Raw genomic sequence first — 144,179 nt, forward strand, 5'->3', positions numbered from 1 at the left:
GTACCCTGCACTCAAGGCAGGACTAAGTATTATCTAGGCTAGAGATTGGTAACCTTTGGTACATGGCCCATCAGGGAAATCCACTAGTGGGCCAGGATGGTTTGTTTGCCTGCAGCGTCCGTAGGTTTGGCCAATCGCAGCTCCCATTGGCCATGGGTCACCTTTCCAGGCCAATGGGGGCAGCGGGAAATGGTGTGGTCCAAGGGATGTGCTGGCCGCCACTTCCTGCAGCTCCCATTGGCCTGGAACATCGAACCGCAGCCAGTGGGAGCTGCGATCAGCCGAGCCTCTGGATGCTGCAGGTAAACAAACCATCCCGGCCTGCCAGTGGATTTCCCTAATAGGCTGCATGCCAAAGGGTGCTGATCCCTGATCTAGACTATCATCTCTGACAGGTGTTTGGCTAATTTGCTCCAATTACGGAGATTCCACAATCTCCCTAGCAATTTATTTCAGTGCTTAACCACTCTGATAGTCAGGAAGTTTTTCCTAATGTCTAACCTAAACTGCCCTTGCTTCAATTTAAGCCCATTGCTTCTTGTCCTATCTTCAGAGGTTAAAGAGAATAATTTTTCTGGGCCTTCTCTGAGGGACAGAGAAGGTGCGCATGTCTCCCTAATGGCTCAACTCTTAGCCTACCCACTCCTCTCCAGTCCACACAGTCTTTACAGCCTTCCCTGCATAGACCCGAGCTCCGTGGAGAAACCTCTAGGTCACCCCAGGGGAAGCACTAGCATTCTGGTCACCCCCCTGTGTATGCTGGGGAGGGCTCCCGGCATCCTCTCACCACCCTGTATGGGAGGAACCAGCCAGAATCTGACCCTACATATGAAAACTTGCACTGTAGTACTAACCACTGCTGGGTTACACTTTGGCTAGCAGTGATCTAAACTTCATGCAACATAGTCTTAGACATATTCAACAAGGAGTCCAGTGGCACCTTAAAGAGTAACAGATTTATTTATCTTAGACATGTTGTTACTGCAGGAAGATAAACATACTTGACTTATTAACCATTAGCCTCTAAAGACAAAAATATAGCATGCAGACTCCCAAAGTCTATGAATATATTAGTGCTCCCATGGAGATACTAATTCCAGCCTCCGTAGGCTGCAAACCGCTCACAGCTTTAAACACCATCCATTTCAGCAGCAACATTTAAAAAAAAAAACATGGGCTGCGCTGTCCTCTTGGGGTATGTCTACCCTGCTGCTGGAAGCGAGCCCTCCAGCCCAGGTAGCCAAATTCGTGCTAGGGGGGCTGGAGCTAGTGGGCTAACAAGAGCAGTTGGAGGTTGCAGCTCAGGCTCATGCTACAATGTCCACATGGCTATTTGCCATGTGCTAGCTCAAGCCCTCCTAATGCGGGTCTGTCTCCCTGGGCTGGAGGGTTCGCTCCTAGCTATAGTGTAGACACACCCTTTGTTCTTGGGAGATAGCACAAGCACTTCTTTTTTTTTCTCTCTCTCTCTCTCTCTCTCTCTCTCTCTCTCTCTCTCACACACACACACACACACACTATATTTAATAGAATTAACTACAACATTTCAAAATTAATAAATATTAAAATGTCAGAGGTGCTTTTGAAAATTTTAGCTGGAATCTAAGTGACTTAAGCTCCTAAATCTGATAGGGTGGGGAGCCGCGGTCAATGGGATTTAGGAGCTTAAATCATGTAGGTGCTTTTGAAACATTTATCCACAAAGCCAACTGGAAATAAAAGATATTAACATCGACCCATTAAGCAAGGTATTCTACATGTTCTTTAAAGTTTGCTGAAGAGATGACAGCATTGCTAGATGCTGCATCTGCTTTAGTCACATTCATTCCTCTGACTAAGTAATTCTCTCTTCCTCCCACGGTACAGAGCAAACCGTGGGTTTTGGCAAGGATGATTTCACTGAAACATTTTCTCTTTATCATTGCACTGGAGTGAACTTTTTAGCTTTGCCATCTAATCAGGTGTCAAGGATCAGTATCTGTATCCAAATTCTTGCCCCTGCCATGTAAGACGTGGTTTCCCAGTTTAAAAAAAAAAACAACCCATAAAAGTTGCAACTATAAAACGCTAAGTAAGGATTTTGTGATCGCAAAGGGTTGATGTAAATGTAACGTCTAAATCACATTAGCCAGTAGTAGAGATGAAAATTAAAGTAACTTGTAATTCTGTGTCAGTGAGTCAGCTCGCTGGCGTCCCCTCATGGCTGGGCGTGGTGTAGTGGCTCTCTTCATCTGGTGTCCGGCTCTGCCTCTTCTCAGGATGTGACCCTCCCACAGGGTCACACAGAGCCTCACCCCTGTAGGGGTGAACTGAGCCTCATATGTCTGGCACGCAGCAGCTTCACAAACACACACAAGTTCTTTCCAGACCCATCTCCAGGGCTGCCATACACCCTTTGCCAGGGGGCTGGTAATAGGGGAACCCAGGCCCTCTCTCTGTGGGTTCCAGAAGCTCCCTCCCTGGGTCACTTCCTACCACAGGCTGCCTTCTAGGCCTTTCACCAGCCCCTTCCTGGGCATGCTCCTTCACAGATCCCCAAAAGGAAACATCCTGGAGATTCGGGGAACAAAGTACATATAAAAGTCCCTTGCTGGACCTACCTGCCCCTAGAAGCCCTGGTGTCCAGTTGTCATCCAGCCCCAGCCAGCCCTTCCTTCAGGCAGTTCTCGGATAGGCCCCAGGGTCCCCAGCTAGTTGATCTTTCCAAGGGGCTAACACAAGACGCCCTCTCCTCTTCCCACTCAGGCCCCTGCTGAGCCTTTTAACCCCCCCTCCAGGCTTGGCACCTTGCAGCTGGAGAGGGGCCTAGCTAATTGAGCCCACAAGTTCTCATTAACCCCTTCCTACCTAGCACAGCGTTTGTACCCTCGGTCACATATGGCTACATTAAAAGTTATTTACATCAAGAGGTAACTAAAATTGCTTTATGGCTAGGGTGACCAGATATCAAGTGTGAAAAATCAAGACGGGATGGGGGCCTAATAGGAGCCTATATAAGAAAAAGCCCCAAATATCGGGACTGTCCCTATAAAATCAGGACATCTGGTCACCCTATTTATGGCCCAATCCTGTGAAGTGCTGAGTCACTCCTAATCACTCTCAGTTCCCCTTGAAATAACTGGAGAGCCACTTCATCATATGAAGTTAGTGGGAAATAAGGATACTCAGCACTTCACAGGATTGGACCTTTATGTAGCCATTTCCCAGTAGTATATGTTCTTTGTTCACTCATGTTTCTATAATGCTCAACATTACCCACTCGAGCCTGAAAAAACATCTCAATTTGGCCTGAAATGTTGTTCATGTTAAAAAAAAAATGGTTTGGCAATTCTTACGTTCAATAGATGTGTTTCCATGCTTTTAAAAATAAAATGTTCCGAAGAAAACTTATTTGTTTCATTTTTTTAAACAAACATTTCCCTGCAATGTGTGCAAGGGAGAACCTGACAGTTATATAGATAGCAGACCAAAGTGAAACCAACTTAGCTTGGCCAAATAAAATCAGCGACAGAAATGCAAGCAGCACAGTGAACGGTGCAGTGTAAATAGACACTAAACTGGATAATTTAGGGTGGTATTAGTTACAGGTGAAATGTTGCCTGTAGAGGTTTTAATTAGAGAGTGCCCCTTCAACTCAGAGGCAGGTTAAGGTTTTGTGGGATGCTGGGCCAGAGCAAGTGGGGACCCCTCCCCACTTCTTCTGCCTGCAATCTCATCCCCTGACCCCCTACGCTCCTGCTAGGGAACGGTGTTGGGGCACAGGGGCTTGTCCCTCTCTGTCCATCCTCCCGGCACTCCTGTTAGGGAGCCAGGTCAGGGCACAGCGGCAGCAGAGTGAAGCAAGCCCCCACACTCTGATTCTGTTCCCCAGCATGAGAGCCTGGTGTGCGGAACAGGGCAAGCCCCTGTGCCCCAAATCCACTCCCTGGCAGGAGCACTGGATGGGCAGGCAGAGCCAGTCAGGATGTGGGGGAACCCATTTTTCCAGGGGAGGTGGGTAATTGGCTGGGGTCCCTGGGGTTAATCTGCCACTGCTTCAACTATTGCTCTATAGAATTCTCCTAGTTAACATAATATGAAACACGGTACCCCCTCCTAAGGATTCTCTCCAGGAGTGTAAATGCGTCAGGAGAAGCTAGTCTTTTGCTGAGACCTAGGTTCCCTTTTCTCTTAGACCCAGGAAACAGACAGACAGTCCTAGTGTGAACACGAGGCTATAACTCATTAGAGGGGCCCCACTGTTGTCACTGTTATGAAAAGGCAGCAGATCCTTCCTAGGAAGCTTGCCAAGTAGCCATATACTCAGTTTAGGGCTGTCTGACAATCTTTGTTATAGTTACAGACGTGGAAGAGTAAAGGAAAGGGAACTAATGGATTACTAGTGACCAAGAGTTTAGGTGCCACTAACAGCAATGATATTTGGAGATTTTAAAAAGAAAAATATCACAATATTACAGGACATGCTGATGTATGATTTATGCGCTTCTCCAGTAGGGGGCCATTCCTTACCTCTACAGCTTAGTGTTTGTCCTGTTGCCCACTCTAAGGCCACGTCCAGACTAGGGGAGGAAAATCGATCTTAGATACGCAACTTCAGCTACGTGAATAACGTAGCTGAAGTCGAATTTCTAAGATCGAGTTACTCACCCGTCCAGACGGCGCGGGATCGATATCCGCGGCTCTCCGTGTCGATTCCAGAACTCCGTTCGGGTTGATGGAGTTCCGGAATCGATGTAAGCGCGCTCGGGGATCGATACATCGCGTCCAGACTAGACGCGATATATCGATCCCCAAGCAATCGATTTTAACCCACCGATACAGCGGGTTAGGCTGGACGTGGGCTAAGATTGTCTAAGGGAAGCTCAGAGAAACAGAGACTTTAAGGCCAAAAGGGACCATCATGATCATCTAGTCTGACCTCCTGCACCTTGCAGGCCATAGAACCCCATCCACTCACTCCTGTAATAGACCCCTAACCTCTGGCTGAGTTACTGAAATCCTCAAATCAAGTTACAGAGAACCCATCATTTACACTAGTTTAAACCTGCAAGTGACCCGTGCCCCATGCTGCAGAGGAAGGCGAAAACCCTCCAGGATCTCTGCCAAATTTCTGAGGGAAAATTCTTTCCCAGCCCCAGATATGGCAATCAGTTAGGTCCTCACCTGGGGGGCAAGACAAAGCAATGGCTTGAACTTTGAGAAAGTTCTGGTACAATTTGAAGTTCTAAATGTGTTAGTTTCCAACCCTTTCTGTACTCAACCCCCTTCTCCATACCAGGACGCCCACCACCACCACCTCCTTCCCATTTAACAATATGGGAACCCTCTGACGGGCGTTTGGGGTTGAGAACCCCTGCTGTAAGATACAGTGCTCTTCCTAGGCACTAGAATGTAAGTTATGGGCATCAGATAAATAGTGACACACAGAGAGGAGAGAAGAGGAAGAGCTTTTAGGATTCGGCTGCTTTTTCCGCTGAAGCATGTAAGAATTAGGTGTTTCCCACCTTCCCTGGCCTCTACCCAGCTGATGTTTATTACTCTCATTCTTGTTCTCTCACCTTTCCAGTTGCCTGTTCATCCCTTTTCTGTACTCCTTATTTATTCCATCCTCCGGTTATTCCTTCCCCTGCAATGCCCCTATTTGCTTCCTGTTATAATTGACAGCAGGAGCGCTATGGAGGGGGTTAGGAGCAGAGGGTTGGCATCAGGGAGTGGGCTGGGAGCTCATTACTGCCAGGGCTGGTAGTTTGCCTCCAGCCATTCACGATCCCACAGGCACATCCTCAGATGGTGCTGTATAATCATCTGGGTTACCTGGCCCCCTGCAGCATGTAGGGGGGCAAGACAAACTAGATGGGGACCTAGCTAGAGGCGCCTCTGAATGATTTCCTGGGAGCTGCAGTTGCTGAACAGATTTATGTCAGCCATGGCTGAGCACAGGCCCTAGCCACATGCAGAACACAGCAGACAGCATAGGATACAGCAGCTCCCAGGGAACTGAATAAAGAAACAGACATTTAGGTACTAATGCCTTTCCACTATGATGTGGTCATGGGCCTCAGCTCTGGTTTAGTGCTTCATCACAGTTACTAGGTAGGGACTGAAGACAGTAATAGAATTGTAGAAATGTAGGACTGGAAGGACTTGTCTCGAGTATGTCTACACTGGCAGAATTTTTTCGCCAAGAGTTTAGTCGCTGATAAAAAAAAGTGCTTAAAGAAAACTGCTGTTGTGCATTCACATTGTCTTCCACTGGTGGCATAGTATGTTCACACTTGCGGCACTTGCATCACCAATGAGAGCAGTGCACAGTGCTACTCTCCCCCTTCTGCCACTAGGTCTTGTGGGAAGGCAGAGGGGATCACGGCGCATCATAGATCTTCTACGTGCTTCCGTCTTCAGTTTGTGGCATTTTTCAAAGTCCCTTGTTTTTTGTTTTCCAGCCACGTCTATGTGCCGGAATGGATCCAACACTGCTCTCCACTGCTCTGCTAGCTCTCAGTAGTACATCACGAGTGGTAATGGAGTTATTCTTGAAGTTACAAAGGCAACAGCAGTCACAGTTGCCTGACGTGGCATCTGACATGGAAAGCAGTAACATTAGATTGCTTTTGGCATTCACGGAGGAGATGAACACAGTGGAATGTCGATTTTAGGCTTGGAGAACTAGCTCAGAGTGGTGGAATCACATTGTTATGCAAGTCTGGGATAACGAACAGTTGCTATAAATCTTTTGTATGTGGAAAGCCACCTTCTTGGAACTGTGTGCTAAGCTCATCCCAGCCCTGCAGTGCAAGGACACCTCAATGAGAGCTGCCGTCTCGGTGGAGAAGCATGTGGCAATTGCAGTGTGGAAGCTGGTGACTCCAGACTGCTAACGATCAGTCACAAACCAGTTCGGAGTGCGGAAGTCGACCATTGGGGCTGCATTAATGCAAGTGTGCAAGGCCATTAAACGCATCCTGCTGCGAAAGACCGTGACTCTTGGCAATGTGCGAGTCATTATGGATGGCTTTGCAGACATGGGTTTCCCTAACTGCAGAGAGGTGATAAACGTCACGCATATTCCAATTCTGGCACCGGACCACCTTGCGACCAAGTACATCAATTGGAAGGGGGTACTTCTCCATGGTTTTGCAGACAATTGTGGATGACCATGGGCATTTCACTGACATTAATGTGGGGTGGTCTGGAAAGGTGCATGACACACATATCTTTAGGAACACTGGCCTGTACAGAAAGCTGCAAGCAGGGGAACTTTCTTTCCATAGGGGATCACCATAGGGAAAGTCGAAATCGAAATGCCCATAGTGATCCTGGGAGACTCTGTGTACCCCTTTATGTCATGGATCATGAAACCATACACAGGAAACCTAGCTAGCAGTAAGGAGCGATTCAACAACAGGCTGAGTAGGTGCAGAATAATCACTGAATGTGTGTTTGACCAATTAAAGGTGCACTGGTGATGCCTATATGGCAGGTTAGACCTGAATGATGAAAACATACCCATGGTTATAGCCGCGTGTTGTATGCTGCATATTTGTGAAGGGAAGGGCAAATGGTTTATTCGGCTGTATGCTGCTGAGGCACAACGCCTGGTTGCTGATTCTGAGCAGCCAGATACCAGGGCTATTAGCGGGGTGCAACGTGGGGCAATAAGAATCAGGGATGCCTTGAGGCAATGTTTCGAAGATGAAAACCAGTAATGTTTGTTGCTATGCTTGGGACTGTGTAAACAGACTGCAATGGTTAATTATGTTTGGTAGGCTAGAAAGCAGTTGTGATTGTTAAGGCCTAGGATTCAATGTAAGCAACTAATGAAAGTACCTGTTGATTTGCAGGTGCCATGAGATAACATACCTTGCATGGAAACAAATAAAGAGAGGTTATAATTAAAAAAAAAACTTTGCTTTTATTGCCAAATAAACCACAACACCACACGGACAAATACACGCAGTTGGTGGGGGAGAAGGTACAGGGTGAGGGGGGGGAAGAAAAGCTGATTTTCATAGCTGAGTATAGGTCCAGCTTTCATTTGAAAAGCTGTCTGCAGGGGTGAGGTGTAGAGAAAAGTGTGAAGTGCCAGAGGGTGGAAAGGAATGCACAGGGGTAGTTTGGGGAGGGAATGCACTGAAGGGGAGGGCGGGAGGGAACACATCTGCTCAGTCTGCAGTGTTCTGAGAGTCTGGAGCATGTCAGTTTCACACTCTAGAACTTAAATCAGCCTCTCTGTGGCATCTCTGTTGTAAGAATCCTTCTCTTCTCTTTCCTGCTTTTTGCTTTCCCTCCACATCTTGCATTCAGGGTTTTCTACCTCTGACTGCTGCAACACCACCCAGAACATATCTTCCTTGGTCCATCTCGGCCATTTTCTTATCTTGTGCAGATGCTCTGCTGCTGTTGGGGGGTTGGTTCTCAAGGTGAAGTCTGGAGAGGCATAATTCACAATAAACAGACGTTCTATTGTCAATTACACACAGAGGATTGAAATAGTAACATTAATACACTGCTGGTAACATACCTATCACTTTCTTGGTGACCCTAGGCAAGCACACCCGAGGTAGAAGACCCCAAGAATGGCGAGTGAACCCAGGGGCAGGGGTCTTGTATATTGCTGAAAAGCAACCTGAAAAGGTCGTGGGGCACTTACGGAGTGCAACGCTCTAAACTGTCCCACTGTTTTCCACAGGCAGTGGTCACTATGGAAGATCTCTCACTCCTGAGGGTAAGCAGGGAAGAAAGGGTGCATCTGCTACACACATACGGTTTCTGACCCGGTTCCTATGTTGCTCACCTGTGTGCAGCTTTGGTCCCTATCCAAGTAATTGCAGAGTGGGGTGGGAAAGTGTCTCAATGGGGGAAGGAACAAAGCAGCTCTGCCAAGGAACCTCTGGCAGAGAATTGCTGAGTACCTCCAGGAAAGTTTCCTAGAGATCTCTTGGGAGGAATCCTGTGAAATCTTGGAGTGCATCAACTCCCTGTTCTGCCGTACTGCCTAGCTGTGCGGGAAAACGCCCAGCACACAGAAACAAAGCCAGCCTTCTACATTTCTCTGCCCTTAACCCGCTTCAGAACTTCACAAAGCAAAACCACTTACCAGGGATCTCCTCTCCTGTTTCTGGCTCGCCAGAGAGTGATTGCAGAGACTGGCTAAACAACTCTGGAGTGGAGAACAGCTCCTGACTGGACACATTCTGGGGCTCCACATCTTCTTCGGCATCCACATCTTCATCAATGACTTCCTCCTCTGGATTAGGTCCACTTTCCACTGGCTCCAGACCCGCCAAAATATCCACGGTGCTCTTCAGTGAAAGTGGGATCGCCAGCTAGGATAGCATCCAACTCCTTATAAAAAAGGGCAGATTTGGGGCACACCACTGGAGCAATGGTTTGCCTCCTTCACCTTGTGGTATATGTTCCTCAGCTCCTTCACCTTTGCTCTGCACTGCAGAGTGTCCCAGTCATATCCCTTTTTGTGCAATCTGGCCATAGGCATCAAAATTCCTATGGCTAGAGCTCAGCTGGGACTGGACAGCCTCCGCTCCCCAAACACTGATCAGATCCACGAGCTCTGCAGTGGTCCAAGTGGGAGATAGTTTGCTGTGTGAAGCCACCAAGGGGATGTAGGAAGATGTGATCTGAGCTCTGCAGGCCAAGCAAACAGGTGCAGGCATGGAAGGTTGTTTACCTGGTGTCAGGGCAGCAGAGTTGAAACTGCTGAGCAGCGTGGTCAGATGGGCATTGTGGGACACTGTCTAGAGGCCAATAACAGCGCTAAAATCAAGCATGGTGTCTACACTGGCACTATGGCGCTAAAACCTCGGCACAAAAAGGCTTATGATTCTCATTGGGGTGGTTTTATTACAGCGCTGCAATAGGAGCTTTGGTGCAAAAAGTGGCTTTGCAGCGTGTACATCTCTACTGTTTCATCGCCAAAAACTGCCTTTTGGCAAAACAAAAACAACTTGCTAGTGTAGACCAGACCTTATATAGGTCACCTGGTCCAGTTCCCTGCACTGAGGGAGGACTGAGTATTACCTAGATCATCCTTGACAGCTGTTTGTCTAACCTGTTCTTAAAAGCCTCCAATGATGGAGATTCCACAACCTCCCTAGGTAATTTGCTCCAGTACTTTACTTTGCGTTAAGAAGTTTTTCCTAATGTCCAACCTAAGCCTCCCTTGCTGCAATTTAAGCCCATTGCTTCTTGTCCTGGCCTTAGAGGTTAAGGACAACTATTTATCATCCTCTTCTTTATAACAATTTTTACATACTTAAAGACTATGTCCCCCTTCAGGCTTCTCTTCTCCAAACAAAGCAAACCCATTTTTCCTCCATCTCTCCTCAAGGGCCTTGTTTTCTAGTCCTTTAATCATTTTTGTTGCTCTCCTCTGAACTTTCTCCAATTTGTCCACATCTTTCCCAAAGTGTGGTGCCCAGAACTGGACATAGTACTCCAGTTGAGGCCTAATGAATGTGGAGTAGAGTGGAAGAATTACTCCTAGTGTCTTGCTTACAACACTGCTGTTAGTATATCCAAGAATGATGTTTGTTTGTTTTTTTGCAACAGTGTTACACTGTTGACTCATATTTAGCTTGTGAATCACTGTGACCTCAAATCCCTTTCCACAGTACTCCTTCCTAGGCAGTCATTTCCCGTTTTGTACGTGTGCAACTGATTGCTCCTTCCTAAGCAGAGCATGTTGCATTTGTCCTTATTGAATTGTATCCTATTTATTTCAGACCATTTCTCTAGTTGGTCAAGATCATTTTAAATTCTAATCCTATCCTCCAAAGTTCTTGCAACCCCTCCCAGTTTGGTATCATCCAGACTTCATGAGCATACTCTGCCATTATCCAAATCATTTATGAAGATATTGAACAGAACTGGACCCAGGACAGAGCCCTGATGGAACCCACTTGATATGCCCATCCAGCTTGACTGTGAACCATCAATAACGGCTCTGAGTATGATCCTCTAACCAGTTGTGCACCCACCTTATCTAGGTTTATCTAGGCTATTTTTCCCTAGGTTGAAAAAGTCATCTGAGATACTATCAAAAGCCTTACTAATGTTGAGGCTTGTTACCCATTCAAAGAAAGATATTACTTTGGTTTGACATGATTTGGTCTGGCCATCTTCACACTGAGGATCACTTATCTTATCTGCTAGGTGCTTCCACACTGGATTATTTGCTCCATTTTCCCAAGTACTGATGTTAAACTGACAGGTCTATAATTCCCTGAGCTTTCTCTATTCCCTTTTTTATTGATAGATGCTGTATTTGCCCTTCTCCAGTCCTGCTGGGATCTCTCTGATCCTCCACAAGTTCTCAAAGATGGATCCCACTACTTATCTGGAATCTAGCCACCACATAGATCCCCAGCCTCAAACTCCATTCTCAAAGCTAGATGGCTAGAGAATGTCAGACTCATGACAAATGCCTGGGTTCTGTGTCACTATGACTCTACTGAGGTGTTTAGTATAACAGAAGTCTGTGTATTTGATGGACTGGAACCATTTCTTCTAGCCTACAGCTACCTCAATTCTTGAGATGTGTGCCATTTTAGCGGGGACCCAAGTGCAACTGATAGCACCCAGTACAGATAGGGAAAGGACTGTTGGAAAATTCTGTTGTGGGATGTGAGACTCTATATTACCTCCCTTGTGCCAGCCTTACTCTCAGTGAGTAGTACTTTATTACATAAATAATCCTCTTGAAATCAGTGGGGCTGTGTGTAGAGATGTACTGAGTAAAGTGGCCCATGATTGATAACCCTGAAACTAGCATTCAGAAAACACTCTACAGGAGAGCTGGCAGACTAGCTTCTGTTTTGTGCAATGACCTCAGCTGGTTCTCTGGCAGGACCATGCTGCCAGGGAGTCTCAAGGCATGAGTTGCATTAACCACTATAGGCATAAATAGGGCTTGTGTGCGTGTTTTTCCAGATCCCCTTACAATAATCTAGGGTGGTTTGAGTGTCCCCATTTCTACCTTTGGCAGACTTACTCAGGTGGTTACTGAGAATACACAGTCATGGTCTCTAAAAGCAGCAGAGTCCTGTGGCACCTTATAGATTAACAAGACATATTGGAGCGTGAGCTTTCGTGGGTGAATACCCACTTCATTGGATGCATGTAGTGGAAATTTCCAGAGGCAGGTATAAATATGCAAGCAAGAATTAGGCTAGAAATAACGAGGTTAGTTCAATCAGGGAGGATGAGGCCCTCTTCCAGCAGCTAAGGCGTGAACACCAAGGGAGGACAAACTGCTTCTGTAGTTGGCTAGCCACTCACAGTGTTTGGTGTGCTGACCCTGTTGTGGGGAGATCAGGCCCTGGGCCGCCTATAGGCTCCGTGCCTTTCCCCTGTCTGAGCCTGACCTTAGCCTCAAGCTCGAAGCATACTGCTGCTGTGCAAACAGACCTGTCAAGGGTCACACATCTCTTGCAATGCTTATGCATCTGACAGCCCTGTCACACCTCCCTGCATATCAGGAAAAATCTCATGCATAACATGAGTGACACCCACAGAATACCGTGTGGGGAAGCAGAAGGTGGGCTGAGAGCTATGTACCAGTCTCACCTCTTTGTGCTGCTATATATTTCTGTCTCTATGTATTTCACAACCCTTATTACTGATGGCTACTCTACAGGCATGCAGGTAACGAGCATTCTCACTATTTTTGCAAGTAAGGGAACAGGCTGCACAAGGTCATTTCAGGAACAGAACCCCCGTCTGAAATATGGTGTAGTCCATTCAAATATTAGAAATTAAGCTGTAGAACAAATGTAATTGTTGAAATGGTTTTATATTGTAAAATGGTAGTTGGTGGGGAATTTGGATTTTTATTGAAATTCTATTATTATTGTTACTGGGATCTGTCCCTTTAAGAACAGGGGGGCCCTTGACAGTACACAGTATTTGCAGGGGTCTTGAGTACCTTCCGTAAGTACAAAAGTTGCTGCCTGGGTGCACTCTGGAACCACACTGGTTAAACCTCCACCAAGAGAGCAAGCCTCATTCCCAAAGGTGGAACAAATCCAGCCCACTTCAGAAATGAGTAAAAGCTGGTCCTGTGTAATGGACGTTCAGTGGCTCCTACAGGGGTTGAGCGTGCTGGGTTTCACTTCCAGTTCCCACATCAAAACCTGGTACCATGCTTTAAGCTACCTGGCTACCTCAGAGGAATCAACAGCTGCAACTCCAGAGGAAGGCTTCCCCACTTCCCCAGCAGCAGGCTAGACGCATACGGGCAGTGAGTGTAAGGGTATAAGGAGTTTGCCCCACTGCTCTGGAAACACACAAATCAGACTCCTGAAAAGGGGTAACGTGGTGTGAATAGGTTCAGAGCTACTGACCCACACAATTTGAGCCTCAGACAAGGTTTTCATCTCGAGGCCAAAAGACCGAAAACATCAAGACACTTGATCACGGCCTTGGATAGGCCAAGAGACTACTTACACTTGATCTTAGCCATGAGGCCAAGAAGTGATGGGCAACAGGGATTGGTTTAGGGATAACGCCAAACATGAAACTAAGCATTTGTCTTCACTGTGGTTAAAAATCTGCAGCTGGCCCATGCCAGCTGACTTGGACTCGCAGGGCATGGACTAAGAGGCTGTTTAACTGCACTGCAGATGTGTGGGCTTAGGCAGAGCTCTGGGACCCTCTCACTTTGCAGCCAGAGTGTCAACATCACAGTGAAACAGCCCCTGAGCCCCATGAGTCTAAGTGAGCTGGCACGGGTCAACTGCTGGTTTTTAAATTACTGTGTAGACATACCCTTAACAACACCACGCCATTGGCTGTTACTAAGGCCTGGTCTACATTGGGGGGGGGTGTAGGGGGTGCGAGCTAAGTCGGCCTAAGTTACATAACTTCAGCTACGAAAATAGCATAGCTGAAGTCGATGTACTTACAATGAAGACAATGTGGTAAGTAGCTCTGGTAGGTCAACTGCTGACACTCCCCCATCGACTCCACCTACGCGTCTCTCTCCGGTGGAGTACTGGAGTGGACAGGAAAGCGCTCAGTGGTTGATCTATCACATCTTCACTAGACCCCTGCTGGATCGATCGCTCCGGAGGTAAGTGTAGACATGGCCTAACAAAGGCATTCCCTCGCCTCCAAGCCGACTGTGTTAAGAACCAAGGCACCAGGGGGTAAAGTTTTGAAAAGTGCCCACGTGACTTCAGAGCATAAATCTCATTTCAAGTCAATGGGACTTGGTGCCCATATGCACTTTGAAGGCTTCTAAGTCACTTAGGAATTTTTTGGGAGGAGGGATAGTTCAGTGGTTTGAGTATTGGCCTGCTAAACCCAGGGTTGTGAGTTCAATCCTTGAGGGGGCCATTTAGGGATCTGGGGCAAAAATCTGTCAGGGACGGTACTTGGTCCTGCTGTGAAGGCAGGCGACTGGACTCGATGACCCTTCAAGGTCCCTTCCAGTTCTATGAGATATATATATGGAGATATGCCTATTATGAAACTCTTACCCCCAATGAATCAGGTCTAATTCCACATTCATTTTACAACTTGATTACACAGCACGTGAAACCTTAAGAAACTGGTTTCAAAAGGACAATGTAAAGCCTTCTGAAAGGACTCTACAGAGAGACCAGTCAAGGCTGCTCCATCTAAAATTAGAGCAACCAACTAGGTTTTGATTCACAGGCATGAGATTTAGGGCACTGCATCATCTGCTTCATTGTTCTGAAGCATACAAGAATCCTGCTGTCATAGAACAGGACGTCAACACGTCGCCTGCTTATATGAATAGGAGTGGCAAAAGCCAACACACTCTTGGAGGTTGGAAAGAGCATGCAACTTATTGCAGGGTCTCCGATAGATTTAATATAAGGCTGCACTGCAAGCGTTTGTTCTACCCAGGCTGCAGTTCTCATCCTCATTTGGAAGTATTTTCTCCCAAGACCAGAAGAGCAGTGTGAATAAAAACGCAATCTTCTTAAAGCTATCGGCATAACTAAGCTGCTGCCAACGTGTAACATTCAGAGCACCAAACAAAACACATTAAAGTTCATTGCATATGTAAGCGTTACTGTGATCGTGAATGCCCCCACTGCCAGCTTCTCTCCCAGAACCCTGCTGCTGTCTCAACACAAACGCTATGCTGATGCTTATGGCAGCATATAGAGCACAGACACTGCACACTTAGCTAGCAGAAGTATAAACGGCAGTATAGATGGGGAGGCACTGCTCAGGCAAGAAAAGACATGCCAGAACCACAGGGCCCCCAGCCTAAAGGGCTCTCTACACATCCAAGCAATACCTCTCTTATCCACACTGCTATATTTAGCAGTGTAGAGTCCCATGGCTGGACCCTTTCCCCACTGCCTCCCCGCCAGAGCCTTTCACTGCCACGTGCAGCTGCATACCAGCGTGGCTACTGCCTGTTTTTCACTGCAGTGTATAGCTACACATATCCTCCACGCTGCTGGACCACCAGAGGTGAACATGATGCCCTTAGCTCCCTTTATAGGAAGGTTTGGAATGGATTTTGAAAAAGGTACCTATGCAAACAGATTTAATGGCAAACGTCTTCAAATTATTAATGATCCTGTTTTAATATAGTTTCCTTCTCAGATTTTCATATCCTCACTGCCAGCACCAGAATCAGGACTAGAGGGAACAATCAGCCTTCTTGATTATGTGGAAAATGAGTTTTGTTGTTGTGACACTACACCCTATATTCTTCATAGAAATGTTATAATAGGATTATAGAAAAAGTATGATGTTTTGTGCATGATAAGGCGTGAGAGCTCTCATTGCAAAAGGTTATGATTTGCTAAATATGATTATCCTATCTGTATGCATGTACCATTTCTGTATCTAAAGTTAGGAATCTGGACTACACATCTGTCTACAAAAGTGTTTGTACCTGGGGAATGCCCACCAGACAGAATGCAATGTCTGGCTGACTACCTGGGGATCAGTCAATGGACCATTAGGAAGAACAATAGGTCTTTGAAAATGCTAATCTCCCATCTTCCTGGGATACAACAAATAGCCTTTGACACTGCAGGGTCATGTGATCATGTCACCTGGTACTGGACTCCATGATAGAATACCAGTATTTTTCCACAGGGTCCGGGGGGGGGGTGGGGGTGGGGGAAGACATGGCACTGGAAAACAAAGCGCAAGACAATGCAATTTTGGGTTTGCACTCAGGGGCGGGGTGGTGCACTTTGAGTATCTGGGCAGTTCCTTAGCTGAAGCTTTCCTATGCAGAGCTGATTTCAGTGTCTGTCTTTCTGAAGCTGGGTGTGTGTCTACCTGTGAGTGTGCTTGAGGGCCTGGCTCAGCAGGACAGTATAAGGGAGCCCAGGCTGGTGGAACAGGTGGATCCCATCAGAGTTTTATTTTAAAAGCTGGTTTTGCTGTAATTAGGCTTTTAGTTTTTACTCGGACCACATTGGGTAAGTAAGAAGCAGTCAGACATGCCCAGGGAGCAGCAATAGTCAGGATTCGTGAGAATGTAACTACATGGGTTAGACACAGATCTTGCCCTACCCATCCGTGGCTCTGTCACTTTGAGATCAGACTCTCATAATGCATGCTGAAGGCCTGAAGTCAACAGGAGCTTACTGACTTCAATGGGCTTTGGGATCAGGCTATACCTTAAAAGGTCCCTCAATCTTACGCCGGCACAGAATGTGGCCGCAGGATCACTGATTGGTGCTTCATGTCATCTGTGCACAACACAACCTACACTGGCTGGAAGTTAGACATTTCAGGGGCTGGTTTTGCTCTAATGCCATGTGGTGTTTGGACCATGACTATCCAAGAGAGATCACCTCACCTCACCCCCCTCAGGTGATACTGAAGCAGCTCCAACTAGCACAGGCACTGGAGCTGGCAAACATTCCATTTATTTAAAACAAGGGAAGAAGAGCTGCCAGAGTGATCAGGCTCAGAAAGGCGATGCAGAGGGAGGTATGCTCTTTTACCTCTGCCTGGATTTCCACTTTGGAGTCTGGGTGTAGTGCAGAGCTGTACCGCCCACACTGTCCTCTTCTGAATGAAGTGCCAAGGAGGGAAGATGGTGAGTAATCATCACTCTTTCCCCTCCTTGCCAAAATTTGGAGGGAGACCCCCTCCACAGAGTGGGAGGTGGGGGCTAGCCAAGCCATAAACACACCAAATCTCAAACCCCTGATGCCATGTCATCATATTTCTCTGCTCTCAACACATGTGAAACTAACATGCTTAAAGCGAAGGAGATATTTTTGGAACAGTCATTTTAAAAAGTACCATAACCTTTCCATCTTCGTTAAATCTTTTCCATATGAGCAGAAACAAATCCAACAGAGCAACAGGCAACTCTAATTTCTATTTTTGAAAAGTGTTTACTCACATAGTTTGAATAAATTAATTTGAAAATAAAAATTAAACTACAGTATATATAGTCTGAATATAAATGATTAGAACAACTACAATACAGGGATTCCTTGTTGCATAAAAGTCTGATTACTTAATGCACGAAACCTGAAAAAATGTCAAAAATCAATTATATTTCTTTGAAATGGAGTAACAGCAGTTACTTATACATGACAGCTAATTGAACGTGTAATATAGGTTTCCTGACACACACATTTCCTGAGTGAACCAAACAATATATATATATATTTTTTTTAAATGGAGAAAGAATTCTTGACAGTTGAAGTAAATAATTCATGACTTCTAAAGAACACAATTCAGTTTGTTTTTACCAAGGAAAGTTCAGAACAGCTTTGAGATAGGGATAAATTAAAGCTACGCTACAGAGTACAGGAATTTGCTACTATCAGTTTACACAATATATATTTCCAATCCAAAGTAGAGAAACCAGTTTAAAAAGCTAGTTTAAAAAAAAAGAAGAGCTTACCTCGATCCTAAAAGGATTATTTGAACATTTGTCACAAAGCATGGTGGATTAGCCTCAGGCTCCATGTAATGCATTGGCCTTTTCTGGTAAGGGATTGGTTGCGGGGGGGCGGGGTAGAGGGGCAAAGAAAGGGGAGCATTTGAGGACAGGGATATTGAAAGAGACTAAAAACTGACTTAAAAATCAGCCATGGTGTGAATAACTTTTCTGCAAGCTTCCTCCACTTCAAGTGCCATGAATACAACTCAACTCAATCTCAGCTTTTCCTGAGCACAGACTGCCAATTGTGCCAATTTACACGATGTTTTGGGGACGTGGGCAAACATCGTAGCTCCAAGGCTGCAATGTCTTCACTTGTCACCTAAATGCATATTTGTACTCAGCTCTGTGGAGCTGAAAGGCAAAGCATATGAAGCCAGTGTGCCGCCTACCCATCCCGCCTACAGGTTAAGGGGTTAGATTAAAAGCAGAATGAATAATTTTCTTTAAACTGAACACTCAGCTTTCTGGCTAATTCACAGCTTTTTTCTAACAGTGAAGAACAGATGAGTCTTGGCTGTTCATTTTTTGTTGTTTAAATAAATAAAAGAACCTCAAACATTGCTAATGGTAAACAAAAGAGTAGTTAACGGAAGGAGAAAAATCCTTAACCTAGTTTAAAATTGCATATTCAAAGAATCAGGTAAATGTTTTCCTGTGACCAGTTCTTTTATTATAGTCCTACCCAATGGACAGACATTTGAAAAAGTCCATCATGATGATCTTTTGTGAGGTTAAAGCATATTTTTACACCAATGTAATCTGCATTAGTTTTGTTTAAAAAGCATTCAGTTACTCTAAGAACTCAATAGTGCTCTAGATTTTAAAAAGGTACTTCTACAGTTTTCTTCTAACCTTCCCCATCAGGAACTAGTCTATGCATCCAGTCAATGGATTTAACACACTACCATGCTGCTCCTCTATCAAAATGCCATAAGAATTTCAATAATAAAGATAAATAGAAAAAGTTAATATACATGTTGCTATATTTTACAATGTTTGCATCCAAGCTGTAAACTAATGTCCTTTGAACTGACCATATTTATCCTCAGTTATACAAAAAAGCAACTTTTGAACACCAAGGGCATGTCATTCAAAAATATTAAATTGAAGGCATTGAATTTCACTATGCATAAATTCCCTTCCCCTCTCCAAAAACAGACACTAAACAACGATGGGAACTTTCCCTTTCCCCCTCATAATCTATCTTGTTGCTTCCAGGCTTTTCTTCATCTAGAAAGGGATTTAGCTGCTGTAACAAAACAAAAGAGATCTTCATTTTAATGCAAGCTGTCAAAGCCCAGAGAATATGAAATAGACAGTTTGTTTAAAATCGGAATTGCTTAGCTTATAAATTTAATGAAGTCCTTGGTGACACGTGTATTAGTCAAGAGGCCCTTGGAAAATGAGTCTGATGTAACCCTGTTCGCCAGCCAGCTGATGTGCACAGAATGGACAGGCTGCATGAAAAGTGTGAGTACCATGAGGAAGAGGAATTTGGGACCAATATGCAGTTGTTTTTTCTGAGCACACGTGTCCACAGGGGCTGAATGCATGAGTTGGAGGTCCTGCATCTACATAAAATCCAGCTTCACATCCAAGCCACAGAGGCACATAGGGGCCAACAGAGCGGCACATGGGACATTCTCGATCCTTCCCGTCTCTTTCCTCTTTGTTTCCCCAGTTGTGATAGCCATGTACATGGCCACAGTTGAGATACACCCATGGTTGCTTTTCATCGACAACATCTTTCCTCTTCATACTAGGAAATGCTAATGTGTTAAACCCTACAGGGCACTGAGGCCTGGCGGCATTTATTTCCTGTCTTAGAGCTTCCAAGTGCTTCACCGTGGGAGTGCGTGAAAGGCCCTCGGCAGTACGCCACAGCAGCGTTGCTCCACACAGATCGATTAATGAGCCATCTTGGAGTTGGTTGGTTTCATTCTCAACCTAGAATGGAAATGCATAGAGATCACAAAGTTACTCAAACTGTCTGTACAGATTTTGAAGAAAACAACTGTAAAACCCTGCTAGGGAGCTCCAGCCAAGAGTTTCAACTAGCAGTGATTTTGGATGCTCAATCTGAGATGCATGAAAGAGCTTGATATTTAGAGGGTGGGTGCTCAGAATTTTTTGAAAATCAGGCACCTTTAACTATGTCTCAAGTTTGGGACCCTAAAACTGAAGCCACCAAAAGCACCCATATGCCTAATCATCATCAGCTCCTTCCTGATCATGTATCCAGCTAAGCCAACTAAAGAAAGAACGTTAGTTTGCCATGGGAGCAAGCAACATTAGTCTTAAGTTAGTAGTAATGTATGCAAACACACACACACACGGCAACCAGCACACCATCCTTCCCAAATCAACGTACCACAACTTAAAACAAGTAAAACATCTGATTTAAAAAAAATGTTTACTCAGGAAAAAGTCATATCAAGACAAGTCTGGTTTTATATCTCATGAATCTTTCTAGAGCAAGGTTTACATTACATTAGACTCTGAAACAGCCAAAGAACTGTGGGAATTCTCTCCCTCCACCCCCCCATGAGAAAACCTTGAAGAAAGATTCAAGTGAAAAGGGAGGGTTAGGAAATAATTTTTAAAACTTTTAAAAAGCCCACATCATGATGTAGCAAAGCTTCCACTGCTCACAGACCAACATGCTAGACTGGGCCACTAAGTTTAGCCCAGCAGTGTAAACATGCAATAAATGGCAGAATCTGGCCCGAAATCATTCAGTCTTACTCAGGTTGGGAAGCACTTTTCTCCATGAGCACTGACTAAAATGAATGTGACTAAATACAGAGTAAGGTGCTACACTGTTTAAGTCACTCAAGCATTCTCTGGCCCTTATGCAGCCCTAGGTATAGCCTTAAACAATGTACCTGTATAACATGCAGCATAAAGTGATATTCACTACACCTACCATTTTTCCCCTCTGCTGAGCTGATCTGGTTTCACGGAGGCTGAACACATTCCCACACACAGATATCTCCCTCCACACCCCTGGTTTGGAGTCTTCAGTAAACCCATTGCGCGGATGCATAACAAGAACTCCATTTGTGGTTAACCCATCCATCTGTCCATCGGATGTCTTCCATTTGGCAGCTTTTTCCTATGAGGAATGACAATGACAGAACTTCCATTCATCTGAAATTCCGAGGTATAAACTAGTTTAAATATAAGCCTGCAGTGAGCTGGGAAAAGAAAGTGTCTCTTTACCCCAAGAAAGATGTTTTTTGAGGAGTCAAATCCTGCAGCGTATATTCTTGCTGTAAAAGGAGGGTTCCGTTCACATATGATTCTGCAAGCAAACCTTGATATAGTGCTCTGTACAGACTGTGTATCTGAATTACTCTGACTTCCAGGAACTGTATCTGTCACTACGAAGTCGATAGGGCTTTCTGTTGACCGGCCAATCTGAGGAGGGAAGAACACACATGACTTAGAAGCTACAGTACAAAATATTTAAACTTAACATTTTAAAGTGGTCAAGAATAAACCATGACCTTTCAGAGATTAAAGGCATTTTACCACCTGAGACCTTAGCCCCCTCAGAACTGGTAAGTTATTCCACCTCTTATTTTACTGTAGCGTTGTTGTAGCCATATTGTGTCTCTCGTAAAGTGGGACCAATGTAGGTGAGGTAATATCTTTTATTGGACCAGCTTCTGTTAGTACAGACTACAAGAGTTTGAGCTTCACAGAACTCATCTTCAGTTCTAGGGAAGGTAACAGAAGTGGCTAACCTAAATACAAGTTGGGGCAGATTGTTAAGCATAATGGATTCACACATGCTATAGACGACCACTTAAAAAGAAGTAGGCAATTAAGGGTTGGCAGGCAGTGAGGTGTGTTACAAATGGTTGTAAAGCAGTGTCTCGGAATCCGTGGCGTCTAGCAGAAAGTAATGAATTTAAATTCCCAGGCTTGCCTTTTGAAGGTGTGCAGGTTTCCTTTGAGGATGAGGACTGAGAGGTCAGATATGAAGTGACTGCTTTATGAAAAGTGTTTGCCCACAGGTGATATGGCATTTTTGTCTTATTTTAATGTGGGAGTTCATGTGAGAGCATAGCAACTGATTTCATGCACAGAACTGTTGAGGTACATCACAAGACGTGATAGGCATGTATAGAACCCATGCATCTTAACAGGTGTACTGTCGGTGGTATTAATCACTGTTGTAGTGGAGATATGTCTGCAGGTTTTGCATCTGTAGTCGCTTTGAGTTGGTGTCTCCTGATTGGTGGGGAGCTAGCTACTGGATAAGCAAGACAGTCGGATGGTTGATTGAAGGCCAGAAGAGGGGAGTTGGGAAATATTTCGTTACGATGTGGTCCTCAACAAATACAGGTTGTAACCATTTGATGATAGCCCATATGGATTCTAGAGTGAGGTTCTGGGGACAACTAAGGGTATCTGATCAGTGGGTTCCCTGTACTGAAGCAGGTCCTCCCAGGGTATTTGGGTGACGCTTTCCATGAGAAAATCTACTTCTTCAGTGGAGTGCCTTTGTTAAAGTGAAGGTTTCAAGTGCGTTTAGGTGTGTATCTCAGACTTTGTTTAGTGCAAGTCGTATGGTATCTGAGTGCCTGGCTGTAGATAGTTCTCTTAATTTGTCTGGAATGGTTGCTGGATCCATGAAGGCAAGTGGTGATCCAGGGGTTTCTTGTATATAGTCATTTGGGGGGTTCCATTGTTGAAGCTGATCATGGTGTCCAGAAAGTTGATGCTACTGTGGGAGTGTTTTAGAAAGATTGATGGATGGGTGTCACATTTCAGGTGGCTGACTTTCTATCAATCAGGACCATCCACAGAAACACAAGGGGCTGGTTTCCCTTGTCTACCTTCTAAAAAGATCTTTATCTAAGCAGGTTTCTGACTTATATTAAGTTTTCAGGTATTTCAACTCATCATTGGTTGAAGGAACCATCTCTCTCAGCTTGCAAGAGCCTGGCCCCTTGAGTAGGTCTAGTGATAGATACCAGAGACGATTTCTGTCTTGCTTATAATCTTCCACAGTTCAGACAGGATGACCTCATGCTGTTTTCCACTTCCTATGCACTTCTGATCCCCCTGTATGTAAATGGGGCTTCCATTGTTTTGATTCCACCATGCTTAATTTACATAGGAGACGGGTAAAGAGCTCTGACATTGCCTTTTGTCTGGGAGAGGTTTGTTACTCCATTTGTTTGGGCACAGACTGTAAAGCCAAATATCAGCAATTACCCATAATTTCTTATATAGTGATAACACACACACACACACACACACACAATAGAACCTCAGTGTTACGAACACCTCGGAAATGGAGGTCGTTTGTAACTGTACACAAAAGGTCATGGTTGTTTTTTCAAAAGTTTGCAACTGAACACTGGATTTCATACAGCTTTGAAACTATAGTACGCAGAAAAATAATTTTATAATTAACGTTTAGCCATATTGTACTGTATTTGCTTTTGTGTGCGTGTGTGCGCACTGCCACTGCCCGTTTGTGTACTTCTGGTTCCAAATGAGATGTGTGATTGACTGGTCAGTTTGTAACTCTGAAATGCAGAAGAACCTCAGTTATGAACACCAATGACATTAAATGACCAATGTGTTGTTAAATTTCAAATATATTACATCATCTTTTAAATAAATATCGCGACACTAGTGTGGGAGGTTTAGTGAATATGTTAGGCCTGACAAGAATTGCTGACAGTAGTGAATCACAAATGGGACCCCGTGTTGCAATGGATGATGGGAAATTTATGAGGGAGTCGAGATCATCTGTCCAGAAGATGAAAATATCAATGTATCTCAGGTATATCGTTAGTTTCATGGTATATTATTCCAAAAATTCTTCCTCAAGGTGGCCCGTGAAGAGGCTGGCATGCTGGGGAGTCATCTTAGTATTCATGGCTGCTCCCCTGGTTTGGGCAACATGTTTGTTGTTAAATGTGAAGTTGTTGTGGGTGAGAATGAAAAGGATGAATTTGACAATGTGTTCAGGGCGGATTTCTGAGTGTTGTATATTATCTCCTAGGTATTTGAAGCAGGCAGCAATGCAATCATGGTGAGGGATGTTGGTGTGCAGGGAGGTGACATCTACATGACAGAGAGAATGTTCTGCGGGTGGGGTGGTGGTTAATGTCATGGAGTTTCTGGAGGAAGTCTATAGTGTCTTGGAGGAAGTTGGCTCTGTGTGTGGTGTGGTTTAAGGATGTTTCTATGAGTCCTGATATTTCTTCGGTAAGAGTGCTATAGCCAGATATGATGAGTCTGCATGGGAAGCACGTAGAACCTGGGGTGGTTCATGAGAAATGAGCTTGCAGAGTTTTTCTTGAAGTTGTTTGGGGAGGGATTTGATGGTAATTTTAAATTCCTGTGTGAATTGAGGTGTGGCATCTTAGAGTTCTTTACAGTAAGTGGTGTCAGAGTTGTCTGTTAGCCTCAATTAAAGACTATGATGGCATCCCCTTTGTTTGCAGGGTTGATCACTTTCTGGTGGTTGGATTTCAGATACCATATTACTGTCCTCTCAGTAGTAGAAAGATTGGGTGAACTGTAATATTTGTTGAGGATTTCAGAGTATCTTTCCCTGAATCAACCAATCTAATGATTTAGTGTGTGGTTTTCTCTGCTGGGGGACATCCAGTCAGATTATTTCTTTTTTTTCCCCATCTTAGTCGGTGGGGATGTGGTAGTTGTGGATGGCGTCGTCTTCATTGTGAAAGAATTCCTTGAGGCGGAGTCAGTGGAAGAATTCTTCTAGTTCTCCACATGTTAGTATGGCATCAGGTTCTGCGGTGGGGCAGAGTACGATACTTTAGTTCCAATTAGGTGGAGGATGCTGAGGTGTTGTGTAGCATCCACGTGGTGGATCTGATGTCTTGGATTCTCTAGAGTTGTTGCTGTAGTTTTCACTTTCAGCTTTTTCATCTTTATCATTATTTTGAGTTTTCTACATGATCTTCAGGTAGGTTTCATGGTTTTTTCTCCTTCCAATGTGTGATTTGTGTTTTTGTTTGAGGTGGTCCCTTCTGCAGTATATAAGATGCAGGAGGTGGTTCCTTGACAACCTCTAAAATTTGGTTTATTCAGGAGGCAGAAAGCAGCCAATAGAAGAAAAAATTGTAGGGAAGGCAGATGTGACAGAACTTGCCCCCTGGAGGCAGTTGCATCAGAAAGGTGAGCCCCAATATCTCAAATCAGCCTGAGATCAGCAGCTGCAATGTCAAAATAGTGGGAAAGTGACCCTTTTAATCATGGGGGAAAAAATGACTGAGACCCTAGTGGCTGCATGAGCCCAGCACACATTCCAGTTCTTGACATAAGGTTTAGGACCTATTGGAAGTACAATTAGAAAGAACACCTGGGACATATGAGTTAGCCCTCTAGTTCTGATGGAAAGCAGGATCCTGCTTGTTAAGAGACAAGATAAAAGAAGCTTGCATTTACAATGAAATATCCCTGCCTATAACAGAACAACTTTAGAAAAATAGCAGCCTGCTGTAATCAAGCCACTCGGCTGTGGGGGGAAAGGGCGGGGGGATATCTACCTTCAGGGCATTTGCTGACAAGATAGTTCCCCCTCTTCTGATTGCAAACAATTGGCTGAATTATGCCTTCAGTGCAGACCCATTCAACATGCCTGACTATAGTGGGGTTACATGAAACTGACTGCCTTTTCAGTTGGACATGTTACAATGCTTGAAGAGTGTACAGGGAACTTTTTACCCATTCCATCCAGGACACTCAGATAGCCAGATCTAAATGACTGGGGTGCTACTGAATTCAACAACTTGCTGCCTGAGCTCTCCAATTCCATACCCATTTATGTAACTGACAGACAATCCTTCTCCCCCAATTTTCATGGTATAGTGGATTATACTACCTTTAATTTACTGCTATGCAGAACGACACTGCAAAAGTGAGAGAAAGGAGACTAAGCACTCTGGGTATTTTTTGGTGGGGGAGGGAGGGGTTTGCTGTAGGGGATGTGAGGTGTCAATATATTTCTTCTATTGCATTTACTCTGCTTTCTAGGCAGGATAACCCATCAGTCCACATGGACTGCCACAGGTGGTTTTAAAGAAGCCTGCCTGAAGAACATTTTTACGAAGATAGCTTATTTGTTCCCCCTTTTTAGAAGATTTGGGGAATTACAGACCAATCAGACAAGCTTCAATTCCAGAAAAATACTGGAACAAATTATTAAACAATCAATGTTCAAGCATCCAGAGGATCATACGGTGATAAGTCATAGCCAACATGGATTTGTCAAGAACAAATCATGCCAAATTGACCTAATTTCCTTCTTCAACAGGGTTACTGGCCTAGTGGAGGGGAGAGGTGTAGACATGATATTCCCTGATTTTAATAAGGCTTTTTATAGTCCTAAATGACAGTCTCATAAGCAAACAAGGGAAATGTGGTCTAGGGGAAATTACTATAAGGTATCTACTTGAAAAAAAAAGAAAATCACATTCCGTAGTTATGAATGGTTCACTATCAAACTGGGAGGATGCATCTAGTGGGGTCCCGCACGAGTCAATATTTTCACTAACGATTTGGATAACGGAGATGAGAGTATGCTTATAAAATCAGTGGATGGCACCACGCTGGAAGGGATTGCAAGCCAGAATTAGAATTCAAAATGCCCTTGGAGAAGTGGCCTGAAACCAACCAGATGAAATTCAATCAACAAAAGTGCAAGGAAGGTAGGAAGGAAAATAATCAAATGCATAAATACAAAATGAGGAATAACTGGCTAGGCAGTAATACTGCAGAAAAGGATCTAGGGCTTATAGTGGATCAGAAATGGAATACAAACCAACAATGTGATGTAGTCACAAAAAAGGCTAAATATTCTGGGAGTATTAACAGGAATGTTATATCTAAGATACTGAGAGTAATTGTTTCTCTCTACTCAGCACTGGTCATGCCTCAGCTGGGGTACTGTGTTCAGTTTTGGGAACCACACTTTAAGATTGAACAAACTGGAAAGAACCCACAGGAGAGCAACAAAAATGATGAAGGATTTAGAAAACACGACCTGCGAGGAAAGGTTAAAAAACTGGGCACGTTCAGCTTCAGAAAAGACAAATGAAGGGGAAGCTGAGAACAGTCTTCAAACATATTAAGAGCAGTTATAAAGAGGATGATCAATCATCAATCAATCTCCACGTGCACTGAAGATAGGACAAGAAGTAATGGGCTTAATCTGCAGCAGCAAGGGAAAGTTAGCAAGTTTTTTCCTAATGTCTAACCTAACTGTAAAGATAGTCGAACACTGGACTAGAGTCAGAAGGTTGTAGAATCCCTGTCATTGGAAGTCTAAGAACAGGTTAGATAAACACCCCTCAGGGATGGGTCTTGGTCCTGCCCCAGCACACAGGGATGGACTAGATGACCTCTGGAGGTCCTTTCCAGCCTTACATTTCTATGATTCGGTGTTGGGAATCATTAAGAAAGGGATAGACAATCAGACAGAAAATATCATGCTGCCTCTATATAAATCCAAGGTACGCTCACATCTTGAATATTGCGTGCAGATGTGATTGCCCCATCTCAAAAAAAGATATATTGGACTTGGAAAAAGTTCAGAAAAGGGCAACAAAAATTATTAGGATTATGGAACAGCTGCCATATGAGGAGAGAGTAATAAGACTGGGACTTTTCAGCTTGGAAAAGAGACGACTAAGGGGGAATATGATAGAGGTCTATAAAATCATGACTGGTGTGGAGAAAGTGTTATATACTCCTCATAACATGAGAACTAGGGGCCACCAAATAAAATTAAAAGGCAGCAGATTTAACACAAACAAAAGGAAGTATTTTTTCATACAACATAGGTTTTCGGTCAACCTGTGGAACTCCTTGCTAGATGATGTTGTGAAGGCCAAGACTGTAACAGGGTTTAAAAAAGAACTAGATAAATTCATGGAGGATAGATCTATCAATGGCTATTAGCTACGATGGGCAGGGATGGTGTCCTTCACCTTTATTTGTGAGAAGTTGGGAATGGACGACAGGGGATGAATCACTTGATGATTACCTGTTCTGTTCATTCCCTCTGGGGCACCTGGCATTGGCCACTGTCGGACGACAGGACACTGGGCTGGACGGCCCTTTGGTCTGATCTAGTATGGCTGCACTTATGTTCTAATAAAACCATTTTTGGTAGCTCAGTCGTGGCAAATTAGTTTAACTTCAACACAGGATTCAGTCACTGGAGATGAGAAGGAACAAACCCTCATTTTAAAAAAAACCCTTTCCTTTTGAGGAAAGCTATAAGAGATATGAGAAGTATGCTGTGGGCCCAATTCTGCTTTTATATGCAGACTCCACTGAAGGCAATGGAATGACTTCGGATTTACAATGGTGAATCAGAAGTGGACCCTATATGCCAACATTTCACAGTACAGAATTCACTCTTAAATATTACTAGACTTTCTTGGAAAAAAAGCGTGTGCTGTTTTTTTCATAACACACTTGCATTTCCACGGCACCTACTAGTGGCTGATTCGCAAAGCACTTTGTAAGCATGAACTTAGCTTCAGGTTCCCCCTGAGAGACAGTTATCCCTTACTCTCCATTTTATAGACGACAGACGAGTTAAGTGACCGATCTCAGACACAAAGGATGGTCTGTGGCAGAATGAAGAGTAGAATCCTGCTCCTTGTCCTGGTGGATTAGTCACAAACACATGTTTCACCTTCAAACACTTAAAAATATTGAGCAAGAGCATGTCTTGTGCTATTTTCTTATAATGGAAAGAAAAATATATACTGCACATGCTTTACATACCTGAAACATATCAGTGTTGCTGTCATGTGTATATTCAACCACCACTGTCTGGGCCCGAGACAAGGTATATGATATGCTATGTTGGTCCTTGTTGCTTATTGCCTATAGAAAATTAAAATTTATTAAAAATAAAGAATATTTGAGCATCACAAAGGAAAACAAACACTAGTCAATTGACAGAGAGGAACAACTCAAGTTAAACACAGTAGACTTACAGTAGTGACAAGTCAATGCTCACGTGATTTTGTAAGTTTAAAGATTGCAAGAAAAAGGCACAAAAATTATGTGGCTTAGCTGTAGACAGATACAGATTTTAAACATGACACACACACAGTACACCATCAGCGTCTTAATTTAATGGGCTGGGTTTAGCAATCTAGAGGTTTTGCATTTTCAAAAGGTATCAAGGATATCTTGGTAAAAACTGCAGAACTCAGATATCCCAGACCTGGCACCCTAAAAAGAATGTGAGTGGAGTATGGAAAACATCAGTGCTGCTCACAGAACACAGACTAAATCCATGAGAGCTGAATTTGGCCCCCAAACTAGAAAATTCGAAGTTTTTTACTATCACCAGCAACCCACTTAGTTATTATTTCAAATACCATTCAGCTTTGGAACAAAGAGTTGAGATTTATTCAAGCCATGATCAAGAGTGCGGAGTACAGTAACTCCTCACTTATCATTAACCGGGATGACTTTTGTTACGTTGCTGATCAATGAACGAGCTCATTTAAAGTTGCACAATGCTCCCTTATAACGTTGTTTGGCAGCTGCCTGCTTTGTCCACTGCTTCCAGAAAGAGCAGCCTGTTGCAGCTGGCTGGTGAGGGTTTGGAACCAGGGTGGACCGGCAGCCGCCCCCCCCCCCCCCCCATCAGCTCCCTGCTCCCGTAAGTTCCCTGTGCAGCAGCCACCCAGCAGGCTATCAGTCCAGCTGTCCCTCCCCCCACTGCCATGTGCTGTTCCTGCCCTCTGCTTTGGAGCTGCTCCCAGGAGCCTCCTTCTTGCTGGGGGATCGGGGGGCTAATGTCAGTGTGTCCCCTCCCCCCTGCTCCTGCCCCCCCACTTACCCCATCTCAACGGGGCGGGAGAGGGGGGCGCGCGACAGGGCTCAGGACAGAGGGAGCTTGCTGGCAGCAGCTGCTGTCAACTTGCTGATCTACTTAAAAAGGCAATGTACTTAGAGTGGGGTCAGCGTACTTAAAGGGGCAACGCACAACTCCCTAACACACGGTGTGTGTCTCTGTCTGCTATGCTGTCTCCTCCCTCCATTTGTGCTGCCTTGTAGAGTGTGAGGCTACATTAACAACAATGTGTTAACCCTTGAGTGCTAGTTCATAATTTAGCAGTAAGACATTCCCTGGGAAATATCCCACCCTCTTCTACCCTCTGACTCCACCACCTCAACCAAGCTTCACAATCATCATTGTGGTGTACAGTATTAAATTGTTTAAAACTTGTACTGTGTGTATATATAACAAGTCTTTTGTCTAGTGAAAAAAAATTTCCCTGGAACCTAACACCCCCACTTCCCCATTTACATTAATCCTTATGGGGAAATTGGATTCGCTTAACATTGTTTTGCTTAAAGTCGCATTTTTCAGTAACTGAACTGCAATGTTAAGCAAGGAGTTACTGTAATCAAAATGAGACATTAGGTAAATGCTCTCCTCGCTACATGGCTATGCAAGACACCAACATCAATATCTCTGGGGCACACTGAAGCCACCCCTTCCGGGGATATGTACAGACGTAAGTGTGGAAGGAGCCTTCCCGGTTTAATTCCTCCTTCTCAATGGCTGCTGACAGTTGCAGTCCCTTGTTACCACTGCTACAAGTGGTGGGGCCCTGATCCTCCTCCTCCACTTCATCTCGTGGAGTTAGCCAAGTGCGGAAGAAAGTACATACTATCCTTTCCTCATAAGGAGGTGCTCCCCCAGCAGATTAGTAATTCTGCCACACCTTGCAATAGAGGCCAGTGTCAGAAAGGCACTTCAGAGCTCTACTGTAGAGACAGCAAATAAGCTATGTAGCTTACAACAAATATTAAGGGCCAGGCTATGCCAGCCTTTTGTGTAGGTGCATGGAGGATGGGGAGTGAGGATTCAAAGCACTCTCTTTACCATGTACCTCCACACCTCTCAAGTTCCAGACACAGTCACAGTCACTGCAATCTGGGAATTGCAAGACTGCTCCCTCCTAGCAGCCCTGGGGGAACAATCCACGATGGAGAATGGCACACTGCGTACATGCCTCCTGCACATCTACAGAACTCTAGAACGGGCGGCGCCTCTGAGTCCCAATCCCTCAAGGATTTCCTGCTGCAACTTGGCACTGTCCTCATTGGTGGCCAGGATACAAACACTATGCTCAGGTCTAGGCATATAGCCAGCCTTCTGTTGTGCTTGATGACTGCACAAACTCACAGGTGCAAATCTGCTAAAGGTGTGTCACTGCCGTGCTAAACCTGTTCAGACACTAGAGTTAAAAAATAAAATAATGCAGGACTGATCCAGAAACAGAGCCAACTGGTCCCTTCACCACACTGCAACAAGAAACATGTTATGTGACAGACACATTAGTCATGGCTAGTGTTAGACATACTTTGGCCTAGACACAAAAGATGTAAAGAATGATTAAGCATGGCAAAGGCTAAAAATACAAATGCAATGCTAGTAAAACCTCCCCATCCTGACCTTTTGCAACAGCAAAAAGGAAAAAAAAAAAAAGTGGATTTTATTTTAACAGCCCTTTTAGTCACTGTGCTATCATGGGGTGATTAGTAAGCTACCTGGACAAAAAGAAGTAAGTGCTGCTAGCAAAGCAAGGAAATGGAAATTTACGCAACACAGGATGCAAGCTATCTAGCAAAATACGTTAACTTTCAGTTTGTCAACCAGGGCTGTGGGGTTTTTGGAGGTGTGTGTCATTTTTGATTTGCAAAACAATGGCTAGTTGTCTATAACTGAACAAGTATGTCCTCATAGTCTGCTTGTGAATGAAGTACTTGTGAAGCTGGAGAAATAGTGAACTCAGACTAGGAGCTGTGAGCACATCAACTGAATTACAGCATCAGAACCAAACCCCTTTTCTACACTTCTCCCAGATTAAAAAAGCACTCAGCTATTTGATGCAATTCCCTGAGCTAAAGGTGTATGAACTGGTACTTCCCGTTTTCAGAGCATTTAGAGACATTAGCAGAGTTAGCTCCAATAGCCCTTACACCTGAATGTGTGACTGCATTGGCTCCAATCTGTTTAGTCATGGGCCTGAATTTGAAACGTGCCAAATACCTCCTGCAAGACTGTTCAGCATCCTCAGTTCCCATAGATTTCAGTGGGAGCTGCGGGCACTTGGCAGCTCACTGAAAATATTCCACATCTGGCAGGATTGGTTCCAGTGCAAGTGTGCCCGGAGCCCAGAAACGGTAGTTATCAGCTCCAGTCAGAATCACCTTTTACACTTTAAGCTTCAGCGGTGCTCGTTCCTGGGTTTAAAACCTTCCCCTCTCTCCCTCCTAGGGAGGATCTTGCACTTGATTTTAAGCCCCCTGCAATACTTTTTGTGAAACACAGCTCCTTTCACCCCCTGCCCCATCTGTGGCCGACCACCACCACCAGTGGACTCGAGTGCTCTAGTGAGGGAGTGTGGCAAGCATAGCTCCATGTGAAGCACAGACCTAGCTCTAGTTACGCAGCCTGAGAAAACAGGAAATCTGAAGCACCTTGGTGGCATGCTCTGGAGGAAGACCAAACAAAGAGTTTTGTGTGACCAGCTTAACTCTCAGTAGTTATTTGTGTTATGTGGTGAGGACTGGGCACTGGATTTGTTTGTGTTAAATGGTTTCTCTCTCATTAAGTGAAAGGCACCAGCGGCCTGGGATAGACACCTCTCAACTGTTTCCCACACAGGGCCTGATGCTTCCGATGTCTGTGTAACTACACAGAACTCAGGAGATTTACACCGGAGTCAGAGCAGAACCTGGCCTACAACTAACAAGCTGTCAAACTTACCTTTGCTGCTTGAGGAGTGCAGGCAATATGCACTGTGCTGGGTTTCACCCCATTTGCCTTGGGTCTTTTAAATAAAGCAAACCTACTTTTCCTTCTTCCTCGATCTCCATTTGGCAGAGAGCCATTATACCTGTGAAAAAAGCCATTATGCAAGATAAAATATATGAAGAAATAAATAATAGTTTTTAAATTCATTTGGACCAATTGCTAAATAATTAATTATTGTGTTGTAGATCTAAAAACCAAGTTTCACTGTGAACAGTCTTTGTGGTAATTAACTAATGTATTATGAGAAAAGAAGCAGCTGGAAAAGCTGGACAGAACTACAAGCCTGAGAATAGATGACTATGGTATACAGACATCTCTCTGGGTGTACAGAATTAAAGGGTGCAATCAGAAAAACAGATGGAGAAAACCACACATGCGCATTTAGGGCCCAATCCTGCTCACACCAACTTCAAGGGAGCAGGAGCAGGCCCTAACCTGCTAAATGTGTAAGATTTATGGTTGCAAGTAGCTTTATCTTCAATAATTTGCTTGTATAACAGAAGCAGGCTCCGATGCGAAACTCTCACTGCAAAAGGACTATTTTTTCCAGAGGTGATCTCAGATAAATAACAAACACCCTTTTCCTCTACTTAGGGCTTACCTAGACTAGGGGAAAAAAATGTTTTCATAAAGTGTGTTTAACATGTTTTAACACCCTACTGTAGACAGGAGCAGCTCCCACAGATCACATTGATCAGCTAATGTGTTATAGTACAATTTGCCTAGTCTGCACTAGGATTCTAAAATATGTTAGCTAGTGTGTTTTTAATAAAACCCTGTTTATCCTAGTCTAGACAAGACTTTAAAAAGGAGGATTTCTTTCTATGCTATCAAAGATCCTGTCTTTCCAGCCACAGACTGGGATCTCTGAAGAGGTCATTCGTATGCTGGGGGTTTAATGCCACATAGCTCGCCTGGCCTGGAAAGTGAGCGAATGGAGCTGGAAATCAAACCCAGACCTTCCACACATCAGTTCAAAGCCCTATCAAAGCCCCATGTGATGGGCTTATTTTTCATTGCAGAACCATTGACCATGCTCCTATGCACTCATTGCTAAACAAGACACTTACCCTAATACAATCAGTTCACCATATTTTACTGGTGTTTTAGATGGATGATTTTCTTGATCAGGAGAAAACATGAGCTTAGTGACTTATTCTCAGATTCCAGTTCTCTGATCAAGAGCCTTGGCAGACTTTTTTCATTATTTCCTGTAAAACAATAAAGGTAAGACAAATTAGCAAGATGGCAAAGAAATTAGTTACTGTTGGCAAATCAGCTACACACAATGGCTTAAGTGAACCTGTACATCCAGCATAACCATATACTGTTCCACGTGTCTATCTTTTGGTCGGCCTGACCTGCTGCAGTAGCGGAATCTTTTTGTATACACTGTTGTCCTATGTTTCAGTTTGTCTTGAATAATTGCTTCTGCCATGTACAGTATATAAAAGAGCGCACACACTAATTCCAGTTAGACTGCCTTCAAGTAACTCCTGGAATCATCAAAATACAGCCTATAAAGAGGCTAATTTAAGCGTGGTAATAGGGTATAGTGTTGCCATGGCAGAATGGATCTGCAATAGTTTTCATTTACCCCTCCTGATTATTTAACATAAGTGGTGTAGAACTGCACTAGATATGCTTGGTGATACTTGGGGGTAAATCTCTCACTTGAAAAAAATACTAAGGAAGGCAAACATTTTAAATGACAGAATATTTAATCTGAAACACAGGGTGGAGAAATGACCCAAAGTAGAACATACATAGTAGCTACAAATCCAGCTAAATTCAAGACTTGTTTGAACACACTCACAGTAGTCATTTAGTGTCTCTTGCAAAACACCATGAACCCTGAATGGGAGTCAAGGTGTTCAGCACTTAACAGGAGATGCTCAGCAATGCAGGATTGGGCCCTAACCAAACAAAGCTTTGAGTGCCTGTCTCAGCTTACTGGAAAATATTTAGATGCCCTTGATATTAAGCCCAATTAACCTAGTCCCACAAGTCACCTGTTGCTATATGTCATAAATTATGTTGCAGGTAATTGGGATTGAGAAATGTATCCAGTGTTTGTTTATTTTGGGGGTGGGAGTGAGAAGTCAAATTAAAGTCAGTCCATTTCTCCATATATACAAATAATTGAAAAATATTAAGGTAAGGTTATAAATCCATTACTTGATTTTTGTCTGCATGCAGCCTAGTAACATGGGGTCATATCTAGTAACATACTGAAAGAGTCAATCCTCCAATTATGGAGACCAAACAATTTAAGGCAAAACATTTCACATTTAAGTGCTTAAGTAATTTGCACCATCAGCAGCTCTCATTAGCTTCAACAGAAGCTACAGGTGCGCTGCACCTTTTGAAAAATCAGGGCACTTTTATTTAGCAGCCTAAGCATGGATTTAGGAGCTGACTTTAGGCACTTAGGTTTGAGTCCATTGGCCATGACTCCTTAGAAATTCCTATGCAATGAAGTCAAAACCCAGAAAGAAAACTTGCCTGCTGGTTTGATGATCAAAGTTAGTACAGGCATGTGGGGAGTGTTTGTTGTTATCTCAAAAGATTAAAATGAAGATTTCTTTTTAAAAATAACCTACACGTTTAGGGCTCAGTCCTGAAACCCTTACTCACTGAACAGTACTTACCTAAACATCACATCAACAAGCCAGATCACCAGCCCTCTACACCACCCAGGGTGACCCGAGCCCAGGAATGCAAAAGCCAACACCATGGAGAGACACTATACCTAGACACCAGTTCTGCTCCCCAGTGGGATTGCTCTTACACCCTGGCAGCACACTTCCACTGGAGACAAACTACTGAGGAATCCTTGGGGCCACATTTTCCCCTATGAGGGGTTCACTAGCAAGATACAGCCTAGGCACTCAGAGCTTCTAGGTTTGCGCCTATATTGGGTGCCTTGAAGCATATGGGCTTAAGACAACAGCCTGTCACCATCTTTGTTAGTCACAACTGTAGTAACAGCATTTCTTGTTTTGCTTTCTCTCGTGTTTCTCCATGCAAGTACACTGAAGCATTGCTCAATATAAAATGGATTTACCTCCATGCTGGTCTGGGCAAAAGCATGTTACAAGCAACTATTCATCACCTTTAAAAGTAAAAAATGACACCCCTACATTTCTAGTCTTCTCTTTAATGATTAACCCATTTGTAAAATGCAGATAGGAAGAATAGAGGCTGCAGAAGAGATCAAAGTTCAGTCTTCTCTGCATACCGCCACTTTTGTCTTAGCGATCACATTTCATAGTCAGCACTTGGTGTTTTTTCTTCTGAAGTACACATTGGAAGTCATTAAAATCTTGACATTTGCTGCTCAGTCATTTAACTGCCATGGGATCTGCAGCACTGCCCATTAGGGAATATTATTAGACTGGGGTGGTAAATAGGATTTTAATGGTACTGTGCCTTGCTTACTTGTAAGAGTACTGAGCAGTACACTTAAAGCTGCCTCATGCAGGCAGGACCAGAGGATATGGGAAAAGATCTGAGAGCGAGTAGTTTTGGTTTTGGTGGGAAGAGGTCTGGAATGTTCTCCCCTTGCTATTTTTCAGGTCATAAATTATTTGTTCTGTGGAGTGCCCTGGAAAAATGCGGCTGCTAGCCCCAAAGTCAGGTTCTGACCCTCTGCCTTCCACTAGCTGTAGCGGGAATTATACATGCACACCGAGAGGAGGAGAATAAACCTCTTTAAAGAATTACCTAAACTGATGGCCAAGCAACCTCTTTCTGGAGAAGAGCGCTACAGAACAGAGACCAAAGAGACTCCTACCATTGACCAAAATGGTGGACCACGTTTCATGTTAAACACCAGTTCAGCCAGGACAACAGCCTCTTTTGATGCATCACTTCAAATTGCTAAAGAAAGTTATCTTTTAACTTGGAAGCCACAATACAACAAGATTTTGTTCACACTTAAATCTAAAAACATGCCCTAGTTCATTTTTTTCCTAAGAGGAATCCAAATCAAGCTGGTTTTGTGGGTACACAACCATATTAAGATTTTATCCCCCAGGGAAAACTCAAGAATTACAAATCCAATCATTGTGATCATGGGAACAACTGTTCCTTCACTGCCAGGGGAAAGCAGTAATTTGCATGAATGTTTTTGAATTAAAAATTCTCTAGCTTTTTATGCTAAATTCAAGCTTACACGCTTTTGTCAATTGCACACGGAAGGTCTGATTTTCAGAAGTACTGAACACCAACAACTCCAAATCAAAGTCAAGTACCTACAAAGCTCAGGCCCTCAGTGACAAATTCAGAGGTGGCATACATGTTAACATACGTTACACGTGGGTAAGTCAGTGTAAGTGGGTGTAACTCATGCTAAGGAAGCCAAGGGGGAGGCCTTCAGTCTCTTCGTGCACCTTCTCACTGCTCGTTAGTTGCATTTCTTGTGACACTATCCCCTTGACATGTCATTACACCCAATTTTTTGAAATGACACACCACCATTTATATCAGCTCTGAATAGCTCTCTTCCCCGCAGCCTGTGCAATGAAACCTGGGCATGCTCTACACTGGAATTTCAGCCATATTGGTTTAAGCCCCTACTGTCCTCTAGCATGATTCACACTAGTGCAAGTCATTTCTACACTGAGGGTTTGCATCAATGGCTGAAAAGTATAGACAAAGCCGTTGTCAGGTTTGTCTTTGTTTTTAGTGTTATAGACAATCATGTTTTCTTAAAATCATCTATGACTTTTTAAAAAGAAATCCTTTACCCTGACCTTTTGTGGACTCCGCACCAAGAACTGCAAGAACCTTAATCATGTCTAAAGAAAGTCTTACAATAAAATTTCTAAGCAGTCTTACTGGAATTTCACAAAATTGAAAATTACACTCATTATACAGAGTCTTCTAGGGAAGTGGTGGAGGCCTATTTGCATCAATCATTTAGAAATGGACAAAGTACTTAAGGATTTACTGTAGGAAACCTTCCTGATCTGGCAGGATAGACTGGATTTATCTAATAAGTCTTTTCTTTCTCGATTTCCTGCATTTCTATGATCAGTATAATGTGCCTTTTTAATCTTTCATAAGAAGACAAGTCAGTCTTAAAGAGTCAAACAAGGTTAATGTAAGAGATACAATTCAGTAGTCTCCTTGAAATCTCACATCTAAAAGATGAATTATCTTGGCACAATGATAGTCAAAATCTTCAGCACAGGCAGCTGAAAACTCAGTTATCAGATCTCCTGCCCCTATTTCCTTGTCAGTAATTTTTCCATGTCAGGAAAACTTTCTTCAGTTTTATCATCTAGAACAGTTCAATAAGGAACTGAAAGTGATTTTCTATTTTCTAAGCTTGTAAAAGGTTCTTGTGAGGTGATCCAGCCTCTCAGACGCTCAACAACTAATCAGACTGGAAAGAGTACGTTATGAAGCTTTCCTAGCTGAACACCTTTCTCAAAGTCTCCTCTTGTTTCCTCCTTTGAAAAGAAGGCATCGTCAGGACATATGCCATACACAGCTCTCAGGACAGTGGTTCTCAACCAGGGGTACATGTACCCCTGGAAGTATGCAGAGGTTTTCCAGGGGGTACAACAATGATCTAGATATTTGCTAGTTTTACAACAGGTTACATAAAAGGAACTAGCAAAGTCAGTACAAACTAAAATTTCTTACAATGGCTTGTTTATGCTGCTCTATATACTATACAGTGAAATACAAGTACAATATTTATATTTCAATTGATTTATTTTACAATTATACAGTGAAAGGAAGCAATTTTTCAGTAATAGTGTGCTGCAACACTTTTGTATTTTTATGTCTGATTTTGTTAGCAAGACGTTTTAAAGGGAGGTGAGATTGGCAGGTAGGCAAGAGAAAGGGGGTACAGTAGTCTGAAAAGGTGGAGCTCCACGGTCTTAGGACAGAATCCACTAGGCCAGCCAATCTGACCATTTATAAACACAGTAGTGCCTAAAGGCTGGTTCAACCCCATTATGTTAGATACCAGACAAATGTCAAGCTACTTTAAAATTCTTAGTGTCTTCCTCACCAGCCATGCTCCTTCCTCAGTTGCAGAACTTTGATCTCAAATTTTTACTCCAAAAACAAAAGCCTTGTTTTATTTATATTTTTGCAAGATAGGAAGGGAAGAGGACTTGACAATTCAGAGCACTGGGAACACAGTACATGTCCTTCACTTCAAGATCATTGCTTCAGATACAGCACAGGAGTATGCAAGATTTGGCCCCTTTGCTTGTGAGTAGTTCCATTAAACTCAATGTGATTATTCATATAAACAAAGTGACTCATGCATAAGTGTTAGCTAGGCTCGCAGTGGCTGAAAATCATTATTCTATGGCTGTTTGGTGATTTACATGTAATGAGCTGGTGATCTCAGTCAGCTCTTAAAGGACAGCTGTTACTACCACAAAAGATACCATCACAATGAATACTAATTTGCATTCTTATTGGCAGTCTCAGCAGAGAAACCTAACTACTGAACAGTCATGGTGAATGCAGGATACTTTCACCCTTAGAACTGGTCCATCCAGAGCAGGGAAGAGTCAGGAGGGTTGGGTAGTTTTCACTGCTGCTGTCCAGAATGTATGCATATTGTGGAAAGATTTTGTATGTATTTTGTGGACCTCATGCCCCAACAGCTGTCAAATAGACCAAGTTCAAAACTGGAATATTTTTAAATGTAGTCTAGAAAAGACAAAGTTTCCTTTCCTAAGAGTTCTCTCCCCCTCCCCTTCTTTACATCTTCATCTCAATCATGGAAATGTTTGTCTCTTGCCGTGACAGGAAGAGAGAGTGAGATTTTCGTATGCAATGTTGTAGTAGATGTATTGGTCCCAGGATACTACAGAGACAAGGTAGCTTTTATTAGACTAACTTCTCAGAGAGAGAGAGAACGAGAACGAATAAACGAACTTCTGTTGGTGTTCAGAAGTTAGTCTGATAAACACTTACCTCACCCACTTTGTCCCCATAGATTATTGGTTATACTTAGGCTAAGGGACAGGGGAAGAGGTTATTTCCACATCTCTTCTGTTAATTAGACAATGCATACACTTAGGAATACTTCAAACCACATAAGGACTAACATACTTATATCAAACCATATGTTGTGGGAACAAGCAATATATATGCAAGAAGCAAACATCAATGGAAACTTGCAACATCTTCACTGACTACGTTTATACTGAGAGAAGAATTTGGCTGTAATGTAAGTGATACAACAAATGCTTTTGAAGGGGAGCGGGCTGAAGGCTGCCAAATTTGACAATGCTTTTATTTGAAAACTCAGGTTTGTTGGGGAAAAAGCACAACCGAGTGTTGAGGTTTTTCTACCAGTTGTACTTTGATGTTGTTCTCAGCCACATGATTATGTCAGTATTTTCTGATCCAAAGGGACCATGTACACATTAGTCTTTCCTGTGACTGCTATTATAAGTCTATAGATCCCGGTTGGGATTTTTTGGTTTATTCTGATACCAGAGGGAGAACTGATTGGTACACAGCACCTTGAGAAGTAAATTAATGAAGTCTACTGAACTACTAACTTAAAACTCAGCTTTCCAACATGCAAATTAAACTGGCAGCATCTTAATGGTTAACGTGCAGGGAAAAAATGGGGAGTTCAATGAGCCCAAGCAGAGATTCATTAAATACTCTGCTGTGAGCTAAAAATACTAGAATAAAAGTCTCTTTGTAGTAAATTACCATCATTTTCTAAACACAGAGCTAGCATTATGGGCTGTTAGGAACTGTAATTCATGCCAGACCAGGCTTTTCTAAAATACTGCGATTAAAAAACCACCACACACACAATATATTCATTGACAGAGGTTTCTTTTAAAAAAAAATATATATATTATATATATATATATGCGGATTCAGAAGCAAAAGCAGAATATTTTAACTGATGTCACTCAGCATTGCAGTATTTTCCTCTTCACGTTCTACCTACAAGCTCTAAATCTTTATTTCTACCCACTAAAAAGATGAAACAAAGCCCACAGACCCTACAATTGACAAGCACCATAAATTCCGTGCAATGTTAATTCTGTATCGGGAAACCATGCAGCCCTTACATATTCCACTCCTCTCATTCATTTAGAATAGGACAACAGGCCAGTCAATCAGTTCGGGTATCCTGGTTCATTTACAAGCAGCAAACCCAGTTAAATTGAAACTGAACTGGTGAATTATACACTTACCAGTCCGATTCTGTTCTGTCACAATGGTGACAATTACATGGAAATCAACGGAGTTTCATTAGTGTAAAATAAATGAGACTGCAATCTTGCTCAAGTTAATATATTACTTTTTAGTAAACAAAATTACTCAGTCCCAAAATACAAAGGGTCTTCTAATACAAAGGGAATTCCATGTTCAGTGATGTGGTTGCATGACTAAAAACCCCCATAATCAGGACCCAAATTTGCAAACAAAACACTTACACACGTGCTTAACTTTAAATTCATGGACAGTCCCATTGACTTTGTGCACACGAGTAGTGATGTTAAAGTTTATAGGATCAGGACTCCAGATTTTCCAGGTAGTTCTTATGAAGGAGTCCAATATAGTGTTTGCTCTTATGTCCTCATCCCTAATCACTGAAGCAGCAGTCCTATTTTCTGGATTTAAAAATGACTGGCTATTACTCTCCTGCCCATGTACCTGGATTAAGATTCCAAATGAGTTTTTTCCCTATGCTACCACGGGTCTTTTTTCAGCAGAAAGACATTTTTTAATGTGAAATCTAGGAGGAAGAGAGGCAGAGAAAGTAGTAAGCAGGCCTAGTGAAACGAAAAATTTAATTCCCTGCAGACTACCTGCCTTCCTGATTGACAGAAAAAGCCCATCAGTCTATTTGCTAGATCCAATGAGTGGTTTGGAGAGGAGGGAGGGTGTGTGTAGTATAACTTCCTATTACACACACACGAAAGGACTGGATCATGCGACTGAGATTGTCAGCATATATTTATTGTAGAAGGCACAACACCACTCATGATACCATGCATTCATTTAAAAAAAAATGAATTCCAGTTTGACAGACTTATCTTTTCATCTGATGCTTTGCTTCATGAAGATGACAGTTTGTTTTATATCACAAACCTGATCATGAAAGTTAATAACGTTACTCCTGATCTACACTGGTGTAAGTGACAGAAGAATCAGGCCCCTAGACTACAAAGCTCCTTGTGGCAGCAATGTCTGTAAAGCACAATGCCCATCGGGGATGGTATAAAGGGGATTGTATTGGGTAGTTAGGGAGTACCATTGGGGATTGTATTGGATAACAGGGAGTAAAGATGGGGGTGTTAAGTGTGAAGTGACATCACTGGTAGCATTATTTTACTGTTCTGAAGGAAGAATAATTTCATTCTTCTCTCTATGGAAATGTTAATTTTCTTTTTAATACCTAACATAGCTCCAAAGTTCCGTGTACACCTTTTAAAGTCAGTGATAGTCTTTTTCCTTCAAATAGTTAATCCCCTTTCTCAAAGTCTGTGCTACATATTCCCTTCCCCTCGAGGCACTAAAAAAGCTTAACCATCCATTGTACACACAGGAGAGATTTCAGTTTTAGTTTCAAACATTTTAATATTAGTAACCTAAAAAAAAACCCACCACCAATAAAAAACCACAAGGCCAAACTTAGGCAGCGTGTAGTCCTTCCTACAGAGGCCACCAAACATAACATATGATATTAGCGAGACGTGACAGTTTCTATGCCCTGAGACTCTTTACTACAATCTCATTTATTAGAGTAGCAAACCTAAAATATCTTTGGTAAAACAGATTTATTAGTCGATTGTACCATAGTTTCAAGGCTAACAAAAGATCAAACCACAAACAAAGGCTCCAAACCTCCAAACACAAAGACAAGTGGCTTTACACATAAGAGTAAACTTATTGTCTTGGTCTTGATCAGAACATCTGACTTTCTCCAGTTTAAGCGTTAATTTCCGTAAGTCGACAAATCTGTGCCATAGCCCCACAATTTGTATAAATGCTAATCAGTGTCTTTGGGTACATCTACATTGCACTAAGAGACCCACGGCATGGGTTAGAGGACTTAGACTGGCAGGGCTCAGGCTGCAGGGTTAAAAATTGCTGTGTAGATATTAGGGCTCTGAGACCCTTCCCTGTTGGGGCTGCAGGCTGTTTTATTGCAGTGCAGATATTCCCTCTGAGGCTTCAGGAACCACAGCATAAAGAACAAAACATCTTTGTCTGATGAACAAGACAAACATTTTAGCAGATGTGAATTACAAACTAGTTTTAAAAAAATTCTGCACCTTGTTTATGAGATATATAAGTCAAAAATATCATTTCTCTTCAAAAGATGGTTAAGCACACTGGGTCAGATTCTGCTCACAATCATATCAGCATTACTCTGCATTTACACTGAGATCAGAACCTGATCAACTATGTGAACACTACACTCAGGAGGAAAAAAGTTACATAATAGTCCCTGCAATATTTAAAAAAAATCCAGCATATTTTTGTTATGAAAAGTAACAGCTGATCCTCCTCTGAGGAAACCATGATGTCCTCCCACAGATAAGTGATGTAATTCAGAGACACTGTGTGGGAAGCTGAGAACATTATCTTTTAGCACACGATGGCTATTTTAAAGCTGTAATTTTGATATTGCCATCTAACCTCATTAATTAGGAAAAGTCTTAGCCACTCGCAAGGTGGAATATTCACATGCAGTTTACCCCACCTTTCCCATGCTCATTAAATAAGACCATGTCTACACCACCACTTTTGTTGGTACACCTCTACCCCGCTATAACGTGACCTGATATAACACAGGTATGCGTATAGCGCAGAAGCAGCAGGGCTTTGGTGGCGCTTTAAAGGGCCCAGGGCTCCAGCTGCTGCAGGAAGCCCTGGGCCCTTTAAATCACTACTAGAGCCCTCCCATCGCTACCCCGGGGCTGTGGCAGTGGAGCTCGGGCAGCGCTTTAAAGGGTCCAGGGCTACTGTGGGGAGCCTTGGGCCCTTTAAATCCTGCTGAAGCCCTGCTGCCACCACCGGGGCTTGCTGGCAATTTACAGGGCCTGGGATCCCCACAGTGGCTGGAGCCCTTTAAATTATTGCTGGAGCCCCGCTGCCACTACCCCAGGGCTGTGGCAGTAGGGCTCCACCAGTGATTTAAAAGGTCTGGGATTCCCTGCAGCAGCTGGAGCCTGGAGCTCTTTAAATCACCGCCAGAGACCTGCTGCCCCTACCCCGATATAATGGGGTTTCAGATATAACACAGTAGAGATTTTTGGCCCCCCACAACTGCGTTATAGTGGTGTAGAGGTGTATAACTTTTTTCACACCCGAGTGACACAAACAGCCCCCTGAGCAACACAAGTTACACTGACAGAAGTGCCAGTGTGGAAAAGTGCTATGTCAGTGGGAGAGCTGTGCTGCTGTAAGGTTGCTAGTGTAGACACGGCCTAAGCCTCAAGATAAAATGATGACAAACCACACAACCTTTCCACAAAGCCCACAAGTTGGCTATGGAGCTTTTTCTGCAACCAAATACTGCAAACCTTATTCAGTCGGATTACTCACAAGAGTAAAAATTACTCATGAATGACTTGTGAAGGTAAAGAGCATGGGATCAGGTTCTCAGCTTGCAGCTTTCTGCATCGGTCCTTGGTTGCACGTGTAATGTAATCTAGTTCATACAATTTAAAAAAAAATGGGAAGCTCTCTCCTTTGCACCAGTTACCCAACAGACTTAATTGAACTTGTGAAAGTGAGACAAATCTATGATCTCATATGAATGTTTTAAATAAAAACATATCAGGTGGCATGCTTATAAAGATATTAACATATCCTTACCCTATGCAGAAAGCTAACAGCTAAAAAGTAGAGCTTTTCCATTTGCACAAACTAACAGTTAGGGACTGGTTTTCCAAGAGGTAAAGCCCAGGAAGAACTCCATACTGTGCAGTATAGTGCCTTTTATAGCCACCTTTGAGTCTTCTGCGGTGAGGCAAGAGAAAAGCACCCAAGAAATTAAAGTATATCACCTGAAAAAATTCTTCAGTTTGTGTGTCATTGACAGAAGCCTCTCTTCCTGTACACTATAGTTTTGGCCATGTTTATTAAAACACTTGCCAAAAATACAGATGTATACATTTTTATTTTTTAAGGACCTTTTATCAAAGTATTTGCATATTGCATGGAGATTCCAGTGTTTTTGTGACTGAACACACTGGGGGGAAGGGATATCTACCATATAATGCACCTTTAGCTAAAATAGATAAAGACAAATCCTGCCCCACTACAAAACCACCTCTGAAAGCTTGTTCTGCAGATTTGGACCAGAAAGCTTTGATTTTTGACAAGCTTTCTGACATTTAACAAGGCAACATAAGATTGTTTAGACAACAGATGTTCTAATAGCAATAGGACATATTCAGAGCACCTTTAATATGAATTTAAACTGTTGGTTAGACCAATGCACAGGATAAAGCAGCTAAATAATCAGACTTTGGTAAGAGACTGCAGTTTGTAGTCATTTGATTAGACACACTGACTGCTTCAATCACATCTCATTCCTAAGTTGTAGATCAAGATGCCCCCAAATCATCTTAAGCTATTTTCAAAACACAAGACATGCAGTGTATAACCTCCACTTCGAAAGTCGCTCCTTATTTTGGATGGGAGAGAAGCCTACAAACACCACATTGCCTGTTATCTCAGATTCCCTCACATCAATTAGAACAAAAAAACGTTACATAAAATGCTTTGAATTTTTCTCCAGCTACTTACAGAAGGAAACTCACTTATTTGTTAATCTTGTTTAATCAATCAATCAATCAACACATGCCTATTAATTCCAACAAGACAGAGAAACAGGATATTGAAACAAAAGACACGACTACATCCAGGCACTTACCAGTACCTCTTTATTCTTCCTGTATTTCCACACCGTATACAAGGGGAACAAGGGGGTGAAAAAAGCCAGGCTTTTTAAAAAAAAGACGAAATCCACAGAGTTCAAGAGTATCCTTCAAACCGCAGCAACTTGTAGGCTCTGACTGCTTCTGCTGTGTGTTCGGTTACTTAAGCACTTGGTAATGTCTGCTGACTGAAACTGGGGCTGGCTCAGAGCTACGTAATCTAGGGAAAGACTCCACTGCCAACACACCATTGGCTGAAATCAGAGCTCACATCTCACTTACCCCTCTACAAAATTAATTGGTGGCCCCAAAAGGAAGAAAAGGAAGAAGGTGGTATAGAATAGATTTTAAACACAAGCCTGAACCCTAGCAATTCTTCTGTATTGGCACCTCGGAGACTGTTCTATTTCTTGTCAGTCTTACATAACTGTATCGATACAGACTACAGTGTGGGGTTTTGTTTTTTAAATTAGTACTTATTAACCAAATTAGATTTCCTCACTTCCCACATCTAAAACAATTCCCTAATATAGTACCTACTAAGATAGCAACAATGGAAACTCCTCAGGGTACATCTACATCAGAATCATGGCAGCTGTGCCACTGTGGTTTAGATGCTACTGCTAGGGAAGGAGTTAGGCAGTAGCTAGGTCGACAGATGAAATTTTTTGTCTGTCTAGCGGTGTCTACTCTGGGCTTAGGCCGTCTTAATTACGTCACACAGGGCCTGAAACTTTTCATAGCCCTCAGCAATGTAGTTAAGTTGACCTAATTTTGCAGTGTAGACCAGCCTGTAGGCATTGACAATCCTGTTTTAAACTAGATAAATTTGGACCTTTACCTGCTCTCACACACCTATAGATGCCACTTGTGTCTATCCACTTTCAGACACCAGATATCGCCAGCCAGCTGCTTCTTACGGACTCACTCCCACAGTATGTCAGGCCAGGTTCTGACCTCATCTCTTAGGGTTTGTCTACACCACGCAGATTTTAGTGACAAGGCTGTGTCAGCCTCGGCGCTAAAAAAGTCAGCGTGTGTAAATGCTCTTTGTCGTCACTTTTGTCAACAAAATACTTCCAGCCTGGTGAGCGTCATTAGCTTTGTCAGCAGGAGAGTGCTCCTGACTACAAAGCTGGATTCACGTGGCCACTTGCGACAGCAAAATTTGTCTTTTGTGGGTGTAGGGGGGAGCTTTTTTAAGTACTTGTGAAGCAACTCCTGTTGAATCAATGGACTCGATTCATTATTGTCTTACATCTCAAATGATTATTAACATCTGAGCAAACTAAGTGCAAAGTGGGTGTAAGACACTGCCAACCAAATCAGAATGGTAGCCTCTACCATTCAACACTACTTGGCTGTCGCTTTGCCCATGTGTAAATGACTAGACATGGTGCAAAGCTAGGGGAGATTCAGACCCAATGAGTTAGACCAGATTTGCACTAGGGTAATAGAGATCAGACTTTGGCCCAACATCTCTTAACTGTTTGGGAAAACAGTCCCACTTCCTTCCCTGATCAAACAAATACAATCTTTCACTGATGGTTATAAATCTGTCTGCCTCTGGCAGGAGACATGGGTGAAAAAATCCAATTCCATTTTCAATGGATCTCACAGGTTCATCACTAGCCTCAGAAGTTGTATACAATGTGTGTGTGAGATTTGGTTAAAAAACCAAAATAGCATCAGGACTGCCTCTAGTGTGCATGCTGCTACATGGTACAAAGGCACCTTATAATGGTACAGCTTAAACGCACCTTTATATTGATGAAATTTCATGTACATTAACGAGTTGTACAGCTTTAATAGTACCAGTTTCAAAATAATATAGTTAAAGCAGTACAAAACCTGTGTTTAGACCAGCGCTTTGATTAATTTGGCACTCGTGAAAGCAGGGCCATTTGCAGCACTAGTTGGAGCCAAGCACAGTGCAATTCTGTTGCGCAACTCCACTCCCCACAGATAATACCAGCCCTCACTTTTCACACTTCTGTCCTGTTTATATTCTGAACCTTTCCCTGAGCAGAGATGCTGCTAATTGGGCCAGAATCTGTGAATTGTTTGCGATGTGGACAATGGAGAATCTTCCCACAAGATCTCTCTGCCATTCTGTGGAGTGGATCCTAACTGCAGAGAAAGGGTCTTACCTGGACAATGAATAGTTCTCCCAGATATACACCTTTGCTGTTCTGACTTCAGCCTGAGCCAGGTGGCAAAGCAATGAATTTGTATTTATTTTTTTAAAATTTGCTTTTGTGATTTGTGTGACCAATTCAGAATAGGAGCTTTCATTTTATGAGTAGCAAGTTTCTAGCCATCACGGTCGGAAGAAAACCTTGACTATTTGAACCAAGGGCAAACCAATACAGTTATCTCCCCTCGTGTGCAGATAGCAGGAAAACAATAGTTCCAAGAGATATGAACTCTACTTATCCCACCATTAATCTCATTGAGATATTAACTCTAAAATCCAATGATAAACTATTTCACTGCTGAGCATGTTAGCAGATGGATGGACAAGGAGTGGAACAAAGCCTAAGGGGCAGGAATTGAGAGTTGCTGCAGTAAGGAAATGGAGAAGGAAGGTGGGTGGGGGAGATGTTAGAGGAATGAGAATGGAGAAGGAAATGAGAGAAAGGGCAGAATTTGCACTGGCCCTGAAGGAGAACACGTTCACATTGAGTGATACTGAGTGCGACAATAAGGTACAGAAATAACCATACATGACTGAAGTTTAGGATGTGATTTTCCACAGCTCCGTGCACTTACCCTATATGCACTGAAGTCAATGGCAAGACTCCCATTGAAGCCAATGATTGTAGTCTTGCAGAGTTAGGCCAACACTTAGTCAGAACTTCTTAAAGTCTCACCTTTAATTGCTACATAAAAGTCCTGCTCCACCCTTGCTCTTTGTGTACTCCTCCCAGCGACACCAGTGGAGGTGCCTCTGTAGATCAAAGCTAGTGTTTCATCCTAAGTTATACCCCACCCACAGAGCATAGCTAAAAATGGAGTACAGCCCTCTCCACTCAATGTGTTTGATACTTCTGTCTTAGAAACATCCATGGCTGTTTGGCTCCCTCGAAGAGCTCAGATGGTCTGACTGCTCATGGGGTAGGCACCCTGGAGAGTCTCCTTACCAAAAAACTACAGTGAGAGAGAAAGTGTATTTCCAGTAGGAGCCAGATAGTTCATGCATTAGTATCTAAAGTGGGAGACTGAGTGGTGGGCTATCAGTTCACTACATGAACCACTCACCAACCACATACCCTCCCTCCTCCAATTCACTCTCCTTTTATGAGATGGCTACAAACATACATCTCCCCCCAGTATGTAAACCAAAGAACTGTTCTCCTCAATCCCACCTTCGGTAACAGGCAACATTTCTCCAATAACCTTCTACACATAATCCAAAACACCACCTACCTTTTCTGTACAGACTATCAGCATACTTACTCATTCACCCTCCACATGCAAGTGCAGGACCCATTTATCCATATAAACTCCAGATATATACCATGATCTTGACTGCACATTGCAGGCCACGGAGTGCCCAGTTCTCTACAGAAGGCAAATATGTTTCTATTTCTACTAGCTATCCATATGTAGGTTACATCCTATATAACTGGGTCACAGTGTGGAGAGGTCTGAATGCAGAGCTAAAAACTGTTGTCCATGTTTCTTTGAATATTTACATATTTAATTGTCTACCATTCATATATTTTAAGGCAGTTCTAACACTGTGTGCATGTACACACATAGAAGTATGTCTTAAGCAACGCCTCCAGAGAGCAATAAAAATGGACTTCTTAACAGAGGTGGCCTTCGATAAAGTATGTCTCTCTCGAGGCAGGACATTACTTAACAAGGATGGTCTCTAGTACAGCATCCACTGTGTCTATATAATGCGCAATTATTTAACTAGTGAAGACTAAACTGCATATTGAAGTTACCACATTAACAGACCACCATTCCATGGCAACCCATTGACTCCAACAGATTACAAACAGCACTGTACCTATGTTTTAAATGTTTCCCTCAATTATTTATCTTCTCCCTTTCTATTAAGGGTTAGAGAAGAATTACTGTGCCTCCGATTCTGTAAACTCATCAGTCCTTTACCTCTATTGCCTTATGGGCAACAGACTTATATGTACCACATGTATAGAAAAATGACACTATTTCCCACCCTTCTAATCTGATTTGGATAAGAAGTTCGATACCTATAGGAATTTATAGACCACTGAATTCTAGAGGATGTGGCAACCACTTGTTCACCTATACACGTCTAGCCATATCCAAACATAAGAAAAAAAATATTAAATTACCAAACAGTAGCAAGAAAATCTTAATAGATGATTCTAACCTTAAATTATATTATACACTCAGGACAAAAATCCAGTCTTGTTTTCTGATGCATTGAGACTCAGTAATGTAGAGTTGGTTCCCACTCCCCTAATGCTTTAGTGCAGTCAAGCTTAAACAATTCAAATTTTTGAATATTTTCAAACTTTTCTGCAGTAACAGCCACTTAGAATGAAAAATGAGCACAACAAATACTGTCTACATAGGGTGCAAATCTTCTAGCATCAAACAGCTATGAGAATGGAATCCAGTTCTGAAAACTAAATATGAATTTTTCATATTTAGTTACATACACAGTTACATACAACTTTTTGTGCACTTTTACAACTGAATTTAGGGTTTCAAGTGGGAATTGACAATCCATGTTTTTCTTATACTGTGAACTTTTACTCAGAGATGCCAAGTGAAGTGACCAGCCACTCAAATGACACACAGGGCCCCAATTATACCAGGCCATATCCCAGCTAGGATCTCACGCATCCAACAACGATTCCCTGTGCAATTCATCCTCCAGGCCATCAGTGGTGCAGTGATGTCTGCCAAGTAGACAGCTGATTCTCTTGCTGCTCCCCATTCACTTGCTGCTCCCCGTTCACTTGCAGCCAGAACCCAAGAGGCAGCAACCAAGTGAGGAGACAGCACTGGCCCTACTCAGGATCCCCCTTCACCCATATACAGATCAGACATCAGTCCTCCATCTCCAATTACAGTCAATGCTAGAAAAAAAAAATCACGGTTACCTTCCACATGCAATTCAAGCCACCAAACCACTAAGGCACAAATCCAGACTTATCCCAGAAATGTATGGGACAGCTGATAAAAAACACCCAAACATTCCATGACCAGATATTCCAGGTTCCCCACCAACCATCCATGGAGACCAGGTCCCTGTGTTTGTGTAGTTGGTGGGAAGGCCTCTCCAGATGCTTTCCTGTTTTCAAAGGTTTGTTTACCGTTACTGACTGAAGAGTACTCATTTCTTTTACAGTGGAATAATGCAATCATCAAAAGTGAGTATTTTTTGTTCCAACAAAATTACGTTTTTTCTTTTTTAAATAATCATGTTCTCAAAATCCACTAATCTCATTGTTGTCTTCATGGATATGTGGGTGGGGAGAGCAAGTCAGAAAATGCTTACTGCAGAATGTTAAGATGGAGGGACATTTTAGGCAACAGTACACTATGATGTTCAGGTCCACTGTATTAGAGCACTCTTTTCCTAATGAGCCCAAATGAGGGCCAAATTCTGCTCCCATTACCAATGTCAATATAAAGCATTACACTGCATAAATCCAAAATGAGAACAGAATTTGGCCCTTAGTATTTTCAAACAGCCATTTAACATCAGGATTTTTCTCTTTGAAAAATAATGTAAGTCCCTACTCAGTCCATTGAGCTCACTGGGAGTTTCGCCTTAGTGAAGATTCCAAGATTTGACCTAGACGCCAGTAAATTTTAAGAACTCTGAGCTTGAATTCAGTTCTTTTCATGAGAACAGCTGATCATGTTGCAAATGTAGTCCCAGTGAAGAACCTAACGCAAACAGGTTTGTCCAAATGCTTCCTCCACCTCACCTTGGCCCTCAGAATAAAAAAAAAAAAAAGTGTTGCAGTGATCAAATAAATACCTTTTTCAAACATCTAATACATGACACTTCACACCACCATAGGTTACAAATTATGTTACCCACAGAAAGTTTTCAGGTGTGGCACTAGTGAATAGTTAAACTTGGAAGAATTTGATTTTTAAATTGGTAAATATTGGTCAGCATCAACTTCACCATACACACAAACTGCAAAAATATTTCCATCTATAACAATAATAATCAATATACACAGATAGAAAAATATGGCTTGAGAACTGAGTTTGATTTAAGGATATTTACTTAATATTGTGTGACAAGTGATGTTGACATTTGTATTAACGGTTATAAAGCTTTAACTTTTTTAATCTTAGAGTCTACTGTCTTTAAATAATTGTAGTTTGACACCCCCCACCACCATAATTGTACACAACCGTGAAAGTTTTCATAGATAAAAATAGAAAAAATGCTTAAACTATAAATCCATATTATCCATCAAAATTATAAAAAATAAAAATCAAATTCTTATCTTATTCTGCCACGCCTAAAGATAGTTCACTAGGCTATTGGTCCACTGAGACATGATTTAAGTCACAAGGTGGCTAAATCTGACAGCCCTGATGGATATCCACTTGTATCATAAAAAGTGAGGCCAAGGCATATTACAGATTAGGAGTGCAGTTTATCAGCAGAGATGCGTGATGAAGTTTGTGGAGCACTTGTCAACACTACATCTGGCCCAGTGATGTTAAAATATTGGTAGCACAACGGATTGCTGCCACTATTTCCCTCTTTGCTGGTGATAGAGCTCAGTGTCCTAGAGAGACTTTTGCTGGGGGAAGGGGGTTGCCAATGACTGGGAAATCTATACATTCCCCTCACCAAGGACCAGACAAAACCACTAGGCAAACATTAAGGTGCTTTGACAGACACGATTACACTATGCTTCTGAAAACTGCACTAAGTATAAATTGATAGAACAGCAGGGTTTCCAAGCTGTATACCTGGAAAGGCTGAGGAGTAGATCTTGTAGGAGTTTGGGGGAGGTTTCTCCTCCTAGGAATTAATTCTTTAAAAAAGTCAGTCTGATCCACTCCAAGGACAAGAAACACGCCCTTGAGGAATACATTTTGATAAACCACCTCTGTCAGGGATAATTTAGCATCATTGCTGGTTGAATGATATGTAAATTGAAATGAAAACATTTCTAAACATGAACAGCTGTTGCATCTTTATTCACTACTCACAAACATTTGTGCAAAACTGTTCGCAAAATGCCTACTTTTATGAAAACTAATATTCACTCATAAAAACATAAGAACTGCCACACTAGCTCAGACCAATAAACCATCTAACCCGGTATCCTGTCTTCTGACAGTGGCCAATGCTAGGTGCTTGAGAAGGAATGAATAGAACGGGACAATTATCAAGTGATCCATCCCATCATCCACTCCCAGCTTCTGCCACTCAGAACTATGGACAACCAGATCATGGGGCTGACCATCTTGGCTAATAGTCATTGATGAACCTATCCTCCATGAACATATCTAATAATTATTTGTAAGTTACACTTTCACAATAAAGAGATTGCACTATAGGACTTGTATGAGGTGAACTGAAAAATACAATTTCTTTTATCATGTTTATGGAACAAATATTTGTAATCGAAAATATAAAGTGAACACTGTACACTTCGTATTCTGTGTTGTAACTGAAATCAATAAAATTTCAAAATGTAGAAAAACATCCACAAATATTTAATACATTTCAACTGATACTCCATTGCTTAACAGCGCAATCAATTCGGATTAATGTTTTAGTTAATAATGTGAATTAACTGTGATTAATCAAAAGCCTTAAATAAGTTTGGTTTTTTTTTTTTTTAAATGAGTGCAGTACAGCACATTTAAATTATGGCATGGGGAAAAAAAATATAAGGAGTAAGAACCACTCATACTGAGACCTAGCCTACACACAGTGTTTGCAGTGCTAAAAACAAATTTGGCTAGAATGATTTTTTTTTCTTAAATGGTATAGTTATAGTGGTATAACTATGTTGTTGATGTAGTTATCCTGATACAAACTCCCTTATACTGGTGTAGTTTATTCCCCTTCCTGTATGGGGAATAAACGTTACTGATAAACACATTCTGCTTTACCTATACCAGGAACCTTGTTGTAGACAAAGCCTTCATTGCAAGCAATTTGACTATAATGGCAGGCATTTTCAGGTTTGCAAATCCTTCCACCTCACCTCCTCTCAAAAATGGTTTGGGGGGCGGGCAGGTTATGTTCCAAGTACCGTAACTAAATTAGAGCATGATATATATTGCCCTGTACTTTTTTGAACAAAGCGGCAACAACTAGAGCAATTTCCAGACATACCACTAACTCAGAAAACTCACTCTGGTTTAAAAACAGTGGCTCTCAAAGCAGTGGTCTATGGAACAATACTGGCCCACTGAGCTGCTTCTGTTACAGGGGAAAAGGAACAGTCAGGTCCGCAAACAGGATGCTTCCTGATACTGAGAGTCCAGTCCAGGATTCCTGTTTTCCCCAAAAGCTTTTAAAAATCAAAACAAACCCATAGCACCTCTCTGCATGCTGTCTGGTGCTCCTGTCTTCGTTGCTTTTCTTCTGTGTATATTGCAACATAAAGAAGACACAAACTGCAGAGGTAGAAAATAAACTGGAGTAGAACTAAACTGTTGAGTGATCCAGAGAGATTAGAGCAGTGGAGACTGCAGGTTACCAGGGGAACTGCAGTACTGTAAACACAGTCACAGTAAAACAAGTTTATCTTCCTTCTGTTTGGCCTTCAGACCGCGCAAACATTATTTTTTGTTCATAAACAGGTTTTATAGTGGCCACAAGAAAGGTGTGGGCATCAGTATAGGATTAGGTAAGGAGATCCTCCACAAAGGGCCTATGTTTAGGAAGTGATCCACAGCGTGGAAGAAGCTGTAGAACAGAGTTGTCCGCTCGGGTATGAAATAAATCATTAATCATGTTTCATTTAATGCCCAGTATGAGATTTGGTGCTAGTAGTAACCCTTGAGGCCAAATTTGGTCTTAGTTACACCGGTGCAAATTGGAGTAACTAGATTGAAGTTAATGGCATTCCATGGTTGTAAATCTGAAGTAAAAGGGATCAAAATGAAGGCCTTTTTTACAGAATTGGCAAACCCAAGGCTTCAAACAAAAAAACACAAACAATCCTTCCCCCCATAAATCTGGCCCCACACAACCATGTGACTGTCTTAAATCAGGACCAGACTCCAAAAGAGAAACTGCTGAACTTCAGTTCATTTGCAAATTTGACACCATCAGCTCAGGATTAAACAAAGACTGTGAATGGCTAGCCAACTACAAAAACAGTTTCTCCTCCCTAGGTGTTCACAACTCAGCTGCTAGAAGAGGGCCTCATCCTCCCTGATTGAACTAACTTTGTTATCTCTAGACTGATTCCTGCCTTCCTATTTATACTTGCCTCTGGAAATTTCCACCACATGCATCTGATGAAGAGGGTATTCACCTACGAAAGCTTATGCTCCAATACTTCTGTTAGTCTATAAAGTGCCATAGGACTCTTTGTCGCTCTTAAATCATAATCATTGGATTATTTCATATCCAACTTTAGTACTTGAAAGGTAGCGTATAAACATTCTAACTGAGATGCACAAAGGCTTAGTTCCAAAACTAGTTCCCATTGACATAAATCCACTTCCTCAAGAGGTGGTAGCTATGTCAGCCACCGACATAGCACTGTCCACACCGGTGCTTAGGTCGGTGTAATTCATGTTCCTCATGGGCGCGGCTTAGTCACACCTCTGAGGTTACACCAAAGTAAGTGGTTGTGTAGACCTGGCCACAGACTGAGCCTTACCAAAGCAAATACAGCTACAGATAGATGAATATAAAGAGGCAATTAAAATTAAATTTTAAAGTCCCCATTCATTCCACAGCTGATAGAAATCAAGGATCACAAATAAGGCCTCTTTGGGAACTAGATGTAATGTGGAATCATTTTACTACCAGTAAAGCACAGAATAATTTAAAACAGTTAATATGTTGCCAAGATCACATCCTTACATAGAACCTCAGCCTTTTGGAATAGTTATTTGTTATCGTGTTTCCAAAGATGTGAATGTAGCTCTGGCACACACTGAAAATGTTCCATAAAAGAGTTTATTGACACCCTATAAAAGTTAACTAAGGCAGAAATGCTGCAATGAAATTTCCCTTTTTCTGGGGCTTTTCAATGGATTTGGCATACTTTATTTAACTGAATAATATAATTAAAGCCATTGTTAAAAAGCAAACTACATCTCATTATTGCTGGACTAGCCATGGAACCAGTTGGAGAAGGAGCATTTCTTGGTGGAGTAATGTAGTGGAGTGCTGAGGGTTTTTTGGACTTACTGTTATGAAAACCAGACCTGAGGGGTTTGAAGACCATGTGATCAGCCGGTGATGGGTCTATGTTTGTAGGGATACTGTCCAATAAATTCTCAAGTAAAAGCATATTGGACTAAGGAGTGTGTGTTACAGGTCAAGTTCTCTCCTTACCCCTCTTGCAACCTCACTGAGCCAAACTGATATAATTCTGAAGTTAATTTCTATGAATTCAATGGAATTAAGCGACTAAGGCCTGGTCTACAGTGGAGGGGTGGGGATGGAAATCAATCTAAGATACGCAACTTCAGGTACGAGAATAGCGTAGCTGAAGTCGACGCAGCTTAGTTCAACTTAGAATCACATACTTTGCATCCTCATGTTGTGGGATCGACGGCCGCCGCTCCCCCGTCAACTTTGCTTCCGCCTCTTGCCAAGCTGGAGTTCAGCTGTCGACGGGACAGCAATCAGGGATCCATTTATTGTGTCTACACGATCCGGCAGGTAGTGTAGACATACCTTAAGTGAGATCACTGTCTGGCCACTTGACTTCAGGGAGGTTGCACAGGGACAGATTTGGGCAATCCATATAATTTAACTAACCGCTGTGGTTTAGGATAAGGCAAACACTTTAGAAATAATTATAGTGCAACCACAGAGGATTCTCTGATGTCAGTTCTCACTATTTTATTTTGTTCAAAAAGACTTAGAAACCAGAGGGCTGCATATTTTGCAACAACATTTCAAGGCATAAGGTTCACAGACAGTTGTACAACATGTGTCAATTAAGGAGCAATTTAAGACTAAAAGTTAAAAAAAATACAAATTTAAAAACAATCCAATGTGTTACATACCTGCACATCCCCCTCCCGCCCCAAGGCTAATAGGGAAAAACTCCAACAATGATAAAGATTATTATTAGAGCGGATGGTTTTCAGAATTCATCTGAATCACTCCTATGGACCCGATCAGCTCTAGTCCACTGATATTTAAAATAAACCACTATCAACAAAAACATGTTTCCAAAATTGTGTCCCAAAACAGATTTTCAGCCCTAGATGAAGAGATCAAATACAATGGGCATGATTCTTCTCTCACTTTCATTAATATTAATCAAGTGTAAAAAAGTAGTTCAAGAGAACTACTGACGATATCCCTTTCCATTAACTTGGTGCCAAAAATAAACTTTAAATAATGCACTAAAAGGATTTTTACCTCCCTAACCTGACCTCCGACCCATTGATTTCCATGTTTCTCCTAGGGTAGCTGATGAGCCTTACGCTGATCACACTAACATTTCAACAGTTTCAGACTAATGAAATCAGAATTGGGTCTGATGTCACTACCTGGTCTCCTCACCAACTTTTCAGTGGTTTCCCTAGGTTTCAGGAGACAAAACTGACCTGTAACTCTTAACCTGAGAGGTATCTGAAATTCAATCTACTCCTGTTTTCCAGTAGGTCCAAAGCCTCTCAGCCTCCCCAAACCCTGGGTGGGTGAACTTCTCCACAAGAGTTGGTGATGAAATCCTATCGTCCCCTCCAAGATGGAGCAGTTGGAATGCTCAATAGTTGCAGTAGCCTCTGCGTATTAGCATGTGGTCAGTGGAACCAGACTGTCACTGATTCATTGGTCCACCCACCAAGCCACCCCCCTCAGAGCTGCCACTGAAGGAGAAGACATGAAGCACAGCTCCACACCGTGCACAGTGCAACCCTCCATATCTGGGATTCGGAAACAACACGCTGCAGAAGGGCAGAAACAACTCTGCTGCCATGTGAGCTCTGCATGCCCACAGAATGGGAGGGAGAAGGGTTTGGAACATAACTAAATCCTTCCAGTACTGAAAACAACTCCACTCATCTTCAGTGCCTGAGCCGTGTACTCCAACACAGGCTCTGCCACCTTACCCTCGTCCCTATAAAGCACAGGAAGATACCCCACCATTCCCAGTGAGCCCCTGGCCTCTCATTTATAGCCAAATTTGCAAAGCCTCCAGTTATGCCACCCTAAGGAGGCATCTCTGTACCCAGCCTGTGCTCCTGACATTACCTCACCTTCCTTTTATCGGCTGTGCCTGAGCTTTAGGCAGAACCTGGGTCACGTTGAGAGCACAGCCCTGAGGGTGTTCTAGAAACAGGGAGGTGGGGCCATTTAGCAGAGAAATTTATAGTTAGGCATAAAACTCCACCCTTCATAATTCTCATGAAGCATCTTATTACAGTATCATTTATCCAGGCTCACTGGTGTACATATAGCTTTACAGACAAGCTCATTGCTCCAGTCCTGCAAGCCCTTACTTAGATGAGCAGTCCTTACTCACACAAGGACTGACTTAAGTCAGAATACTCACACCAGCAGGAAGTGGCAGGATCAGGTCCTAAATGTACCAAAGAAAGCAGAGAAAGGATGCAATATGCAACAAAGAGAACATGGAAGGTACACATGACACTTGTTTTGTTCGTCCCACATCATTTTACTTGTTTGATCAATTAATGTTTAATTACAGTTGACCTAAATTAAACTATTATCTGGAAAGGCATAAGGGTAGGGGATGGAACATGAATTGGGAAAAGTGAGGTCTGCAGAAGCGTCTTAAGGGGGACAGCCATATTAAAAATAATGGGCGACAGCATGTATTGAGTTCTTACTAGACAACTCATTCATTTCAATAGGAACTTGAGGTAAAAAACCAGCTTGAGTATCTCTGATCTCATGTCATTGTACATACCAGATACCCTGCATAGTGAGTAAAAGAGGGTGAACGGAGAGTTCCAGCCATAACTAAGTTTCTTGGACTTTGAAGGATAGTATCTTAAGTTTTTGCATTTATAAGTAAAAGCCAGATTCTAATACCCTTCTTTACCCTGAGCAATGGGACTACTCGTGGAGTAAGAGCCTACTCTTGAGTAAGGATAGCAAAATCTGGCCCACCATATTTAACTGGATCACTGTGAACCAAATTCTGATTTCAGCTGCATTGATGTAAAACCAGAGAAACCCAGGGCACAATTTGGCCCTGCCCTATTACTTGGACATTACCAAAAACATGGTAAGTTCTTTACATGCTGATCCTTCTCCAAGGAGCTTATTTTGTGCAAGAGCAAAGAATGATGGAGAGAAGGTAAAGGGACAGTGAAAGCAAAGGATTGGGTTAAAAAAAGGACCACACTGACTAAAGTTGTTGTGTTCCTACCATGATGGTTCCACTAGGGTAATTTTCTGTCATCTGCATGTCTCTTATTGCTTCCTTCTTTGACTGACATGGGTTATGGTTTGTGGGCTTTAAAAAAGAAGTGACTCTTTAGGAGTGATTTGAATAATGAGAAAAGGGAGTCTGGTAGACTGGAGCCAAGTTTCACACGTAGGGTGGCAAAACCACCACGTAACCTCAACTTCCACAGTGGAATTAAGGACGCAGATTAGGCCCATGACCAACTGGGATTTTAGTTCCCTCTTGGGAGGCTCTCAGATACCACAGCAAATGGAGCAGTTATAAGCAAACAGATGGGATAGAGGGGATGCGAAGGCAGGCATCACTGGCAGAGCAAGGAGGTCAGAGGGATATGGAAAGAAATGAAAGTAAAGAGGCAGAGGAGGCAGAGAGTCACAGGACTTGAAGGCAAGGGCAAGAAGTCTGAACCTAATATGGCTGGCAAAGGGGATCCACTGCACAGTCAAGCAGTGTAGGAGATTTAGGTGGCAGTCCATTATCAAAGCACGAAGGAGGGCAGCAGAGGGTTGTCAGTCCTATTCAGCAGAGTATGCTTCCCCTTTTCATCTTTTGGGTAGATCAGCAGGGGGGGGGTATTCCACTTGCAGGTACACTGTATGCTTTATAGAAGCTGCTGTATTATACTAGCTTTCTAAGTTTAAAGGAATAAACTTTAATGATACTTCCCCTGGCTTCCCCATTTAGTTCTCCCCGCTCACCGTCCTTCCATACAGGACTATAATATTTGCCCAGCATTAAGTATGGGTAAAGACCGCAGGTAATAAGGCAATACAAATACATGTAGATCTAACACTTATACTGGTATACAAATGATACCATCTCAGTTAAAGTCCTAGGAGGTAACTGAAAGACTTGTTGCCAACAGAGTTGTAGGAGTGCATTTAATCAGAGAGAATTGTTCCTAATATGTACTTGGACAGCAGTTAACTGGTGATCTTGGATGAATACTATAACGTCTATCACATGAAACTAAAAACCTGAATGAAGAAAAAGATTAAAAGTGTGGGTGCTAGCTGACATGTTATAGCACCACACACTGCTAGGCTGCATGGGAATGTAAACTCACTATGTCCAAAAACAATGTGACTGGAGACTGCACTTCCACTTGGATCTAGGGTACGTGACTGACACCCCATCTGCTTTGGGAAAATGGTGTGTTGCTGATGAAAAATGTGAACTATAGGTCTCCTCTATTGCGGAGTTCAGTTTAGTTGTTAGCGTAGACAGGAGAAAGTAATTTTCAACACCATGTCAGGAAGCACTGTTATGCCCTTCCACTCTATCAGCTAAACAGAACCACCAGTTGAGATTACCCCCAGCTAGGGGTGCCTGTTGTTCAAAACTGTGAGCAAGGAGCTGTTCTCTTAAGTGTAGATGGGGCCTAAGATTTCCCAAAATCAAAGGCTGACTGACTGTCTACAGCTGCACTATTCCAATAAAAACACAACAGACTGAAAATAAACTCTTCATTTTGGTACTTAGTTTGTCTTTTCCAACATGGTGTATGCTTTGTGTTCGATCAATATTCTAGTACAGTGGTATTCTACAACTCAAATGCTCAGTTATCCAAAATAATTCAACTGACTAAACAGTTAGAACACGCTAACAATTTACAAACAGACTTCTGGAACTTCCAAACCCTGCCATAAAATGATTGCCAATCCTAATAATGCTGGGTAACTCAGTCCACTCTACTCCAGTTTCCACAATAAGTAGTAGGTTTTCAAAGATGGGAAATAGTGGCATGTTAAAGTTTCACACGTGAAAGTGCAACAAAATTACTACAATTAAGATATTGTCAGCAGAATCAACAGCCTAATGCTTTTGCAAGGCCATGCGAGAGATCCAGGTTCAATACACAGGCCTGACAGAAGCTTGGCACACAACGGAAATATGACAGCATCAACGTGCTGGACAACTGGGGTGGGAATGAATGCTGGTCACATGGAAAGCATCCCTTCTTGTGTAGTAGTAACGCTTATACATTCTATAAACTGCAACTGTGACAGTAGTGTTACCACACATATTTGAGTTGGTCTGACATTATAGAGGAGCTGATAGTGCCCCCAAGGACTATGGCCGGCGGACAAGCACTTGCTGAAATGCCACCAAGAAGCGTCAACATCAAGAGGCGTCTCCGCTGAAATGCTGCCGCTTTTTAGTGGCGGCGCCTCTTGATGACGACGCTTTTCGGCAGATGCTTGTCCGCCAGCCAGTATGTGGGCGCACATAGATGCCCTGGCGGGTGCCATGGTACCTGCGTGCACCGTGTTGGGGACCCTGCCCAAGGCCTTGTCTATTCAACTTTTGTTCAAATTTAACCATTAATTAAATCAGTGCAACTTTTGTCTTTAGATAAGGTCTTATACCTAGCTTGCTCAACACTTTCCATTATAACCAATCCGCAAACAAAAACAAAAAATAAAAAATTTCAGGGGAGAAGTTTTCCATTCTTGGCAGGGAAATAGTGCCTTTTCTTTGTACTATGAAATTCTGTTCAGGTTTGACAGAGATAGTGATTCTTAACAGTCTCTATTTCCCTCTCTCTCTTTGTGCGACCATAAATCTGACATTTCCAATTTTTAATTGCTTGACTTTGCAATCAAATATTTTTAACATTTTAAAGTCCAAAACCAAAATGTATGCAGGTAACACATAGTGCAAGGACATAAATATTCTATTGCATTATTTGAGAAATAATATGTAATTATAAACCTTGCTGTCAAGTCTGCATACAAGGGGAAAGAGTCAAGGCTGTGCCTGTAAACTTAACTCTAATTTACTTTTACTTGCTTCATTGTACAAATATAAATATTCTATTAGCAGTTTAACAAGTAACAAAGTAAAGAACTTAGCTAAAAGACTCTGTCAGATGCATACCAAGATTAATACGTAGTTTACCTGAAGCGTTAAGGTGTTAAAATTAAACAAACAAAACAGATGCTCAAGTACTGCAGTAAACTAAAATCTTGAATTCAGTTTCTAGGTTACAGCAGTGGAATCGCAATGTTCTCTTAGAATCACAGAACCATAGGGTTAGAAGGAACAAGCAAGGGTCATCTAGTCTAACTCCCAGTCAAAATGCAGAATTTGCTGCATCTTATACCTACCTATCTCCGAGAACTGGAAGGGACCTTGAAAGGTCATTGTGTCCAGCACCCTGCATTCACTAGCAGGACCAAGTACTGATTTTGCCCCAGATCCCTAGGTGGCCCCCTCAAGGATTCAACTCACAACCCTGGGTTTAGCAGGCCAATGCTCAAACCACTGAGCTATCTCTCCCCCTTGACTCTTAGTCTGCCGTCCACAGATTTCAGACATATGCTATAAGCTTTTCCATATGCTAATTATTCTGTTAAAATTTTGCCATGCTCAGGATAACTAGATGCTCTGAAGGAAATCTCAATTTAGGACAGGGGCAGGCCTGAGGGCCACATCGGGTTTCTGAAATTGAATGGAGGACCGGTTAGGGAAGGCTGTGCCTCCCCAAACGGCAGGCCCAGCCCAGGCCCTGCCCCCTATCCGACCTCCCCTGCTTCTTACCGCCTGATAGCCCACCCAGGACACCTGCCCCATCCAACCACCCCTTCTCCCTGTCTCCTGACCGCCCCGGAACCTCTGCTCCTGATTGCCCCCTGCACCCCATCCAATACCCTCTCTCCTTCCTGACTGCCCCCATTCAATCCTCCTGTTCCCACCCTCTGACTGCCCTGACCCCTATCCACACCTCCATCCCGTGATCACTACCCCAAACTCCCCTGCCCTCTATTCAACCCCCGCCCCCTTACTGCGCTGCCTGGAGCACTGGTGGCTGGCAGCGCTACAGCCACACCACCTAAAGTGCCAGGACAGGCAGGGGCTCGCAGACTCGCCGCTCAGAGCATTGCTCCGGTGGTGCAGTGAGCTGAGGCGGAACAGCAGGGGAGAGGCCGGGAGCTAGCCTCCCAGGCCAGGAGTTCAGCGGCTGGGCAGGAGGGGCCTATGGGTCGGATGTGGCCCGCAGGCTGTAGTTTGCCCACTTCTGATTTAGGAGATGGAAGGGAAAGAGGGAAGCAGCAAACAATCATTTTCAGCCTACTCAGTTCTGAAACCTTGCAACAGCAATTCTGTTTTTTAGGGGGACAAATAACTTCTGGAAATTATTTGGAAGCTAATAATTGTGAAAATTGGTCTAAGCTGAATCTGTTCACTAACATTAACAAACCTGTCATAGTAGGACCTTTTTCTAGGCTGCTAAACCCAGGGTTGTGAGCTCAACCTTTGAGGGGGCCATTTAGGGATCTGGGGCAAAAATCTGTCTGGAGATTGGTCCTGCTTTCAGGATCTCCTGAGGTCCCTTCCAACCTGATATTCTATGATTCTATGGTACACTGTAACAACTTTTGGGGGCCAAATTGCAATCTTTCTCCTGCCAATACAGTCCCATGCCCTTTAATTGGAATAACTAGTGTTAATAAGGCCTGTAGGATCCTCAGGCCTGTGGCCACCACTGCACTGAGAAACTGAACTGCCTCCTCTTTGAAGGCTTGCTCATAGGAGATGCTGTGCACCCTCATTTTCCATCAGTGAGAGTTGAGGGTGCACATCAGCTCTGAGTACATGAAAGTGGGTATTGCTGCACTGAGGGATCATTGTAAAATGGGGTCAAGTTAGAGCCACTTCTCCCCACAGCCCCACCAGACCTGGAACTGTGGAGGGGAGATCCCCTGCCCCTGGGGGCACTAGGAGCCAGGTGGCATCCCCACTTCCCCCAGCCACATGGCCTCCGGAATGAAACTGTGGGGATGAACTGGTCAGAGACTACAACTGGCAGTAGCAGCTGGAGAAGCAGGGACCAGTAGTCACGGAGGATGACTGCAGTTCTCACTCAGAACATATCACCTCTGGCACTGACTGGCTGTCTAGGGAAGGGCAGCAGGATTGGAAAAACCTTTGGCTGCCCATCCAGCTTATCTCCTCCCATTATTATCTCTGTTCACTCCACTTGTATGTGCTATCTCTTTCTCCTGTCTATCTAGATTGCAAGCTCTTTGGGGCAGGGGCTCTCATTATACATTTGTACAGTGCATGAATGTACCACCCCAGAGCCCCGTTCTTGGTTCTCTCCTAGGCACTACCATATCATAAACAAAAATAATGAAAAAAGGGGTCAGATTAAGGAATCAGAATGGTCCCTCAAGATTTTCAGAATGCAGGATAGCTGAGGGGCTTATGTCTTCAGGACTATAAATAAAATAATTCACTGTGTTCATTTAACTTTACAAATTGAGATGCAGGTAATTTGGTGCCCAATCCTGCAGCTATTACTTACAGGAGTAGTTCCACTGCCTTCTTGGAGCAAGTCACATGAGTAAGGGCTGACAGAACATTCCCAAAGTCTTCCAAGGAAAGACTATTTAAAATGATAGTAGTTGGGATGTAGGAATTCTAAGAAAAATCAATGTAAGCTGCAGAGTCTAAAATTAAAGGAGGTCTGGTTTTGATGCTTCCAGTACATGCAGTATGTTTCTGGCATAAATCCAGTGGAACATGAAGTACTTGTGGATAATGTCTGCCAAGAGCTAGAAATATAGCACTTAGGCTTTGAAGAACAAATAGCATCTCTGTTTCCATTCAATGCACTTTAAAAAAAATTAAATCAAGGTGATCCTTCTGAGGGCAAGACTGCATTGGAACTAATTGGTATGCTTCAGTAAATGCTGTAATGAATACATGCTGATTGGAAGGGAATTTTATAATCCATTCCCCTAGTGACAAAGTTTATATATACAGATGTTAAACTTCACTGCATTACAAATGAAGTTTCCCTCCCAATGTCAACTCCATACTCAACAGAAGCTCAGTGCCTACCTCTAGTTTGCACTCCCACTTACACAAATTCCACCCGTTGTTTAGTACTGCATATAAAAGAAAAACAGAGCAAACAAAGATAGTTGGAATGTAAGGATATATCTACATTGCCCATGTTGTGCCCAGCGCTGTGATGTGGGCAGTGCAGTCACTCTATATCGCCGGAGGAGAGTTCTCCCAGCAATAAAAAACCCCACCCCAAACAAGCAGCTTTATAAAGCTCTGTCCGTACTGGTGCTTTTCAGCGCTAAAACTTTTGTCGCTTAGACACCCGTGAACGACTAAAGTTTTAGCGCTGAAAGTGGCAGTATAGACACAGCCTAAGACACTCAATTAAAGTGCTTTATCAGTTCATATATCATGCTTCACGCATCTGTACCTCAGTTTACATACCTCAGTCCTGACCTAATCCCCAGCACAGACAATGCCATGGAAGAATTATTTTGTCGACCTAGCTACTGCCTCTCTGAGAGGTGGATTACTTACACTGATGGAAGAATTCTCCCATTGGCGTAGGTAGTATCTACTCCGAAGCATTAACAGTTCTAAATGTAGACCAGGGGTTGGCAGCCTTTCAGAAGTGGTGTGCCAAGTCTTCATTTATTCACTCTAATTTAAGGTTTCGAGTGCCAGTAATACATTTTAGAAGGTCTCTTTCTGTAAGTCTAATATATAACAAACTATTGTTGTATGTAAAGTAAATAAGGTTTTTAAAAATGTTTAAGAATCTTCATTTAAAATTAAATTATAATGCAGAGCCCCTCAGATCGATGGCCAGAACCCGGGCAGTCTGAGTGCCACTGAAAATCTGCTTGTATGCCGCCTTCGGCATGTGTGCCATAGGTTGCCTAGCCCTGCTGTAGACAAAACCTAAGTCATCACACAGCAAGGCAACCTAGTCACTCTGCACTGCAGTCTCCGCATCTGTAAGATGGAGATAAAAATATGTAGGGCTCAATGTGGCTTACACAGGAATCTGCTCCCAGAGAGTCAGAGTGGAGCATGTCCACACTCTCACGATGGCCAACGTAAGCTAGTGCAGGAAAATATCATGGCTACATCTCCTTTTGGGGTATCTTGTTCCCCAGGAGGTGCTAGAAGTGAGTAGACTCTGGGCTTCTCTACAGTCGAAACACTACAGGAGACAGCTGCAGCAGCACCACTGTAGCACTTCAGTGTACGCACTACCTAAGCTGACAGGACAGATTCTCCTATGGTCATAGGTAAACTACCTCCTCGACAAGTGGTAGCTAGGTTGATGTAAGAATTCTTCCATCAACCTAGCACTATCTACATTGGGAGGTTTGGCTGGCTTAGCTATATCACTCCGGGTGTGGATTTCACATCCTTTAACAATGTAGCTGGGGCAACCTAAGCTAGAAAGTTAGGCCAGGGCCTGCGATTGTACCTGGCCAGCGCGGGAGAGATGCAAGACAGGATGCTTTTTGAACCATCCCCTCTCCTTGGAAACCTAGACACAACCTGGCCCTTTAAGGCCATACAGTGTTAGTGTTCACATGACCTGTTGGAAAAATATTAGCTCTTTGCCTCTCCCTACCACACATGCACATCTTCTTCCCAGCCTCTCCTGGCTGTAAGAAAAGGCAAGGGTTAACTCTCCCTTCACCATCTTGGGATCAGATACCTATTTCTGCTGCTGTTCATAGAGAGACAGACAACTTAAATCAGTTCTCCTCTCCAAAACTCAAGATTTCAGTAACTGAAAGATCAAAGATATTATTTCTCTATTTTTACAGACCATTTCCCCTGTATAGTCAGGGGTTTCCCCTGCTGAATGTGTGGGTCTTTCCTATTTATAATATTTCCTTGCTGCTCTGAAAAATACAATTATGAAACTGCAAATATTGGCAGGAGGACTCAGAAACAGGTGCAGCAGGTAAAGTTACTTTTAAACACATTTACTGAAGCAGACCAGATTGTCTTCATGAAGTCCCTATAGTTTTCCCCAGCAACAGTGTGATGTTTACAAGAATCTACTCTGTTTTACATCTGCTACTCGGAAAGCTGTGGGCAGAAACTAGAGAAAGAAATGAGTGATCAGTTGTTTGTCTAGGATTTTATTATAGATTCGAACACATTGTGTAACTTGTTCTACCAGCTCCAGAATATAAAAAGAACAATTACATATGACAATGTGCTTACTTATACTAGCATGTTCAGAAACACGACACTGGGCATAAAACAATGTCATTATCCAATAAGCGTGAGCATTCAAATCGCATGATTGCTGAAATTATTATTCAGCAAGGAAGGGATGGAGGTAGGAAAAGGGTGAGGCTCCTATCTACATAGTTCAGATAAGCAAATCCATTCTTTCTGCAAGCCCATTTTATGGCAGCTCAAGAATTTGATCTCCTGTATGACCCATGCTGGAAGAAAAGGTAACATAAGACTTGTCAATGATATTTCATACCTACTTAAAAAAAAGGCTGAAAGTTCTTATCTTAGAAATATATGGAGAACGTTAAATTGCCGGCACTGTTTTTGCTGGAGGGCTTCTTGGAGGACCAGAGAATATCTGCTAGCCCTTCATTGAAGGAGCCTGGGTGAATCGTTAAAAAATGTATTTCCTCTCAGATGTATTTCAGAAATTTTATTTACAGGTATTAAAAAGATTTTAACTGGTTTGACTACTATACCTTTGTGTCTCAATTGCTTGGTTTTCCACCACTAGTGATGTAATAATCTCACTAGTTCTCCAATAATCCAATCCTCTCTCAAAAATTGAGTAGATAATACCTGTTATTTCTCAGGCAAAAAAGCAAGTTGAAAATAACTACGCTGGAAAAAGAAAGTCTTGGTGTGTGAGGTTCTCTTTATACTCTTATGAAGCAATAAAGGCGGAAAAGCACTTCAAATGTCACTTTACAGGTATATTTATTCAAGGTGGCACAGCAAGCATGAGCACATGTACTCTAGAGCTTTCACAAGAGGCTGAGATTCATTATTCCCTCTTAACCCACCCTTCATCCAAAACACAAAACTCCCTTAATTACACATCACTCATAGCAGAAAATGGGGTAGGTGCACGAGGCTGTCGTCTAGGATTGAGGCAAGGCTACCTACCACTCAATAAATTACAGAAGAAAGAATGCCAGACTACATTCATTTTCTGAGATAGGAAGACTACCTTCTAAGTCAATATGCAACCAACAAGTTTGGCCCAAGCAATAACGACACAGATTTGTGAAAGCTGTATGCATTTTGTGGTGTTTGCTTTCTAAAACTGCAGTTGAATTACAATGATGGTTGACACAGTAACACTAACGCAGAAGCAATGGCCCACTGGATATTGGATTCTGGTTTTACACATGGAAATGCAAGGCTTTTCTTCCATATGACAACAAATGCTGCAGATTTAAAAAATCTCATGTGGTTTTGGAAAACATAACAGTCTCTCCTCTAACTCAGAAACAAGTGTCAAGCCCTGACTTCCAAAAAAGGTATTGCGTAGTCCATTTAGAAAATGAACCAAAAATATACCTCATTTAAGTTAAGTAATGTTTATTGCACTAAACATGTACACTCCCACATTTAAAGTTACCTTTGATTATCCAATGAAATATAACAATGATCCAATCACAAAAACTTGAACTACTAGCTGCATTTCATTTTCTACCATGTTTAAGCATTCCTCAGAGTATTTAAAGCAGTTCAGGGAAAAAGCAAACTAATGCCAAATGAAGGAGAAGAAAAAAAAAGTTACAGCAATGATGGGAAACAGCAGAACTGACATATTTTTAGAATTAGCAGCTTATCCCAAGAGGTGCATAATAGAAGGAAAACAAGCTACAAGTTCTTTGAAAGGAAGTGAATTACTCTATAGTAAGCCACATGTGTGATGCATTTTAAAAAGATTCCTAACCACATACCAGACATTTAGTTTAGCTACATGAAGTGACAGTTCTGTTGTCATATTTTCCCAGTTGAACCTTGTGTTAAAACACTGTTAAAGCAATCCACATACTTCCATAAATGGCATATTGAAATGTAAAAACATTAGAAAAATGGAAAGGGTGTATTAAGGTAGCATTACTGATACAATAGAGTAGCAATCAATGTGCAGAGAGAATCTGAAAGTGCACTAACAGAAATAAAGCTCACGACCCTTCTTGGGACACTTCCTTGGAGGCCACTTCTTTTATAATTTAATATGATTTTTTTTTAAAATGCAGAGGATCTAAGTGAAGTGCTCAGACAAGTTTACAACTATATTGGCTACAGACCCACCATTTAAGTTGTTTAACACTGCTGATGACTAGGGCACTACCAAATTCATGGCCTTGAAAAACATGTCACAGACTGTGAAATCTGGTCTTCTGTACTCTTGCCCTATTCCACACAGATTTCACGGGGGAGATAGGTCTCTCTCAAACCGGGGGTCTGGACCCAAAGGGAGATTATGGGAGGATGGGAGGTCACAAATCTTTTGTAGGGGCATTGCAGTATTGCCACCCTTACTTCCGCGCTGCCTTAAGAGTTGGGTGGTCAGAGGGTGGCAGCTGCTGGCCAGGTACCCAGCTCTGAAGGCAGCACCATGCCAGCAGCAGTGGAGAAGGAATGGTGGCAATACTATACTATGCCATCCTTACTTCTGCGCAGCTGCTGGTGACAGATTTGCTTTCAGCAGCTGTCACTTTCTGGCTGCCCAATTATGAAGTCAGTGCTGCTGACACCAACAGTGCAGAAACAAGGGTGGCAATACTGCAACTCCCCTACAGTAACTTTGTGAACCCCAGAACCCCCTTTTGGGTCAGGACTCCTACACAGTTATAACACCATGAAATTTCAGATTTAAGTAGCTAGAATCATGACATTTACTATTTTTAAAATTCTATGACCATGAAATTGACCAAAATGGATCACAAATTTGGTAGAGGCCTACTGACCACCAATGAACACAGTGATCAGTGATTCAGGGTGGAGAAAAAACAGTCACAGATGGTGCAAATCAACAGAGAGGTGTGATGTAAACACAAGATCTAGAGTTTCTGGTTCCTTAAATTCTAATAATGGTTCTGGCACCAATTTAATGATTGGCCTGAGGTAAAGCACTGAAAGCCTATACCAGTCCCCCTCACATTAATGGGGAAGCACATTCTGATTTTAACGGATGCAATACTAGGCCCCTATTCTTTGTGCCTCAGTTTCAACTCCCCTTCACGTGTAAAATGGGGGTGCCTATCCTAGCTCAAGGGAAGGGGGGGGATTTTTAATGTTTGTAAAGCATTCTGAAGATGAACAAAGTGATACATGATTGCAAAAGTATACCTGAAAGACTAATGGCTAAATATGTCCAAGTGGGAGAATTAGTGCGTAAGGGAGACTATAATCATTTACAGTGAACAGCTTAAAGGGACAAGTTTGATTAGGAAGGATCATTATAGATTAATAGATTTTAAGGCCAGAAGGGATCATTATGATCATCTGGTCTGACCTCCTGAATAACACAGGCCATAGAATTTCACCCAGCAATTCCTATATCAAAGTCATACCACCCTGTGGTTGAGCTAGACCAGGAGTCCCCAACGCGTGCGCCCGCTTACTGGCTGGCGGATGAGCGTCTGCTGAAATGCCACCGAGAAGCTGCGTCATCCAGAGACGTTGCCGCCAAAATGATGCCGATTTTCAGTGGTATTTCAGCAGCAATGCCTCTGGGTGACTCTGCTTGTCGGCGGCGATGCCTATTGACGTTGCTGCTTGTCTGCGGAATTTCGGTGGATACTCATCTGCCACGTGGTCCTAGAGAATATCATTTTAGAAAGACGCTCAATCTTGATTTAAAGACTTCCCTAGGTAAACTGTCCCAATAGTCCATTACCTTCACTATTAAGAATTTGCTCCTCAATTCTAGCTTGAATTTATCAAGCTTCAGACACTGGATTTTGTTATGCCTTCGTTTGCTAGGTTAAATAGCTCTCTACTATCAGAAATGTCAGTACTAACAGACCATGATCAAGTCACCTCTTAACCCTCTCTTTGATAAGATGAAGGTTTATGTGATTAATGAATTACAGGCCTAAATATTAGTACTCGGACAAAACACAACTTGGCTGATATTGCTGAACTGCCAATATGCAGAGGGGCATACCAAGAGTCTCATCGGACTCTATGGGATGCATAACTGAAATCTGCTGCAGCCTGCTCCACTAGAGAGCAGAGGGGGAGCGTTTGTGGTTCATCTCAGATAGCTGGCCACATGCTAGATATTGACATGGGATCAGAGATTACAGGTGTGTTTGTAAACCATGCCCTTGAGAAGGGTATCACATCACTACACCTCATTGTGAGGCTGGGGTGCACCATTCCCACTGAGAGCAAGGGCCTGATTTGGCTGTGCACTACTGGAGGTCACACAGAAAAATGCTGGGTTGTAAAAGAGATTACTATTTTTCCCCACAACAGTTCTATCAAAAGTGTGGTAGGACTTTATAAAGCCAGCAAGACAGTGACTCCTAAATACTCTCTTCCTCACAGGCCAATCATATTCAGATTTGAGACAAGTGAAGCAGAAGGGAAGATGTCTAGAATGTAGGTGGCATATGTCTCTCTACCAGTGGGATCCATCAGAGCATACAGACTTTTTGAAAGAGATTTACTATACATTTAATTATTTTCAAGTTATATTTAACATGTTCTTTTCTGAATCTGCCAGGGGTTCATTCAAGACCATCATTTTTCTATGTTGGAACATAGGATTCTTACTGCGTTTGAAGTGAAAAATGCAACAGGCCAAGATTCAGTTCTTTTATAATTACATTTGAAGTTTTTTAATGTTATTCTGGGCATGTCATAAAAGAGTTTTAGTTTCATCAGGAATTTCCAGTAAAAAACAAAAACACAAAGGTAGAATAAAAACACAAGATGGTATGATTTCTGAATGCTTCATTACTAGCTGTATGTTAAACTAGAAACACTGTTTTAAAGCAGTTTGTGCCGATGAATTATGTCAGGTCTATTGGAAGAATGTTAGAGAAATCTAAGATATCAATAAATTTTGTTTTGTGGTGGAATGAAAACATGAGAGTGGTGTGTGTATTTGCCAATTTCCTGTCCCTCTCCCTCCTCCTCGCAACTACTTCAGAATCTAATATCATTAAGGAGAAGGGTAGTGGCAGCACAGAGGAGAAGAAACAGAAGGAGCATATGGTTCAAGTCTGCATGATGCTGAGCACTCTCAACTCTGACTTTGATGTGAGTTGTGGGTGCTTGGAATCTCTTAGGATTAGGCCCTTAAGAGTTTTTTGCATCTGTCTTACCTCCCTCACCGTTACTCTGTCTACCCAGATACACTGTAAGTACCAAATCAAGGGTGCAACACCAATTTTAGTGAAACTAATGGCCTCTGGTTGCAGCGTGCAATATACTCACATATCCTCTGACAAGTAAATTGAAATGAAACAAACTATATCAGATGGAAACATGCTCACTTTGTTCCACTTAAACTGGCTCAGCAGTATTTAGCAGTGCTTGACCTAGTTCCTACACCAACTCTTCACTGTCATTTCCTTAGACAGCTTGTCAATGCAGTTGTGAATCTAGAGATTAAGGAATGAAAGTTTGGAAACAATCTGGGCTCTCTCTGTTAAAAGTTCAGACTGTAGATGGTATTGTGATCTAAGCAATAAGGTACGCAGTGCCAGAGTAGCCTCTTTGTACAAACAGCACAGTACTTCATAATAGCTGATGTGTTGCAAAAGGCTTCAGCCTTGAAGCAACTGCTGAATACTACTTTACTGCACTCTGAAATGAATGTCTGGATTTTGATTTTTGACACTGCCCCTAACTAGAGAAATCAATGTCAACTTTCCATCCCATTTTTCAATCAATAAAGAGATCAGTATCTGCAAACAGCTTTAGGGCTAGTCTATGCTACCAGGTTAGGTCAATGTATGCTGCCTTGTGTCAACCTAACTGTGGAAGTGTCTTCCCTTAAATTTGGCTCCCACCAATTTAGTAACACTGCCTCCCTGAGCGGCGTATGGTCACGGTCAGTGTAATTAGGTTGATGCAGACGTAGACTGACACTGCGTTGATTACATCAACTGTTAACTGGCTTTCAGAAGCTGTCCCACAATACCTCTCACCAACAATACAATCGATACAAGTGCTCCTGGTGAGGACACATACCACCAAAACAAGAAGCCCCCACACAAGCGATTTAGTAACCAATGTAAGTTAAGTTGACATAATTTTGTAGTTTAGACATGGCCTTTATTTTCAAACTAGCTTACTTCTTGTATTCCACGATTCTTTTTAAACAAGGCTTTTTGCTTCTTTTATAGAAAAACTATTAGGACTTGATTTACTACTCACAAAAGGGAGATACAAATATTGCTGGTCTGAGGCAGATGCTGTGCTCAGTTGTCCTACACAACTGTACCTCAACCGTGACATTAAACAGTCCTGTTTTCAGTTTTGGGCTTCTTGACAGGAGAAGCAAACAACACTGATGCTGAATTCTACAATGGTTTCCTAATATACTGAAATCAGGATGAGGAGAAGACTAAACAAACTCATTTTCATTTGGAACCTCAGTAATTATTTTTGAACTCTGATCTCAGAGGTAAAATGCTAGTGCAATTCAGAGTCCAAAGCCAGAAGGGACCATTGTGATCATCTAATTTAACCTCCCGTATAACACAGGCGACAGAACTTCCCTGAAGTAATTCCTAAACCATTGACTTGCAGTTAAAGTATTCGAGTCTAGGAGGTGCAGCATGAGGAAGATATCAAATCAAGTTATATCCCCCCATTAAGCACTTCCCAAAAAACAGTAACAATACTTTATGTCCTCTAAAATAAAATTAGTTTAAAAACTAGCGCATAAAGACTAAGTCTCTTTGCTAACTAATTCTAGATTATTAAAATTCATTAACAACCATATTATATGCTTTCGTCAAGAATATCTAGCGATTTTAAATGTCCAACTTGAGAGCCTCAAAGAGGCTTGATTTTCAGATTGAGTACTCAGCAATTTTTGAAAATCGGACCTTTTAAAAAGACATCTTATGTTTGGCACCCAAAAATTGGGACAATCACAATCACTAGTCACATTTACAAACAAAACTACATTTTTTAAAAAAAATTCTTAACCACGTTCTACTGCTCAAAATAAATAATTCAGGAAACTTGCACAGGAAACCTTCAGTGTAGGTTACGCAAAACACATTTACAGCATACAAAGTGCTAGATCCAGTCATCGTAACAGGACATTACATCTTTCCTATTTTGCAACATTTTATGTTCACAAAAAAAAAACACCACTCAACCTTCACCCCACACCCCACCTTGCAAATTCAAGATGGGACGGGGGGGAAGAGGGGGAAATCATTTTGCTGAGTATGTTCAGGAACAACCTTTGCAGTTCAGTCTATTACCAACTAAAATTATAAAATTTTACAAAGTGGTAGATTTTAAACTGTCAGTCCAATCAATAAAACAAAAACAAATGCAAGGCCTTTGAAAGTAATGTGAAAAAACAAAGGACTTCTGTTAAACTACAGCGGTCATGTGTACATGCAAAGGGCTATGTGTAGCAGAGATCAAGATAACTGCATGTTTTGGGTCACATTTACTTAAAAGAAAGCTGAAAGTTATCAGTATAGAAGTATTGGACACTCTTCCTGTTAAGAGAGATTTTTGGGGTGGGGGATGAGAACAAATCACATCTGAAAACATAGCTGTTCTTCCTCTCTGCCATTTAAATTCCTCTCCTTTTTTATAACAGTGTCTCCCAGTTGTTATTTTACCTCTGCAAATACACTGCTTACCCCTGTAAAGAGTGTGGGGATATAGGCTGCACAATTTTGTTTCTTCTGGCAAACTAAAGCTGTGCTGGATCACAGATCCTTTGTAAACGAGCCACAACATACAGGAGAGGGGCACAGAAAAATAGGTCTGTACATTGTAATTCTAAGGAAGCTTAAAAATGGAAAGAACAGAATAAAAATGAAGCTTCCTTATCGGTTATGGGAGCTCTTCCCCAAGCAAACAGCGGCAACATATTTTGTCATAGAGGAAAATAAAGACCTACAGCTTAACACACGCAAACAAAATCCCCCTTTGTTTTGTTTTTACCCGCCTGCTCCCATGCCACTCCGCTAACCGAGTTCAAACAGGGATTTGTGCACAAGGAAATGAAGTCAGAGCTCAGGAGACGCAGCTTGTTTTGGGGACAAAAACTAACTGAAGTTTGAAAGGGATAAAACAAAACCAGGGGAGCCGGAGCCTTCTCAGCGGCACCCCATGACAAAGGGCCGTGCTCAGCGGCACACCCCGCTCGGCCGGGGAGGAGGGGGCTGCGCGTGGGGGCGGCTGGGGAATTTCCCCCGCGAGGACCGGCACGAACAGCACTACGCAGAGAGGCAGGTGTGGGCACAGACCCACGAGCCCGCCACCCTGCCAGGAGTGGGGGGCGCGGCCCGGGACAGCTGGGTGCACAGAGGGGATGTCTGCCCCGCCCGCCCGCCCGGGGGAGCAGGTACCGGCCCAGAGTCCCCACACTCACCCGGCCCGAACCAGCGGCGCCCACCGTCGCGATTCCTACAGGTCCAGACCGCCGGCGAGGAGAAGATCCGGGCTGGGGCGCGGAGCCCAGAGCGCCTCCCGCTCAGCCGGCAGCGATCGGGGAGCTCCCTTTGTGGCCGGGATCGCAGCGGGCGCGAGCTGCCAACCGCCAGCGAGCTTCCAACGCTCTGGGCCGGCGGCCGTGCTCGCAGCGGCTCCAACACCCCACGGGATGGGCGGGGCCAGGTGACCTCATCACTCCGCGCCATCGCACGAGGAATGATGGGAGTTGTAGTTCTTCCGCCCCGAGGGCGCTGGGTGATTAATTTGCCCTCACTGGGGGGTTGATTTTGCCAGCGGAGGTTCCCAGCCCTTTGGGCGGCGGGTGCAGGAGCTGCCGGACTCCAGCCCAGCAGCCTGGCTCCCCCCCTGGCCAGTGCCAGAGCTTCAGGAAAGGCTACAGAACAGGGCAACTCTGGGGTGATCCGTCCCGTCTTGCACTGCCCCCGCTGCTGGCAGTCAGAGGCTGCATGGGGCTGTGTCTCTCCCCATAACAGCTCTTGGTGGACCTGTCCTCTGTGAACTTAGCTCATTCTTTTCCCAATCCAGTTATACTTTTTGGCAATGACAAGCAGTGGAGGATTAGCCACTGGGCCAATGGGGTCCAGGCCCAGGGGCCCTGGCCAATTGGGGGCCCCTGGAAAAATGGGTGTCCCTGTGGTCAGCTCTGCCTGCCCAATGCTCCTGCTGGGGAGCGGGGAAAGCACCCACACTCCAACCCCACTCCCCAACCGGAGCGCCGGATGAGGGGATGGGGCGGGGAAAGCCCCTGCGTTTTGACCCCATTTCCCCAACAGGTGGGCTGGGGGGGGATTGCAGGCGGAAGGGGTAGGGACGGGCCCCCCACTTGCTCTGACCCAGAGCCCCACAAGTCCCTAATCCACTTCTGAACATAGCATGGAAACATGTTCCATGGGTTAGTTGTGCACTGGGTGAAAAAGGAGACTTCCTCTTGTTTGTATCCAAGCCGCATCTGCCCAGGGAAGCCAGGGCAATGGGTTGGGAAGCCTGATGCCACACTAGGCTGAGTGCCTCTGCCCACGGGAGTCTCAAGGCAATGCACTGTGAAGCAACTACCAGTTGGGGATGCCTGACTGGAGCAGCATTGCCAAACTCAAGCACTCGAAAATCGCCTAAAAAGACAAGCCTAAAAAAAATCACGAGTGACTTAATAATCATATTTAAAATAAGTAAATAATTCAGGGTTGAGGGCCGGCCTCAGAGAGGGGCAGGTTCATATTTTTGTGCAATTGTAACTCATTTCCTTGAAAGGAAGATGGTCACCTTAGCCCTGGATGTGGGTATTATTGCTCCGATGCCTATTTTACAGAGTGGGAAACGGACAGAGAGACTGACTTGTCCAAAGTCATACAACAAGTCCATGGCAGAGCTACGAATCCAACTGCTGAGCCACAAGGGTTGGATGTAAACCAACCTAGTCACATCTGAGGTAAATGCCACCCTATGATACAAACTTAATCATGTGATGATGAGGATGATGTGTGACTCAAAAGTAATTTTAGGACTCTGTTGAGTCCTGGGTTGCTTTGCTGAAATGAGGACAATTCTAGAGAAAACCCTCCAGAACAGCAGCAGGTCATCTAATTTATCTGTGCCACAATTCACCCACAGCTGGGGAGAACAACCTCCCGCCTGACAGTGGGGTCATGAGGCTTAGTAAACATTTGAGCTTGGACATCTCAGACAAAAGACCCTATATAAATGCAAAATATTATGATTAGATTTTATAGGTTCCTTCCCCCATCCAGTTAATCAGAGACACAATGTGCATCCCAAGGACCCTGTATGGTCTATGAATTCTTAAAATACATCCCATCACGACTCTCATCTCCCTAAAGTTGTAGAGGGAAAATAAAAAGCTGATCAACTCCAGATTTTTATTCCTGGCGAACATAAACAACTAGCTTTTCCCTTTTTCCATCAAGGAAGATACAAGTAAATACAACAATTATGTGTATCTGTAATTGGTTTAAATGGATGCATATGTATATAAAAATTAGGTGTGATTCTTTGGCTCCTGGAGTGCTACTAATAGACTCTTCAGCATTACAGGGGTTAGGCACCCTACAGTGAAGCAATGAAAGATATATTGGAAAAAGAAGGCAGGAAAAGAATTGACTCAGATCCAAAAGGCACCAGCTGTGATTCATCGACAAGAGCTTCAGAGACTTACATATTTAAACAGAGACAGTGAAATTATTAAATGATTATTCAATGATGTATGAGAATTCCCATGAGATACACCTGAGATGGTAGTATGACATGACAAGTAACTGCTCATTGCAGCGGTGATGATGATACACACTCACAAATATGTACGTACCAACTAGTGATGTATGAATATCAATTATTAATAATTACATATATTACAGTAGCACCCGGGGGGGGCAGTTGAGATCTCATTGTACTAGATGCTGTACAAACACACAGTGAGTGGGGAAGCATTTTTCCCCATTCCCTTATACTTTAACCTCTATTTGTATAGCATTTTTCATCCCAGAGCAAACTGAACTGAACTGGTACACGCCATATATAGGAATCATTTCATCCACCTGTTAAATATAACTATCTCCCAGATGAAATATGTCAACTGTGCCAAAGCACAGTGTTACACTACACAGCAATTTGGGAGAGAAGTGAAGGATATTTTATCCATTTGAAACTGCAGAGGGAAATGTAGGTAGGAAGACTATCCTTACCCAAGCTGCAATTTGGTTGAGGTTAACATCTCTCTTTTGTGTAAAAAGTGCCTTAGGATCTTTAATTACCATAAACAGTTATGACCTCTGGTTTACTCTCATCCCAAAGATGGGAGGACGAGGGAGGATTCTAGCATGTTGCTACAGATGCAGAGGAGGAACTTGGATTACATATGGCAGATATATTTGAAGTCAGGGTGAGGGCTGGAGACTGTGAGGGTGGCTGACAGACTCAGAATGATAAAGTAGGTGGAAATCTTTAGATTTCAGATGCTACACCCTACTTTGTTGTATGCATTGGTTAGGTGAGTGAGGGAGGTTCTGTTTTCTGTGGGCTATTTACATGGCAGAGCTTTTGTTTCACTGATGTTACTGTGTACAAAATTGCATGGTTTCTACATTAAAATGTTCACTAGAGCCTTGCATAGACAATTAGGGAGTGTTTCCTTATGACCATATAAATATACATACTTTCCTCACCTTTTCCTAACCGGTGTTATGTAGCAGAGTTAAGAGTTCATTTTGTGAATCAAATTACACACTGAACAGAGCAACTACTATGAAAAATGAAAAGCTTTACTCATTTCATGTTAAGACACAATGAACGGGGGCTTATAGTTTTGTATTTTCCCAATCTTACTTCTTTTCATGAGTGAAATGAATAATGGTGGCTATCATAACCATGGCAGGCTGCCAAATCCATCTGTGTGTGTGTGTGTGTGTGTGTATGTACACAGAGACATACATATAGAAAAGAGAGAGAGAGAGAGAGAGAGGTTAAAGATCTCTGCCTTTGTAAATCACAGCACTACTCTAGCATTATTGCTGATGATTATTATATCAGTTTTCATAGATCACTTGGTCTGAGCAAAATACATACTCTGAATGACTAGAGTACTATTTCACCTGAAGTACCCTTGTGGTGATGGAAAAAAAGAACACATCAGTTTACGTGGTTCTATTTTTTCCCCCAGCTTATGGGAAATCATGACCTGAATGTGGCCTCTGATCTTATTTTCTCTTTCTTGTATATATTTAAATATACATAAATAAACGTAAATGAACCAGATTTTTTTTCGTGTGTAGAAAACCACTATCAAAATCTGAATTAAAAAAAAAATCCCTTGGAACATCCCTTGTTTTATAATTAATTTCAAATAACATGTTTTATTTTGTCTGAAGGAAACTCCTGATGGACTGATTGAAGGGGGGCATGTGTGTGTGTGGGAGGAATTAAACAGTATACAGCACCTATTTATCTCCCAACTACATATTTACCACCCTGTGTTATAGCACAAATGGGTTCTGGTCCATGACTGGGGTTCCTAGGTGTTACCACAATTAATAATTAATATAGTATATAATATGTAATATATTTTATACTAAATTATGATTTAATAAATGTCAGTTACACGGTGAAACTCACTGTGCATTTGGTATTGTACATGGGAAAAAATATACAAGTGTTCCTTTTATCATGGGCCTTGTCTATGGTGAGCTTTTTCCTAAAAAATGTCCCATCTTTGCTAGCATTGATGTCGCAGCAGCAGAGAGCTGGTATTCACATGGTGATGGTGGCCACATATATTTTTATCACCATATTGTGTAGAACTGATCAGAAGGATTAGATGACATTAGACCCACGCCCATAAAAGTCAGTGGGACCCTTTGGTTTGAGCAGTCTAGCTCTGATCCAGCGAGGTACTTAAGCACGTGATTAATGTTATGCACTTGATTAGTCCCTTTAAAGTTAAGCATATGCTTATGTGCTTGGCTGGATTGAGCCAGTTTACTCAGCACCTTGCAGGACTGATCCCATGGTATTAAAAACACCTATGACCGCTGGTGTCTTCTCTGTACTAGTACTCCTATTTTGCTACCACCGGAGTTAGCATTTGTGGATCATATTTCAGGACATAAGCTAATGTAGACACAGTCCTAATAATTGTGATCTTGAATTTACTTTGTGTTGAATTTTTGAAAGAGAGGTGAGAGACCTGGAGATGATATACTTCCATATCTTCCACATATACTTCCTGTTTTTATGGGACCAGTTCCCAGTGAAGTCCGTGACAAAACTCCCATTAACTCCACGGTGAACATGTCTCTCTCTTTTGTCAGGGAGAGACACATGTGCAACTAAGGAAGAACAAAATGTATGTAACTAACTGAATGAACGTGTGTGTGACATCAGATCTGATGATGCAGTGAGGTTGGGGGTGGGGGCTGGGAGGTAGATTGTTATATTAAGTGCTGCCACTGGGACAGGAAAAAGTGGGCAGTGGCAAAATATTAAGTAGACAACTTCCCCCATTCTTTCCATTGGGCTATGTGCTTCTCTGTGTGGTAAAAAGGTAAGGAAAGGATTAGAAGTTGCAAAAATCTGCTGAATAAGTTAGTATGCATCATGGGAAAATCATGCTTGTGTTGTTATAATAATCATTCACAATACTTAGCACTTATATAATACTTTGAATCCAAAGCACTGCACATACCTTAAATAATGAATCATTCACCATATACCTGTGAAGTAGATACGTGAACATATAGTGTTATCACCCCCACTTTATGCAGGGGAAACTGAGGCAAACAGCTGAAAACCATCCCTAAGCAATTCAGGGGCAGGACCTTAGCAAGAATTAAGGAGATCCCAGATTCCAGTCCTGTGCTCAGTCTACTAGACCATATAGTAACTAGCAGTTGAGATACTATAACTATGAGTAGCATCTCAACCATGGAAGAGATTTAAAGAAACTTGCTCATCATGTGTGAGGGAAGATCCAGCATGTACTGTCTATAGTAGGGGAACAAAGCTTTTCCTTGACCCTGCCAATCTGTGATGTTTGCACCCTTATACACACACCATTGTCAAATGGCCCCTGCATGCTTAGGTATCCACCGAATTAATTATTGATATCTTGCCACAGTGAGTGTGGATTTTGACTGCACACTGTTGCTCAGAGCATCACTAATTTGCTGTCACTTTTCTGTAGTAACTGATGTGTTTTTATCAGAGCGGCACTTTGGCCTTTGCTAGACTCCCTGCACATTTTATTCAAATCACATCCCCTTTCGGAGAGTTTTCCGATTTTCTGGATGGGGTCAGTTTTATGTCGAAAGTTGCTTTAGCAGCCAGACCAAGTAAAAATGATCTTCTTATGCATAGAATTTTGGGACAGGTTTTGTAGTAACTTCTGCTTTGTTTTCAGTCTACGAGCCACAGGATCATATGGCTCACAGTTCTGTTCTGGGCCCAATTCCCTATTAGATAATGAATAGTTTATGGTTAAATTTTAGGGGCCCTTCATCACTGATATCTTTCCTTTGCTTTTGTATCAGCCTAAAAATACCCCTTGCTCATTCATCAGTTTGATTCCATTTGTCCTGGCAATTTGCTTATTCCTTTTCTTAAGAACCAGTCAACTTTCCAGAACTTTTCTTGTTCTAACAGGAACAGTTTCAGTCCTAATCCTCAAAAGGTTTTTCTATCAAGGATTAAAAGAAACTGAGGATATAGTCAAGTTTGGCAGCCCACAAATGGGGTTTCTTTCATTTTTTTAAAGATGTCTCCCTAACCATGAAAAACACCTAACAACTTCCCCCGAAAGAGAAGCTTGCAGTCCATGATAAACTACCACTAAGTTCAATGGAAGCCACTGCTAAAGTCCAGGCTTCTTAACTGAGCTACCTGCCAGCAATAAGCCTAGGGGGCTTCAGGGCCACCCGGAGGATTCAGGGGGCCTGGGGCAAAGCAATTTTGGGGGCCCCTTTCATAAAAAAAAGTTGCAATACTACAGAATACTATATTCTCATGGGGGCCCCTGCGGGGCCTGGGGCAAATTGCCCCACTTGCCCCCCACCCCGGGCGACTGATATTCTCTGTAATCGTGGTACATTTCACATTATCCCCCCAGTCTGTTCCACTCTGGCTAGACAGCATGGTGCCATAATATATAAGAATCTTTCTTGTCCAGGAACAAAACAGACAAGATGAGCACACCCAAAACCAAAATAAAGTTGGTTCTGTGGGTCTAATTTTAGACCAGCTCTCTTATATGGAATACCGTGTCTGCTGAGCCATTTCATTTGAGACCCGTTTGTCTCACAGCATTGGAATATAAAGTTGTTACATGGGAAAACACTGCACTGAAATTGTCTTTGATATTTAAATGAACAGTTTCTGTTTTCTGACAGCCACATACTGTTCTGGCATTTGTGTCTAACAGGCTTTCTGAGTCAGAGGCAACATAAAATGACACATGGAAGCCTCTATTGTTCCCAGGAAAGAACATATGTTTCTATGATCTTTCTGCAGCTACAGAGGGTTAGTAAAAAGCAGTAAGGACTATTGTTCAGATATTATGTGTTTCTAAACTGCTTTGCAACTTAGAATCTGGGACCCAGCACACACACTGAGTAGTAGGCCAGGCACAGGATGCCAGAAGGGGCTAGAGGAAAGGAGTCCTCATCTCAAGTCACTAAGGGTATGTCTACACAGCAATTAAAAACCCGGTTCTGGCCTGTGCCAGTTGACTTGAGCTCAGGCTGTGGGGCAGTTTAATTGCAATGTAGACATTCAGGCTCAGGCTGGTGTCCAGGCTGTAGAACCCTGCAAGGTGGGGACTGGGATGTCTAATTGCAGTATTAGACATACCACTTAGGGTATGTCTACATGGGGATAAAAGCCCTGTGGCATGGTTAAAATTCACCATGTAGACATTTGGGCTTGGGCTGGAGCCTGAGGTCTGGGATCCTCCCACCTCCCATCCTCCCAAATGTGTACAAAGTGATTTTTAATCCCTGGAGTCCAAGTCCTGAGAGCCCTAGTCATCTGACGTGGGTATGTCACGGTTTATCATCCCTGTGTAGACATAACCTAAGTGGTTCCACAGCAACACACTGAAGACTAATTCAGTTTAAGGGCTGAAGTAACCCTGTATGACCTCAACACATCTCCACTTCACTGCCCAGATCATGTATCTCCCACTTCTTCCCTGGCGCAGCCCTTATTCACCCCCTGTGCAATGGTATACCAGTCATTCGTGTAGAATTGAACTTCACACTGCCCTGGGAGTACACAGACCCTCCCGCAATCCAGACCCTCCCTCAATCCAGCCTCTGCCGTGTGCTGTGCCCTTTCCGCTGCAAAAGGGACCCCTGCAGCTCCAAAGGGGAACTTCGAGTTGCCTGCTGTATTTTATATTAATTGATTTTCTATTTAAAACAGCACAAATGTCAACCAACTTTACAGAAAACATTTTGTGAGGAGCTGAAACTTTAACACCAATTATTCTGGTGTAGTGGACAACTGCTCCCGTTACAGTGATGTTCTGCAGTTCATGCTTAACTAGATAATCACCGCAGTTCTACATGGTGATCTGTAATTAAATCATTAGTCAGAGTTCAGATGCAAGAAAATATTTTATTTTGAGAGTCCAAGATGAATCTTTAATAGAGGTGTCGTCATGCAAGTCAATATTTACAGTACAATTTGCTGGTGTAAAGTTGCAGCTTTGTAACAAAAGGCTAGCTAAGGAGCACAGAAATGATGATGATTATCAGATATTTGGTTTAAAAATATGATACTTTCTGACGCAGAAAGTATATTATAAATCCAAAAGAGTATTTGGTCCCTTAACAGTTCAACTTCCTAACTAGAAATCACACCAAACCACCGAGTCAATCGCATCTTTACCATTATGTTTTAGCAGACGTGGATGTGTACTGCACCTGTGGCAGTGTTCATATACGGTAAGTAGGTGGATGTGTAATCATTGCAATCAACCAGTCTGGTCACAAATGAGGATTAAATTACGTTCTTCTCAACTTCTGAGAAGTGTAATTTGCTGTAAATTAATAAGCAAACATCCAACATCTTGAGGTCTATTTGCAGAGATATGAATTCAAAGGGAACTTTATGATGGAAAATTGCAATGATTGAGAGAGCAGTGCAAGTATATTCTGCTGTTGTGCCATCAGTAGCAGTTAGCTACAGTTGTGCTGGCATTTGCATTAGAAACTGTAAGTTTGCTGGGCGAATAATACTTTAGCCATTTCAGTGGACATTAGTCAGAAAGTTGGGGCATGATCCTGAAGTCCTAATTCAGGATCCCATGTACTGCACAGCACAACAAGACCAGATTCTTTTGCAAGAATCCCTACATTCCATGGCACTGTTAATTTATTCTATGTGAATATATTGGGTCCCCATAACAATGCCTCCCATTTCCTCCCCAGGATAGGTCCTTAGAGGAAAAGGCGGAAGTGGGAAACGTCTGCTGTTTAAGCATTTTACATAGCACCCATCACGGCAGCATGTGGCGATCGTGCCTGTCATTTCCGCTGGCTGTGCCTTGCTTATCAGTACCACAGCGCTTCCAAAACACTTTCAAGCAAAAATAAAAATGGAGGTGGGGATGAATTGCATTTTCAAAAGTGCCCTAGGGTCAGATTTTTAAAGGTATTTGATTGGTGCTATAGCAGGGTGCTAGCCCAGAGCACCCCCCCTCCCATGGCACAACATGGCCCTACAGGCACAGTACCCTCCATTCCCTCTTGCTTCTCTCAGCTAACTTGTTCCCAGCCCAAGGTAATATTCCCCTTCCTGAGCTCCCATTTATTAAACTCTCTACAATGATGCAGTCTCCTGTGGCCTCTAAGGTTCAGACCCTTCACCCGGTCAAGGTATTCTACAGCCTTCTCTTTTGGGGCTGTGTACTGTTTGAAGCCAGCTTTTCCAGCCTAGCAGTAGCCACATTCCAACCCTGCTTCACAGAGCCTCCCTTCTCTCTCCTCAGAGTTTTTACCCCATTCAGGAGCTAGCTCACTTCTTAATGCCTGATCCCATTCACCAGCTTGTCTGCTGCTCCCCTAAACGTCTATTCCTTAAAGGGGCCGTGCCATAGAGCAGGGTTAGCTGGCCACACCAGCCTGTGAGAGATGCCTATTGGGATTTTCTCGGGCACCTAACCCCCACTGAAATCAAAGGGAGTTAGGAACCTCGGTGCTTTTATAAATCCCACTAGGTGCCTAAATACCTTTAAATATTTGGCCCTTAGGTACTTCGGCATCTAAATCGTATTGATTTGCAATTAGCCTTAGGCTCCTGACTGCCTAAATCACTTTTGAAAATCGGACTTAGGTGCTCTTGAAAATGTTACCCACAATGGATAAGTCAAATACTAATCTTTTTCCTTGAAAAACACCAAGACTGGCCTTTGGTTGTAACTCACACACAGTTGCAAAGTATAGTGAGTGGGTTAATTGTGCAAAACATTGGATCCTCTAGCCTGGGCTCTCACGGTACTGAGCAATGTCCTAAACCACTCACAAAAACACACACACAAAGGCCTACACTCTGTGTGGTGGGGAGGCAGCAAATTGAGGTAGATGCTTCGCCAAAACCATTGAGTGCAGAGTGCTGTGGCTCCTCTTGTTCTCTTCACTCAGCCCAGGCACCATGGAAGCTCAGCTTTGTACTCAAGGCTTCACATCCAGAGGAAAGGGAAGGAGGTAGGGACAGAGCTGCAAAGAAGAGTCGGGGGGCCACACTTCCCACACCTTGCTCCCTTTGGGTGGTGGTGGATTTTTATTTTGAAATCTTCCTGGAAGCCCCATCAGGTTGAATTAAGCCTTTGCCTATACCTGGGATTCAGTCCTTGGTGGCCAGCAAACGGTGTCTGTGTACTGATGCACACTCCAACCATAGTGATGGAAAGCCGCAATTTGTACCAGCTGAGTTTACTCCAGGTAGAGACAAGTTTCCAGGAATAATTGCGACTCTGTGCAGCTACCCAGTGGTTGCCTTCTTCCACTTCGAAATAGGGGCCAAGTAGGGCTTAAATGGTTATTCGGCTTTGTGCAGAGAGATGAATTTCACCTAGGAGTGCATAGAATAATGGGCATGTTGGTTGCCCCTTTGCAGACTGCAGTATGTTTACACCGCCCATGGCAGTGAGCCTCCGAGCCTGGGTCCACAAACTCAGGCTCACATTGCTCATGCTAAAAATTGCTGTGTGGATGTTGCAGCTCGGGCTCTGACAGCTGGGAAGGTGGAGGTGAGCTTCAGAGTCTGAGTCCCAGCGCAAGCCGCAACCTAAAAGTGCAGTCTACACAGCTCTTTTTAGTACAGAAACACAAGCCCCAGTCTGGGTTGGGAGGCTCGCTGCCACAGGCTGTGTATAGTGTACCCTCAAAGGCCTGCGTGTACATTTCATTGTCTTCTCAGCACGTGGGCAGAGATCTAAAGTTTATTCAAGGGTCACACTTTCTTCCAATGGACTGCATCTTATCCCGAACCATCTGTCTCATCACCCACAGTCAGCATGCCTCATACCATCTGTATGTTACACTCATTACAAAATAAAAATGATTCAGAATGGGGAGGGGCTTAGCCATCAAGCACCTCACTGGCACGTGCTGGGTGAACTGCACATATGCCGCAGGCCATGACAAGCCACAATTAGCCTTCCGAGCTAGAGTGTCAGTATGCAAGTCACCTGGCTGACGTAATGCCTAGTGTAGATTCTATAACACCCAGCTGCCAGGAGGGATAATTTGCATGTGAATAGTAGGTGAGCATCATTTACATACAGCAACAGCAGAGGAATCCACTGATGAACATATCTTAGGTATATCTCACAGTTCAAGAGAAGGAACCTTTGTGTTGTAAGAGTCCCAAGGGCAGGCCTGGGAGCAGAATATGTCTTTAGAGACAGACCAAACAGTGTTGCCAGCTCATGATTTTATTGAGAGTCCTGCAAGATTTGGTGTTTTTCTAAGGACCCAGCTCCTGGAGTCATGTGATTTCAGGAGACTCAGCATTTTTTTAAAAGTACGTTTCTGGCCCTCAGGATTGCAGAGAAAAGCTTGAAAATGTAAACACCAAAGGCTCAAAATACCTGAAAGCAAATAATAAATGGGGGCAGGGGTGGTTATTTCTTTTAAACTCTATTAATTTTTAAGCCAGTCTTAGGTTTCTCGGTGGCCTGACTCATGACTTTTGAATGTGTGGAGTTGGCTTACTGCACTCCCACACATCCTCCCTCAGAGAATGAGCCACAGGAGATGAGGACATGCTGATTCTGTTCCCACTTACCCGAGGCAGAGTGGAAGGGGCAAGTGTGACTTCAATAAGTCATCCTTAAAAAGTATAATAGGTGAAATAAAAGCCACATATTATGCCTTTGAGTTACCATATCAGCCTGCTGTGTTATGTAATCATAGCACTTATAATCAAGTCACTTCATAAACATTACCTAATGAATCCTCACCATACCTATATGAAGTATACATTCAGCAAGAATTACCCTTTTTCAGAGATGGGAAAACCGAGGTACACAGAAGTGAAATGACTTAGCCCAATACCACACAGTGAGTGAGTTTCAGAGCCCAGATAAGAATATAGGAGATCCTGGATCCTATTCCTCTGTTCAGATGGCTAGGCATGCCTCTATCATGAATTAAAGCTATGAGACTGTGTATTATCTGTCTTTTAAAATGTTATGAAAATTAATGAAGACATTTGGGCTGTGTGCACAGTATGGATGATTTTTAATCTTCACTTTGCTTATCCTTCAGTTTTTGAAAATAGCAAAAAAAAAAAAGACGAGGGGGCTCATCTTCAGATGATATAAATGGCAGTAGCTTCATTGAAGTTGAGGGAGCCATATGAATTTAAGCTGAGACACTGGTCCATTGTTTATATAATGGTGACAACGTCCCTGAGGTGCAGCCTGGACTGTCGGACAGCTGAGCCCTCCAAACTCACTCACCTGGACTACCTCTCACACTGTGATGCCAATATCAAGCTACAAGCCTCTGACAGGCACTGCACTCACACAGACATCCACAGGCAGGGACACACCCAACTGAGTCGCATGAATGAACCCCCAGCCACTCATGACCATCAATAGGGAGGCTCAAGCCAATTCCCCTTGGCTCCCCAGTCTTTGCCGCTTCATCAAAGGAAAGTGGACATGCACCAGCCTTTGTAACCATCACAGATTTCCTGAGCACCTTAGACAAACTCACTGGTAAGGACAAAACATTAAAATAAGTTTAACAACTACAGAAAGATAGATTTTAAGTGATTATAAGTGGTAGGCATAAAGGTTACCTTAAGAAATAGTTACCTTAAGAAAATAAAAAATAACCACACATTCTAAATGCTAAACTTTTAGACTAAGCAAGAGCTGAATCAAAGAGTTTTTCTCACCCCAACAGATGGTACAAGAAGCTTACAGTTCTTCAGTACACAGACTGAACCCTTTTCCAGCCTGGGACCAAACTCCCGCAGTTCAAAGTCTTTTTCTTCCAGACCTTCTTCCAGGTATTAAGATTGGGGTGGGGGCAGAGATAGAGAGACAGTGAAATCATCACTTGGCCTTTTTATACCTTCTTCCAGCTGCTAGAAAGATCCTTGCTGTGAGGTGGGAGTCAGGCAGTCCCCATTGGTTAAGCAGTCTCCATTGTGTACGTGCCTTTTCCAAGAAGCCTCTGGGATAGTGGATTGTTTGTTGATGAGCCATTAATGACTGTCTGGCTATAGATGGCTAGTCCTTTGTTGTATTTGAAAGGCTTTTTCTGGATGTTCCTAACGTCATAACATATTTCAGTAACACGTATAGCAATACTTCATAACTTCCCATACAGTGATAGCACATATCCAACAGATTATTGTTCAGTAGATCAAGATTTACAAAATGATACTTCACAAGGCATGCTTTGTACAAAACGCAGGGTCGTCGCTTCCATTAGGCGACCCTAGGCGGTCACCTAGGGCGCCAGGATTCGGGGGGCGGCATTTTGTGTGCTCCCCATGGGGCGCGTGGGAGCTTCCGGTTCCACTCCCGTTGCGCCACCGAAGAAGGACCTTCTGCCGACGTGCCGCGGAAAACAGCAGCAGGCAATTGAGCAGCTCAATGACTGCTGCTGTTGCCTGCGGCATTTCGGTGGAGGGTCCTTCGACGACGGGATGGGAATGGAACTGGAAGCTCCCGCGCGCCCTGTGGGGAGCACACAATATGCCCCCCCCGAATTCTGCCTACGACGCCAGAAGCTCTGGCACCACTTCTGACAAAACATATCATAATCGTATCACAGTGGTGAAAATGGAGGTTCCAGGGTGCTACTTGGAGATACAGAGTGTCACAATAATGGAGCCCACTCTGTGCAAAGTTAAAGAAACAAAGCTGCTTTTGAGTTCTAGAATCCCAAGAAAACATGAAATCAGACTTCTACATGTTTTTTGTTTGCATTCAATTTACAAGCTGCCAACGATATTTTTTTCTTCATGTTTTGGAAAAAACCTTGTACACTCAGCCTGAGACCTCATATGGCAGAAGACCTATTAAAACTATGATTTAAGCCACGTGAGTTCACTGAACAGTAACAGAGTGATACTCTTTTTTCACTCAAAAATATGACTAACACGGCATCCTCTGGCTGGTTGAATTTACGAAAGGGAAGGAGGTGCTATCACAATGAAAGTAGTTAAAGACAAGGAGGCCAATAATGGGTTTCTCAAAACAGAATTAGTTTATTTCAATCCTGATAAACAGAATCATTGCATTTCTTTGGTTGGCAAAGCAGAAAAGGAATGAGCTAGCTGCTTGGTTGAAATTCTGGCTTGTGGTAAACTGAGAAGGGTATCAGCAGCTGACTACATCACATCCCATGGCTTTTTAGTGTTCATTTCACAGCTTTGCCAAAGGTTCATAAATCATGAGCAGGCCCTAAAACTTAAGAGATTTGCTTAACAATCATGAAATTTGAAAATAATAAACGTTGGCTTCGTTTCTTTTTCTTTTTCTTTTTTTTTTTGGCTTCTGGTTCTTGAGGTGGGAGAGTTCACATTTCTAAACTTTTCTCTGAACCATGGAGGCTTAAAAATATACTTAAAAAAAAAAAAAGAAAGCTGAGAGTCTTAACTGATCATGTTACTTCAGAAAATGGGGCTTTCAAATGCCCACCAAATACTGCAAGTTTAATTGAGCTGAGGGGGTTGGGAGCCTTCAGAGCTCTCTTTTTCTTGTCAGACCAAAGGCAATAGGGTGGGTTGGTGAGAAGGAAGGGAAAGCATTTAAAATACTCATGTTTAAGTGTCCTGAAGAAGGTTGCTCTGATAAGACAGCTAAATCTCAATGACTCCAATACGTAGGGCTCTGTTCTATAGAATCTATGTCCCAGTAAGGATGCATTTCTCCTTTTCCAGCAAAAATGGGCTCTCTTGCCAAAAACATAAAATAAAGAGTCATGGGAGTTTTTCCACTTTGTCCCTGATTCAAAGCCCAATGAAATAATTGACTTCCCTGGTTTTCAGATCAGGCTCTTTATGCTTATTTGGTTGCGATGACACTGGCGGCATGTTAACAGCTAAAAGAAAAATAGGAATGACTTCAAGTACTGGACTGATCTTGCAGTTCTATGTGAGGAGCTTCCATTGACTTCAATAGTCTTTAGATCAGGCCTATGGGATTATACCATAATGGACAAATTCTGCCCTCAGTCAAACCTGTGCAGTCCCACTTGGGATTGAGTTCCATAGCTTTTCATTGAGGTTCAATGATTCCACAAGTTGGGGCTTACATGTGGTTGGGGTGTTTTGACAGAGATACACAGGTGTAATTTAGAGCAGAATGGAAAGATTTCTATTGACTTCAATAGGCTTTGGATCAGGCCCTAAATGAGGAGTTTGCACCAATTTGCAAATGCAAGATTTAGGTTTAAGAAAACCAAGCCAGTCTCCAGCTATGAACTAACCCGCTCTGTGACCCTGGGCAAGCTATTTCCTTTCTTTCTGCCTTTCTTTCCCCTTCCATCCTATATAAGTCTGATCTGTGTACATTGGAAGCTGTTTATGTCAAGGAATGTTACTTACTAAGTATTTGTACAGTGCCTAACACAATCGGGCCCTGATTGCAATAAAGACCTCCAGGTGCTACTGAAATACAAATAAATAATAATAATACTTGTAGCAGGGACTAATGAGAAAGCTCTGAAATTGGTCCAGTCCTTTCAGGATGCTTTCAGTGACCGGTGATGGATAACTAACTGCGCTTTGCTTGTGGGATTCCACAAGGCTTGATTCTCTCAGCAACATTTTAACACCTATCTACATACACAGATTTTAAGTCCAGAAGGGACCATTGTGATCATCTAGTCTGAATTCCTGTATAAAACAGGCCATAGAATTTCCCCCAAATAAATCCTAGAGCAGATATTTTAGCAAAATATGCAATCTTAATTTTAAAATGTTCAGTGATGGAGAATCCACCATTACCCATCTTCCAAAGGTTAATTACCCTCACTGTCAAAAATGTACACTTTATTTCCAGCCTGAATATGTCTAGTTTCAACTTCCAGCCATTGGATAGTGTTATACCTTTCCCTGCTACGCTGACGAGCCCATTATTAAATATTTGTTTCCTCACGTAGATACTTAGAGACTATAATCAAGTCACCCCTTAACCTTCTCTTTGTTAAGTTAAATAGATCGAGCTCCTAGAGTCTATCACTGTAAGGCAGGGGTAGGCAACCTTTCAGAAGTGGTGTGCCAAGTCACTGTAATTTAAGGTTTCGTGTGCCAGTAATACATTTTACATTTACAGGGGCCAGTGGACAGAACCCCAGACTGGCAGCGGGCTGAGTGGGGCCGGCGAACAGGACCCCAGACTGGCAGCAGGGGCCGGCGGATGGAATCCCAGACTGGCAGAGGGCTGAGCGGGGCCGGCGAATGGGACCCCGGCTGGCAGGGGCCGGCGAATGGGACTCCAGACTGGCAGTGGGGGCCGGTGGACGGAATCCCAGACTGGCAGAGGGCTGAGTGGCTCATCTGCCGGCCCCTGTCAACTTGGGGTTCCGCTGCCAGCCCTGCTCAGGCCGGCAGTGGGTTGAGCTGGGCCTGTGGACGGAACCCCAAGCCAGCAGCAGAGTGCCACTGAAAATCAGCTCGTGGGCCGCCTTTGGCACGTGTGCCATAGCTTGCCAACCCCTGTTATGAGGCATGCTTTCTAATCCCATAATCATTCTTGTGGCTTTTCTCTGAACCCTCTCCAATCTATCAACATCCTTCTTGAACTGTGGGCACCAGAACTGGATGCAATATTCCAGCAGCACTCACACCAGTGCCAAATACAGAGGTAAAATACTCAAGGTTCCCCCGTTTAGGCATCCCAAGATTGCATTAGCTCTTTTGGCCACAGCATTGTATTGGGAGCTCATGTTCAGCTGATTATCCACAATTACCCCCAAATCTTTTTCAGAGTCTCTGCTTCCCAGGATAGAATCCCTCATTCTGTACCTATGGTTACATTCTTTGTCCCTAGATGTATTTACATTTAGCCATATTAAAATGCATATTGTGTGCTTGCAGCCAGTTTGCAAAGCAATCCAGATCATTCTGAATCAGTGACCAGTCCTCTTCATGATTCCTCCCCCCTCCCAAATTTGTGTGTCATCTGCAAACTTTTATCAGTGATGATTTTATTTTTTCTTCCAGGTCATTGATAAAAATAAAAATAGCATAGGACCAAAAACTGATCCCTGTGGGACTGCACTGGAAATACTCCTGCTAAATGACAATTCCCCAGTTACAATTACATTCTGAGACCTATCAGTTACTCTGTCTTAAATTCATTTGATGGGTGCCATGTTAATTTTATATCCTGCTAATTTTTTAAGCATGAGACTTTTTGGGGTATGGATTGTGGGACGCCAGGGCCTCAAATGCCAGCTGTACATAGATGGCACCAAGCTCTACCTCTCCTATACTTCTAATGCAAGCAATGCCATCTCCCAGCTTGTCTGAGATCACCACTTGGATGAAGGACAGCAGGCAGACATTGAAACTGGGTAAAATGAAGTGACACAGGCCTTGTCTACACTGCAGAGTTTTGTTGGCAAAAGGCAGCTTATGGCGGCAAAACAGTGGAGATGTACACACTGCAATGCCATTTTTGGCAACAAAACTCTTCAGGTTTGGTGAGAAAATAAAACCACCTCAACAAGAGACATAGGGCTTTTTGCAGCAAAGTTAAAAGGACAAAGCGTCAATGTAGACCAGGAATAGGCAACCTATGGCACACGTGCCAAAGGCAGCACCCAAGCTGATTTTCAGTGGCACTCACACTGCCTAGGTCCTGGCCACCGGTCTGGGGGGCTCTGCATTTTTATTTAATTTTAAATGAAGCTGCTTAAACATTTTAAAAAACCTTATTTACTTTACATACAACAATAGTTTAGTTATATGTTATAGACTTAGAGAAAGAGACCTTCTAAAAACATCAACATGTATTACTGGCACGCGAAACCTTAAATCAGAGTGAATAAATGAAGACTCAGCCCACCACTTCCGAAAGGTTGCTGACCCCTGGTGTAGACATTGCCATTCGTTATGTCACCAGAACTGGCCTCCCCCAATATCCCACAGTGCTTGCCGTGACCACTCTGCTCACTGTTTTGAACTTGGCTGCCATGCAGGCATGCACACCTCCCCTTTCAAAGCTCCATCAGCTGTGCATGTGGCTCTGCTCAGGAAACCAAGAGCAAATCATCAGCATAGGATGCTCCTGCTCTCTCCTGCACTAGGAACACAAGAGGCAGGCAGGGGCAGATGTATGTCTATGAGAGAGATTGCTTTGCTGTGCGGAGTCAGGTAAGGAGGCAGGGGCTGATGTTGGTGTGCTCCCCTTCCTCTGCCCTGCCTCAGGACTGGCTTCTTTTGGACGCTGTCTGAACTTAGAGACAGCATGCCAGCACGCTCATGCTCCCCCAACACAAACTTTGTCTCTCCCTCCTACACATGCTCCCTGTCACACTCTTCCCCCACCCCCCACCCCACTTCAGTTGAAAAGTGGCTGGCAATCTAATAGGATGCCCATCTAAAGATGGGATTGAGAAACCTGCATCATGTGACACTGTACCTGCCCCACGAAGCATTGCAAACCCTTCTCAAAGCACCCTGCGGCCAGTTGCACAGTGGGATAGCTACTCACAGAGTGCATTGGTCTCTGTGTTGATGCAAAAGCTGCTAGTGTGGATGTGCTCTGCTGACACAAGGAACATAGTGTGGACATACAACAGCAGTTTAATTAAAATGCTTTAATTAAAGTGGCATAACTTTTGGCAACAAAACTCTGCAGTGTAGACATAGCCATAGGAACAGAGGTATTGCTGTACTGGACCAGATCCAGGAGCCAGCTAGTCTAATATCCTGTCTCTACCAGGATAGTTGCCAACACCAGATGCTTCCAAGGGAGGTGCAAGGCGGCAGATGTAGCAAAATCTGCCTCTATTAAATGCTCATCTTAATCTATAACCCTTAGAAATAGAGAAAGGGATGAAGCCAAGGGTGAAGAGAGATGGAGAAGACAAAACTGAAGGAAATAGACAAAAACAGAGGGAAAAATTATCATTTTTTTTAAACTTTAGTCCTAACCATGAGGAAAGGGGGGAGAGAAATTAACTGCCCTCCCATCTCACCCATAAGCTGTTTGTGAGGCATTCAGATGGCATAAGAAACTGTCTAGATTAGTTTGATCTGCTCTTTCTGGCTCAATTATATGAGCTGAAAAAGTCTTCAAGACTGGATGTCAAAAACAGTTTCTGAATACAACCAAATTTCCCAGTGCAGATGGGGCCTCTTTCATGGCCCATGAAGTGGCCTCACAGGGAATATCAGCATCTGCAAACTGCTGAAGCAGGACTCCTATACAGTGAAACTAGCTACTTCCCGGGCACTACCACTGGTGGAAGCTGTCACTTCGGTTGCTTAGCAGCCTGAAGGATTCTGAACTGACATGTTCCCAAAAAAGTCGGGTGTGTGGGTGGCGACCTGCACAGAGGATTGGAGCAGGAGCTCTTGAAGAAAGAGAACACTTACCAATTTCAAAAGGGTGTTTTGAGGACTAATTAGTTAATGTCTGTACAGTGCTTTGAAGATGATTACAGACAGCAAGTGCTGAGCATTGGGAGGATTCTCCTATTTGAAATCTGCACTCAAGCACACAGATGGCCACATTCTAGCTGGTACACTGCGTATCTTGTATGTTCAGCTGGCTGCATGCTATGTCCTACCATACAAATGGTTGTACAGGAAAATAAAAAAAATGCATATAAATAAAGAGGCAGAGAATACAAAATTGGGATCTTTCTATATCAGTGCTAGAACCACTTTGACCTGTCAAAAGACATCAAACATAGGCCCAGTGTCTGAGTCAGAATCTGGTCAGCATAAGTTTTCCCTACCTAGCAACAGTTGTTATGTAATAACAACAATACTTGGCTGTTTTCAAAGCACGTGAGAAATATTAATCTTCACAACACCCCATCAGGGAGAAAGCTAAATGTTTTCATTCTCATTTTATGGATTGGAAAAAAGTGAGATAAAGTGACTTGTTCAAGGTCATAGCATCAGAATTAGGATTCCAAAGCCAAAACTCCTGGTTTCTAGCAGTGCGTTCAGGCCATTATTTCCTTCTCTTTCTCTCACCCAGTATATAAGTCAAGCTTCTCTCACATTGTCCCACTGCATGGCCATAATAAAAGGCCTTGGGAGGCTGATTCAAAACTCACTGAAAATCTCCCACATATTTCTGCGGGCTTTAGATCAAGCCCCAGGAAAGCACTGATATGAAGTCTTTCAGCTGATTTTTATCATACATTCAAGATAGAAAATGTATACAAACTAACTCACACTGAAAGATGTATAGCTCTGCTGCCAGGATTTTGGGAGGAGGAGGGATTCTATCAGGATGATAGTATAATTAGTAGAGTTGAGAAATCTTACTGTAGTCATAAAAGAAGGGGGGTGAGGGAAGAAAGAAACTTCTCGTAACATCTGTGAACTTTCCTTCTCAGGAAATCCTTGTTATTTGCTGTTCCTGTTAGGTGAGGTAATGTGCTTACCCATTTCACCTCATGGAAAACACATCCCCGCCCCAGTAGCACCAGAAAAGAAGCAAATAACACCACCTTGGAAGAGCGATTGCCAAAACACTTAAAAGCAACGCTTGTTACCTGCACACTCCCTAGGGCACCCACCTTTACCCTTCTGTGAGCTCAAGCCATAACCCTGTTCATTTAGGCACCCCCACCCGTTCCCAGTTTCTAGGGGTATGTATATAAGGCACCCAACTTTATGCCTCTGTGGGCACCAGGCTCTACTCCACTGTGGGCTCAGGATATAACACCCATACCTAGTTCCTAGGGCTCACGGTGTAATCTTCTGTGGGTTTATAGGGTCTTTTACCAGTGAAAGAGCCTTACACAGTAATATCCTACTTAACCTCTATTTATTAGCAATCACCAAAACAGAATGCACATGCTAAGCATACAATTCTCACCATTCCCAATAAGGCAGATGAACTTTTCCTGCTGGCCAGTCAGGATCAGGTCATGCAGGGACTCCAGCTTCTGCCTGGAATGAGTGGCAGGGTGTTGAGCTCTGGCAGCTCTGATCTTGGGGCTGTGTCCTGGAGTTGGTTCCAAAGAACTTCCTTTTGGATCTCAGTTTATATAGTGAAACTTGAGTCTTGCTTAGCTGTGCCTTAACCAGTCATTGTAAACTAAAGTCCTACAAACCAGTATTTTTCACCCATTCTAGCTCATTATGAAACAGTTCTTTAACCAATCAGATCCCACCACTGTAGTTGATTTACACCTAGCAAAATTAATTATGTAACAGACAGAAACAATGACAGAACCACAGAGACCCTACAGATAAACGATAGAGAAGTGGAGACCATAAACAGAAAACAAGAAAGAAGCAGGGATTTCACAACTACAGCTGTTGAGCAGTGATTTCTTGCCAGACAGAATGCTATCAAACTAAGTTTTCTTAAACCATCTTAAGATCTGTTTCTTTATCTGGTATTATGATAGGATCGCCTTCTGAACAGCCTGATATTACATTGTTTTAATGCAATTTAGATGGACTATGAGGATGTGACTTCCTTCTTCTTGGCTCATGGCTGCTGCTCTCCTAATATGGCTGCAGAAAAGGGCCTCAGACTTCACAATATGGCTGCAGGAAAAGGCCCCAGCCTTACACCCTCAGAGATGGCACCAGAGAAGAGCATTCATGCAAGAAAAAACAACTAACCAGCCAGTGAATCAAGATATGCAGAGACTGTAAGGAAGTAGCCTGTTCCCAGTCCTGTCCACTGAAAACACCTCAGTTGTTCTCCAGGTCAGAGGAATTTTTCTATTGGCCGTTGTGACAGTTCTCGGGGTACCCAGGACTGTGAGTTACCATGTTACTTCCTGCCTTTTGTGAGATGGAGCCTTGCCTGTGGTAGCTAGGTATTAGCTCCCTATCACCACCAGCCTTTTAGCCACTCATGCACTCTTCTCTGGGTTGAGCCAGTCCTGTATTTGCCTTGCAGGTTAACAAGAGGTGCACCATAATCTCCTGGAAGTGATCCCCTGTGATATCCAGCCCTTGACATGGGTTACTCATAGAAATCCCAGCTCCTTTGTTCCCAAATGATCAATGTGTCCCAGTTCACCAGTTTTACCTTCAATCGCTGCTCCTGTGTAACACAGAGCACTTAAAATAAAACAAAAGTAGGTTTATTTAAGAAAGAATAGAGATTCTACTAGAAATAAGAATGATGGAAACAAATGGTTACAATATAAAACGAAAATCACAAGTCATGAACTAGGGCCTACTGTTATTAAGAGTTATCTTTCTTGTCTAATAAAGTATCTCTCCCCCCCACCCCACCCACACAAAAAAAGATAAGTCTGTTACAGAGCTGGCTGGCTTTGCAGGAACTGGGATCCAAACTTTCATGAAAACACGCCCATTCCACAAGCTGTTTCCTCAGTGAATGGTAAAGAGTGCTTCTCCCTCTTGTTATACTGAAACACTCTATTTTCTCTGTTCACAGACAGGACGATCCCCTGTTTGCTGTAGTGTTCTCTTTTTACATACAAGTGGTTCTTACTGTTTGCAGTTGTCTCCGATGGCTTTCTATTAATAATCTTGGGATGAAGCAAAGCTAGGCAACTGAGCATGGGTGATGGGTATAATATTGGCAGCCACTGGACTCCCGGTTGAGGGTTTTGACGGTAAAGTTTTGGCTTTATTATGCTCCATGCAGGTTCTGGGGTGTCAGAGGAGGTGGTATGTGCTATTCAGTTTCTTGGGTACATCAGTAATCTCCTTGGACTCCAGAGAGATTACTGGTAAACCCAGGAAGCTGAGTAGCAAATACTGCCTTCTCAGCCACTCCGGAACCTGCATGGAGCATGTCAAAAGCGTCTTTAGGAAGAGACGCTTTTCCCCAGGCTTGCTTGGGGTCTGGGGAGGGGATGGGCAGTGTGGCTTCAGCTGGCCCAGGCTTCTCCAGGCAGGTAGGGGCAGGGCTCAGGGCTTCAACCATCCTGGGACTCCTCTGGCCAAGGGGGGGGGGCACTTAAGGCTTCTCTGGCGGGGGTGGGGGGCAGGGCTTGTGGTTCCAGTGGTGGGGAAGGGGGCAGGGGGTCTCAGGGTTCCAGCTGCAGGAGGAGCAGGGGGTCACAGTTGGAAGGGGTGGATCTGGGGGGCCTAGACTCCCCAAAGGGGGACTCCACCCGCCGCCCATACAACTGAGCCTTGTATTGCATGACCAGATAACCAGGGAGGAGTGACAACTCCCTTCTTCTTGAATGGGTCATCACTGAGACCGATTATTCCCTGGTGACCAACTTTTACTCTAAGACCATAAAGCACACTTTCAATAGTCACATTATTCCTTAAATATTACCCATACATACATTTCACACTGATTATTAATCCTCATAAGTTGTAAGGTATTTACAGAAAGCTCACCTCTTATGCATAAATACCCTTCAAGATATGTGTTTGGTGTAATGAGTTTGTCAGGTCTGTGGTGAGATTTGTTTGTACAGAACAGGGGACCCATTGCCATGGGACTGCTGGGTCACAGCTATTTTGCCATTTCTCTGTCCTATTGATTATATTAATCACTTTGATGCTGACATCTAACATCAGCCTTCATTAAAACTGCAATTCCTAGACATCAGATATACAGCTGTCTTCTTTAAATAATCTATGAGTAAACTGTGCTTTCTTCAGGCCAGATCTTCTAAAGAGACTTAAACAGCAGATCCATGTCTGATGGTAAACACTGTAGTTAATGTCAGCTTCAGAGAGGAAGAGATCTCTTTCTGAATGCCACCCAGGCAGGAGCAGCGCCAGGGTTTCTGACGCCCTAGGCGGACGGCCATTTCGCCGCCCCCCGCGGCCCCGGTGGACTTACCGCAGTGATGCCGGCGGACGGTCTGCTGCTGGAAAGGCTCCGGTGGAGCTGCCACAGTGATGCCGGCGGCGGTCCGCTGTTCTAAAGGCTCCGGTGGACCTGGCGCAGGCATGACTGCGGTAGGTCCGCCGGAGCCTTTAGACCAGCGCACCGTCCGCCGAAATGACTGCGGCAGCTCCACCGGAACCTTTCCAGCAGTGGACCGTCTGCCGGCATCACTGTGGTAAGTCCACCGGACCCGCGTGCTGCCCCCCCTTGCAAAATAGTGCCCCCCAAAAATTCTGGCGCCCTAGGCCATTGCCTAGGTCGCCTAAATGGTAGCGCCGGCCCTGCACCCAGGGCCAGCTGCCAAGTGTCCCCACTCCCCAAGGGCCTGATTTAGGAATGGAGGATTGCCAAAAAGCATGAGGACACGCCCGTTCCCCAGCCTCACCTGCGACCACAGCAGCAGCTAGGAAGAGGGTGTCACAGGCGCCTCTACTCCACTTCTATGCCATCAGAGGATCTGGTCTGGGCTGATCCTTCCATGGCTACAGGGCCTTTTTTTTTCAGCCTCAACCATTCCAGGGAGGCTGCGGAAAAAGTGCCTAGGGGCATTCCTGCATGGATGTCTGCCAACAAGGTTTTTTAAGTGGACCCAGCCCAGACTAGAGTCTGCTTGCTGGTTGTTTGCCTATTGCCAATTAATTTAGGGCTTGGCTACACTGGAGAGTTGCAGCGCTGGTGGTGGGTTTACAGCGCTGCAACTTAGTAACTGTTCACACCTGCAAGGCACATCCAGCGCTGCAACTCCCTGGCTGCAGCGCTGGCTGTACACCTGGTCTGCTTGGGGTGTAACGATTGCAGCGCTGGTGATGCAGCGCTGCTCCGCAAGTGTGGCCACCAAAAGAGCTGTTATTGGCCTCCAGGGTATTAGGAGGTATCCCAGAATTCCTGTCCACAACAAACCGGAAGAATGGCTGAGCTCCAAGCTCCGGAGCTACAGCTGCTCTTTGCTCCAGGCAGGGGAATTGCTTTGGAATGTTCACAGCTATTTGCTTGAGGAGAGAGGGGAGTCCATGTTGAGCAGCTGCTTATGTGGTCTGAAGGCTATTTAGGAGTGCATAATTTGCATTTAGTGAATAAGAGAGGGGTATGGGAAGGGGTCAAAACTTTTATAATGATTGAAGGTAGGTGCTGTGTATCTTCCAGTCCTTAGAACTTGCAAGGCAGGGAGCTGAGAACAGTGCCAGCTCCAAAAATCCATTCTCTGTCTCCCCCACGCTCCCTGTCACACTCCACCCCACCCCCGTCTTTTGAAAAGCACGTTGCAGCCACTTGAACGCTGGGATAGCTGCCCACAATGCACCACTCCCAACAGCGCTGCAAATGCTGCAAATGTGGCCACACTGCAGCGCTTTCCCTACACAGCTGTATAAAGACAGCTGTAACTCCCAGCGCTGTACAACTGTAAGTGTAGCCATACCCTTAGGGACCTGATTTTTTAAAGAAATGAACCAAGATTTATTTGGAAACTCCAAGTAGTTATTCAAGTCATGAGCTCCATGCACCCACGTTGCAACAAATAGCTAAAGGATGGTAAATTAGGAGTAATGCTAATGGAGTTACACTGGCGTGAAATTGGTGTGAGAAGAATCAAGCCCATTGTCTGTTAGCCAATGAACCTTTATTCTGGATAGTAATGAGCCTACTAAGGCTATGAATTAGCATTGAGAGGAGAGACCAGCTGGCCCATTACCATCCAATTTACTCTTAACAAAAGGAGACTATGAAAAAATGCCCAGTAAGATCACAGACACAAAGATAGTAAGATATTATGATTCAGTGTTCCTCCTCAACCCGTTCATGGTTTATTTTATTGTTTACAAGCTGCTACTCTCATTTTACTAGTTACACTGTTATGCAGAAAACATGGAAAGAAATCTTTCAATGATATTTGTCAAAGCAGAATACTGGGCTAACGCTGCAAATAAAAGCAGAAGAAAGGACAAGTAGGCGGATGCTGATTTGTAGTTAAAGATGCCACAACAATAAGTAATGTTTGTTAATCTTATCTGGGAGATCCCAATCATCATCCTCTACAGGCCTGAAAGAACATTGTACTATAATTTCAGCTTGACTAGTGAGCAATTTTCCCAAATACTGGTTATGATTGAAAATCTTTTCCTCACATGTTACTTTTATGAATACTATATATTGTTTTGTAAATGAATTTCCACAATAAATCCACTGTGCAGATTTTACTAACAAAGACCATTTATTCTCCAACTACAGTATGTCACTGTCTAAAATATAGGTGGAGATGTATATGATTTTTACTCATTCCTACCTCAAAATGCATTTTTACATAGTCAAAGTGGCAAATCTTTAGACTAAGTAGAGCTGGTTGAGATACTTTTTATGAATAATGGCTTGTGTATGTCAGGGCCACCCAGAAGATTCAGGGGGCCTGGGGCAAAGCAATTTCGGGGGGCCCTTCCATAAAAAAAATTTGCAATATTATAGAATATTCTCCTGGGGGCCTGGGGCAAATTGCCCCACTTGCCCCCCCCGGGTGGTCCTGGTGCATGGAGCAAGTGAATATTTTGTGAACAGATCTTCATTTTCTTTGACTGTATTTATTGTTCTTTCAGTATTTACCAAGGAGTTCAGATGAATTATTATCAGATTTAGCTTTGTTTGTGAATGGCACTTTGACCATTTGCTATCCATTATTCATGGTAAAATAGTTGGTTACTTTCGTCTCACTGTATCTTTTCTACTTTGTGATCAGAGGACTGACACTTTTTAAAAAGGAAACCCTGAATAAATACAACACTTCAGGTATACATTTTCTGATTTAATTCTTCCTAGAATTTATAACATTCCCACAGATTTTCCTGAATACCAAGCAGTTCCCTGAATGTGCATGAAAATGAACAATATGACTCAAGTCAAAATTTGATATCATCCATTGTTGTGTGCAGTGTTGTATCCATATTGGTCCCAGGATATTGAAAGCCAAAGTGGGTGAGGTAATATCTATTATTAGACCAACTTCTGTTAGTGAGAGACACAAGTTTCCAGGCTTATACAGAGGTCTTCTTCAAGTCTAGGAAGATATTACCTCACCCAACTTGTCACCACAACTCCATGCTTTTATTTGTGACAGGTTCCAAAAATCACTTATTGTGCATGCTGCATTGCCCCATTGCCGTGCGTGATTTATTTGCTGTGACATCATGCAACATGTTATCTCTTAGGAATGACTGTCCAATGCAACAGACTTTGTACAGTTGCCAAAAAGATGTTGTCACTGCAAAAGCCTTTATTTAATCCCAGAATTTTTTTGTCCAAAAAAGGACCTCTTGGTAAGCACATGTCACATTCCCAGACCTTTATCCTGCTGTAATACCACATTAATCCAGTTCCCTCTACTTCAAAGGATGTCTTGGTTTTGGGAGTGTAAGCTGGCTCATGGCTCCCAAGCAATTGTGGTGACCTCATTGCAGGGGCAGATAGGGAACCTATTCTAGAAAATGGCTGTGCAACTTAGTACAGTGGGACAAATTGCATAGGAGCAAAGGGAGTGCCTGCACAGCACTGACTAATCCAATAACCTGCTTCTGAAAATTGTCTGAGTGATGCTTCAAAGGTAGGAGAGAACTTTCCCAGCTCTCCCACACACACACCTGCCACCCACAGGGCAACCGGCCAGTTATTTTGGGAACAGAAAACAGTCAACAACTATTCATTCAGAGGCCATAATGACTTGTAATTAGTTGCCAGCTCATACCTTCAGCATCATGGCTAACACAGCCTACCCATTTGTAGTTGCCTCTGAACACAACCAGCAGCACCATCTGAGAAGTTCTTAACCACAGCAGAAACAACCGGGACAAGTTAATGCTGATGTCGTCGTTATAATCTTAGTGGGGAACATCTGCCCAGTTCATGGGGATGATGCGGTGCAGAATGACTGTCTCCTTTGTCTCACCTCCTCCTGCCTCAGCCCATTCTCTAATCCCTCCAGAACCACAGAGCCCTGACAGCACAGTTCCCACAAGCATGGGCTTGCAAAACCTCTGGAGCTAGAGAGGACACGCTGCAGAAGCACGGCTGTCCGCACTTTCCTCCACTGCATACCTGGAGAATTTGCTGTTCTGTTTTGCTCCCACTGCTATATGTAGAAGAGGAGATCACAAGGCCCTACACACACCCCTCTATATAAACTTTAGCAACTATATATACAACTGTAAAAAATCATGTCAGGCCTGACTCATTGGAGTCAATGGGCATTTGGCCAATGAGAGCAGGATCAGATCCTTCGTAACAAAGCTCTTAGAATCTTTTTGTTTCTGTCATCCCATGTCAATAAAGCACTTTACTAATAATAAAACATTTCAAATTAATTTCTGATCCAAAGGGTATCAAATACCGAGTGATTTTAAATTTTAAAAAATTGTACAACCTTAACCCATCCCCTTGCTTTTCTCATATATATATACACACATACCCCACCCAAAACACACACACACATGGAAGAGGAGCAAAACTCCCATGGTTTTTACCTGTGGTTTGGCTCTAGTCTGTAGCTCAGGTCTATGGTTGATATGGTGTCACCAGCGGAGAGCATATAGCTGTGTTAACTGAGGTGGGAACCAGTGTTCCATGGTGGGTTTAGATGAGAAACTGTGAGTCAAAGTAAGGGGGAGGGATGGAGGAAGAGTAGTTTTAAGCTAATAATGTATTGGAATCGCCTCTTGGCCTGGACCTTGGAGGCATTCAGCACATATTGGGCCTGATTCTCCATTGCCTTGCACTTTACGTAAGTCATTTACACCAGTGCAAAGTGGGTGTAACCTCACTACCACTCTGACCTGGTAGCATTTGATGCCCACCCTTTGCACTGGTTGAAATGACTACATGGAATACTGGGCAGCAGAGAATCAGGCCCACTACTTCTGAAGTTGTTGCATTTAATAAAAATAGCCATTTGCAGATGCCCTTTTAGGAAAGTTGATGGCGGTCCACAAACTCCTGTTTCATGTAGGACTGTCTGAAGACATATACATATTTTGATGCAATAAACTATTTTTAGTTTCCTTTTGGATATGTTTGGGAGCAAGCCCCTAACTGTTGCTATGCTGCTATGGAAACAGTATCCATGTATACTGACATGTTTACAATTGTTTTAAACACCATAAACTTTCAAGGGCAAAGTCAAGCAGCTTATTTGCATTAAAGTCACTGCCAAGTGGTTTTGATTATTACGTTTATTAAGTTAGGACCTCTCAGCTTCCTGGGGCTCTCTAGTTTAGAACAAGTTGTGGTGATGTGTCTAGATGTTAAGTGCTTTCATATTTGAGTAAATGCGTGAGACAGGAGCAGTTGAGAATCTCACTTCGAAAATAGAAACATCCTGTAAACTCCACTCCCCTTCCCCAACCTAAGATATTAAACAGATTTGATTGGACACCAGAGTGCTTACGGAAGGTTAGATTAGCAAATCACAGGCAGTGTTGGAGATGGAGGCAGCTGAAAGCCAGATTTTTTCATCTCTTTCACTCATGCCATAAATTCTACATTATTGGAATGTCTTATTCAGAACTCTTCCCTTGGCACTAGCCACTTGCATCCACCTTGGGCCTATAGGGATATCCCATCAGCTCACATTGTCTAACCATAATGGGTAGGATTTTCAAACTGGAGTGCCTAGTGTTAAGCATCTTAGGGTATGGCTACACTCGAAACTTCAAAGCGCTGCCGTGGGAGCGCTGCCGCAACAGTGCTTTGAAGTGTGAGTGTGGTTGCAGCACCAGCGCTGGGAGAGAGCTCTCCCAGCGCTGCACGTACTCCACATCCTCATGGGGTTTAGCTTGCAGCGCTGCGAGCCGCGCTCCCAGCGCTGGGGCACTGTTTACACTGACGCTTTACAGCGCTGTATCTTGCAGCGCTCAGGGTTGTTTTTTGCACACCCCTGAGTGAGAAAGTTGCAGCGCTGTAAAGCGCCAGTGTAGCCATGGCCTCAATCCGTATATAGGCACCTACAGAAGTGTGCAAGGCGAGTCGGTGTCCTACTTCTTCCTAGCTGCCTGTCAAAGGAGCTGCTGACTCCTTTTCCTTGCTGAACACTGCAGGCCTGGGCAGGACAGAGAAAGAATACCTAGGGCCTCCTCAATTCCCACCCCACTGGATCTACTCCTTAACTCATTGTCTGCCAAACTTAGTGTGAAGGCCACATGCCTAATCACAAGCCTCCACCAAAGAAAAACGAGGAACATTTTCAGAGTCAAGGGCAGGCAGCTGATTTATGTGCTAGGTTTCATTTTGGGGAAGTGGTGGTGGTTATGGGAAAGGCGCACCATTGAAAAGCATGGTTATAAGGAGGAGCTAGCTCCAAAGGTAACTGGCACTGCTCTTGCCACACACTAATAATGCCGGCTCAAGGAATCCTGTTGGGGAGATGGGTATCTCAGAGTGCTTCTGCATACAATGCACTAGATTACGGCTAGCTAGGAAAGGCAGGGAAAGGAGTGGCGGGGGACAAAGTGTATGTAGCCTTCTCTTCTACCAGGCACACCTGCTCATGGGATAGCCATGACCTTGTGTAACCCACACACCTTCTGGCTGTGGTGTTCTGCCCCATCTAGTGGCACCAAGAGCATTTAAAGAGAGAGCTAAAAAACGAGTCTGCTCAGGGGTGGAGTTGGGGTGGGGCCGGGGGCAGAGTGGTGGTCGAGCACCCACTGGCACCAGCAGAAGTCAGCGCCTATGGGTGAGGGCACCAGCTAGGGGTGAAAGCTCTGGGGTGAGGCTGGGGATGAGGGGTTCAGGGTGTGGGAAGGGGCTGGGGCAGAGGTTTGGGGTGCAGGCTCTGAGGTGAGGCCAGGGATTAGGGGTTTGGGGTGCAGGATGCCCCAGGGCTGTGGTAGGGAGAAAGGACTCCCCCCCAGCTTTCTCTCACAGCAGCAGCTTGGTGCCGGGAGAGGGGAGCCTCTCCCTGGGGCTGGGCAGGAGGAGGGGCTCCTCTCTCCAGCAGCTCCAGCAGGCCTGGGCTAGGCGAGGGGCTCCTCTCCCCTGGCCGCAGCAGGTCAGTGCTGGGGGAGAGGCTTCTGTCCCTGCCGCAGCACTGAGCTCCTGTACGGGGCTTAATAGGCAGCTGCGCAGCCACGCAGCTTAGGGGGAACTTAGGTCCCTGGTATTTATCCCAATGATGTATTTATAGAGAGCAACCATATCTCTCCTCAGCCTTCTTTTGGTTAGGCTAAACAAGCCAAGCTCTTTGAGTCTCCTCTCATAAGGAGGATCATCCTAGTAGCCTTTCTCTGCACCTGTTCCAGTTTGAATTCATCCTTCTTAAACATGGGAGACCAGAACTGCACACAGTGTTCCAGATGAGGTCTCACCAGTGCCTGGTATAATAATACTAACACTTCTGTCATAAACAGATAGCTAAGGGTTAATGTCTCTTTCACCTATAAAAGGGTTAACAAACAGTGACCTGAAACACCTGACCAGAGGACCAATCAGGAGACAAAATACTTTCAAAACTGGATGGACGGAAGTTTGGGTGTAAGTTCTTTGTTCTTTGTCTTGTTTCGGTGACCCTCTCGGCTCTGAGAGTGCTCTCTCTATCTCCAGGCTTTCTACTCTTCTGTTTCCAAGTTGTAAGTACAAGGATAGTAAGACAATAGGTTTATATTTTTTTTTGTATTTACATGTGTGTAGTTGCTGGAATGTTTTAAATTGTATTCTTTTTGGATAAGGCTGTTTATTCATTTTTTCTTTTAAGAAATTGACCCTGTATATTGTCACCTTGATACAGAGACCATTGTATGTCTTTTTCTTTCTTTTTATATAAAGCTTTCTTTTTAAGACCTGTGGGGTTTTTTTTAGTGGGGGCTCAAGGGAATTGAGTCTGCAGCTCACCAGGGAATTGGTGGGAGGAAGAAGACGGGGGGGGGGGGGAGAGAATCTCTTTGTGTTAGATTTACTAAGCCTGAATTTGCATAACCTCAGGGTGAGGGGAGAGAAATATTTGATTTCTCGGTGTGGTGTTTCAAGGACTTGAAGCAGGGAATCTCCTAGAGTACCCAGGGAGGGGGAATCTGGGAGGAGGTAAAGAGGGTGGAATTCTTTTGTTTAGATTCACGGAGCTTGAATCTGTATATCTCTCCAGGAACCCAGGGAGGGAACACCTGGAGGGGAGGAGGGGGAAGGGAAATGGTTTTGAAGTCAGCCAGAGGGGTAAATAGAGTGCAATACATGATGCTCCTCACCCTACATGCTGCGCTCCAGCTTCGTGCTAACTCTCCTCCTTTCTCTGTTAACTGTGTGCCCTTGTTTCTGTTTTGTTTAGAGTTTCAAACATCCTGCCCAGTATAAAGACCAGGCAAGCAGGTGTACAGACTGTTTTTCCCCAATGTATTCCTTCATAGTACATAACTTCTCAAAGATATAAGCTTATACGGTAACCAGCTTCAGGATGACTGCAGACGTGCAAACCATCCTACTGAGCTGCACTTCCCTCCACTGAAAAAATACAAGGTGGAGAATCTGGATGCTGGAATATGCACAGGTTCTCAGACAGTGGGACAGTGGAAACTATCTTTTTTGGGGAAAGTGATACATGCCATTCTAAAGCAGTAGGGATTAAGACAGTTCCCAAGGGCACTTTAAGAATAAAATAAACTAAGCCTAAAAAAAATCTGAATCTGAAATCATGAACATTTAGAGCTGAACAAATAATTCCCAATGAAAAGCTGGTCAATTTTAGCCTCTTTCTGCTTGGAGATCTCCAAACAGATTGCAGCTGCTCACATATACTCAGTGTTCAACTATCTTTTCCTTTTACCTTCTGGATCAGTTGCTGACATTTGAAATTCAAGCTTTTTGTTTAGCTGATACTGGTCAGAGAAATCACATGGTTATTGTTTCTGGTTTTTGAGTGGAGGTGTATATAAGCCCTTTGGCACAAATACTTGCTTGTGTGAATTTAAAATTTGATTTCATCAATCACTCATGCATGTGTTTCACTTCTCTCAAATATTCCTTGCAGTAAAACACTCTCACTCAAACACAGGGGTACCCAGAGGATTCAGGGGGCCTGGGGCAAAGTGGGGGAGCTGCAGCGCTTGTACTCACCTGGCAGCGGTCCGGGTCTTCAGCAGCATTTCGGTAGCGGGTGGCCCTTCAGTTGCTCTGTGTCTTCAGCAGCACTGAAGGGCCCCCCACTGCCAAAATGCCATTGAAGACCCGGAGCGACTGAAGGCCCCCCTACCGCCGAAATGCCGCCAAAGGCCTGGACCACTGCCAGGCCAGGGCTCACGGGGCGTTTCAGTGGCAGAGGCCCTTCAGTCACTCTGCATATTTGGCAGCACTGAAGGGCCTCCTGCCACCGAAATGCCAGCCAAAGACCCAGACCGCTGCCAGGTCAGGGCTCACGGGGCCCCTGCGGGGCCTGGGGCAAATTGCCCCACTTGCCCCCCGCCCCAGGCGGCCCTGCTAAAACGTTTGCAGAAAGTGAACACACAATGGCCATGAGCATGGCAAAGCACTTGCATATTTTAAAAAGCAAATAGTTGAGGATTTATTTCCCACTCCGTTGTATTATTTTACTACACAGTAATACAAAGCAGTAAAGGTGTCTTAATCCCACTGCTTTGGCCAAACTTCAAACTGAGTCATTATCTACTTTTCCCTCCATGTTTTCTATTCCATGAAACACTCTTCCTTCTGCAAACCATTCTGTAGTGTTGCTGAGCTTGGATAGGTAGCTACTTATTTTCTTTTCAGAGGTAGTTGCATCTATTCTACAGTTGCAACGAAATCAGAGACCCACTTACAACATGATTCCAATTTGCAATTTGGGCTGGAACCTGAGCCATGTCCTTAAGTGGGCTATAGCCTTGTGCATGCTGTAGATATGGGATTGGTGCTGTGTATTCTAGTCAGATGTTTACAATCTCCTGCATGCCAGTTGCATCCATTGCTATGCCTGCTGTGTGAACATAGATCCTCCCTGAGCAGCTCCCAGAGGTCCCAGCCCACTCACAGCACTCTCTGGAAACCTATGTATGCTGTGTCGGCACAGAGAACGCTAGTGTGTACACGCTCATGTGGCCGTGTTACCTATGAGGCCCCCTACGTGGGGATTAAGATCAGAGGCCCTGGGCACAAAGAACATTTGGGTCCCTCACACCCCAGGGGCCCAAGGGTGCCGGAATTCGGGGTGGGGAGGGGGAGGAGGCAGGAGGGCCATGCCTGCCCCTGTTTTAACATGGATGTCGTAGCCTCAGGCAGGTACAGAGTGGCGAAGGCAAGGGCTGCACTTCATGGCGGGGGTGGGAGGGGAGAACTGATAAGCTGATCAGCCTCTTCACAGAGCCTCTACCTGTTCTGAGCAGCACATCCCGGGGGGCAGAGACATGGGTTGGGAGCTGCTCTCTGGCTCCCCGGCCCAGAGGAAGTGGAGGGTCCGGTGCTCCCCACAGCAGCCCAGGCTCCCTGGGTGGCTGTTACCACGGCCGGGCTCCAGCTTCTGGCCTGGACAGGGGGCAGGGCCAGTGTTCAGCACCAGTGCCCTTCCCCACTTCTACATCAGTTCCGGAGCTCCTGCAGGACCCCCCAAACTTGCCGGGACCCCTAGGCATGGGCCCTATGGGCCTGTGTGTTAATCTGACACTGCTTAAGACTGTAGCTTACCAAACAATTTTGTGATCAGCTCACGCTGTCTTCTAATTCCCAGCTTGCAACACAATTCAGTGCCGCTCCCCCACATAAATCAAGGGGCTTGCTGTCTAGTTTAGGTTTAGTGTGCCTCAAAGCAGCGTCCCTTTGGCTGGGTCTGTGGGAGATGGAACTACACTTAGCTGGGAGTCACATCTTTCTTATACAGGACTGTTTTCTGTGGGCTGGAAAGTAGGACAAGGGCGACTCGCCTGCTGATTAAATTCTGGACTCTTAACAAAATGACAGAGCCATTAGTTAGGCTGAGGAGGTACAGGAATGAGCATTTACTGGCCTTTTACACCAACAGTCATCCTTATATCATATCATTTAAAATATAATGCCATTATTACATACCACAGGCTCCTACTAGTGCCAACTTCATTTTGCCAGCAAATCTGAGTTTTGTTTAACACCCTGCTCTTTTCTTCGGCATTTCTATAGTGCCTCTCGCATGACTCACTTATAAACACACAGCACAGTTGATGAATAAGTGGTTACAAGTGACTAAGCACTTTAGGAAATTAGCATTTTGGTTTCTCAGATGGCAAATCTGATCATGTTTTCACATCCTAGCATCCACCTCAACACCATCTGAAACTAACCCTCCGGGCTAGCAAGGCTGCAGAAGGAGACTCCCACAGCCCTGTAGGCAGCTAATTGTTCTTGGATTTTTGTTCATGCATCGATCTTGTATCTACAAGGACTTGTTTTCTGGGTCCTGTGCCTTTAAATGGAGAGAGGGCTCCGTCACTGCTACTGTGGTAGCTGACGGAGATGCTGGAGATGCAAACACGGCATGCTCTGTTATGGAGATCCTACTTTTGTTCTTTCTTGTTTTGTTGTTGGTTTACTGAAAAGAATAGGTCAGGCAGGCTGAAAGAATACAGTTGCTCTTCATGTGTAGAAATCATAATGGAGATGAATATTTATATTCCTCCACAGACTGTTTCACAACAGTTCTACCTGAAAAAGCAAAGCAATAAGAGCATAAGAATGGCTATACTGGGTCAGACCAAAGGTCCATCTAGCCCAGTATTGTGTTTTCTGACAGTGGCCAATGCCAGGTGCCCCAGAGGCAATGAACAGAACAAGTAATCATCAAATGATCCATTCCCTGTCGATCATTCCCAGTTCTGACAAACAGAGGCTAGGGACACAATACTATTAAAGGTTTCAGAGTAGCAGCCATGTTAGTCTGTATCTGCAAAAAGAACAGGAGTACTTGTGGCACCTTAGAAACTAACAAATTTATTTGAGCATAAGCTTTCATGGGCTACAGCCCACTTCATCGGAAGCATAAAATGGAACATATAGTGAGGAGATATATATACATACAGAGAACATGAAAAGGTGGGAGTTCCCCTACCAACTCTAAGAGGCTAATTAATTAAGATGAGCTATTGTCAGTAGGAGAAAAAAACCTTTTGTAGTGATAATCAAGGTAGCCCATTTCAGACAGTTTGACAAGAAGGTGTGAGGATACTTAACATGGGGAAATAGATTCAGTGTGTGATGGCTCAGCCATTCGCAGTCTTTATTTAAGCCTAAATTGATAGTATCTAGTTTGCATATTAAGTCAAGTTCAGCAGTTTCTCGTTGGAGTCTGGTTTTGAAGCTTTTCTGTTGCAAAATTTCCACCTTTAAATCTGTTACTGAGTGGCCAGAGAGGTTGAAGTGTTCTCCTGCTGGTTTTTGAATGTTATGATTCCTGATGTCAGATTTGTGTCCATTTATTCTTTTGCGTAGAGACTGTCCAGTTTGGCCAATGTACATGGCAGAGGGGCATTGCTGGCACCTGATGGCATGTATCACATTGGTAGATGTGCAGGTGAATGAGCCCCTGAGCTATTAAACCAACCTACAACTGAAGAACATTCCAGACTGCCTTTTCTGGTTGGTGGTCTTCTCTAGATCTTGTTATTTTTGAGTAACAAATAACTTTAACTATGACGATTAATATATCCTGAGCTAACCAATTATATTTTCTGTTAATAGCCTGTCACCTCTCCTATTTATCTCTCCTGTGTGGCCCTGAGAAGTCTCATGGCTGCCCACCAGAACCACAGCCCCACTAGTACATGCCTTCTAGCAGAGGAGTTCATTTTTCCAGGCCCTTCTGCCAAGAACCCAAGTGAGGAAAAGCAGTAGATATCTTCCTTGCCAAGGTGGTTTTTCTGCCTTTAGGTTGGTGTGTAAGAATTTCCCCAGTGCCACAATCCAAGCTCCCTTCTCCCCCGCACCCGCCCCGCCCAGATATTTTAAAGGAGACAATTAGAAAACATTTTCAACCCACATTTGCATATTTTGCTCCTTTTGTGTGATTGTCTTAATGAAACCAACTTGCTATTGGCCACTTAAAGAGAGAGAGGATATGGTCCGCCCATCATTCCCCCATATCATTACACCTACTTTATGTGCACTATGAATTACTGACCCATACCAAATAATCTCTGTTTCATAGAGGCGATACCTCAGAGACACCAAGGCCTCCAAGAAAAGCAGCTCCCCATGTAGCTTTCAGGCCCCCATCAACCCCCCCTTCTCCACTTTAAAATAACTAGACCAGCCTCTGTATTCTTCCTCCACTAGCCACAATGCGGGTGTATGTGTGTGTGTAGGGCTAAAGCCTGAGAGGTTGAACATCTGCAACACCAGTCGCCCTCACTGACCCCAAATGGGGTGGGACTCTGGGAGAGTGTGTTCTGTGGTAGTCGGGATTGCTAAGAATTAGCGACAGGCAAACCTCAAAAGGCAGGAATTCAGGTTTGGTTCAGATAGGGGCCCAAGTGTGTAGGCCCTTCTGTGTTCAAGCAAAACGTACATTGTAATACAGAGTGGAGGGTCAGGGCCTCAGGACGAAATCCTGTCCCACTTGCCAAGCCCAGGTTTGGCACAGGGACATTCCCCAAAATGTGGGGCAGGGAGGGAAGGAATCTTCACCTCATGGTTGCACAGTGGCAGCAAAGCCACACTGAGGTTATGGCCAGCTCTGAGGTAACGGAACCAGCGCTGTCCCACTGCCATCCCACACTGCACCATTCACTGCAGGAGTGACCAGTCTGGTCACCTTTCCACACTCTTTACCCCCTGCTCTGTGATCACCTTAGCCAGAAGTCACCCACCGCTGATCTTGCTTTTTTCCGCCTCACCTTTGGGGACATACCGTTTCTGCCCCATTAGGTTATCCAGCTGCTCAAACCAACCACCTCAGAGCCACCAAAATCACATTTGTTCATCAGACGCCAACACAAACCTTCTATGTTGCTCTCTCAGCCTAGAACTGAGATATTGTGTATACCAGCCAAGCAATACAATTCAGAGTAAGGATGAAGCCAGCCTGTAATGGCCAGAGCTAGACTGAGAGATTTTTTGGCTCTTGGGTTTCGGTTTGGCCCATGATACAGATAGGGGTCAGAGGTGAAACATGGAATGGCTCCATGTTCAAATGCCCAGTGGGATGAAACCAGGGTTTTGATCAAGTTCATCTCTCATTAAGAGCTAAAATGAAAACACTAAACAGAGAAGGAGGAGGGATTGAGGGCAGGATGGGGAATGGGAAGGGGAGAGAGGCAGGGGGGAGGGGGAACCAATAAGAAACTCCAAAGGAAAACAGATTCATGGGAGAAACAATTGCTAAGATCTTGCCTACACACAAAAGTTGTACCATTTTAACTATACCTGTATGATTAAAGCAGTATACTCTGGTTGGGTGGACCAGTGACACTGGCATAAAAGTGCTGATACTGGTGTTACGGCATCCACACTGGGGTTGTACCAATGTAAATATATTGGTTGAAAACCCATATCCCTAAATGAAATAACTATACTGCAGCAAAAGCTGTGAGTAGATAAGGCCAAAGAGAATAGTGACGCAAGAGAGAAGCGAGAGGAAAACAATAAGCTTTCTAAAAAATGTTCAATATATTTAGTACAGAAAAAATCGCAGCTAAAAATGAAGCATGAAACTGCTTTGGTGGCTAAATTTCAAGCCCCACAGAGCAGCCAGCATTGTGCTATTGTAGCTCAACCTAGCAAAAGCCAAAATGGAACATCTGAGAATCTTAGCAGTTCAGGTAGAATAGCAGTCTTGGCCGCAGTGGTCTTGTTTTTTACTGTTCTTATGGCTGTTAGGTTCTTACGGCTTCTAAACAACTGTGTCTGTCCCTACCAAGAATGAAGGAAATCATTCCATTCCCAGCTTTGAGAATATTTTCTAAAGATCCATTCCTCCTGTATCACCAGATGTCTGATTTTAAAAATAGGTATTGTAATTATATGTTGTATTAAGAAATGTCACTCACTTAACTATTTGACTTTGCAGATGGAGGTTTATAAAGTATCACATAATGACTTTAATGGATTCTTCCCTAAATGGAAAAATCTACACTAAAAGGCAAAGCTCACATTTTAGAATACTGTTATGTAAACACTGGCAAACGGCAGGACAGATTCAACTCTTCTTCACTTTCAAACTGTAATGATGGCAAAAAGATAATGGAAGATGCCAGAATGACAAAGGATTAATGAAACCTACCGTTAGCTCAGTGAAGCCATGTCACTGGCCATTCAATAACAAGGAGAGAGACCAGGTGGGTGATGTAATATCTTTTATTGGACCAACTGCTGTTGGTGGAAGGGACAAGACCTGAAGCTCCGTGAAGCTCCGAAATTTGTCCCTTCCACCAAGAGAAGTTGGTCCTGTAAAAGATATTACTTCACCTACCTCATATTCACCTACCTCTCTCATATTCTGGGACCAACGTGCCTAAAACACTACAAACAACATCCAGTAAACATGGCAAACTTTTGCAGGTGGTTTGATGTCATTTTAACCCCAGCACTTGTTTATCACCCAGGAAAGACACTATGCTATTAAATTAATTTCAGTGACCTATTAGTGCTCGGTACTACCATGCAGGAAACCCACTGGTAGGTTTGTCGGCCAGTCATAGCCTCCTGCTGTGGTAGAGTACTGCAAAGGTTGTATGTTCTGTCTTTGCAGGGTTTGTTTTCACCAATTTTCAAACAAACAATTTCCATGTTGTGTGCAGGTAAACACCCATATTTGAATGTGCAGATTGTGCCCTTTGCTCAACTTGGCACAGAGTCTGCAGGAGCTGAGGTCTGGTACACACAAAGAGGTGTCTGTTCACATACATACCAGAAGTCTCTGGAAAATTATGTGGTCCTTATGCTTGTATTATCATTCTTATAGGCAGAGCTGAGAGTGCTGCCTTGGTTAAAGTTGTCTGGTACTTCTCAGAACAATATGCTATTTTCAGTTGCTTATAACTTTGCCAAATTTAAACCATTTGGGATGAAATTTCCCATGGCAGTGTCTGCAACAGGGGTTGGGTGGAAAAAAATAGTATGTGATCATGTAATTAAAGACTGTAAAATAATGCTTACACATAAAGGAGCCTAAATTAAAGTTGCATGGTCGCAACCTTACTTCTGGCATTTCCTAACTTTTGAGTGCTTGACTTTACAACCTTAACAATGTTCTTTTACATTTATATTGCAGTAGTGCCTAGAGACCAAGCAAGTTGCAGCCCCACTGGGCTAGGTGCTGTCCAGACCTATAGTAAGTGACAATCCCTGCCCCAAAGGGCTTCCAGTCTACAGACTGAGGATGAGCTACTGAAAGAAACTGATGTTAATGACTGCCATGAGAGGGAGTAGCCCTCAGAGCATAAGGAAATAAATCATAAAAAAGCAAAGTAGAGTATTTTTATTGACTATTTCAGTAGGGTTTCCAACTCTAACTGAAGCTATTCTGGGAGATTTTTTTTCCCCAACATGACATAATGTCATTTTCTTAACATATTTTATTAAAATCTCCCGGATTGCTTTCAGTAGTCACTGGGAGATCAATGCTGATTCCAGGAGGCCCCAGGCCAACCCTGGAGGGTTGGCAACCCTATATTTCAGTGCTGTCTCATGTATCTGGGACAGGGAGCAACATACAGCATTGGTGCTGCCCTGGGTAGCTATGTTGTTCCATCCTAACGCTGCATAGAGGCTGCTCAAGAACGGCCTGTGAAGGGGTTAAGAAGAACCTTTTTTTTATTATAAAAAAAACCAAAAACAACACCCCACATTGCAACTAAGAATAAACAGTCTATCAGCTAACATTGATCCTCAAATAAGATGCAGGATTTTTTTTTAAGTTGTTTATTTCAAGTACAACTTCAAGGAACTTCAAAAACCTTTGATCTCCAAAGGCTTTTTACAGTGCAATTTTAAGTGTCAAAAATGTTCAGTTTACATTTTGCTGGATGTAGATCTTAATAGAGTTAGAAAAGTCTATGTTCAGGGGGAAAAAATTGCCTGCTTAATCCCTCATAAGAGTAGATAGTTTGATTTTTATATATGTAATTATAGTGGGATGGCAGAACTAATTCCTTAGCCATTTGTAAACGTATGTATGACTGATTAATAAAAGAGCTGTTACATTAAAAAAAGCACCTAACTGAAAATTTAGGCTTAGAAAGCCAAAGAGCCTGATTTTCAGAGTTGAGCAGCACCCACAACTCCAATTACAATGAACATTGTATGTGGTCAGCGTCTTTGTAAAATCAGGTTCTATTTGACCTAACAACGCAGAGTACGTTGGGACAGACCTGGAAATAGAACCTAGGTCTCCTGTTGTGTCTTGTATCATACAAAGGAATCACAAAGGCATGGTGGGGTCCAAATAACTGTGTTTACTAAACATGAATAACAGGCGAAGCCTGTATACACTGCTGCTTGGGCAGGGTTCTGATGGCTTCCAAAATACAGAAGACAGTGGATATGTCTACACTGCTCACTAAGCTCCAGGCTCTGACTCAGGTTTGAGTCCAAGCTCTCCTTCCATCCACATACAAATCAGTCTTGGGTCAGCAGAACTCAGGAGCCTGGTACTAGGACCTGCTGGGTAGGAGGGGTCAGAGCCCACGTTCCACTGAGACTCGGGTCCAAGCCCTGTAAATTTGCAGTGTGGACGCAGCTGAAGCTGCAGACCCAAGTCAGAAGGGCTGCATAGTGCAGTATGGATGTATTAGCACAACTGTAAGACCTGGGTCCAGCACTTGTAAACCCAGGTTTACAATGCAGTGTGGAGGCTCAAGCATGAGCTTGGAAACACCAAATCCACAAGCCTGGATCCCACAGACAGACAGCTTAATGCACAGTGTAAACTTAGCTAGTGAGGGCCATTGGAGAGTTCCAAAACTATTTACTCAACTGATAGGTCTTAAAATGTAACTGTAAATGGGGAATTGTCATCAAGCAGCTCTGTTTCCAGTGGGGTACTACAGGGAATGGTTCTTGGCCCTGTGCCATACAACATCTTTATCAATGACCTGGAAGAAAACATAAAATCATCACTTACAAAGTTTGCAGATAACACAAAATTGGGAGTAGTAAATAATGAAGAGGACAGGTCATTGATTCAGAGCGATCACTTGGTAAACTGGGTGCAAGCAAACAATATGCCTTTTAATACGGCTACATGTGAATGCCTACATCTGAGAACAAAGACTGTAGGCCATACTTACATGATGGGGGACTCTATCCTGGGAAGTAATGACCCTGAAAAAGATTTGGGAGTCATGGTGGATAATCAGCTGAACATGAGCTCCCAGTGTGATGCTGTGGCCAAAAATGCTCATGCAATCCTGGGATGCATACACAGGAGAATCTTGAGTAGCAGAGAGGCTATTTTACCTCTGTACGTGGTGCTGGGGTGACCGCTGCTGGAATATTGTGTCCAGTTCTGGTGTCCACAGCTCTGGAAAGATGTTGAGAGTGCTCAGAGAAGAGCTCTGAGAAAAATTAAGTGATATAGAATGCATTCCTATTATAGTGATAGACTCAATGAGCTCAATCTATTTTACTTAACAAAGAGAAGGTTAAGGGGTGATTACAGGCAACAGTACGTACATGGGGGACAAATATTTAACAATGGGCTGGTCTATCTAGCAGAAAAGGTATATCACAATCTAATGGCTGGAAGCTTATGCTAGACAAATTTAGATTCTAAATAAGTTGTAAATGTGTAATGATGAGAGTAACTAATCATTGGAACAATTTTTCAAAGGTTGTGGTGGATTCTCCATCATGGACCATTTTAAAATCAGGATTAGATGTTTTTCTAAAAGATATGGTCTATTATTTTGGGGAAGTTCTATAGCCTGTGTTATACCGGAGGTCAGGCTAGATTATCACAATGGTCCCTTCTGGTCTTAGACTCTATGAATTTATTAATTCCTGTACATTACATCACCTTACTGCCAGCTGCCATTTCTAACCATCAATAATGCTGTTTTCATTTAATGGTTTATTTGTGAGTTTAAGCCCTGAGGACTCAAATATATTGTTGAGAGTGGGGAGGATATTTAAGAAAAAAATTCTAACACATTCAATAGAACAGTTAGGTTCTGACTCTGGTTAATTTTTTGCTGTTTGATTTCAGAATCTGGTTTGCTTTTTACAGATTACTAAATCCTTAAAGCAGAGTTTTCTTGATTTGGTTAATTAGAGCTTAAAGACTTGTTTTCCAGGTGTTAAGGCAACAGACTTGTCTAGTCCTTAATAGATGCAGAGATAACTCTATAATACAGTCTCATAAAAAGAATTCTTTGAATGTGCGTGGGCATCTTTACATCAGAAGTGCAGATTTCGCTGTGGCACAAATAGAATGCAGGAGAAAGGGAAACTGAGGACAGAAAGTTGGCAGGGTCTCAGTCTTTGATATTCACTGAAGTAGGGGATGCAACAGGCTCTCAGCTTCTCTGTTGCCCAAGCAGTAGAATGATACCTCTGTCCCAATTTCTCTCTTGACAGAGAACTTGTCAGCAGCATAATCCATCTGTTTTGTGTACCAGGCTGATAACTCTGGCACCTTATGCCACGGTAAGTAGAATGTCACCTATTCAGTTTCTTCTGCACGAGAAGGGAGTATGCTGTAGTAGTTAGGGCAGGGAAATGTTTCGGGACTCCTACTTACCGTAACCTCACTGAAGTGGTTTGAGGTTTGATTGTTTTTAAAATGATATCAGGTCCTTGGGTGAAAGTGTCTGTATTCTTAGTGCACCAGCCAGGACACCAAGCACTCCTGATCTTCTGAGTGACTTTAAACAAGCTGCTTAGTTGCTGTTCTTGGTTTCCTTATTTGTGATGTGAAGATAATCACACTTACTGCCTGCCCAGGAGTGTTGTGGGGATTAGTTAAGGGTTATGGCTATTTGGAATCCTTGGCGATGAGGTGTAAATATTAGTTGTGTTGTGTGAGCGGCTATATATTAGGAGTGATAGGATGGGATCTGGATTCTGAGTAAGCGAAGAGGGGACATGCCAACACCTGCTTAGGGTGGGAGGTTGAACGTCTCCGTCCCAGTTCATTAGGTACAAGTTTTTTCTGACTTCAAAAGATTCACGTGCTGAGTTCCTTGCCCCTCTGCTTCCATCCTAAATCTTTCCAAATTTTCTGAGGTCCTTTCTTTACCCTCCTCCCTCTCCTCTCATGACATCCAGTTTTATTTTCTCTTTCCTTCCAACTCACCAAAAACTTTCTCCTTGTCCTTAACTCAAGGTTTTCCCTTCCCGTTGTCTAACAGCTCCTTGAGTGACCCCTCTACAGACCAGTTCCCAACATCCTGTTTCTTGACTCCCATCTCCTTCTCTCCAGTCCTTGCAAGCTCCCTACCTTTGGTGATAATCCAGCAGGATTTGGGGAGGGGTCTCAGTTCTGGCATTTACTCTATTGAACTCTAGTTGCTTCAGTCAAACCTCATCTGCTCCAGGGCTTCCCTTAGTTAGGGGTGCTCCAAAATGCTTTATACCTCACTCCCTCTGTCTCTGAAAACCTGAAACTCATGAGATTTGAGGAGAGCAGCCAGCAAAACAAAAATAACCAGCCCTGAGATGGAATTCAGCCTATACGGGGTCAGGAAGCAATGGAAGGGCTCTCTTTTGAGCACCCCTTCTCCCCCAAATCTAAAATATCTTGGGTTCAGTTTGGTTAGAGATCTGAGTGGAGGTTCAGGCCACTTCTCATTGTTCACCAGAATGTTTGCCCATTTCCTCCCATGAAATCTGGCTCTCAGAAGTGAGTTTTTTTACCCACGAAAGCTTATGCCCAAATAAATCTGTTAGTCTTTAAGGTGCCACTGGACTCTTTGTTGTTAATGTCTTTTTTGAGATACAGAGAATTTTTTTTTTGACAGTCACAACTTCAGCACGCCCACATGAGGTGTTGCTGGTCTAGAGAATCACCTCCTACATGTAACAAAAGGTACAGCCAGTGGTAGTGCCTGCTCAGAATTGCCCACCTGCACGACTCATTCACACATTGCCTTCTGCACTCAGCCCTCGCTAACGGAGACAAAGCATCTGAAATGCTAAGTAACACAAGCCATAAATATAAAAATCTTTGCAGTGAGATCAGTGCAGAGAGCACCTGCTTTTGCCAAGCACCGTTTGAAAGTCAAACTGATGTGCAGAAGTGAGAATAATTTTCTGGCTGGGGGGTGGGGAGAAGGAGGAACCCCAACCAAACCCAAGTAGTGTTTATGGTATTTTTCCCCAACAGACTTTAAGAAAGGTGGAAGATCATCACTACCCAAGTAGTGTTTATGGTATTTTTCCCCAACAAACTTTAAGAAAGGTGGAAGTTCATCGTGTCGGAAGGTATTTCTTTCTACATGTCACAGACTACACACCAATAGACACAAATGGGCCAAAACTGAGAGATATAGACAGCACCAGTCTGACAATAAGAGTCAGATTGTGCAGGGCACTTGCTCAGATGAGAGCACGCAGCCTCTCCCTCAGTGCATCCCCAGCACAAGGACCAAGGGCAATCGTAGTCCCTGCCCTCAGGTATAAGCAGAGACTTCTCCTTCCATGCTCCTCCAAGAGCACACATCATCCCAAAGTGGGAAGGGAGGAACAGGGGCCATGGCTCTGCTCAATTGCTCCCCATCAGCCCACAAAGCAGACAGGGCCAGGCCCAATTTTTCCACGAGTGCTTCCTGGGGCAGTGGAACTCCTCTTTACCTCCACTTTGGGCAGTGCCTAGACACCAGGATATAGCCTCTGCTGGTACTACTTAGCACATCATTTGTAGTTCTCAGAGCACTTTACAAAAGGGCTGGGTATTATTATCCCCAGATAATATAAACCAAAGTGCAGAGGCTTTTCCGAAGTCACAACATGGTGAGGATGCTCTACCGGCAGCAGAGAGGCTGTGGGAGTTCCCACTGGACAAAACAGCAGCATTTCACTCCAGCTGGAAGGGCTGGGGTGGCTGTCCTGGCTGAGGGACAGAAGAGGATTGAGACAAAGCCTGTGTGTGCTGGAGAACACTCGAGTATGGTCAGGATGCGCTCCCAGCAGAGTTCTGGGAAGAGTGGGGTTTTAAGGACTACATGCATTGGAGTCATAAATGGACTATGTTGGTGACTTTTGGTTACTGACTGATTGGCACTATGTTTGATAATAAACAGGCCCTGTGTCACACTGTGACTCTCCTCCCCGCTTTTCAGAAGCCATTTTAAGAGGGAGCCCAGCCCTTTAAAAGGGAGAAAGTCCAGTACCCAAGTGCCCTCTTTTAAGTCCAAATGGAGTGATCTCATGAGGCAGAGATGCACTGCCCCTGCTCTTTTTAAAGGGCCAGTGTCACCTTGTGACAGAGTCAATGGAGCCAGGTAAAGAGAAAAAGGAATAAACATGAATATCCCCTGGAAGAAAAATGATTCTCATGAATGTATGTCTTATTGGGAAAGAGAGAGAAAAACATTTGTTACACGCAACATTCTATGAGCTAAATAGTTTCACACTATTATCCCCTTAGTTGGACCAGACTCATTCCTGTTGTAACCGCACTGAACTCAACTCCAGGGATGGATCAGAATTAGCCCAGAGATGAAGGTGGCCCAGCAGATAATAAATATTAATATTACTTTGTATCAGCAGTGCAAATAGATTTTAACTCTTACTGGCACAATACTGCACCGCTGACCACACCGCCCCTCACAAAAAATGTTCCATGACTAGAGCTTTGTGTGGATACAAATTTATATCGGCAGATGCTGCTATCCGTGGATAGAAATTGGTATCCGCTGAACTGCAGGGGTCTCCAGGGAGACTGGGGGCTGGGCACTGGCTCCTAGGAGGGGCGGCACCACATTCTGCTCCTTTCGCTGCTGCGGTTCCTGGGAGAGCCCTGCTGTTCAGTGGATACCGATTTCTATCCACGGATATCCGCATCCATGGGTGTACATTTGTATCCTTGCAAGGCTCTACAATTTATTCTTGACAATGTGTCTTTCCGGTAGAGTGTACCGGTAATAAATGTCTTAATGGTACGGTGTACCTGACTGTACTGACTTACTTGCCCCACTGCTTTGTATTTACATAGCACCTTCTATTGAGGATCTCAGAGTGCACTATTGGCATTAATAAACTGATGATGCAATACCTCTGTGAGGCCTCTATAATTATCCCCATTTTACAGACATGGAAACTGAGGAATAGAGAAGACAAGTAACTTGTCTGTATCAGAGCTAAGAACACACTCCAGATCTTCTGGCTCCTAAGCCTGTGATTTAACCATGAAACAATCCTAATTCACTGTTGGTTATTTTTGTCAGTCCATAAGGTTTTTCCCATTATACACCACAACTCTGACATTAATGAGTTATGAAATATCACACTGTTCACTATCATGTATTTCAGACATACCCATGCCAAGTTAATATATTTTGTATGTTATTTTTAAAAACATGACCTTGCTGTCATCTTCAAATATCTTTACAGCTGCTGTCATAACAATCGTATGGCATGAAATGCCTGTGTTTATTTTTCTGTTCTTTTCCCTCTACCAGCTCCCCTTTACTTACCTGAACATAATTAACTCCACCAGGTGGCCCATTTCTGAAATCCACCAATCAAATGAAATTACTATATGATTTACCATAGTAACATGCCCATAGTTGCTGGTATGAGTATGTATAGCACAATATAATAGTTACTAACCAACTGAATTCTCACACAGACACACACACATATACAAATCCCATAGCAACACAAACAACAATATGACAATAACATCTGCTGTGCAACACGGGAAAAAATAGAAAATTCTCCTCTGAAACAAGACAGGCCCTGGTTAAATAAGTTTTAGTCATAATAAGTGAGAAAATATCAAAGACTCATGTCATCTTACAGTTGCATAATACCTTGCATCCAGATGGATCCCCAAAGACTTTTTAAGTTGTGGGTATAGCAACTCCTTCACACATATCACCGAATGGCAGCCAGTTCTGGGTTGGAATGGGCAGCTGTTTTAGCAGCGCACAGCAACAAAAATGAACAGTTCAGAACAAGAAACGAGTACCAAAGTGGTGTCTAAGGGCCTAATCCACCTCTCACAGAAATCTTTCCATTGGCTTCTGTGGAAGTTGAATCAAGTCCTAAATGCTATGTTGATTGGCATCTTACTGATACTTAAATAAAACACAACAATATAGGATGGCAATATGGGTTGAAATCTTGGTCCCATTCAAGTCAATGGCAAAACTCCCATTGACTTCAGTGGGGACAGGATTTCATCCAGGATATCCAATTGAAATTCCAGGGGAAATATAGGCAGCCAGAATATAATTACTCAAACTGGAATGGGGCTAGGGCAAAAGTGCTATGGGATCTTTAATGCTGACAGGCGGTCAAAAACTTACTTCAGTTTCTCATGTGAATCAGGCACCTCTAATCGCATAGCACCCCTTATGCACAATTCTGGACCATTGGTTCAGGTTTGACTCAAACTGAATAATACCATTTAATGAATCACTAACATTAGAAGTAGCAAATCCGTAATTAAGATGGTAATTCATTTTCTCTTATAAGCTTGATTTTAAAATCTATTCCCCAAATTGGCTTAAAAAACCTCCTGTCCAGGTGAAATGTTGCTTGTGTGTCTCCAAGTAGCTGAAATGTGGCTTGTGTATTCTCTAACCAGAGAAGAATTTTCAGGGGAAGTTTGAGATCCATAGTGTAAGACACTTTTCAGATATGGGACCATTATTTTTCACTTTTTGAAGTTTTCTTTTCCAAGTATGTGTGACCATATTGAAAACAAGACTTTGGTCTAGAAACTCCAAATTTGTTTTAATCAGTAGAGGTGGCTGCAATGCAGTGCAAAATGCCAGCGCTATTCACCATGAAACTTTGAAGCTCTCAGAATTTTGTCAGGAATTGATGGAATCTGGAAATTGCGTCTTTCAGGCCTCTTCTAGAATCTCCGTCAGCTGAGTTTGTGGAGGACGGCTGAGCTTTAAGCACAGCCAGGAGATGACCCACTCTGCTGGCAGAATATTTGATCTGAATACTTGTGTTTCACTGAATATCATGTATTGACTTTAATTTGTAAACACCTAAAACAAATAAGAGTTTTCACTTACATAGCACTTTTCATCAAGGTACTTTACAAAGTTGGCCCCAATCCAGCAATGTGTTTATCTCTAACCATGTGAGTAGTCTTCAGTGGGACTGCTCATGAGCTTCAAATGAAGCATCTGCTTAAATGCTTTGTAGGACAGGGCCATAGATATTATTTCTATTTTCCTGGAGAAGGAACAGAGGAACCAAAACAGTTCAGCAACTTGTTCAAAGTCAAACAGCATGTCAGCAGCAGAGCTGTAGCACCATAACCTAGGTCTCCCGATTCCCAGCACCTTTCTCTACTCACTAGACCAGTGGTTCAAAACCAGGGGTATGTCTACCCCTGGGGGTGTTCAGAGATCTTCCAGGGGGTAGATCAACTCATCTAGATATTTGCCTAGTTTTACATCAGGCTACATAAAAAGCACTAGCAAAGTCAGTACCAACTAAAATTTCATACAGACAATGACTTGCTCTATGCACTGAAATGTAAGTACAATATTTATATTCCAATTGATTTAGTTTGTAATTATATGGTAAAATGAGAAATAAGCAGTTTTTCAGTAATAACATGCTGTGACACTGTTGTATTTTTATGTCTGAGTTTGTAAGCAAGTCTTTTTTAAATGAGGTGAAACTTGGGGTACGCAATACAAATCAGACTCCTGAAAGGGGTACAGTAGTGTGGAAAGGTTGAGAGCCACTGAAGTAGACCAGCTATCCCCAAACTTTTGATGTTTGCGTGCCCCGCCTTACCCCATCCATGCCCCCCTCCCACAACCCCCTGAAGCTGAGGCCGGGAGTGGGGCTGTGACTCCAGGGGTAGGGGGCTGGAGGAACATGGATGGGGTAAGGGGGTAAGGGGGCCGAGGCTTGTGCCTCATCTGGACGGGGACTGGGGCCGGAAGTGGAGCTGCACTGAGGCTGGGGACGGGGCCAGGCACAGGGCTGGGAGCTGGGGACGGGGCTGGGGGTGGGACCAGAGTAGAACTGGGGGCAGGGAGGAGCTGGGTGGCACATCCTGCACCCACTGCACCTCCCTGGACATTCCTCCATGCCCCCCCAAGGGGCGTGCCCCATACTTTGGGGACCTCTGCATTAGACCATACTATCTCCTAAGGAAACCTCAGGATAACAAATCTATTTTAGTTAGATGTAAGTAAGTTTGTAAACTTTCTGGTGTTCATCCGAAATGAATCTCAAAACCTCTTGAAATTTGCCCATCATTGGAATTTTGAAGGGAATGTCTCATAAAGCACCAGACTGTGTCTGGATCTAATAATGGACTGAGTCAAAGTATAGTGCACAAGAAGCAAGTAAAAATGCTGGAGAATTGAGCTAAAGCCCTCAGCATCCAGACCTGTGCATCTGAAAAAAGGGAGGAAGCAGAGAATCAATTGCTTCCTTCTCCCCCCCCTCACATCTCCTCCTCTCCCTTCCCACCAAAAAAAGCAGCTGTCAGAGCTCCTGGTTCTATGTGATCTGTATATTGAGATCTGTGAAATGTAGGTTACGTAAATTTCTAACTCACAAATAAAATGTTAAATAACAGTGTGCCTAAGGTTCCCCCCGTCCCCATCAAAAAGTAGGGAAGTGTTTAAAACAAATGATAGCTTATGACTTTCCTGTAGGCGTAAATTCTCTAGATGTATTGTTTATTCCCTGTTTCTTGTGTCCTTTTATTCTGACAATTAAATAACATTGCTTTCTATCTTCCTTGTTTTTTCTCCTGTTTAAGATCAGAAGCCTGTTCTAATAAATAATGCACTCTCTGTCTGGGCAGTTGTTTGCAATGTGATCTTACATGATGCTGTGTGTAGGGAGAGGATAAAGCAAAACCTCCTTTACACATTCTTTAAGGCCCTTTGTGGTGTACATACTGTTAGAAAAGTTTGTGCCGATGTTTTCACTGGGCCCCTATTTTAAGGAATGTAACCCATTCACAGAAATTTGATTTAGTTGCAGTGGCAGACTGTATGGGAGTCCATTTTCAGAGTCTGCACTAGGGCACCAGTTCAGGAAAAGCAGCAGTATGTTAGTCTATAAGGTGCCACAGGATTCTTTGCTGCTTTTACAGATCCAGACTAACACGGCTACCCCTCTGATACAGTTCAGGAAAAGCACATGGGGGTGAATGGAACACACAAAGTCAATGGGATGTAAGCCTGTGCTTAAAGTTAACAAATGCTTAAGTGCATTCCTGAATCAGGGCCTGGAAGAGCTGTGCAAAATCCTATGTTTATATGAGCAAGTGGGGTCACTGATCTTCTGAACACCTGTTTGCAGGAACAAGGACCCTATTAGTGCCTCAAAATGAAGGATTCTCCCTGTGCACCAGGTCTCTGAATATTTGTGTGGGTTTCTAATGTCACAGGGTTTGGTACATTTGCCCCATGAGGTCTCAGGCTGGGTGCCAATTTTAACAATTGTAAAAATAAGATATTTGACCATATTGAAACAACATGAATCTGAGAGCATGTCTACACTGGCAGAGTAACATTGCTGGCAGTTACAGTGCCGCTTAGAGTGCGCTGAAGGAAAACCGCTGTTGTGTGTTCACACTGACAGCTGCCTGCACAATAACGTGTTCACATTTGTGGTGCTATTCGGAGTGGTGCACTCTGGGCAGCTATCCCACAGAGCACCTCTTTCTTTTTTGCTGCTAAGGCTTGTGGGAAGGCGGAAGGGGTTGTGGGGCACCCTGGGTCCTGTCCCAGTGCTCTGTGATGCATTGCTTCACATCCCAGCAATCCCTGTGCTTCCATCTGCATTTGGCACCATCTTTCAACCGTTTGTGTACTGCGCACCCTGCCCTGCCTCTTTCTGGCTGCAGGAATGGATCCCGAGCTGTTGACAAGAATGCTGCTTGCACTGACCAACACGTCACACGTGGCCGTGGAATTATTCCTTAAGCTACAAAGGCAAGAAAAGTGCGACATTGATCTTGCCAAACGTAGTAGCTATGACATGAGAATGCTCACTGACCACAATGGAACACTGCTTTTGGACTCGGGAAACAAGCACTGAGTGGTGGGATCACATCGTGATGCACATCGGGGATGATGAGCAATGGCTGCAGCACTTTCACATGAGGAAAGCCACATTCAAGGGACTGTGTGATGAGCTCACCCCAGCTCTGTGGCGCAAGGACACGAGAATGAGAGTTGCCCTATCAGTGGAGAAGCACGTGGCGATTGCACTGTGGAAGCTGGCTACTCCAGACTGCTACCGATCGGTCACTAACCAGTTTGGAGTGGGACACATTTGGGACTCATGTTGATGGAAGTGTGCAGGGCCATTAATAGAATCCCGCTCTGAAAGACCATGACTCTGGGTGTGAGATTGTGGATGGCTTTGCACAAATGGGCTTCCCTAACTGTGGAGGAGTGATAGATGGCACGCACATTCCAATTCTGTTACCAGCCACTGAGTACATTAATCGCAAGGGGTATTTCTCAATGGTTCTCCAGGTACTTGTGGATCACTGAGGGCGTTTCCAGACATTAATGCAAGTTGGTCCGGAAAAGTACATGACGCATGCATCTTTCGGAACACTGGTCTGTTCAAGAAGCTGCAAGCAGGGACTTTCTTCCTGGACCAGAGGATCACCGTGGGGGAAGTCGAAATGCCCATTGTGATCCTGGGAGATCCCACCTACTCGCTCATGAAGCCATACACAGGGCAACTTGACAGCTGCAAGGAGCAGTTCAACAACAGGCTGAGCAAGTGCAGAATGACTGTGGAGTGTGCATTCGGCCATTTAAAAGCCCGCTGGCGATGCCTGTATGAGAAGCTGGACATGGCCGATGACAATATTCCTAAGTTTATAGCCACGTGCTGTATGCTCCATACTATTTGTGAAGGGAAGGATGAAAGCTTCACTCAGGCCTGGACTGCAGAGACTCAGTGCCTGGAGGCTGAGTCTGAACAGCCGAAGACCAGGGCTACTAGAGGGGCACAGCGCAGGGGCCATAAGGATCAGGGATGCTCTGAGGCAGCAATTTGAAGCTCAAAGCCACTATTTGTTGCTATGCTCGAGATTGCTTGTAATGCTAGGAGGTGATTGGTGCACATGATGCAAGAAGGGGCCTTAACATAATTGTATGTTGTTTGGTAGTGTTCTTTTTGTTTTTACTTAATAAAATGACGATTGCTTTCGAACAAACAGAATTCTTTTATTGAAAGACAACAGCCAGAGGAGAGAGTCAAATGAAAAAATTCATCAGCAGGGAGGGTGATGGGGGAATGGAAAGTTACCGTTAATAAGACAAGAAACAAAGCAGCTCTGCAAGGAAGCTGTGGAAGCAGATTGCCCAGTGTCTCCATGACAGTTTCCTGGAATTCTCTGAGGGAGATTCCCGTGAAGTGAAGGAGTTTATCAACAGCCTGTTCTGCCTCTCAAACCAGGCGTGAGGTGGGAGACAAGCCTGCTTTCTGCAGCCCTCCTGCCCCCTAACAACTCACTTCAGCAATTCTTAAAATCAGATCCACTTACCAGGGGCCTCCTCTTCTGTTTGCGCTTGGCCAAGATCCGACTGTTGTGACTGGCTAAGCTCCTCTGGAGTAGAAAATAGCTCCTGACTGCATGCATCTCTGGCCTCCGAGTCGTCCTCTGCCTCTGGTTCCCCCTCCTCCTCTTCATCCAAGATTGCCTCCTCCTGGCTCGGTCCACTCTCAATTGGCAATGGAGCCAACGAAGTCTCCACAGGGGACTTCGCAGTGGAGGTGGCGTCACCACCAGGGTGACCAGATGTCCCGATTTTATAGGGACAGTCCCGATATTTGGAGCTTTGTCTTATATAAGTGCCAATTACCCCCTGTTCCTTGTCTGATTTTTCACCCTTGCTATCTGGTGACCCTAGTCACCACCGAGTATTGCGTCCAGCTCTTTGTAGAATTGGCAGCTCATGGGCCCAGCACCGGAACAGCTGTTTGCCTCCTGTGCCTTGTGGTAGGCGTTCCGCAGCTCCTTCACTTTGACCCTGTACTGCAGTGTGTCCCAGTCATGGCCCCTTTCTATCATGCATTGTGAAATCTGTCCATAAGTATCATAATTCCAATGGCTGGAGCGCAGCTGTGACTGCCTCCTCTTCCCAAATGCTGATGAGGTCCAGCAACTCAGCATTCCTCCAAGCAGGGGATCGCCTGGTGTGTGGAGCAGGCCTGGCCACCTGGAAAGATGCGCTGAGACCCCTGCATGCATCACCAAGCAAAGAGGAAGGGGACTTTCAAATTTGTAAAGAAATGTATGGGGTGGGGCTGACGGTTGGTCACCAGAGGGCAGGGCAGTAGAGTTCAAACCGATGGCCAGAGAGCTGAGAACAGGAATTATAGGATACCTCTCAGAGGCCAGTCGCAGTGCTGTAATTACCATGGTGTCTACACTGGCACTGCAGCGCTGTAGCCATGGCGCAGAAAGCTGTACGCCTCTCAATGGAGGTGTTTGTTTTTTTTTTAAGAACACTGCATCTGCGCAGTTTCTGTGCACCAAGTGGCGTGGCAGCGTGTACATCTCGGGAGTGACAATGCTCAAAGCTGCTTTACTGTGCACAAACTTGCCAGTGTAGACAGGGGCTAAATACTGAGTCCTGTCTTGCAATTCTTAGGAACCCAAAACTCCCACTGAACTCAGATCAGTGACCAAGAGGTGACTGGTTTGATTCTTCTTCCTACCGCTAATCACCTGAGCCATCAGTCCAGATAACGTCTGAAGTATAAAACCAATCAAAAAACCTTTTGACACCAGCAAATCTTCTCCATATTAAAAGAAGCCATTTCCCCCAGGCCATATCCTTGGTCCTTTGGAATTTCCATTGTTATCAAAGCAATGCAAGGCCTTTCCGTTATACATAGGGGTGAGACAGAAGCATGATTGTAGTTCTGAGATTCTCTTCCTTCCCATTAAACTCAATGGAATGCATGACTGTGTAGAAGAGGGGTCAGCAACCTCTGGCATGCGGCTTGCCAGGCAAGCACCCTGGTGGGCTGGGCAAGCACTCTGGCAGGCCGGGCCAGTTTGTTTACCTGCCGCGTCAGCAGATTTGGCCGATCGCAGCTCCCAGTGTGCATGGCGGGAAGCCGCAGCCAGCACATCCCTCGCCCGCGCTGCTTCCTGCCCCCCCCATGGGCCTGGGACGGCAAAACGCACCAGTGGGAGCCGCGGTCGGCTGAACCTGCCAATGCAGCAGGAAAACAAACTGGCCCGGCCCACCAGGGTGGTTACCCTGGCAAGCCGCGTGCCAGAGGTTGCTGACCCCTGGTGTAGAAGCATGTGGCTGCAGATGCCTTTTTGCACATATGTCAAATTGCTGGGTGGGAAGGTGGGGGATTTAAATGGTATTTTGCAGCTGCATTTATGAGAGCTCAGTCTGTTTTGCTTATTGAAGTGAAGGGTAAGAGGTCGTGAGATCACCATCTAGAAGTACCTACACAGTGAGAATATATCTGTCAGTAGAGAGCTCTTCAGTCTAGCCATGAAGGTAATTAACCCTGGGGAGAGATGTGGTGGATCCTTCCACACATGAAGTCTTGAGATAAAGACTGGCTAGCTCTCTAAAAGCTACGCTCTAGGTCACTGAGGTGTTATGGGCTTGATCTCTGCTCTGTCTTATGCCAGAGGTTAGACTAGATCAGCCCAGAACGGCTTTGGATCCAGCCTGTGGGATTGCCACCACCCGGGCTAAGGCAGATCCCACACCACATCCCTGTGGCCTCTAGGGAAGGGTGGGGAATGGGGGCCACAGGGCTCTGTGCACTTCCTTTGCCTGCAGGCACCGCCCTCCACAGCTCCCATTGCCAGGAATGGGAAACTGTGGCCAATGGGAGCTTTGGGGGAGATACCCACAGGCGAGGGCAGCACACGGAGCTCTCTTCCCTGGCCCTCCCCCAGGGGCCACAGGGACATGGTGCCAGCCGCTTCTGGGAGCGGTGCGGGGTCAGGGCAGGCAGGGAACCTGCCTGAGTCCCGCTGCGCGCTGCTGCCACCCCGGAGCCGCTTGAAGTAAGCAGCACTGGGTCGGAGCCTGCACCCCAAACCCCTTCTACACCCTGCACCACAACCCCCTGCCCTGAGCCCCCTGCTGCACTCTGCACCCTCTCCTACACACCAACCTCCTGCCCTGAGCCCCCTAACCCCCTGCCCTGAGCCCCCTGCCACACCCCTCCTGCACCCCAAACCCCTGCCACACCCCAACCCCCTGCCCTGAGCCCCCTGCCGCACCCTACACCCCTCCTGCATCCCAACCCCCTGCCCTGAGCCCTCTGTCGCACCCTGCACCCATCCTGCACTCCAAACCCCTGCCGCACCTCACACCCATCCTGCACCCCAACTCCCTGGCCATGTCAGTTACTGCTGCCTCAACAAAACGTACATCAGCAAAGGGGACGAATGTCACATCAGCACAAAACAATGGGGGTTTAATTCGCTTTGAAATAAAAAAATGAAAACAAAAGGCCAACAGTTGGATGGTCCAAAGCATCAGGGGACTGTCAAAAATCAGACTAGACACCATGTTCAGTTCAGATACTAAAGCAGTGCCTTTTTCTTTCAGATACTCATGAGTGAGATTATCTGCATTAGGAAGGTTTTTTGCTGCTGGACAATACTGTCACACAAAGTCACCAATTAACAGTGGTTGTCCAATGAAACAAAGAGTGCGCACAAATTCATTGACAATCATAGAATATCAGGGTTGGAAGGGACCTCAGGAGATCATCTAGTCCAACCCCCTGCTCACAGCAGGACCAATTCCCAACTAAATCATCCCAGCCAGGGCTTGAAGCCTGACCTAAAAAAGCCTAAGGAAGGAGATTCCACCACCTCTCTAGGTAACCCATCCCAGTGCTTCACCACCCTCCTAGTGAAAAAGTTTTTCCTAACATCCAACCTAAACCTCCCCCACTGCAACTTGAGACCATTACGCCTTGTTCTGTCATCTGCCACCACTGAGAACAGTCTAGATCCATCCAGTGCCCCGTCTTTCAGTAAAGTCCTGGTGAAAGCTCCCAGTATTGACTGTTTATCCTGAAGCTCACGTTCTTCTTTCTGTTGCTTGCTTTTGACATGCTCCTTTATTCTATCAGCTCAATGCTGCACTAGTTGCAGTGCAATGCATCCTCCTCGCTCCTGTCTTTACTTTTCTTGAAAATTTCTAAGGGCTGGTTTTTCTGTTGGTATTCAGGCATAGATTTGCTTTTTTTGCCCCAGCTTTACCTTATCTTTATCTGCCAAGGGCTAATTGCTTAAATTCAGTGCTGCATTAAACGGACACAAAGAAACTGGTGGGCAGCGTCTCCTTGTGAGCCAATCATAGTGCGATGTTAACATTGTTTGATTTTCTGACCGGCACCATGTGTGTATTCTACACTGCGGAACTGCTTCAATCATAGAGCTGCTGGACACAACGATCATGTAGAGTGTTAGTGTTTAACTATATATATATATAGAAAGAGAGAGAGAGAGGACTGATAAACGGGTGTAAATCAGTAAAAACTGAACTCCTTTAGTAAAAAAGCCTGGTAATTTATCAGTAATAATCATAAAAACTGAAAACACAGAACACTAATAGGAAGTTAACATGGTTATTGGGAACATAGCTATGTGTGCTATTTCCTCGTATTCTTAATGTCATGCGGAGAGCTAACATTTTTGAAGAGGTAGAAGAATATGGGCCTGATCCTGAACTTCCATCACCTTCAATGGGAGCGTTTTGTGCAGAATCCTTGCAAGATGGGCCTTCTGACTGTAGCTAGCAAAACTTTTTGGTCGTCTAACTATTCTAATGGTGTCTGGTTTCTTTCATCATCTTAGAAAATGATTAGTTTCCCAAGGGGCATTGGCAGGTTAAAAATCCTGGGCCTAAGCCTGCTGTCATTGACATAAATGAGCACTGATTTCCATGAGGATATGGCAGGACCCTATTTCTTAGAATTCTCACTTCAGTTTGGGTGTTACAATGGCTTGAGCTAACCGGAATGGACTGTTTTGCTCAGTTAAGAGCAAACTAAACAGAAATAGGATTTTTTTTTTAACATGCAAAAATCCAAATTCATCATTCCTTTTCTCAAGTGATGCGTAGCTTACTTTTTACGTTCAGCCAATGGACAGTGAAACACCAGGGAGAGTTGGCTGGCCTGTTCTGTCAGTTTTCTAGTGTGCTACTCAGTTATGTAAAGTTTGGAAGGCAAGCACTGCAGGGGCAGGTGTGTCTCCACTTAAACAAATGTTTCAAAGGCTCACGCATGCAACACTTACAATTTGGGCAAGGACTCTCATTTACTTCAATGGGACCTGACTCACCTGAGTAAAGAGTGAATGAGTAAAGTTTCCAGGATTGGGTCGGGGTCGGTCTTGCAGTGACATCCCTGTGGGTGCCACTGTAAGATCAGGGCCCCTCTGATTTCAGTTGGGTTCCATGTGGATGCAGGGGTGAGCTCACATTCAATTGCAGGACCAGGGCCTTAATTAGCATATACTCATTTTATACCAAACCCCACCCTTCAGTCTGACAAGCTATTTTATTAGGAAATGCATTTGCTGATCTGCCTCCTATTTTCAGAGTTTCTGTGAAAGCTTAGGAATTGTGCTTCTACCATGTACCTTCTAGCATTACTAGCTGCTTTTGTTTCATTACTGAGGGTATGGCTACACTTGCAGCTGTACAGCGCTGGGAGTTAAACCTGTCTTTGTACAGCTGAACAGAGAAAGCACTGCAATTTGTCCACACTGACGGCTACCAGCGCACTGTCGTGGCCACATGTGCAGCATCTGCAGCAGCATTGAGAGCGGTGCACTATGGGCAGCTATCCTAGCGTTCAAGTGGCTGCAACGTGCTTTTCAAAAGGGGGGGTGGGGTGGAGTGGAGTGTGAGGGGGAGAAAGTGTGGATTTTTGGAGCTGACACTGTGTCAGCAGCTGCCTTGCAAGTTCCGACCCCTTCCCCCACCCCTCTCTCGCTCACTAAAAGCAAATAGCCCTCTTTGTATTTTTCCTCACAGACCAGATAAGCAGCTGCTCTGAAACGGACACCCCCGCCTCCCGCCAGCATGCCGCGCTGCTTCTCCCCTCAAACCCCTTCCTTCCCCCTCTCTTCAAGCAAACACTAGCTCATAGACTCATAGACTCTAGGACTGGAAGGGACCTCGAGAGGTCATCGAGTCCAGTCCCCTGCCCTCATGGCAGGGGACATAGCTGTGGGTGTTCCAAAGGGAGCCCTCCTGCCTCTGCTCATTCACAGCAAACAGTAGCTGTGTTTGTTTTTTTGATAACCAGCTCTGGAGCCCGGAGTTCACAACAAAACAAAACAAAAGAGAGTAACCTTCACTTTTAAAGGATTATGGGAAGCTTCTGGAGGTCAGTCACAGCGTAGTAAGATTATTCCCTGTTTACACCGGCGCCCCAGCGTTGCAGCAGCAGCTATACTCTTTATTCCTCTCGCGGAGATGGAGTACAAGCAGCGCTGTAGCCACGGAGATACAGCACCGTATGTGCCTTGCCAGTGTGGACGGGGAGTGAGTTACAGCACTATAAAGCCACCAACAGCACTGTAACTCTCAAGTGTAGCCAAAGTCTGAGTGCTGGTGTTACTCCAGACTCACACCTCGGTAACTGAAGGCAAGATGTGGTCATTAAGGGCATGGCTACACTTGCAGATGTAGAGCACTTTGAATTACACCAGCCTTCGGAGAGCGCAGTAGGGAAAGCGCTGCAGTCTGTCCACAATAGCCGCTGCAAGCGCACTAGCATGGCCACGTTTGTGGCACTTGCAGCAGCATTGGGAGTGATGCATTATGGGAAGCTATCCCACAGAGCACCTCTTCCCATTCTGGCGCTGTGGCTTGTGGGAAGGGGTGGGGGAGCGAGGCATTCTGGGTCCTGTCCCAACGCCCCATGATGCATTGGTTCGCATCCCAGCAATCCCTCTGCTTCTGTCCACATTTGGTGCCATCTTTCAACATTTTTTGTACTGCACACTCTGTCTTCCCTTTCGGTCTGCAGGAACGGAGCCCGACCTGCTGAGGAATATGCTGATGAGTGTCACCAGCACATCATGTTTGGCAGTCAAGTTATTCCTTAAGATCCAAATTGACAGTAAAGACTCCGATGATGATATCTACTCGAGTAATGCATGCAACACAAGATGTCTGTGAATGCCACAAACAATGCTCACCACCGTGGAATGGCGCTTTTGGGCTCAGGAAACAAGCACTGAGTGGTGGGATCACATCATCATTTAAGTCTGGGATGATGAGCAGTGGCTGCAGAACTTTTGGATGAGAAAAGCCACTTTCATGGGACTGTGTGATGAGCTTGCCCCCACCCTGCGGCGCAAGGACATGAGATTGAGAGCTGCCCTGACAGTGGAGAAGCAGGTGGATATTGCAATCTGGAAGCTGGCAACTCCAGACAGCTACCGATCGGTCGCTAACCAGTTTGGAGTGGGGAAGTTGACTGTTGGAATCGTGTTGATGCAAATTTGCAGGGCCATTAATCGCATCGTGCTTGGAAGAAACTGTGATTCTGAGTAACATGCATGACATTGTGGCTGGCTTTGCACAAATGGGTTTCCCTAACTGCAGAGGGGCAATAGATGGGATGCATATTCCAGTTCTAGCACCAGCCCACCTAGCCATTGAGTACGTTAATCAGAAGCGGTATTTCGCTATGGTTTTCCAGGCACTTGTGGATCACCCTGGGTGTTTCACTGACATTAATACAGGCTGGCCCAGAAAGGTGTATGACGCACGCATCTTTTGGAACACTGGCCTGTTCAGGAAGCTGCAAGCTGGGACTTTTTTTGCCAGACTAGAAGATCACCGTAGGGGAAGTCTAAATGCCCATTGTGATCCTTGGAGGCCTCGCTTACCCTTTAATGCCATGGCTCATGAAACCCTACACAATGAGCCCTGACAGCAGCAAGGAGTGGTTCAACAACAGGCTGAGCCAGTGCAGAATGACTGTGGAGTGTGCTTTTGGCTGTTTAAAGGGCCACTGGCGTTCTCTGTATGGGAAGCTGGATTTGGCTGATGACAGCATCCCCATGGTTATATCCATATGCTGTACCCTCCATAACATTTGTGAAGGGAAGGGTGAAAGATTCACTGAGGCATGGAACTCAGGGGTTCAACACCTAGAGGCTGAATTTGAACAGCCAGCGAGCAGAGCTATTAGAAGGACCCAGCATGGGGTGCAAGGATTAGGGATGCCTTGAGGGAGCAATTTGAGGCTGAAAGCCACCAGTAATGTGTGGTGCCCTGCACGGGAGTGAAGTGCAGTGGTTCCAATGTTAGTAGGAATCTGTGTTTGCTATGCTGACATGCAGTGCCTGTTGCTTTCCTGGGCTAAGGTATCTTTTACTTTATGCAATAATAAAGAATGTTTTCAAAGCCAAAAAATCCATTTATTGAAAAGAAACAACTGCTTGGGAAACAGAAAGGGCAAGGGGGTGGGGTGGGGATGGGGAACGGTACAATCACAGATTTGCCTATGTCCTGTTATCATACTCAGCCTTCCTGTCTGGAGTGCTGTGCAATGAGTGCTGCACTTCAGGATGGCTATACTGCATGGTGATGGGGATTGAATGCAGTGGGTAAGGGTCATAGTTTTCAGACTGGGTGGTGAAGCTACAGGTGTTGGAGGTAGCTCGTGGTGATAAGAACGCAGATGTTGAGGAAAGTGGGTTGGAGGTGACATAGGGACACAATGAAAAGTTTTGGGACAAGGGCTGCAGGGAGAGGTCTGGGTAGTACTCCGCCTGCATGGCTATGAGCACCTGAATCGAGTCTGCTTGGTGCTTCATGATGCTTATTAGCCGATCCGCACTTTGCTGCTGGAGCCTCCTTTCACTCTCCTGCCACTCCTGCACTTTTTGATTTTCAATAAATGAGTGTTGCATGACTTCATGCAGCATGTCCTCTTTGCTTCTACGTGGCCTCTTCCTAATTCTTTGCAGCCTCTTGACCGGTGATGATAAGACGGTGGAGATCTCAAGGTTGCATCTGTAGAGGCAAAATGCAACACTTAACAGAGGCAGCACTGTTCACACCAGACAGAGCAATGATTCCCCCGTACTTAAGGAGGGAAAGCACAGTCTACACAATAGCATAATTTGCCCATCCCAAAGCGAGCGCACATAATCCATGGGAGCCTCAAAATAGTGAGTAAGCACAGGGTCAAGGGGGGACTGATTCTTTCATGGCTGTACTGTCCTCTGGGTTTCTGTGCCTTGGGGAGAGCCAACAGCTGCAGGGGGCCCCTATACTGAACACTGTCCCCACATTTTCCACAGGCGTTCATCCTGGAAGATATCTCGCTGCTGAGGGTGACATGGGAAGCAAGGGAGGGTCTTCTACTACAATGTGGCTTCCACCCTGGCCCATATGCAGCTTGCCTGTGTGCAGCAATGGTCCCCCCATCCCTCACGGCACAGTGGCATGGACATGTTAGCCTGACTGGGACAAAGACCACAGTGGCTCTCCCACAAAACCTGAGCAAGTGCATTGCCCAAGTTCTGGATGAGACCTTTGAAGAGATCACTGAGGACAATTACTTCGATGTGAGAGAGCACATCAATGCCCTATTCTGCATCTAGGCATGCATGCAGCTCTAAGCCGCCTCACCCCAAGAGCCAAAATAAAATAAATAAAATTTAAAATTAAATAAAAATCCGCTTACTGGGCACCTCCTCTGGTGTTGGTCCTTCCCCAAGCACTGGCTGCCATGACTGGCTACCTTCCTCCTGGCTTGAGAACAGCTCCTGGCTGCATGCATCTAGGGATTCTGTGGTGTCTTCCTCCTTCTTAGCACCCTCGCCCCCTTTTTCCTCCTCCTCCTGCCTTGTTGAACTGGGCTTTGAAGTGTCCATGGTGGTACTCAGAGTGGAGGTGGGGTTGCCCAAGTATAGCATCCAGCTCTTTGTAGAAACAGCAGGTCACAGGCAGGGCCGGCTTTAAGCTGATTCACCCGATTCCCCGGAATCAGGCCCTGCGCCGAAGCGGGCTCCGCGCCCGCACCTAAAGGGGCCCCCACTCTGGGGCTCTTCGGCGGCATTTTGGTATGTGTGGGGTCCTTTGGTGCTGCGGAAAACCTGGAGCGGAGGCCCCGCCCCAAGTATTCTAATCAAGCCCCACAGGTCATAAAGCTGGCTCTGGTCGCGGGGGCAGCACCATAGCAGCTGTTTGCCTCATGGGCTTTGAGGTAGGCATTTTGCAGCTTCTTCACTTTAACCCAGCACTGCAGGGCATCCCGGTCATGGCCCCTTTCCATCATGTCCCTTGATATCTGCCCGAAGGTAACATAATTCCTACAGCTGGAGCGCAGCTGAGACTGGACAGCTTCCTCCCTCCAGACACTGATAAGGTCTAGCACCTCGCCATTGCTCCATACTGGGGATCGCCTGGCGCGTGGAGGCATGGTCACCTGGAAAGATTCACTGAGAGCGCTCCACACCTGGCTGAGGAAACAGGAAAAGGATTTTCAAAATTTCCAGAGAATTTAAAGGGTGGGTCTGACGGTTGGTAACCTGAGGGCAGGGCAGTAGAGTTCAAACTGATAACAGAGTGGCTAGAACAGGCATTGTGGGACACTTCTGGAAGCATTAACAGACCAGGGCATCCACACTGGCACCATGGAGCTCCAGCAAGGGCGCATCAAACATTATTCCACTCACTGAGGTGGAGTACCAGGAGCACTCTAGCCACGAAGTCACAGCGCTCTACATGCCTTGCCAGTGTGGATGCGTTGTGAGTTAGAGCGCACTGGGCTGCTTTAATGCGCTCTAACTTGCAAGCGTAGCCATGCCCTAAGTAGCTGGGAATCAAGCTACTTTGGGTTGTGTTATATTCTGATTTGACATCAGGGAATTAAGAGCTGATCCTTTGAGATTTAGAGCTTGTCTACACTACAAAGTTAAGTCAGCTTAATTACATCGCTCAAGGCTGAAAATAATTTCATGCACTCTGATCTAGTTAAACCAACCTACACCCCAGTGTAGACACTGCTAGGTCAATGGTAGAATTCTTCTGTTGACCTAGCACTGCCTCTTGGGCTGTCTCTACAGTGGCACAGCCATTCTGCTAAAGCCTTGCTGCTGTAAGGCAAGCAGTGTAGCCGCTCTTTGCCGGAGGAGAAAGCTTTCCTGCCCAGAAAATGAAACCACCCCCAACAAGGGACAGTGGCTTTGGTGGAAGGCTCCCGCTGACAATCAGTAACGTACTTGTCCTGGATTTAGGATTTTTTGGCCACATACTCAAATCCTTTGTTAATAAAATGAAATTTTTTACAAGCAATATGACACACTTAAACTTTTTAATCCCTGGAAAAGCATAACAAATTGAAAAAGAACAAGAGTGCTTGTGGCACCTTAGAGACTAAGGCCTGGTCTACACTACATGTTTAAACTGATTTTAGCAGCGTTAAACCGATTTAACGGCACACCCGTCCACATTACGAGGCCCTTTATATCGATATTAAGGGCTCTTTAAATCGGTTTCTGTACTCCTCCCCAACGAGAGGAGTAGCGCTAAAATCGGTATTACCATATCGGATTAGGGTTAGTGTGGCCACAAATCGACGGTATTGGCCTCCGGGCAGTATCCCACAGTGCACCACTGTGACCGCTCTGGACAGCAATCTGAACTCGGATGCAGTGGCCAGGTAAACAGGAAAAGCCCCGCGAACTTTTGAATTACATTTCCTGTTTGCCCAGTGTGGAGCTCTGATCAGCACGGGTGGCGATGCAGTCCCAAATCCAAAAAGAGCTCCAGCATGGACCGTATGGGAGATGCTGGATCTGATCGCTGTATGGGGAGGCAAAATATGTTCTATCACAGCTCCGTTACAGAAGACGAAATGCCAAAGCGTTTGAAAAAATATCCAGGCTACACAGTGCTGTGTGACAAGCGTAACGGAAAGCCAAAGAATCAAATGGACGCTCATGGAGGGAGGGAGGGGGTACTCCAGCTATCCCACAGTCCACAGCAGTCTCTGAAAAGTATTTGCATTCTTGGCTGAGCTCCCAGTGCCTGTAGGTTCAAACACATTGTCCGGTGTGGTTCAGGGTATAGCTTATCAATTTACTCCCTCCCCGCACTACCTCTGAAAGAAAAGGGAAAGAAATCGTTTCTTGACTTTTTTCAATGTCACCCTATGTCTACTGAATGCTGGTGGTAGATGCAATGCTGCAGCAGTGAAGAGCAGTATCTGCTCTTCTCCCCTCCCCGGTGGCAGACGGTACAATATGACTGCTATCCGTCATCACCATCAGCCCGTGAGTGCTCCTGGCTGGCCTCAGGTGGGGCTGGCCAGAGGTGCTTGGGTAAAAATAGGAATGATTCCTGGTCATTCCCAGTAGATAGTACAGAACGGCTGGTAACCATCCTCATCATAGCAACTGGGGGCTGAGCTCCATCAGCCCCCTCCCTTTCATATGTAAAGAAAAGATTCTGTACTGCCTGGACTATCATAGCAGCGAGATGCTGGGCTTCTCTCCCCCACACCGCTTAAAGTCCTGCCTGGACTATCATAGCAGCTGAAGGCTGCCTCCTTCTCATTTTATCTCACTAACAAGTCACTGTTTCTTATTGCTGCATTCTTTATAATTTCGTGACACAAATGGGGGGGACACTGCCATGGTAGCCCAGGAAGGTTGGGGGAGGAGGGCAGCGGCAACCCCCATGAATGGCATGCAGCTCATCATTTCTGCGGGATCTGACATGGAGCAGCTGTGCTCTCTGATACACTGGTTCTCTAGTACACTTGCCCCATATTCTAGGCAGGACTGACTATTTTTAGATACCATAAAGGAGGGATTGACTCGGGGAGTCATTCCCATTTTTGCCTTTGCACCCCCGGCTGACCTCAGCCAGGGGCACCCATGACAGCAGCAGACAGTACAGAACAACAGATAACCGTCATCTTATTGCCAATTTACTATGGCAGCAGGTGGTACAGCACGACTGATAACCGTCTCTGCTATCATGCAAAAGCAAACAAAGGCTGCTGTGTAGCGCTGCAGTAACGCCTCTGTCAGCAGCATCCAGTACACACACGGTGACTGTAAAAAAAAAATAGCTGAACGGGCTCCATGGTTGCCGTGCTATGGCGTCTGCCAGGGCAATCCAGGGAAAAATGGCATGAAACGATTGTCTGCCGTTGTTTTCCCAGAGGAAGGAATGACTGACAACATTTACCCAGAACCACCCGCGACAATTTTTGCCCCATCAGGCACTGGGATCTCAACCCAGAATTCTAAGGGACGCAGGAGACTGCGGGAACTATGGGATAGCTACAGAATAGCTACCCACAGTGCAACGCTCCGGAAATCGACGCTAGCCTCGGACCATGGAAGCACACCGCCAAATGAATGTGCTTAGTGTGGCCACGTGCACTCGACTTTAAACAATCTGTTTTACAAAACCAGTTTATGTAAAATCGGACTAATCCCGTAGTGTAGACGTACCCTAACAAATTTATTTGAGCATAAGCTTTCATAAGCCTTTCGTAAGCATAAGCCCATGAAAGCTTATGCTCAAATAAAGTTGTTAGTCTCTAAGGTGCCACAAGGACTCCTGTTCTTTCTGCGGATACAGACTAACACGGCTGCTACTCTGAAACCGGTCAAATTAAAAAAAAAAAAAAGAGTTACCAGGCCTGATTCTACTCTCACTTTCACCAGTGAGTCAGCCATTACTCCACTGACCTCTTTAAAATTAGTCTGATAGTGACTGAACTACAGGATGGCAGATAAAGACAATCAGCCGGATGTTAGCTGCAGGAGCAGGATGTTGAAGCTGCCTTGCAAGTACTTCAGACCTATTATCATTAGCAAACAAGATCTGATTGTATCTGTCATTCTGATGGCAGCAGCCGGTGCAGTTCAAACACAGATGCCATCGATCCCCATTCCTTTATACAAAAGAGCAGGGGAATAAATGCCTTTTGCAATTGCTGAAGCTTTAGAAGCAAGGTGAAGGGAAGACCAGGAAGGACTAAGGGCTTGGCTACACTAGAGAGTTGCAGCGCTGGTGAGGGGGTTACAGCGCTGCAACTTAGGATGTGGCCACACTTGCAAAGCACGGCCAGCGCTGCAACTCCCTGGTTGCAGCGCTGGCTGTACATCTGGTCGAGCCTCGGGTGTAGGGATTCCAGCGAGCACTGGTCAGCAAGTGTGGACGCCCACCAGCGCTTTTATTGACCTCTGAGGTATAAGGAGGTATCCCAGAATTCCTGTCCACAACAAACTGGAAGAAAGGGAGAGCTCGGAGTTCAGCCAAACTGCTTATTTAAGAAACAAACACAGCTCCTGTTTGCTGAGCGAGCGGAGGCAGGCAGGGGAATTACTTTGGAATATTCACAGCTGTTTGCTTGAAGAGAGAAACAGCACTCTCACACGGCAGGGGGGGAGGGGGAAGTCCGTTTTCAGCAGTTGCTGATCTGGTCTGACGGGTATTTAGCAGTACATAATTTGCATTTAGTGAATGCGAGAGGAGTGGGGGAAGGGAGTTAGAACTTTTAAAAATGATTGAAGGTAGGCACAGTCCTTAGAACTTGCAAGGCAGGGAGCTGAGAACAGTGTCAACTCCAAAAATCCATTCTGTCTGTCTCCTCCACGCTCCCTGTCACATTCCACCCCACCCCCCCTCTTTTGAAAAGCACGTTGCAGCCACTTGAATGCTGGGATAGCTGCCCACAATGCACCACTCCCAACAGTGCTGCAAGTGCTGCAAATGTGGCCACACTGCAGCGCTGGTAGCTGTCAGTGTGGCCACACTGCAGCACTGGCCCTACACAGCTGTACGAACACAGCTGTAACTACCAGCGCTGCAAAACTGTAAGTGTAGCCATACCCTAAATTAAAATAATCTAGACAGGAGTTAATTATCCACTAATATCTTTTTAAAGATGGCTAATAACTGAAGCAACATTTAGCAAAAGTACAGAAAGATCAGATAGACGTTAGCATCCAATCCTGTAAACACTTACACACCTGCGCACACCTCCAAAAGTAACGGAAGTCAAAGGACATGGACTTTCTTTGTCTGTAAGACAGTGAAGCAACTACTGTACAAAGTTGCCTCCTTTCTAAAAGCCACTGAAAATCAATTCCAACAATAGTTTACAGCTGACAGACTGAAATATCAACTTGATTTTGGATGGCATGAAAGCTTCTGCACCCATTCACCCCTGCCAAAGGAGCATCATTCTTAAAACTTAGAAATTGGGGATTCACTCACCCTTAAGTTTTTTAAAAAGTTTTACAACAGCTTTGGCAACAAAGGTGCATGTCAGAAGCTGATAATAAAACAACCTAAAGTGGATTGAAAGGGGATTAGATTGCAGCTTC

General features: G+C 44.1%; 1 protein-coding gene across 2 annotated transcripts; it reads right to left on the reverse strand.

Moving 5' to 3' along the window:
- Positions 1–17,349: 17,349 nt before the first annotated feature.
- PELI1 (pellino E3 ubiquitin protein ligase 1) lies at positions 17,350–75,692 on the reverse strand. 2 transcript variants are annotated; one of them, XM_050952189.1, is made up of 7 exons: positions 75,656–75,692; positions 33,857–33,997; positions 32,739–32,868; positions 28,724–28,825; positions 21,152–21,349; positions 20,856–21,044; positions 17,350–19,876 (listed from the first exon to the last, which is right to left on the reverse strand). In XM_050952189.1, the coding sequence occupies exons 2-7, from the start codon at positions 33,925–33,927 to the stop codon at positions 19,310–19,312; spliced, it is 1,257 nt and encodes a 418-aa protein (XP_050808146.1). In that variant the 5' UTR covers positions 33,928–33,997; positions 75,656–75,692; the 3' UTR covers positions 17,350–19,309. The 2 variants fall into 2 exon arrangements, with proteins under 2 accessions (XP_050808146.1, XP_050808145.1); XM_050952188.1 differs by lacking the exon at positions 75,656–75,692 and adding an exon at positions 45,691–45,818.
- Between the last annotated feature and the right edge of the window lie 68,487 nt (positions 75,693–144,179).

This window comes from Gopherus flavomarginatus, chromosome 4 (assembly GCF_025201925.1).
Source record: "Gopherus flavomarginatus isolate rGopFla2 chromosome 4, rGopFla2.mat.asm, whole genome shotgun sequence".
In the NCBI taxonomy this organism is placed as follows: domain Eukaryota; kingdom Metazoa; phylum Chordata; order Testudines; family Testudinidae; genus Gopherus; species Gopherus flavomarginatus.

What these genes read in the sequence shown, in the direction of transcription:
- PELI1 (XM_050952189.1), bottom strand. Translation starts at nt 33,927, where the DNA reads ATGTTTTCTCCTGATCAAGAAAATCATCCATCTAAAACACCAGTAAAA. An exon ending in GGTGAACTGATTGTATTAGG is followed by an intron (nt 32,869 to 33,856) that starts GTAAGTGTCTTG and finishes CTTTTTTCACAG; the next exon opens with GTATAATGGCTCTCTGCCAA. An exon ending in GCAACACTGATATGTTTCAG is followed by an intron (nt 21,350 to 28,723) that starts GTATGTAAAGCA and finishes TTCCCTCCTCAG; the next exon opens with ATTGGCCGGTCAACAGAAAG.